The sequence below is a fragment of the Cyrtonyx montezumae genome, unplaced genomic scaffold (assembly GCF_038088225.1).
Source record: "Cyrtonyx montezumae isolate F1298 unplaced genomic scaffold, pur_monq_1.0 scaffold_16, whole genome shotgun sequence".
In the NCBI taxonomy this organism is placed as follows: Eukaryota; Metazoa; Chordata; class Aves; order Galliformes; family Odontophoridae; genus Cyrtonyx; species Cyrtonyx montezumae.
In genome coordinates this window covers 5764994-5871147 of record NW_027071892.1, presented here as the reverse complement: position 1 = coordinate 5871147, position 106154 = coordinate 5764994, and the positions used below count along the sequence as shown (strand labels likewise).

At 52.6% G+C, this 106154-nt stretch overlaps 10 protein-coding genes across 19 annotated transcripts; 4 read left to right on the top strand and 6 right to left on the bottom strand.

The window, feature by feature from the left end:
- The first annotated feature begins 858 nt into the window (after positions 1-858).
- Positions 859-21563, top strand: PPL (periplakin). Its single transcript, XM_065732530.1, has 22 exons — positions 859-986; positions 6599-6698; positions 6885-7039; positions 7411-7531; positions 8060-8185; positions 8428-8469; positions 8551-8712; positions 9323-9430; positions 9615-9710; positions 10926-11048; positions 11735-11881; positions 12370-12521; positions 12791-12888; positions 13438-13595; positions 14341-14519; positions 14672-14810; positions 15354-15547; positions 16165-16315; positions 16612-16695; positions 17108-17224; positions 17906-17998; positions 18630-21563. Exons 1-22 carry the CDS (start codon positions 925-927, stop codon positions 21312-21314), a joined length of 5292 nt encoding a protein of 1763 aa, XP_065588602.1. The 5' UTR covers positions 859-924; the 3' UTR covers positions 21315-21563.
- A 1120-nt stretch (positions 21564-22683) lies between these two features.
- UBN1 (ubinuclein 1) lies at positions 22684-47379 on the bottom strand. 9 transcript variants are annotated; one of them, XM_065732556.1, is made up of 17 exons: positions 46973-47379; positions 45566-45649; positions 44486-44581; positions 44043-44177; positions 43240-43343; positions 41561-41999; positions 38839-38909; positions 36923-37052; positions 36583-36701; positions 35961-36089; positions 34898-35041; positions 31991-32041; positions 30512-30554; positions 28983-30203; positions 27829-28081; positions 27420-27509; positions 22684-25118 (listed from the first exon to the last, which is right to left on the bottom strand). In XM_065732556.1, exons 1-17 carry the CDS (start codon positions 47207-47209, stop codon positions 25066-25068), a joined length of 3399 nt encoding a protein of 1132 aa, XP_065588628.1. In that variant the 5' UTR covers positions 47210-47379; the 3' UTR covers positions 22684-25065. The 9 variants fall into 9 exon arrangements, with proteins under 9 accessions (XP_065588628.1, XP_065588630.1, XP_065588629.1 ...); XM_065732558.1 differs by lacking the exon at positions 27420-27509; XM_065732557.1 differs by lacking the exon at positions 31991-32041.
- A 2727-nt stretch (positions 47380-50106) lies between these two features.
- On the bottom strand, positions 50107-52388 carry NME3 (NME/NM23 nucleoside diphosphate kinase 3). Its single transcript, XM_065732497.1, has 5 exons — positions 52285-52388; positions 52077-52207; positions 51881-51982; positions 51508-51620; positions 50107-50705 (listed from the first exon to the last, which is right to left on the bottom strand). The coding sequence occupies exons 1-5, from the start codon at positions 52370-52372 to the stop codon at positions 50588-50590; spliced, it is 552 nt and encodes a 183-aa protein (XP_065588569.1). The 5' UTR covers positions 52373-52388; the 3' UTR covers positions 50107-50587.
- Positions 52329-59581, top strand: EME2 (essential meiotic structure-specific endonuclease subunit 2). The gene is made up of 8 exons (XM_065732478.1): positions 52329-52785; positions 53009-53145; positions 54615-54707; positions 55464-55585; positions 56530-56635; positions 57376-57491; positions 57922-58108; positions 59245-59581. The coding sequence occupies exons 1-8, from the start codon at positions 52329-52331 to the stop codon at positions 59413-59415; spliced, it is 1389 nt and encodes a 462-aa protein (XP_065588550.1). The 3' UTR covers positions 59416-59581.
- A 2044-nt stretch (positions 59582-61625) lies between these two features.
- SPSB3 (splA/ryanodine receptor domain and SOCS box containing 3) lies at positions 61626-68319 on the bottom strand. Of its 2 annotated transcripts, none has more exons than XM_065732483.1 (7): positions 68301-68319; positions 67163-67311; positions 65402-65579; positions 64438-64625; positions 63621-63723; positions 62946-63071; positions 61626-62658 (listed from the first exon to the last, which is right to left on the bottom strand). In XM_065732483.1, the coding sequence occupies exons 2-7, from the start codon at positions 67289-67291 to the stop codon at positions 62315-62317; spliced, it is 1068 nt and encodes a 355-aa protein (XP_065588555.1). In that variant the 5' UTR covers positions 67292-67311; positions 68301-68319; the 3' UTR covers positions 61626-62314. The 2 variants fall into 2 exon arrangements, with proteins under 2 accessions (XP_065588555.1, XP_065588554.1); XM_065732482.1 differs by having other exon boundaries at positions 68237-68318.
- A 346-nt stretch (positions 68320-68665) lies between these two features.
- Positions 68666-73136, top strand: NUBP2 (NUBP iron-sulfur cluster assembly factor 2, cytosolic). The gene is made up of 7 exons (XM_065732495.1): positions 68666-68719; positions 69563-69681; positions 70289-70487; positions 70665-70819; positions 71091-71201; positions 71519-71588; positions 72138-73136. Exons 1-7 carry the CDS (start codon positions 68701-68703, stop codon positions 72281-72283), a joined length of 819 nt encoding a protein of 272 aa, XP_065588567.1. The 5' UTR covers positions 68666-68700; the 3' UTR covers positions 72284-73136.
- Positions 73137-74176: 1040 nt separating this feature from the next.
- Positions 74177-77095, bottom strand: IGFALS (insulin like growth factor binding protein acid labile subunit). Its single transcript, XM_065732475.1, has 2 exons — positions 77074-77095; positions 74177-76528 (listed from the first exon to the last, which is right to left on the bottom strand). Exons 1-2 carry the CDS (start codon positions 77087-77089, stop codon positions 74712-74714), a joined length of 1833 nt encoding a protein of 610 aa, XP_065588547.1. The 5' UTR covers positions 77090-77095; the 3' UTR covers positions 74177-74711.
- Positions 77096-83710: 6615 nt separating this feature from the next.
- On the top strand, positions 83711-96916 carry CCDC78 (coiled-coil domain containing 78). The gene is made up of 15 exons (XM_065732502.1): positions 83711-83851; positions 84077-84208; positions 84866-84952; positions 85193-85372; positions 88586-88732; positions 88824-88874; positions 89465-89553; positions 90103-90181; positions 90627-90752; positions 91781-91992; positions 92528-92699; positions 93150-93193; positions 94862-94928; positions 95806-95906; positions 96614-96916. The coding sequence occupies exons 1-15, from the start codon at positions 83768-83770 to the stop codon at positions 96738-96740; spliced, it is 1698 nt and encodes a 565-aa protein (XP_065588574.1). The 5' UTR covers positions 83711-83767; the 3' UTR covers positions 96741-96916.
- Positions 96917-97452: 536 nt separating this feature from the next.
- On the bottom strand, positions 97453-99368 carry ANTKMT (adenine nucleotide translocase lysine methyltransferase). Its single transcript, XM_065732499.1, has 5 exons — positions 99180-99368; positions 98957-99061; positions 98422-98562; positions 98145-98195; positions 97453-97879 (listed from the first exon to the last, which is right to left on the bottom strand). The coding sequence occupies exons 1-5, from the start codon at positions 99339-99341 to the stop codon at positions 97691-97693; spliced, it is 648 nt and encodes a 215-aa protein (XP_065588571.1). The 5' UTR covers positions 99342-99368; the 3' UTR covers positions 97453-97690.
- Positions 99369-102383: 3015 nt separating this feature from the next.
- On the bottom strand, positions 102384-105567 carry METRN (meteorin, glial cell differentiation regulator). Its single transcript, XM_065732490.1, has 4 exons — positions 105451-105567; positions 104152-104564; positions 103980-104039; positions 102384-103356 (listed from the first exon to the last, which is right to left on the bottom strand). The coding sequence occupies exons 1-4, from the start codon at positions 105534-105536 to the stop codon at positions 103040-103042; spliced, it is 876 nt and encodes a 291-aa protein (XP_065588562.1). The 5' UTR covers positions 105537-105567; the 3' UTR covers positions 102384-103039.
- Positions 105568-106154: the final 587 nt, after the last annotated feature.

Sequence of the window (106154 nt, the reverse complement as noted above, 5' to 3'; positions counted from 1 at the left end):
CTACCCCCCCTCTGGGGGAATAATTTCCCACTAACATCTGACCTAAATTTCCCCTGTTTTAATTTAAAGGCATTCCCCCTCATCCTATCAGTATGAGACCGTGTAAAAAGCTGCTCCCCTTCCCGTCCATAACCCCGTTTAAGAACTGAATGGCAGCAATGAGGTCTCCCCAGAGCCCTCTCTTCTCCAGGCTGCACACCCCCAGTTCCTCAGCCTGTCTCCACAGCAGAGGTGCTCCGACCTCTGAGCATCCTCATGCCCTCCTCTGGCCCTACTCCAGCAGCTCCCATCCTTCCTGTGCTGAGGCCCCTGGCCTGGATGCAGTGCTGCAGGTGGGGGCTCCCGAGGGCAGAGCAGAGGGGGACGATCACTGCTATGGGAATAGCTGAGAGCTGCGGGCATTGAGCCTGGGGGAGGCAAGGCTCCGAGGAGGCCCTGCAGCAGTGCCTATAAAGGTATATAGGAAGGGACCCTGTGTCAGGGGGTGTAGGGACAGGGCAAGGAGGAACGGATTTAAACTCAAAGAGGAGAGGTTTAGGTTGGACGTGAGGAGGAAGGCAGCGAGGCGCTGGCACTGCTGCACTGAGCTGTGGGTGCCCCATCCCTGGAGGTGCCCACGGCCACGGGCGGGGCTTTGTGGACCGGGTCTACAGGACGCGTCACCACCTACAGCACCAGGTGGGCTGCGATCGCCTTCCCCTCACCCCGCAGCACCCACCCAGCATCACAGGAGCAGAGGGGAACCCCCTCCCGGCCCCTCCCCTCCCAGCCCCGGCCCCGCTCCCCGGGAGGGCAGAGGCAGCCGCAGCCCCGTCCCCGCCTCCCTCCCTGGGCCCGGCCCCGCCGCCGCCGATCCCGGCTCAGAGGGCTCCCGGCGGCAGCGGGGGAAGAGCAGGAGGAGAGCGGGCGGCGGCCGGGGACGCGATGCACTCGCTCTTCAGGAAGCGCAACAAAGGGAAATACAGCCCCTCGGCGCAGAAGAAGAGGTGAGTGCCCCCGCAGAGGGCTGCGGGACCGAGAGCTCAGCCCCAGACCCCGGAGGGGGAGAAGGGGACTTCTGACGGTGGTCCTACCCAACCCGGTGCTGCAGCTTATGGGGCCGCCCCGAGCACCCCCAGCTGCGAGCGCCCCAAGATGCGGGCACCCCGTGGTGTAGGCAGCCCCAGGTTGGGGTACCCCCCCCCCAGGTGTGAGCACCCCCCAGTCCCAGCCCCAGGGCAGGGGATGGCATTTCGTGGCCGAACGCGGCCGTGCAGCGCCGTGGGCAGATGCCTTCCCCATCCCAGCGTGTGCCAGGTGAGATCCCGGAGCAGAACTTGGGGCGAAGACTTCAGCCTAAGGATCGATTAGTCCCTCTATTCTCTCTCTCTTTTCTTTTCTTTTTTTTTTCCCTTCTCAACTCTGTCGGTGTGAGAGCGTGCTTCAGTTGTCTTGGTTATAAAACAAGAGCAGCGAAGGTGCCCATGGGACAGACGTGGTTAAAATGGAAATCAATGGGGAATTCCCCTCCGAGGAGGTGCGGCCGCGCTCTGGGCTGCGTACTGCGGGCAGAGGGGACGTGTCCCCAACGCGCTTTGTGCTGGGGTCCTTTTAGAAGGATCCCTTCTCTTTGGTCGCTGCTTTTAGGAGGGGGAACCCTGGAGGGGATGCTGCTGTCTCGGTCCAAGAGCGCCGTGGGGGCTTTGGGTGCTGCTGGGCTCCCCCTGCCTGGGGCCAGGAGGGCTGGCAGGAGGAGATGGGGTGGCTCTGAGCCCCCCCTCCGGACCCAGCCTTAGAGGTCCCATTACCAAAGGAAGGTGCCAACACCTTGTTGTGGGGCTCAGCACCCTGGAGGCTGCAAGCCATGCTGATCCCTTATTTTTAGGCTGGATTGTGCTGGAGCCACGGTGCTATTCCCCCCCCAACCCCATTTCAGGTGCAGCCAAGGAGGGGGGGGGGGGGGGGGGGCTGTGCCCATTAGCCCCAGTTTGTTCATTCCTGCGTTGGGGTTTACAAACAGCTGCGAATGCAGGGAACACTCCCACTGTGGGGAAACTTCCCCACGACCGGGATGGGGACGCCGGCGCTCAACCGGTTGAACCACTCATGGGAGAGAAGGCAGTGGGAGACTGCAGGCAGCCGCCCCGTCCTCCGCTCCGGGCAGTGCCAGGCTCCCCGCCAGCACGGGAGGGACTGAGCAGTGCTGCTAACATCAGCCCAGCACCGGGCTGTGGGCAGGAACGGGGGTCTCCAAGCAGTGGGAGCTCCTTGAGGCCTCGTGCTGAGCTTTGGAGAAGCGGTGATGCCGGGCTGAGGGGGCTCAGTGCCATGGTGCCGTGCCGACCGAGGCTTTGGCAGCACCACGGTGACATGGCACCAACCCAGTACTGGTTTGGCGAGTGCAAGGTTGTGCTGGAGCCGTGCCCAGGAGTGCTGCAGAGGGAGGAGATCGCTGCCCAGGCCGCCTGGGGAGCAGCGGGTCACGTCCTGCGGTGGTTCACAGCCCGGCCAGGAGCTGCTCCCCCTGTGCCTGTGTCAAATCTTGTGGAGCTGCAAGGTGGAGCACGTATGGCATGGCAGGACCTTGGTGTGCCGGCCTCAGCAGCACCCATTGCTCCTGGAGCACATCTACTCCTCCCAGCTCCGAGCACCCGTGGCACTTCCACTTGCAGGCACAGCTCCGTGACTTCACCTTCCTGGTGCACAAGGGTACAGGACCAGGGCTCATTCTGCAGGAATGTCCCTATCTCCTCTTCGTCCCTCCAAAAAGAGAGCAGGGGCAAAGGCACATGGGCCCTGGCTGCCTTGGGAAAGCTCCAGCCCGGCTGCCGGGGCTGGGTGTGCCAGGAGAGGCATTGCTGGGGGTGCAGCATGTGTATGTTTATATTTTTATACTTATTTATATATATTTATGTATACATTAGAATATTTTTCCGGGTATGCAGTAAAGCTGGGAAGAGCCCAGTGCTGTGACCACACAGTGGTGCCAAAGAAAGTGGTGCCATCCCAGGAAGGCAGAGTCATATAGGGGATGTCATATAGGGGAACATCCCAAATCCTCCCTCGCTCCCTTTCCCACACCCCAAAACCAGGAGATGGGTTTCTCTGCTTTGCAAAAGGGGTTCAGGAGGTGAACAATGCAGAACAGTCTGATCCTGGAGAGGCAACTGTGGGACATCACCCATGGAGATGATGGCCCTGGAGGCTCAGCAGTGTCCCCAAAGGGGGTCCCCACCCCAGAGACCCCCACACCCCCAGCTCAGCCCGGCCTCTGGGACTGGAGCTGGAGGCTCGGGTGGGGGGGACCTGGCTGTGGGGCTGGCACCCATTACCAGAGGCTGTTTTGCAGGGCTGGAGTCAGCAGGACTGAATAGACAACCGGTGAGTCAGGGCTCTGCTCTGTATTTATAGTGCAGCGAGCCTCGCCATCGCCTGCCCTATTTTCGCTTTAATTTCCATGCACATTACAATAATATATCACCATTAATACAGGGGAAGATAAACACAACTGAAACAAGCCGGGCTGAGCCTGGCAGCCTGCTGGCCAGCTACACCCCAGTGCTGCTCCTGACTTCGGAGCTAGATTTTGGCCTCCCACAAATGGGGGGCACGTTAGCTGTAGCCTGGCCCTCTGCTCTGCCCTCTGCTCATGCTGTTATATGGCACAGAGGCACTGAGGTAGGAGTGCTGTGCATAGGACGGTTGCTTCCTAGAAGAGCTGGGATGCAGAATGGCTCCTGGCATACAGGTCCTGCTCACAGGGGATGAGCTCTGCTCCATGTGAGCACTCCCTTGTTTAAGGGGTGTGGGTGACATCTCCTCCTCATTTGAAAAAGAGAATGCTTGGAGAGGTCCCAGGGACTGTGCACCACTGCTGGCTGCAGTCCTGCCCTCATCCCACACACCCACACCTCTGGGGCGTTTGCTCCAAGGAGTGTTATCAGCAAAGGCATGGGCAGATAGGAAGAGAGAGGAAAACAGAGGGGTCACATCACTGCAAGGTGAAAAATATGGCACAAGTCAGAGAGCTGAGCGGGTGCATGGTGCGAGGGTCAGACATGCTGGCCTGGGTGGGGCGGTCCAGGTGGAAGGCTGGTTTCTAATTCAGATCTCTTCACATCACCCCATGGGTCTGAAAAGCTGGGAAGAGGGGGTTCCCTCCTGCTGAGGGATGCTCAGTGCCCTGCAGCATCTCGGGGCTCTTCATGCTGGCGGTGCCGGGAAACGCCCGAGCGTTGCCAGCTCTCGGCAAAGCTGGAGCTGTCCCAGGCACGGTGAGCCAGGGCAAAAGCATCTCCTCTCCCTGAAGAGCAGAGAGCGGCTCCAAAGCTTTGAGCAACAGCCAGTCAACCACGGAGCAGCTGCCTCCTCCCTGCTCCCCAACTGGGAAAAGCCGGAGCAAACCCTCCCCGTGTGCTGGCATCGGCAGTGATCCTCTGCTCCAGAACAGAAACAGAGCTATTGTCAAACACTGCTTGTCACGAACATTATCATTTTTTTCCTTCATGATCAGAAAACTCCATGGAAATGTTCAAATTCTTCAGCAATGGAAAAGCCTTTCTTTTTTTTTTCCAGGGATTTTTTTTCTTTCTCTCTTTTTTCTTTTCCCCCCATTTTAAAACAAAGCCCTCTCTATCTGGGCTTCGCCTCACCCTTCCCTCTGCAGGCTCCTTGCCACGGCCGTGCCCTGAACATTTGGGTCCTCACTCAGGAGTGGGCTGTGTTTCCCATCCCAAAACCCCATCTGTGCCAACATCAGACATCTCCCTCTTCACACTCAGGCAGCAGAGCGATGCCCGCATCCCACTGGCATGTTTCCTTGCTGCTGGCCAGCAATGCTGAGCCCCTCTGCCTTTCTTCTTCCCTGCCAGCCTGGTTCAAGCACTGTATTGGAGTGGTAATTTCAGGAGGATTGGGCAAACCTTTTTGGCACAGGAGAATGGAGTGCTCCCATCCCATTCCACATGTAAGGACAGCACCGTGTGCTCTCCAGGTCCTGATGTCACAGAGAGATGGGCTTTCCTGGTGCAGATTCCCTCAAGCAAGCAAAGTGACCAGCTTGGAAAGCTCCATCTGAAACACTGTGGATCCCAAGCTGAATTTTATTTCCCCTGTACAATCCGGAAGCTTCTACGACATGATCAAAAGTGGAACTCAAAAAGCACCTTCTGTCTTTTGGGCTGGCTTTTCTATCTGTGCTACAGATCCCCAGAGTCTCATCCCTGGGACGTGGCCGGGCAGCATGGGACAGGCAGGCAGCAGGATGCTCAGCCCTGCAGAGCACTGATGGACACAGACACTGATGACACAGTGTCTATATAAAGAAAACTCAAATCCTGCCTGCTGCACTGGAGCCTCTCGGGGAAGCACAGTGCTGCCGGTGTATGGGGCAGGGCTTGAGGAGCAATGAGCCCGGAGCTTTTTGTTGTATTGAAGGAGGTGACACATGTGACCTGTTCTGAAACTCAGTACCAGTGGCAGGAGCTTGGCCAGACCCAGCTGGCTGAGCTCCACTTCCCCAGCACTGTGTTGGGAAGGCAGTGAGCCACGAGCATGAGCCCCACCCCGAGGACCATGCATTGCTTCCAGTGGGAACAGCTGTCACTCCCACTCACTGCATCCCCTCACCAGGGTGCCTGTGTCCCCAGTAGGGGACTGCTGTGGTTTCCCCATTGAAGCCAGGATGCTGCAACTCACCATATAGAGCTGCTGACACCTGGACTCCAGTCCACACCTTGTGCAGGAGACACAGGGCATGCCAAGCTGCAGCTCTAACGGGGATCGGCATTTCCATGGGCCGTATAACAATTAATTCTGTCTCCACGTGATGAGATCATTAAGGCTTGTTATCTCCACCTGTTAAATGATTGGGATTAGAGTGAGCCAAGGTTCAGCCCTCATGGCATAGCGGGGCTGCAGTCCCAGCAGGACCAGCTCTGGGCTCTGCAAGTATTTGCAGTGTCAGTGCTGGGGGGGGATGCAGCCCTGAGCTCTGCCCATGGGGAGCAGGGCTGGCCAGAGCCACGCATCCCCCTGGCACACTGCAGCCAAAGCAACAGAGAATATGAAATGTTTAAAATAGGCATGGAGATGCAGAAGCTGTGGCACAGGGTGTTCTGGGCATTAATAGAAGCGTTGGCACCGGTTCAGCCGTCCCTGCTGGGAACATTTGGCTGACCCCATGCAATTCCTTGCTGATGCAAAGCAAAGCAGACAGCCGGGTCTGCAAGGAGAGGCTCGCACCCTGAGCACATAGAGAAGGGAAGGAGAAATCCCACCTAGCACGGATGTGCTGTCCCATCGCCTTTTACTTGCTCTAAATGGTGCACAGCTTCCTGCAGAGCAGGTACCTTTGGAGGGAGGCAGAGCAACTGTGTCACAGCCGTGGCATCGCTCCCATCGAGAAGTCCCTGGCCACCACCCCCACGCTGGCAGCACGGCCGCGTGTTTTGGAAAGTGTTAGAAAGGCAGCAGTGAGTCACACACAGCTGCAAGGCCTGGCGGGCTCGGCTGGCCCCCAGCCATGTGGTGGGGCCACAGAGTGCCAAAAAGAGCCCCCTGGGGCTGCGACCCCTCTGCATGGGCACCCACGGGGTGATGAGCTCCTCTCTCTCCCCAGCATCTCCAGCAAAGAGCTGAGCGAGGTCATCGAGCGCCTGCAGAAAAATGCCGACCAAGTGGAGAAGAACATTGTGGAGACTGACTCCCGAATGCAGAATGTGAGTATGAGCTGTGGCCCCACACGTGCCAGCCTTCCCCAGGGCTGGGAAAGGGGACCACAATGTGCTCCCACCTCCAGCCAACCTGCACTTGGCTGCTGCATGGGACCTCATCCAGCCCCCACCCTGGGATGGATGCTGTTTCTTTGCCCTTTGTGATCATTTCTCCCCACTCTGCCCACCCAGGACTTGCACAAGATCAAGGCATGCCAGCTAGCACAGTACAAGGAGCTGACGGCTCGGAAGCTGACGGAGTCGGACAAGCTGCTCTATGTGCTGGATGGGGATGCAGCTGTTGCCAGGCACATGAAGCACCCCCAGGGGGACATGATCACTGAAGAGTGAGTACCGTGGGATGGGACGGCCTTCTCCAGGTCAGAGCCCCCCGTGCACAACCCACAGGCATACACTGAGCACATCACCTACCAATAGCCCCGTATAAAGCCCTGCAAAGCATTGTGGGGCAATCATTATCTGCCCCCCAGCCTGAGCTAGAGGATGTGCAGTGCAGCCTTGGTGCATGGCAGCCTCTGCCCTCCAATGCCCAGCTCACTGCTCAGTGCAGCCACCTGCCCTGGATGCATGGCTGAGGTCCCTGTGGGCAGTCTGGTCATCACAAGGGGACTGGGAGGGGAGAACTGCAGCAGCTGCTAATGGCCAGGCTGCTCTGTACCCACACCCTGCATCCCTCCTCATCTTTCCTTTTCCGCAGCATCCGGCAACTGAAGGAGCGAGTAGCAAACCTACGTGTGAAACATGACCAGATCTACAACTTCCCCCTGCAGCACATCGAGCCCCAGGTCAACTGGTGCACGGTGATCGAGGAGAAACAGGTATCAAGGGGACAGCCCCCCTGGGAACACCTGGGCTGAGAGAGGAGTGGCTCCTGGGTGAGCTCTGGCAAACCTCTGCTGCTTTGCTTATCCAAGGATGGAGACCACACTCTCTCCCCTCTCCACGTGCTGCTCTAACAGTGCAAAAGCTTCCCCTGACACCCAGCCCTTTGCTTCTCATCCTCTTACCACATGCTGCTGGTTCTCTGTAAACGCCCTGCAGTTATGGGATGGCCACTGCCAAGTCCCCCCAGTGCTGAGCAAGCCTCAGCCCCTCCCCAACCTCACCACCCCCATTCTCTGCATGCTTTGGTCCATGGCACATAGGGGATCCGTGCTGCATCAGCTCCTCATCTCAGATTCCCAAATCCCCCTTTTATTGCGGTGCTGCACAGCCCACGAGAGCCTCCACATGCCCCAGCAATAGCCCCAGAGCCTGCCCAGCCCAGCTCCACATCCAGCTCCTGTGGCCAAGAGGAGCTGCCTGGGTCCTGGCCTGCTGCTGACCCCATATCTCATGTATCGCAGGACGCGCTGTGTGGCAAGGGCTTTGGGACCGACCTGCCGCTGGTCAACAGCCAAGTAGAAGAGCACAACATCTTCCACAATGAGGTCATGGCCATCGGCCCACACATCACCAAGGAAGGCAACAAGGTCAGCTCTCCCTCCCCCTATCCCGTTGGAACAGGGACACGGTGCCCAGGGGGAACACAGGCAGCTCCCAAGCCTGGCTCAGGCTGGGTGGGTGCCCAGACCCACTCAGTCTTGGAGCTGAGCCTCCTACATCACCTCTGCCTTAATGAGAAAGCCAACCCCACAAAAGCCCTTTTCAGCCCCGTTCAAACTTCCTCTCTCTGCAAACACCCCCCCAACCACCTTTCTTCTCCCACTCCCAGGAATACACGAGCGACCTCCAAGCCAAGTACCAGAAGCTGCTGGTAAGGAGACCTGCGGGGTGCGGGGCTGGGGTGGGGCAAGGAGAGGAGCACGGGGCTGAGCTCTCCCTCTCACCCTGCCAGGCCAGCTCGCAGCAGCGGCAGCAGGACCTGAACTCGCTGCAGGACTACATGCAGCGCTGCACCAACAAGCTCTACTGGCTGGATCAGCAGGCAAAGGACCGCACGCACTACGACTGGAGCGACCACAACCTGGACTACCCCAGCCGGCGCCGCCAGTACGAGGTGGGTGAGCTCGCACCGGTCCCTTCTGCCTCAGTTTCCCCACTCCATCATTAAGTGCTTTGAGCTGACTGAATGGAAACGTTAATCGCAGGGACCACAGAATGGTTTGGGTTGGGAGGGATCCTACAGTCCAATGGTCCCGATGTGCTGTGGGCTCACAGAGCAGGCTGCCCAGGGCCCATCTGCAGCCTCAGGCACCTCCAGGGATGGGGCACCCACAGCTCTCTGGGCAGCAGGGCCACCCTCTGAATGAAGAATTTCCTCCTAACATCTAATTCTCTTAGTTTAAAACTTCCCCCTTGCCATGTCTCTACACCCTGTGGTAGAGTCCCTCCCCAGCTTTCCTGCAGCTCCTTCAGGCACTGGATGGCTTCTCTGAGGTCTCCTGGAGCCTTCTCCAGGCTGCACAACCTCACCTCCTGCCAGAAATAAAGCCAAGAGGAGAGCTGCCAGGTTGCTTGCTCTCCTCGCCCTTATCTCAGGATTAGCTTGGTGAGAATCCCACCTTCAGCAGCATCTGCAAGGAAAAAAAGCTGCAGTGGGGGAACACAGCACTTTCAGTATCTCCTTCTCCTCGGGTGGGGGTCAGCAGCTTGCTTCTGTCCATTAGAACTTCATCCACCGCAAGCTGGAGGAGAAGGAGGAGGCCATCAACAAGCTGCATGCAGATGGAGACCAACTGCTGGCCCAGAACCATCCTGGGAAGAATGCCATCGAGGTGAGCATCGGTGCCGTGCTCAGCCCCCATCGTGGGGAGCTGCAGCCACCACGAGGCCGCCCCTCAGCCTCCTCTGCTCGGGGCTGAACCCACAGCCCTTCCCCATCTCCCAGCTCTGCTTTGGGTGCTGCTCAGGATGGGGCTGCCACCTCAGCCTGGGCACTGACACCACGCCGTGTTACAGGCACACATTGAGGCGGTCCACGCCGACTGGAAGGAGTATCTCAACTTCCTGATCTGCGAGGAGAGCCACCTCAAGTTCATGGAGGACTTCCACAAGGTACTGGACCCCCGGGGCTGGGCCTTAGGAAATGAAGCTGGGACCCTTTAAGGGCATCTGGTCCCACCCCTCTGCAGGGACAGGGACACCCACAGCTCCATCAGTGCTCAGAGCCCACCCAGCCTGAGCTCGGGTGTGTGCAGGGATGGGACACCACTGTCCCTCTAGGCAGGCTGTGCTGATGCTTCACCACCCTTGTTGGAGGAAACTTCTTTATAGCCTGTCTAGATCTCCCCCTTTTTGGTTTCAAACCATTTCCCCTTGTCCTGTCCCAGCTGTCCCTGGTAAAGACTGCATCCCCCTCTTTCCATGAGCCCCCTTTAGCTACAGAAGGGCTGCTCTCCACTCCCCCACAGCCCTCTTTTCCATGCTGCACAGCCCCATCTCTCAGCCCATCCCACAGGAGAGGCATTCCATCCCTCAGATCATTTTAGTGGCCCTAAAAAACATCTTCTCCGATGCTCCAGCACCTCTGCTTGGTGTCAGCACCCTCACACACAGCAGAGGACCCTGCTCTGCTGGGACTGGCAGCGGGGCTCCTGCCACCCCTTTGTCCCCCCTTTACCACCTCATCCCCCGAAGAAGCCTCACATCATGCAGCAGAAGCTTCCCACCATAGCAGCACAGGTGTGAGTGGGACACCGCACCTGCAGCGCTGTGCTGGCTGCGGCTGCAGGGAGCCCGAGCTGAGCGCTGCAGACAGATGTCTGCCTGATAAATTGCATCTGGCAGCCGGGGAGGCTCTGCAGGGAGCAGGTCGGGCCGGATTCCTCTCCCACAGCCTGGGCGTGTTGAGGACGTGACGAGGCTCCTGCCAAGGGGGAAGCACGCTGCCCAGCCCCGGCACTGCCTCCCGTGGGTGCCTGCTCGGTTCCTGCCCAAATAACTGCCCCGTGGGGCAGCTCGTGTGGGGAAGGGCTGGGCTCTGCCCACTCCTCCTCGTTGGCAGTGGGGAGGAGCACGTGGCATGATGCTGCCCACATGAAACCTGAATCCAAGGTGAGGAGGGCTGGGAAACGTGGATTGAAGACCACACGATGAGCTGGCCCGTTCTTTCTCTCCCAGCTTTCTTTCCCTGGCTCCACTCTTAGGAATAGCAATCCCTCCTCGTCCTCTTCTATATATTTCTGAGGTCTCAGCCACCCATGGCACCTTGCAGGGTCTGTTCCTGCTGCAAGAGCCCCCTCCCCCATGAGAGCTTCTGCCTTTCTGCAGTTTCAGAAGGACGCGAAGGATGCCCAGCAGCTCTTGAAGAAAGTCGATACGGACCTGGACCAAAAATACAGCCCAGAGTTCAAGGACAGATATCAGCTGGAGTCACTGCTCAGGGAGCTGGATGTGAGTAGTGGGGGATCAGAGCATCTCCGTGACACCACAGTGCCGTCCCCGCAGGGATGGGCACCCAGCCCTGCTCACTGGCCATGCTGCTGCCTCCCTTCCCCCTGCTCTTCCTCTGCCTTGAGCTGGGAATGCCTCTCCCACAGCAATGTAATTGCTCACTGGGCTGGCTTTCATTTGTTCTCTCATTGAGCCGGTGTTCATAAAGGGTAGGAGCATAATCAGACGTGCTGCCAGAGGAGGCGGTGGAGCAAGCTGTGCTGGAGCCTGGCTGTGTCCTGAGCATGATGCAGCACTGCTTAGTGCACAGATAGCTCTGCCCAGTGGGTGCCCCTCCTCCCATCAGTTCCACCCCAGTAACCAAGACGCTCACCTGCATGGACACAATGCACGCAGAGCTTTGCAAGGGGCTAATTAGAGCTAATTGCTGGTTATGCCAGCACCACCATGCTCTGTGGGCTGTGCACCAGGCACAGTGACCCCCCTCTTCAGCCTGGTTGCAGGAACAGGCAGGAGAACGTGAGAGCACTCAGTACAGGATCCCAGTGGCTGCAGAGCCACTGTAGTGCAAGCTAAGGAAGCTGAGGGTTCCGCGGGTGGGTATGAACTCTTCCCAGCTTCGAGGGTGCAGGAGCACATCCCTCTCCCTCCTTGCCACGTTTCTTTGCTCATTTCCCCCGTGCTAGGACCAAGAGAAGGCCCTGGAGAAGTACGATGCTGTGGTTCGGTCACTGCAGGAGCGCAGCCAGCACATCCTGCCCCTGCGGTACCGCCGGCTGCCACCACCACAGCCCATCCCCGTGGAGGCCCTGTGCGAGTACGAGGGCGAGCAGGTAACGGCCCCATGGCGGGGGCAGAGGACAGAGGTGACACCAGCACCAGGGACAGGGTGAGGGTGACAGGCGAGCAGGTTGTGTGGGGCAGGTATAGGGGAAACGTGGCCTCCGAGGGCCCTGTAGGCACAGTGCTCGTTGCACGCCCTCCGTGATGTTATGTCGCAGTGCTGAGTTGAGCTGAGCTGGTGACTACATTCCAGGCACAGCTCTGACCACTGCAACTCCCAGCACCGTCATGGCAGTGGGGTCTGGGCACGTTCACAGCCCCAGCAGCAGGGTGCTGGCCCTGCAGGAGGGATGGGAGGGCAGTAAGGGGACAAACACACCGAGTGCCACGTGGGAGCAGTGTGGGCTGACACTGAAGGATCCGTAGTAGGCTCAGGAAACGCTACCTCTGCTCCGTGCCCCTGCTGCAGTGGCTGCAGGGAGTGAGCACATGAATGCAAGGGGTTCATCCTGACCTGCTGCTGGTTCCTGGTCCCCAGGGTCAGATAACCCGAGGAGCCCACTACACCCTGCAGAAGAACAGTGGAGACATCTGGGAAGTGATGGACAGCGCTGGAGGTGCCATCAGTGCCCCGGGTGTCTGCTTCATGGTCCCCCCTCCAGATGCAGAGGCAATAGGACTGGCAGACCAGTAAGTGCAGTACCTCAGCACCAGACCCTCCCCCTGCCACCCCTCCAGCCAAGTTCCCCTCCTCTGGAGATCTTCAAGTAGGGGGAGGGCTCCCAGGATGAAGCACCTCTCCCGCTGCACCCCACAGGGGGAAACTGCTCTGCCCCCTTACGAGCATGGCTGAGGGTGCAGAGAACCCCCCCAGCTGGGCTTCTCCCTGCTTTCACAGCCCAGATGAGCGCTGAAGCGGGGGCAGCTCTTACCTTGTCCTCTTGCTGTCCCTTCTGCAGGATTGCCGATAGCTACGTGGCTGTGAAGGAGAAGACATCCAACTGCAAGAATGTCCTCCAGCAGCGCTATGAGGGGCTGAAGGCCGACAGCATCGGAGGTGAGGCTCTGCCAGGACAGCTCTTTCCCTTACACTGTAACAGTGCCTTGAGCTCAGAGGTGGCTCTGCTTTGTCCCCCACAACCATGCCATCCTGCACCACTCCTGTCCTCCTGCCCAGGAGATGAATGGTGGAACACAGTGCACAGACACCACTTGGAATCATAAAATCGTGGGCAGTTCTCTTTTGAGATCACCGAGTCCAACCTACAAAGTCCCATCACTGAATCATGTCCCTTAGTGCCACATCCACGTATCTCAAACTCCTGCATGGATGGGGACTCCCGCACTGCCCTGGCCAGATGCCTGAGACACACTGCCTTTGGTTCTTGCTGGTGGCCAAAGTGGTGGGCTGCTGCTTTGTTGCAGTGAGAGGACATCACTGACATCTTCTCATCTCTTAAGGGTCCTGGGTGCAGTGCTGGGACATGCATAGGGCTGGAGCAAGCAGGTTGTGGTTACGGCAGGTGGAGAGCAGAGGGGGGATGTGGGTTTCATGTTCAGTAGTGGGACTGAGATTGCTCTAACCTGCTCCCCTCTCCTTCCGCAGATGCCGCATCAGTTCAGGGCCGCCAGCTTTTGGCAGGGCTGGAGAAGGTGCACAGTGACCTGGACAAGTTGGAGAAAGCAATAACAGCCAACCTCCGTCCACCACTGGAGCAGAGTCGGGCTGTGCAAGACAGCACCGAGCGCTCCAAGGACCTGAAGGTATGGGGCTATAGGAGCAGGTACGTGGTGCTGCACAGGGACCGTGCTCCCAAGGCTGGGGTCCTCCCAAGGGGTCTTTAATGTGGTTCTTGGTGTGCTGTGTCCTGTAAGTGCTCCCAGAGCCTGGGGATGTGTGGGCATGGAGCAACGGTACCACCAGCCAAACAAAAATAACAGTCCAGGGCACAACTTCTCCTTGTGTACAACTCAGCATCTGCTCCGCTAGGCTCCAGTGCTGCAACACCCTGCTCCCTTCCTCTCCTTCTGACCCCTAATTAACCCAGGCTCCATGCCACAAACCTCCCTTGTTTCAGGAGGAAATCCACCTCCTGGCTATGTTACCTGCCAAGGGCTGTGTCAAAATCCAAGTGCTACCACAAGTGGAAGCAAATTGCTCCAGCTGTCTGCAGCGCTTTGATGTCCAGGCAAGAAGTCAGCCTTCAGGCTGCAGAGCCCAGTGGTCCAGATGAGCTCAGCACGTTTCCAACAGAGCTAGAGCTGCTGTGAACCAGTCCCTCCCCAGACAGAGCTTACTTGCTAAGGGCTATCTAGCCTGCTCTGACAGAGCTGGATATGAGGCTGGATGGAGAAAATATCCTCTTGTTCCCTCTAGGGCTGAAAGGCACCTGCTACTAAGCACACACCTCAGCCCTGCCCTCCCCTCTTGCACCACACGGCCACAGGACAGCCAGTTTTTCCCATGGCCACAAGGTTTGGTTGCTACAAAGGTTTTTTCCTACCACAGAACATCACTAATGAAGTCCGTCGCATTGAACCGGAGAAAATGAGGAAGATCCAGGACTGCGAGGCCTTCATCGAGTCCGTGCCCAACACCGGCAGTGCTACCTTAGTCAAGAACAAAGTGGAGAACACCAGCAAGAAGTATGACCGCGTGGTCCAGCTGCTTAGTGCTGCCCAGGAGAAGTAAGTTGTGGTTTGAGCCCAGCAGAACGTTGGGTCCTGCAGTAGATGGACTCGGTGGTGATGGGTTGATGGTTGGACTTGATCTTAGATGCCTTTTCTAAGCTTTACGGGTCTATGATTCAACATACGTCCTTCCCCTTGCACCCATGTAGAGTCGAGGTGGCCACACACCTCGAGAAGAGCCTCCAGCAAGGCCGAGACCTGCTGTCCACATACGAGAACAAACTGGTCACAGATGACACCGTACCGGAGGACTTGCGGGTCATAGATCGTAAGAAAGAAGAGCTGCTGGTGAGTGCTTCCTGCAGCCAGTTTTCTACCCTATTGACATGCGTCACATGCAGAACCACTTCCCAAGTGCTGTGGCAGTTGCTGTCCAAGCCCCAAACTTGAATTGGTGGTAAAGGGATGACTGCCCCAGCTGGGACCATTTTAACTGTGCCTGAGGAAGGCAGTCCCTCCTCGGGCTTCCTGCAGAGCTAGCTCATGCATACAGTCATCTGGGAAGAGCAGTTCAGATGCCTTATACAGGAAAGACATGGAGCTGTCAAGGTGCTGGGAATGGTTATCTGTAGGAAAACTTCCCAGCCTTGCAGGAGCTGATGCACTGAGCATTTTGCACGTAGGACACACTCGCTTCTAAAAGAGGCAGTGAGAGTTAACATTTCACCCTGCATGCCCACCAGGTGGCTCTACTTTTGGTTCAGCTCTAACTTGCTTTGCTCCAGAACTCAGCAACACCTGCAGCACCAGCACAGGAGCTGGAGCAGGTGGGGATCAGTGACAAAAGCCTGGCACACGTGCAGCCCTGAAGTATCTCTCTCTCTTCCACAGGCCATGGGCTCTGAGCTCCAATCCAAAAGGTTCTTGCTCAATGAGGCGGAGCAGAACTTGCTGAGGACAAAGAGCTGCTCCAACACCCTGGCCAGCAAGTTCCAGGAGCACTGCCCGGACATCGAGCGGCAGGAAGCCGAGCTCTACAAGCTCAACCAGCGCTTCAACAACCTCAGCAAGCAAATCGACCACAGGTGAGGCTCTGGAACTGCACCTAGCTGGAACTGGACCAGCCTGGGATATTTACAGTAGGGCAGGAACTGCTCTGAAAGTGGAAGAGGCACAGTGCTGTCTAGGAATGGGCAGTTGCAGAACGGCTTCCAGGGAGCGCCAAGGAGGAAGCGATAGGTGTTCCTGGCACGCACTGGCTGGGTAGGTCTGGGCAGCCTCCAGGATTAAGTGTTCTTGCTTCAGAGATGGGGACTTTGGCAAGAGCGACTGCTCTGGCAGTAGGTGAGATAAGATTATATGAGCTGTCATCCACCCACATCCACATCTCTCTCTGCCTGGATCACAGCACATCTTGTGCCTTCTTATCCCACATAAGGCTTACACCCAGCATTCAGCATCCTCCGTGTTCTCCCTGCAGTCTCCCTGTGACTCATTTCTCCTGCAGTTTCTGCTTACTCTCATGCCAACTGGGTGGCACCAATTCCTGCAGAAGAGCACCTGCAGGGAGGGGGATGGAGAACAGCTCCACCTCAAATCCATGTCTTTGGGGAACTGGGAAGGGGAAGCAGGAGCCAATGAAGAGGTGCTTTTAGAGGACAATACTTGACTCAGTGTCAGCATGTTCTCCATTTCCCTACAGAACACAGACCCTGCAGAAAGCAAAGAGTGCCTATTCCAACTATCGCACAAACTATGACAAAATCAACCAGTTCCTCTGCAACATACCCAACTATGAGCCACAGGAGACAGACAACATCCAGCAAGTGGAAGCAAAGCTGAAGAACCAAGCGGTAATTCTTCCTGAGAGCCTTGGGCTGCTTGGAGGAGGGGAAAAGGACCACAAAGAGGTCATTAGTGGAGTCAAACAGCTCCTGCACATAAAATGGAAAAACATACAGGCTTAGCAGCTTCACTTTTTTCCACTACAAGGTCCTACACTCTTACTTGTGATGTGCTTGTAAATAGCAGGGCTCCGCTAGGAGGTTGCAATTCTCAGAGTTCTAACTTCAATGACAACCCTCCCAAAAGGCAAATGAAGGCTTTGGGCTTCTGCATGCCCTCTGATGTGCATCTTTCTTTGTTCCAGGCGCTCCTTGGTGACATTGCAAGCAAAGAACAGGAGGTGCAGAAGGTCTCCGCCACAGCTCAGCAGTACCAGCAGGCAGTGAAGGTAAGGGCTGCAATTCTGCCAGCGGGAGAACCCTTCACATCCTCCTGAAACCTGTCTATTAAAGGCTGAAGAAGCCTAGTGCCCTTGCTCAAACAGCTGTGGAGCTAAACTCAGGTGATGTCTGCTCCAACATTGACATCACTTGGCCATTAGCCAGGATTTCCTGCTCGGGAAAGGAGGTTTCCACTCCATGCTTGGTACTGGTGAGGTGACTGGGTGAGTCTGGGCATACTGCTGCGGTCACCGGGCTGTAGGACAGGCAGAACCTGCCCAAGGGCCCTCAGGGTGACCCACAGGTCTCACCAACCTCATCAGCTTGCCCAAAACGTGGCCAAGGGAAGAAGTCGTGAGAGTCAGTGCTTGGGAGGGAGACCCAGGGATCTCACATCTTCCTCCTGGGAACTTCTTGCAGGACTACGAACTGGAAGCTGAGAAGCTACGGTCCATCCTCGACCTCGAGAACGGACGCAATGGGTACATGAGCAAGAAGCCCAGGCTGCAGTCTCCAGCTGCGAAAGTGAAAGAGGAGGTAAACAAGCAGTACCTCTACAGAGAGCTAAAGCAGCTCACAGCCTATGGGACCAACAGGGATTCATGCAAACAAGCATTTGATGGTCAGCAGCCTCAGCCCCACAGTAGGCTGCAAGGGAAGGCAGAAGAACAAGGAGGAATGATGGCCATCATTCTGAGGCCATCCATTCTTGGAGCAGGGATGGCCAAAAAGAGGGAGGAAAAACACCAGAGCTGTCACTTCTTTCTCAAAGGAGAAAGGAAAAAAAATACAAACCAAAATCCTGAAAACTTCTTCTCTCAAGACTTTCACACAGAGACATTAACTGCCACAGACTGCATCCTTGATAGAAGTGTTTATGGACAGAGCAGGCCACCAGCTACTTGTTTACACAGGACCTGTTTGCTTCCAACCTCAAACTCATCCTGTGTAATTGAGGTAGGCAAAGTGCTCACATAGTTCTGCCTCAGCTGTATCTCTGTTTGCAAGTCTTGAGGAGGAAGAATCCAGTTTAAGGAGGTAAAATTACACATGCCCCAAACCCATTCTTCCTGCCTTGAAGCCAGTCTGCTTGCTCTTATAGCATGGTTATAGAAAAGCACCCAGGGTTACTTCTCTAGGGCATTGCTTCTGTTTAGCAAGTCTTGACCAAGCATCCCTGGTTCCACCACCTTTGCTGAATGCTTTTTTGTCTCCTAGGAAGCCGTTCTGGCAGCCAAGTTCACCGAAGTGAATGCTGTGAATCGGCAGAGGCTGCAGAACCTGGAGTTCGCTCAGAACCTGCTGCGGCAGGTAAGCCATCACCCACACCAGCAGGCTCAGAGCTTGGCTCCTGGGGGGCAGCTCACTGCAAGCTCAAGGTCTCGGCTTAGATCCATGCATGCTGCAGGCAGGCAGCTTGACACAGCCGCAGCAGGCTGTGGCAGTTTGATTCTGAGTGAGTAGTTATGAAAATAACGCACACGCACGTGCCTTCGCTATTGCGAGCTGAACTGGAAACAGATCTAGCTAGCATTTCATGCTCCTAAACCCATTAGTCAGCAGTCACTTAAAGGAAGCGGTCTGTCTGGGATCAGGCACAAGCTCTCCGTGTTTTCCAGTTCCCACTCATCCTCGGAAGCTGTGTCATTTTTAACATTTAATATTTCTTTTTGCCTTGCTCACACCAGAACATGTGTCCCTCAGATAAAAAGCTTTGTTGGGACAGCACAAGGCATCACGGAGAGTGTTTTCCAGGCCGGGAATCCACTGAGCAGCTCAAGAAAAGCCCATTTGCAAATCTGCCCTGTTGAGTGTTTGCAATAGGCAGCCTCTATTAACCCAGACCAGCGTCCTCCTGTAGTTCTGTCACAGGAGTAAGTGGAAAATAAGCACTGGGTAAGCTCATTTGGTTATTTAACTATGCACTCTTTTTTGACAACAGCAGCCAGAGGTACAAGTGACACAAGACTTCGTCCAGACCAAAACATCTGTAAGGCCCGTGGAAGAAGTCTGGAAGCTGAAGAAAGAGCTTGAGGATGAGACTCAGCGTCGGCAACAGCTGGAAGCCGAGATCCAAGCCATCCAGAACAACATTGTCCACCTGCAAAACCAGAAGCCCCAAGAAACCGTAGTTAAGAAAGAATTGGTGAAGAAAGTGCCGGACCCGCAGCTGGAGGAGAACTTCCACAAACTGCAGCAAAGCCTGGCGGAAGAGCAGCGCAAGAACCAGGTGCTGCAGGAGGAGCTGGAGGCCCTTAAAATCAGGCTGCGTGTTTTGGAGCATGAGAAGAAGGAAGGAGGGCAGGAGTATATAGTGAAAGAGGTGCTGCGTATCGAGCAAGATAAGGCTCAAGCTGATGAAATCTTGAGGCTCAAGGAAGAGCTGGAAGAGCTCAGGAGGCAGGAAGGAACCAGAGAAAACGAGGTCAATCTTTTACGCCAGCAAATTGCTGTGCTGTCCAACGAGAAGAACAGAGAGCAGGAGAAGGTAACAGAGAAGGAGGTGCTGAAGCTGCAGAACGATCCCCAGCTGGAGATGGAATTCCGCATGTTGCAAGAGAACAAACAGAGGGAGAGTGCCCTGAGGCAGAAGCACGAGGAAGAGCTCAGCTTCCTCCAGGAGAAGCTCAAACGTCTCGAGAAGGAACGGGCCATCGCTGAGGGCAAGATTACTGTCAAGGAGGTACTGAAGGTGGAGAAAGACGTGGCCATCGAGAGAGAGGTGAATGAGCTCCGGCGCCAGTACGAGGATGAGAAATCCAAGGGGCGCTCCAATGAGCGGGAGAAGGCTGAGCTGCTCAGGAAGATCCAGCTGCTGGAGGAAGAGAACGCCAAGGTGGTCGTCCAGGAGAAGGTGCGGGAGATCGTGCGGCCAGATCCTAAGGCTGAAAATGAAGTTGCCAACCTTCGGTTGGAGCTGGTAGAGCAGGAGAGGAGATACCGGGGTGGTGACGAACAGCTGAAGAGCTGTCAGAATGAACTGGCTGCTCTGCGAAACAGAGAGCCCCTGGTAGAAGTCAAAGAAGTCATTAAGGAGGTCATTAAGTACAAGAATGATCCGGAAACTGAAAAGGAGCTGCAGCGGCTCCGCGAGGAAATCATAGAGAGGACAGGAGCAATTGAAAGAGCTGACCTTGAGATCTACCAGCTGAAACAAGAGATACAAGCTTTGAAGGATACCAAACCTCAAGTGCATATGAAGGAAGTTGTTCAAGAAATTCTGCAGTTCCGGGAAGACCCTAAGACGAGAGAGGAAGTAGAATCTCTGAGAGCGCAGCTGGCGGAGGAACAAATGAAGCACGTTGACCTGGAGAGGGAGCGTCTCCTCCAAGAAGAGAAAGTAAGACAGAAGGAGGAGGAACTTTCCCAGGTGAAGGAGAAAGTGGTCCAGCAGGAAGTAGTGAAGTACGAGCAAGATCCTGCTTTGAAAGCTGAAGTAAACTCCTTCTCGCAGAGCATTGAGAGCGAGCTGAAGCAGATAGATTCCCTCCGCGAAGAGCTCCGCAAGCTGCAGAGGAGGCGGTCTGAGCTAGAGCGCCAGCTGGAAGAATTGGAGAAGGAGAGACAGGCCCGCAGAGAGGCAGAACTGGAAGTGCAGAGGCTGAGGATTAGGTTGAATGAGTTAGAAGAGCAGGAGAGGGAAACAACAGAACGAGTAACAGTGAAACAGAAAGTGATCCTTCAGCAAGATCCCCAGCAAGAGAAGGAGCACTCCCTCCTCAAGCTGGAGCTGGAAGAAGAAAAACACCGGAGACAAGTCTTGCAAACTGAACTGGAAGCCTTGAGAAAGAAGCTTCTTTCGTTGGAGAAAATGGAGGTCAAAGAGAAAGTTGTCTTTTCAGAGAGTGTCCAAGTGGACAAAGGAGACACAGAGTATGAGATTCAGAAGCTGAAGAGCAACCTGGAGGAGGAGAGCAGGCGTAAGAGGGAGTTAGATGCAGATATTAATAGGCTTGAAACCAGGCTGTCCGAGGTGGAATTCAACAACTCTAAGTCATCGAAGGAACTAGACTTATTAAGAGAGGAAAACCACAAACTACACCTTGAAAAACAGAACCTGCTGATGGAAACAAGGAGGCTGCAGTCAGAGATTGAACTCACAGCAACAGAAGCTCGGGATTTGAGAAACATGACCCACGCGGACAGTGGGCTAAACCTAGACTCCAGATTCCAAGCTCTGGAAAGGGAGTTAGATGATCTGAAGCAGTTATCTAGAGAAAAAGATGCAGAGATTGAGCAACTCCAGAATCGCCTCAAGACAGTGGCGATCAAGAGGGAGCAAAGAGAGAACCACCTGAGGCGCTCCATTGTGGTTATCGATCCAGACACAGGCAAGGAGATGTCTCCAGAGGAAGCTCACGTGCTTGGCCTCATCGAATGGAGCCTGTTCGTCAAGCTGAAGAGCCAGGAATGTGACTGGGAAGAGATCTCAATCAAGGGGCCCAATGGGGAGTCATCCGTGATCCTCGACAGGAAATCCGGCAGAGAGTTCTCAATCGAAGATGCCCTGAAGAGCGGCAGACTAAGCATGGCCCAGTACAACAGTTACCTCAACAAGCAGATGTCGATCCAGGAGCTGGCAGTCTTGGTGTCCGGAAGCGATTACCCAATGCTCCCTCCACTTTAGAACCTTTTCTTAAAGGCAGCAAGTCAGAGCTGCACCACTTGTTAAGACGATCACTGCAAATCCTCGCCCTCCTTTGCGCCTTCCCAAATGCTAGAGCCTCTGTCCAGCCGCGCTATGAAGCCGCACTGCTTGCTGTCATACACTGCGGGAAAGCACCACCACTAGTGGAAAATAACCTTTGTCAAGGCTACAACTAGACCTCCTCTCCCTCTTCAGCCCTACCGAACCACTCAACAACAACAACAAAAACACAGCAAGGTGACAAGCCAAAAAAAAGCGAAGTGCCTGAAGTCCAAAAGACTCAGCCAAACCTGCAGTTAAACAGCCACAAAGTCAGAAAAGTAAATGACTAAATAAATAAATAAAGCCATATACGGCAGACATTGGAGAGACCGAAGGGGGAGATGAAGATGACTCTGGCTCTGGGCTGACCAGCGAGAGCTGCATGCTCAGCTGCGTGTTGGTAGGCCATGCAGTTTCACTGCAGACAACTAAAAGATGGGATTATCCTCGGAGAAAGCCAGCTCCGTAAGCAAAAGGCGTCAGGTACACCTCACGTCCGTATCAGCACTTAAAACCTGACCTTTATGCTCACTGGCGTGCTGATGCTGCTGGGCAAGAGCAAAACGAAGCACAGTCATTTGATGGTGTCAGCCCTAGATCCAGGAGGAGCATTCCTGTACCGTGGAGTTCACCAAGAAGAACGTGAAGAGCCGGTGGCAGCGCCGGACACAAGATGCTAGCGTAAAGCATGCAACTGTAACCAAAGCAGAGTGCCTTCAAAACAGTTAGCTTACCTCGTGGCTGAAAGCCATCTGTGCTGGTATCTTATCAAATAGAGTTACACGTTTCACTTACCTGCGTATGGGAACGGGAAATAGAGGGGAATTCTATTTATAGTATGAAATAAAAAAAACATGCAGTGGTTCCAATCAGATGTTTGTTTTCCTTTGTTGCTTACGGTGGTCTCTCGGTCTTTGGCTTGACAGGAAGATGCCAGTTTGAAGTTGAAAGTAAATAAACAGGGCTGGTTCATTTGACCAGAGTTAGCTGGTAATGACTGAGGGCATTAGATGTGAGGGAACTGCACCACCAAATGGGACTGCAGCCACAGGAAGAGAGGAAGTAAGGGAGTAAGCACTTAGGAAGTAAGAGACGTGAGTTAAAAGGTAATTAATTAATCAGTCACTTGAGAAAGGGATGATCATCTCCTGACCATCTAAGCTCAAACAAACTCCTGTGCAGCCTGGTCTAGGGAGCCTGCTTTGGCAGCAGGGTTGGACTCAATGTTATCCCTAGAGGTCCTTTCCAAGCCCTAGAACTCTGTGATTCTGTGAAAACTAGAGGGAAGGAGATGGGAAAAAAAGCATTTTGGAAATGTTGAAACAATTTATTCAGTTATTCTGTACAAGATTAACAGTTCTCATACCACCCCCACCATCTTCAGCAAGACAGTCCCATCACACGCAGAAAAATATAGTAGTAAACCGCAGCTCTTGCATCCAAACGGAACTGCCCTATAAAGTAAGTGCCACGGGAGCCCCTCTGCCCCACACTGTCACGGAAGTGCTGCACGTTGCCTCATCGAGGCAGAGGCCAGAGCCCTGGCTCCCCATCAGCTGTCAGGCCTCCGCATGGTTCTGCCTTGCTGCAGCTCTGCTCAACACCATTCACTCATTCATTATAGCATGTAAAGAAAAAGAAAAATATATCCCACAGAGTTTCCACCAAATAAACATTTCCCTGAGGCAAGAGGCTTCGCTAAATTCCTAGAACGAGGGCGTTCTGCTCTGGCCACGCACACAGGTGCCTCCCAGCAGAAGCATTCAAGTGAAAGCAAAGAGAGGGAGTAGAACCAGCACCTTGGGTCACTCGCTGCGAGTCCCTGTCCCACTAGGTGTCTGCGTGCTTTCAGCAACCACGGGAAGCTGAAGGTGCAAAGCACCTCTCAGCATTAGGCCTCCAATGGGAACCACGTGACATCCACTGATCAGAGACCAACGATAACTGCTGTGCTTCGTTTGAGTAACACATGTTCTTGTCTTTGGCTCTTTTGCTATGACCTAGATATTTTCTGTAAACAAATTTTTAATTCTGAGCTGTTTTTGTTTTTTTTTTTCTTTTTTCTTTTAAATACAAATGACACAATGATCTTGGAAAATTACATACCAGCTCAAACTGAGAACAGTCTGTCTCAGAGCTTACAAAAAATAGGGGAAAAAAAAGCAGCTATTTGCTGGTATACTCAGTGCCAGCATCCTACCTGAAAGCTGTAGGAGGAAGGCTCCAGACTTTCCCTTGAACAACCAGTGAAATCTATGCAGACCGCTGGACGATTCAGACGTGGGGCTCCAGGAGCCTGAGAAAAGAGATTGGGGAGAGCAGAAAAATAAAACCCATAAAGCTCAGTTGGAACCACAGCCTGCCTTTAGCTACGCACAGTTTGAAAGGGTGTGCTCAGGGGAGAAGTACTGAGGGCTAAGAGTTAAAAAAATCATCTTAAATAAAAAAGACACACCCCAAATCCAGATGGTCCCCATTCCTGCAGCTGGGACAAGCACATAACTCTAGTGCAGAAATCATCAAGGAGAGCAATACTCTTCTCTGGAATTCATTTGAACACAAGTGACCTTGCTTAGTCTAGAACATTCCCTCTGCCCACTAAAGAGATCATTACTGACAACCCTAGGAAAGAATGGCTTTAGGGGAGGGTCTGGAACCCACTTGCACAAACTCTGATAAGAACTGGTGCTCTTGCTGGATTTGGTACTGTGTTCGCAGTCACCAAGACACCACTTAAGTCCAGACAGTGCAGCTTTTTTGATGTGCAACCATAAAAAGCTCTATTAAATAAACAGAATACATCTTAAATACAGAATGGTTAAAAAAGGGTTGAGGAGCACATAAAATAGGGCTGAAATGTGTGTCACTAGTCCATTCTTGCTCCACCAAAAAAGGCACTGGAATTATGTCTTCCTATACATGTGACATGCTGAGAAGTGTCCCATTCAATCCAATGCATTCAACAGTAATGAGGATAAAACTGAGCAGGAAAAAAGCATCCCTTCAGAGGAAAAAAAATTCCAAAAATCAAAAGATGTAGAATTCTCAATGTCCACGAGTGCATCTAGAAGTGTCTCTCTAAAGAGTCTTCTTTCTCCTCCAGAGGGGAACATCAGGTGGTTCATTGGATTCACCACACAGGAAATGTTAAGTCCTACTATTAAGTGTAGCACAGTTTAATAGTACAATTGAAGAAAAAAAACCCAAAAAACAGTGAAATGTCTTCAGAAAGCACTGGCAGTGCTAGAATTGTCCAAGTAAATCCAAAGCAAAAGAAAGAAGCACCTTTCATATCCTCCACAGGGAGACCAAGGAGGTAACTGGGCTTGGAGGTACTTGGCAGATGTAGACACAGGTGAGTGGGAATCCACTGGCCCCAGACTTCCTGCAGGAAAGCCAGGCAACCCAAGACTCCCTGTGAGTTCTAGCTCATGCCAGTGCCAGGGAATGCGTGAAGGGCAGCAGCAATAGAAGAGTGCTACAAACACTTCTCTCATTAGGACATGGCTCAAGGCGGCCCTTGGCGTGGGGCTTTGCACTGAAAACCTCTGAGCAAACACACCAACAAGCCCCTCATTGAAATTCAGTCTCTCCAGTTGTCATAAGTAAAAGACACCGTTGGTATCCAGGACCTAACTGTCTCTCTCGGCTCATCCTATGTGTGCTCTAGCTCCCCTCCTGGCAGACGTCACAACTTCCGCTGCTGTGCGTTGGACCCTTTGCCGTGAAGCTGAGAAGCATCTGAAAGAAAACAAAAGCAAATGGGAAAGGGTTTGGGGATCAGCTCCACAGAGCTGTGTGCAGCAGCTGAGCTGGAGTCACAGGAAGCACCGAGGGTCTCCCGTGGCCTCTCAGCAAAAGCACTACGGCACGGATTCAGATGGCTGGTTGACTAGCTAGCTTGGCAATCTCTGTCCCTTAAAAGCCAGGCTGTGGTGTCTCCCCACCTAGGAAACTAGAAATACACGGTGCTTGCTGCCTAGCATCTATGGTTGATTTGAAAATAACTCAGTAGACCTTTGCTGTTGTAATGAAGTCCTTACGTGCCCGTTGATAACAACAGGAGTCATAGGAATCTAACCACTGGATTAAGAGAAAGGAGTGAATGTGAAGGAAAAAGAGTAAATGCAGTGAACAGAGAGAAGAGTAAGGAAGTTTAATATACCAGAAGTTCTCCAGGAACAATTAAAACTACCACCAGATCACAGTGAACAAATGAGACGTGCAGTCAAGCAGCAATGGCAGCGAGCAGGGCAGCAACAGCTCCTTCTCCAGGACAAGGACAGTTCATTCCATGCAAGGTTGCAGTCCCAGCACACACTACTCCCAAAGTAAGCAGTTGGCACAACCACTGGCACAGCACCAGCACGCAGAAACACCCACCAGCAAATGCAGCAGCAACACGCAAGCACACATTGAATGCTCCTTGCTCAAATGCTTTTTGATGAATGCTGTAAGCACTTTCAACGTAAGCCATCAACATTTCCTTGCATTTGTAGCAACCTCCCAAACACCAGCTCACAGTTTTCAGGCAGAGCAATGCTGCTGTGGCTATGTGTTTATACAGCCAGCTACAGTTTATTCCACCAAAGAAACTGGAGATGTTTTAAGATCACGGTGGCCACTGAAAAAGCTATTTTGATATTCTACAAAGCACTACAATTGATGATATTGTCAGAAGGCTGCACTATGCTCAGGCTTCAGTGTGTGAAAACATCAAGCAAAGATGTGTGTCCCTGCAGGATCTGCCTCCGTGCTCATTTGCCCTCACTTATTCTGACCCGCAGCTCCCAGCCCATCCAGAAAGTTCTTCTGCCACAAGCCCTGTGAGCAACAACGAAGAAGCCACTCTAAATTCCTTCAAATAATGAGGAAGAGAACTCCTCCTCAGCGACATGGAATACATTTCACAACTCGTGTTCAAATCAAAATCCATCTCCTCGCTCTCCAGCAAGTAGAAGTTTAGGAAGGTGCTGGAGGGACCTCACAACTCACCCCAGGCAAACTCCAGTAAAAGAAGCAAAGGAGAAGAATTGTTGAATTTTCACAGTACGCAGTGGTCTCTTCTCTCTCCAGCAAACACCGTCCTCAGCAGCAAGGGTATTTCACGTGCACTGCTCCAGGAGACCATGTTACCTCCAGCAGTGCACCCACACATCTACTAATGGCTTCAGTGCCACGACACAAAGCCAGCAGTCACTCCCAAATCAGACTCACACTGCCCAATAAGAATCTAAGACAGTCAATGCTGAACCACTCTGAAGAGCCAAGGGATTCTTCATCAGTAAAGCAAAAATAGCTGCAGCAATTACCAAAGGCACACACAACTCCCCAGAGCAGACAAGCCTAATCTGGTGGCCCTGCATTTCCATCTCCTGAATGCTGAATGGATCCCTCTCTCCTTTCCTTCCTCTGCAGTTCTTATGAATGCTTGCAATCCACCACACAGGCAGAGCTCCAATCGTCAGCAGAGATCTTCTTTGGATATCTCTTGTTTTATGCATTAGTTCTGCAGGCATCCAACAGGGAGGAGCAGGCTTAACTGCAAAATCATCACATCATCAGCACCAAGGAAGACAGCCTGCACCCCTCGCTGGGAAGAGATGTGGGCAATTAGCTCAGCGCACAGACACAAGACATTCTGGTCTGACACACTTTATATAGGTCACCAGTGACAAAACTCCACACGAGCAGCATATTCAATTTTGGGCAGTCCTGGCAGACTATGCATAAGGAGGCACAGCTTTCATCCTAACAGAATAAGCCTTTACCACGATGCAAGCAGCAAGGTTAAGTGCCTCCAGGAGCCTACGCTCACTATAAGCACCGAGCACTCCTCATTTCAGAGGCACACACCGGCTGACAAAACAGCAAAGGACACAGAGGGCTACGCCTAACTTTGAACCTTGGGGAGGATTCAGCAACGACCACACCGGTCAGGCAACAAGGACAGGAATTTTGCTTTCACCCCTAAAAGTCATCCTGCTGAGATACAGGGTGACTCACAATGCAGAAGACAAACAAGACCGTCTGACAAGTTACCTGGCAGACTCTGCGGTAAATGAGTGGACAGGGCAGAATGTGGGAGTGGCGCAGCATGGTGAGGGCTGGAGTGCAAGCCAGACAGAAGACCTAGAGAGAAAAACAAACAAAGAAGAGAGGAAAAAAAGAACAAATACACGTTGAAGACAGAAATGATAGAGGAGCTGCAGGCGTTAGAGCCCATAGCTTAGTTTCCAGCTGTTGGGACTTCTGGGCTAGCTACAGGGATGTGCCCAAGGTTCTCCAAATGCAACTGCTAGAGATATAAATGCATGAACTATAGCATGAAGCAGCAGTGAGAGAGATGGGTTTGGCTTGGCTGCAATGAGTTAACACAAGAAAGCCCATGCTCTGTTATTTGACAGCACAGGCACAAGTAAGACACATGCATGAGCAGGAGGACACTCACTGTGGCCAAGGCCATGGTGGAAAGTTCCTGGAGCAGGTCCTGTAACTATTGCATCCTTTGATACTCCTGCTTTCGGGGTGGAGTCTGAAGTGAAGGAGATGACATGAAGAGGGAAGGCATGAATAGGAGAGAGAATACCTAAAGGGGTGGAGCTCAGGGCAGCTGGCAACTTTGGACTGCTGGACTTGTAGGATGGAGACAGTACACTTAAGGAGGAAGAACTGGTTAGCAGCACAGCTCCACTAGTTCCTTTCTGAAAAGCAACAGAAAAGGTGAGTCAGGAGTGGGAAAAGCAAAGCATGTTAACATTTATTCTTAAGGAACTCCAAACCACAAAGTACGCTAGAACTCCTAGCTGTGCCCCAGAACTGCCAACTCTTGTGGCCACCTAGAGGTGCCCAGGACACTAACAACCCAGCTACTGGATGCTGTGGTCTACTAATGTAACCACACTGGATCTGAGCCTGTTATTCTCTTACTCTGGAACTACACTTCCAATAGGCAAAGGAAAAGCTTAACTACTGCCTACGAGTCCCTTCTTCTCTTTCAGCAGCATATAATTGCTGACAAATCAAGGCCTGGTGCACCTCCTTACCTAAGAATGCTTTTGGAGATCTCTCCCACAGAATGGGCTGGCATTTCGAGTTTAAAGCCCAGTATCATAGATTTACAGATCAGTAGTGAAACAAAGCACTGATAATACTAAAATTACTTATAATTTAATAAGATCAAGATGCAAACCGCATTTCAAATAAACTGACAGTCATAATCTTAGTTTATGCAATGACTTTAGCTCTCACAGCAATTTGTCTTACCACACTCCCTTCCAGTGGGAGCATTACTGTCCCCATAACTGACAATGTCAGGTCAAGAACACTACTCAGCCTACCCAAAAATTGCTGTCTGGAAGGTACAAGAGTATTCCAATTGTTACTTCAAGCTGAAAATGAAAGCTTGATTTCTGAGTGCAAACCCATGGCAAATGCCAGGGCTTCCTAACCTAAGCATCCAAAGTCCAGACAGTCATTCAAGAATTTCAGGAACATTTTTTCCAAGTCACCACTTTACAGCACACCTCAACAAGTCTGGAGACAGCCTGACACAATGACATGTGCTCTTCTGGCATCAGGCTAGGTCAGCACACTCCTGCTTACCGGCACAGAGGTAGAAGATGCGGCGCTGCTGGCAACAGCTGGCTTTAGGGAGGAGGTTAGCAATTTGGCCACCCCTTGAGTGCCCCCACTAGAATCTCCATTTGAACCTCCAGGAGGTGCCACCAGAGTCAGTTTCTGTGAGATGGGAGTCTTCTTCATGGCAGAGCTTGGAGCAGGCCGGCTGGATGCCTGGCTGGAGGAAGGGGTCTGCACATTGGGCAGCAAGTTCCCAGAGGAGCAACCCTGGTTTGCAGACGTTCCTGACGAGGAGCTGCTGGAAGAAGCTCCATGCTTGGAGAGAGACCCAGAAACAAAGGGTGATTTGTAGGATTGTCCTGAAGTGCTAGAACCACTTGAGTGCTTCCCTGTATAGTTCAGAGACGATGAAGATGAGCCCGGGCCTTTATGAGAACTGCTGGAGTTTTGGGTGCTGCCTGAGGTGGCAGAGGAATGGAAGCTCTGAGCTTTGGTTGATGACTTGACCTGCTGGAGGAGGGAGCGCTGGGGCAGTGGGGAGGAGGACTTGGAGTTCTGCAGTTTGACAAATGGAGCCGGAGAGGTGAAAGTTTTCTGTGGCTGGTTGCTCGAGTGGAAAACCTTCACCTGAGTACCCGGCACTGAGGTGGAGGTTTGAGGACCATGGCTTGGTCGGACCAGGCTGTGGTGCTTCTGTTTAGCCTGGTGCATATCAGGAAGGATTTTGCTGGGGGAGGCTTGGCAGGAGAGCTCTTTATAATTAGAGTTCTCTGTCTTTTTGTCTTGGGAAGATTGGCCCAATGTGAGGGCCTGTTCTGCCAGGAAATTTAGAGGAGACTGGAGGGAACCAGCAGAGGATGTTGCTGCAGCAGGGTGGGCCTTTGGAAATGTTCTCTTCTCTTCTGAGGATGGGAGAGTTGGAATCTTTTCTTTTGGAGCTCCAGGAAGAGGAAAGTCAGGGCTCCCTCCTGCTCTGCTGTTCAGCACAGCCAGTTCCTTAGTGACTGCTTCGAGGGAGGATGTAGGATTATGAATTAACTCTTCGTCCAAAGAGCTGTCCATGAAGGCAGCAGGAGTACCAGCGCTGTTGGCTGCTTGGGCTGTCCCAAGGGACAGGAGTTCTCTGGTCTGGGTGCTAATGTGCAGTCCTCCTGCCTGGGACTCTGATGACAGAGCTACAGCATTGCCCAAATGTACTGATGCAACTGAAACAGCCATCTTTTTATCCGGTTTAGAAGAGGGGTCCTGGAACAAAAGGCAAAGTCAAATTAAAGGCAGAATTTACTGCTGGAGAAGACTCCTGATTTGGGATGAAAGGTGCAATCCCTGATGACAGGTACGCTCTCTCATTTCAGACCAGTACTCCTGGCTGCCATCAACTCTAGCTGCTGTCCCAGTTTTTCCTCAAGTACAGAGCAAGACTGCAGCTGTTTAAGAATACAACTTCCTTACATCTGGTGCACAGACACAAAGCTCAAGTACAGGATCTAAAATGGCAGTCTCTCAACTACTGGGATATATCAAATGTGAGTACCAAAAAACACAGAACTCACCTTCCCCTTCACCTTAGTAGGAGCAATAACCTTCTTCTTCACCCTGTTTCAAAGGAGACAAAGAAAACATGGGTTCACTGAATGCCTGTAGGGAAGCATTCAATCAGGATGTTAATGACGATCCACTGAGTCTTCTGCAAAGAACAGAGGCAGCATCTCAGGTTGCTAGGATTCAAAATCATATGACATTTGTTGCTGCCCTAGGAAGTCCCAGCTCCCACACAGGGAAATGATCTAGGGAGCAGAGCAGTTTCTGAAATGGTAACAGAGCAGTAAAAAGCATTCAACAGACACATCCTGCACCAGCTGCAGGGCTAGAAGCTACAGGAGCCCACTGCTGACCTCACTATAGCAATACCCACAGAGAAATGGATACACAGGTTATCTTGGAGAAAAGCTACACACTTTTTTTTAGGTTCCCAGAAGAAGTCAAGGATGCAAAAGCATCTGCCAAATTCATGGAAAATAGATCACTTGGTCTGGTCAGATGCAATCTCTGGTACAAGACATCCCTGAGCTGCTGGAGTGGCATGGCTGAGGGAAGGATGACTATAGACTATTTCATACCCTTTCTCAACTTCCCCTCATTCATCCAAGAACAGGACCATCTGTCAAACAGCTATCAGCATAAATCTATATCATCACCTGTTGATGGCTGCCAGCAAAATCCATGAGACCTTTAGGCATTAAGGCACCTACCCAGCTGGATTCCAATGGATCCCTTGGTCTGTCACCAAGGTCCATTTCTCACACTCTCACTGCCTTGAGCTCATTGTACCCACAGTGGGACTGCCTAGTCATAGCCTGAACCAGTGAATGAGCACCTGAGTGAGCGGAGCAGAGGAGCCCAGGCCCACCCGTCCTCTCTCCCTCTTGGTGGTGCTTCCAGCTGTGCTTGTGGGAGCACAGATACACTCAGAGCCTGGGTGGGTTGCCCCCCCCCCTCCCTGGCTCCCTTCCTTCTGATGTGCCAGTGTTCAAATGAGAGGCAGCTGCCGGGAGGGGTGAGTTCATTCCCCTTATCTCTAGTATCTCTTTATAGAAAGTATCTCTTTCAAATAAATGCTCTGCCACCGCCTTTGCTCGCTTTACTTCTGCTTTAATCAGTCAACAAGGAAGAGGGAATATAGAAGCCAGTCAGGATTGACTGAACAGGTAGCAATAATCACACTGCTGGCATCACAGTCCATTTTACTTCACAGACTCCCAGAGCCTAACGCAGAGGCCTGACTTCAGCCTGCTGAACAAGGCCAGGAGGCAACCCAGCACCAAAGCTCATTCTGTACGCCTGCTGTAAGGCCCAGGCTGTTGCTGGTAGACGCCACACACCACTTCTCTCCCTACACCTTCCCAAATGAAGCAGCACCGAACTGTGTGACAGGAGCCAAACAAGCTCAGGTGTTCCTGCACGATCCACCCAGGCCCCAGGGAATGCAGTTCACCAGTTATCACTCTAAAGGAATGCTGCACGATACTCACAGGACTGATGTGAGGTGTCCATGTACACGCCTGCTCTCCTTAAACAGTGTCCTAAGAAGGGAAGAGAGCAATGAGAAGTGATATCCAGCAAGACCCAGTAGAGTAGCTGGGATCACTGGAGACAGAGCTGCACGGTACAGCAGGGGACTTGGAGAAATTAAAACCACAGGGAGCAAACAATTCGTTCATTTTCAAGGAAAATCCTCTTGAACTCTCTCACTCAATTCCCTCTCTGGGGAGCTATGCTTGTAGCTGGAAGGGCTGTTAAGGCAGCGTGGTCGGACAGTAACTAAGGAACAAGCTCTGCCAGCCTAAAGAGCTGACAGCCAATTGGAGAGATAGCACAGTCATTCCGGCTGAGTGTTGCTACTGCCAGAGATCAAGAGCTGGCAGATCATCCAGGAGCTCTTCACCATACCTAAGGGAAAGAGGTTTCCTTCCCCTGCTTTATATACAGCAATATGGAGGAGAAACTTTCACACACTGCACTGCTGCTGCCTTTGCATCCCAGCAAACAGAAGCACAACCTTCCATTGTCTAGCCACAACCAATAGACAGAACTCCATCCAAAAACCATTACTGCTGAGGCTAAGTAAACCAGAACCTTATGCAAGCACTATTTCAACCTAAAACAGCTGACTCTCAGCTGCTTTCTTAGATATCAAGGTGAAAAGCTTATAAATATACCATCAATACTAGCATACAGAAAGTGCTTTCCTTTTGCTATTAAAATACTGAATTTTTAAGGCAAAGACTTTTGTCATCCATTTTCTTTTAAAAAGACCAGATATTTTAACCTTATAGTCTTATATCAATTGCCTTTTAGCACTAACCAAGAAAACAGAACCATGGCAGAGCCCCTCTGAACTCAAACACAAAGCTGATGCTCTGTTCACCTTGAGGTTCCTTTTAAAGATGAATTGTGCAGACACTGACAGTGAATCAAGCTGATTTGTTCATAGAAGTGTTTACAGCTCCCCTAGTGTTGCAAAAACCTCCCCTCCACTTCTGCCTGGCTGGCAGGCTAGCCTCTGTCCTTAAGACAAAAAGGCCCAGAAGTAAAAACATTGTCCTTCAGCCATTGAGAAGCAATCAAGGAAATAGCTTTTCTTCAAGCATTCTGAAGTTGGCTTCATTGGAAGACTCTCCTACAACAAGTCTTGGGGGAACATCTGTATGCTTAAGAACAGTTTTACCTACAAATTCAGGGAAGACATTTTCATTTTCTTTTATACAAGGAGGTTTTAAAGTTGGCAAGCTAAGATTGCCCCCAAACTGGTAACGTCTTTTATTAACTAAGGAGGAATCTGCACCCCCTATTCTTAATGCCATCATTCAGCTCCCACTCTGGGCAGCACGATACAACCATGCACAGTACTGTACTTCACGTACACGTGCAACTGCAGTAAACTGCCCTGGTAATTTTCTAGATGGATTTGTAACTTGTTTCTCACACTTACTGCTTTTAAGAGCTGGTACCCATTAAATCAAAACAAAAAGTTCAGCAGAGAATAGATTCCAGCGCTATCCAGCTCTTTAAGTGCAAAGAGACAGAAGTTCCAGCAGAATGACTGCACACTTGTCACTGTTTTAAATCTAGTGAGAAAAACAAGGCAGGCCAGAAACCGATGACATTCTCAGTGGAATGACTCTCTGCAATCACCAGCTCAGTGACAAGGATGATAGAGGGCATGAAAGAGCAAGAAACAGCAACGAAGGCACGAATGTGATTTTATTCACCCCGTCTCAACTCCTACTTATTCTGCTGCCTCTGATGTACCTCGTGCAAGTCCTAAAGTAGCTAAACCTTCCACTAGGAATACCCTAGGGACTAGGAAAGATTTCCCCAAGCATCTGAGAAGGTCTCTGGTCATACACATTCAGGAAACCACAGGCCAGCCAACCTCAGCTCAGAGCCAGTTCTGATTCGTAACTTGTCACGCCCTGCAGCATCCTTCAGAGGTCAATGCTGGGGCCAAGACCATCCAACATCATCACTAACAACCTGGATGCCAGACATGGATTGGACTATCAGTAAGTCTGAGGGTGACATGAAAATACTTCCCAGTGTCAGAGGGCAGGGCTGCCACTCACAGGGACTTTGACAGGAGAAAAGTGCCAATAAAACCTTGAGAATTTCAACAAAGACAAACACAAGCCCTGCAGCTCGCATGGAAAAACCCCATGCAGATGCACAGACTCACGGCCAACTGGCAGTGAAGCAGCCCAGCAGAGAAGAACTTGAAAGTCCTTGAGGACAATCTGAACTCACTGCTTAAAGGGCATACTTCTGGAAGATAACTAAATTCTGGTAGCAAGAGCATAGCTAACAGCTAACTTATTCTCCTCTGTTTGGTACTTGTGAAGTCACATCTGTACACACTGTCCAGTTTTAGGGCTCAGGCAATATGAGAGAGATGCTGACAAACTGGAGACAGTCTAGAGCCGCTGAGATGGCTGAGGACAGGGACATGTGACATAGCAGGGGCTGGAGGAACTGAGTTTGCTCAGCCTGGAAAACGTGAAGACTAAGGAGGGACGTAACAGCAGCCTTCCACTAGCCAAAGAGTTCTGGGGACAGGGAGCCACAGAGAAGATGGAGGTACCTTTCTCGAAGGCACACAGTAAAAAAACAAAGAGGACACAGTCGTTTCAGTGCAGCAAGGGCAATTCTGATCGAAAATAAAGAGAAAGGACTTCTGAAAAGTGATTACATATCAGAGCAGGGGCACAGAGATGCTGTTGTGATCTCCATCCACAGAGACTTTCAAAACTCAGAAGGAAACAGCCCTCAGCAACCTGACCTAACTTTGAAACTAGCTGTTCTTTGAACAAGGGTAGGACTAATGACCTTCTGAAGTCCCTTACAAGAAGGAACCCCTGGAGTATAACATTATTCTTGCTCACCTGGCCTGCATCCAGCCTTTTGGCCATAGGGGCTTCAACTCTCCATCTATGAAGGTCTTCACATAATCCTCCAGGGACTGAGCCTTATTCTTGTCATACTCATAACCTTCCAATTTAATCTTCACCAAGTGGCAAAGCAGCTCCCTGAAGAACAGGAAGATTTCAAATACAGTTACTTGGATTCATTTTCCCCAGACAGAGGTCATTCTGCTTATTCAGGGCTGGATGAATATGCCAAGACACGCCTGGCTGTGCATAAGTATTCAGGATCAGACTGTAGCCAGCCAAGTGCAGGATTCAAGTTGAGGCATTCCAAACACCTTTCTAACAGAAAAGTCAACCCTGCACTGCCTCTGTAAGAAAGAGGCAGGGAAAGGCACATTTCTCAGTATGCATATGCACGCACACAAATGAAGCAGAGGAGAAAGGTCTTATACTTCATCCCACTGTAATATCCTGAAACAGCAGAGGTGGTAAACCAGTGCCAGAATCATCATGAACAACTGCAGACCTGAACTCCTTTGCAGGAGTTTGTGCTGAGAGCAATGGGAAGTCAGGAAGTAAAGCCCTCTTTGTTCTAAATGTATCGGCCATCTATGGAGCAGCATCCCAAATTGTTAGAATGAAAAAGACAGCATGACTGATTCTCGTTTTACCCTGTGTCACTCTCCCTCTTCACCCAGCACTCTGTTCTCTGTCAGACCCTTAGATGTTTTCACAACCAGAAATCTAATCGTGTTAGAGTCTAATTGGTGGCATTTCAGCACTCTGTCAAGTTCCCTCCTTTCCTGAAGATCTGCCCCCTCTCTTTCAATCTCCATATTGAGGCTTCTTAACACTTGTCTCAGAGCTGGCCTGTACCTGAAACTGGGTTAGTTTTGCAATGTATTTGAAATTAAGATTTACTAACTGCAATAGCAGCTTCTGCAAGCTTCCAATTTGACTATTACTGCAAGTGATTAGTCCTGCTCTGAAACCAAGATACCAATATTAAAGTGTCTTATTCTATGCAGTTGGAAGTGAAGCAAGTCACAGGTTCACTTAATATCTAAATTATGCGAACCTTATTTCATCATTCCATTGAAATTTCTTTCGTGGTCCCGTGACGCGTTTCCCTCCCTTTTCATCATCCTCATCATCATCAGAGCAAACTCGATCTCGCTGCTCTTTGTCCTTTTCCTCTTCCAGCATTCTAAAATAGAGATGAAGACAGTGCGGAAGTCATCGTCCTGGCTAATTCCAAACCAGGATAAATCTCTGAACAATACTGTTCAGAAGTCTCACGAATCAGTGACAGTAAACTCCCAAAACAGGGCCTAAACCTCTCGCTTATGGTGGAAGCTGAGCTAATGAGCTCAGTGTCAATGAATTTCCCAATACTATGTAAGAGAGACCACAGAGAGCCTGTCTGTTTTCAGACTGACACGTTTTCTAAAAACACGCCTGGGCAGAAGTTAAACACTTCAGCCAAATTCTGGCCCTATCAATGCTGCTGTAGGTGGCATCAGTACAGATAGTACAAAGAACACAGACTGCTTAATTAGGTCAATTAATGGTTGCCAGCAATTCTTGCATACAGGAAAAAAAAAATAACCAGCTGAAAAACTTCACGAGAGCAGTTCACAGGTTACAGGGAACTTGCCAAGAAGAGCTATAGATGCATAACAAGTGAACGATGAGCTTACTTGACAAATTTGGCCTGAGTATGGGCTTGGCATTCCTCCTGGTACTTTGCCATCTGCTCTGGCATGGCTCTACCAATGGCTTCCTTCAGCTTCTGCAGAGGCTCCTTCAATCGGCCACCCTAGAGCACATCACAGAACAGACTGAGGTTACACACTGCACTCCAGCCAAGACACCCAAATTCAGCAGGATGAGATTTTGCCAGTTCTGAACCCTCATCACCAGGTGGGATGACCCAAGCATGCTTGCATGGAAGACAACAGCACATCATGCAGACAACTGTGCTCTGGAGATCAGTGTAACACACCTAGAAGAGAAGGCTGTGCTGCCAACATCACTCACCTGCTCATAGAGATAAAGCTTACGGGCACGCTTGACTAGAGTGTCCTTACTGCAAGGTAAGAATGCAGCCAGGTAGGTGTACACCCCCGACCGGATCTGGCTGTTCATCTCCCGGGTCTGCAGTTCTATGCTGGAAAACAATACAAATACAAACACTGAGCTGAGATCTGGCACGGATTCCCTAAGCAACAGAAAGGCATCTCTGATGCAACCTGGAGAGCTGAAGACTGAGAGAGAAAGCACAACACCAATTCCTAGAATCATCACAGAATCATAGAATGGCTTGGGTTAGAAGACATGGCCTTGGGCGCCTCCGCGGATGGGGCAACCACAGCTCTGGGCAGCAGTGCCAGGGCCTCACACTTCTGAGTAAAGATTTCCTTCAAATATCAATTTAAAATCTCCCCTCTTCAGTTTAAAATGATTACTCTTTATCCTATCACCAACTGTCTGTGTAAAAAGGAAGGATACTGACTTTTCATAAACCCCCTTTGAGTACTGGAATGCTGCAGTGAGGTCTCCCTGGAGCCTTCTCTGGACTGAACAAGCCCAACTCCCCTCAACCTTTCCTTCGAAGCAGAGGGGCTCTAGCCCTCTGAGCATCTTTGTGGCCATCCTCTGGACCCACTCCAACACCTCTACATCCCTCTTGTGCTGGGAACCCCAGGCCTGGATGCAGTACTCCAGAAGGAAGTACAACACTCTCCTTAGTCTTTCTCTTCAAACCAATGTTTCTGTATAACCCCTTCTAGTTAGTTTTCACATCCCTTGCCAAGTTCAGTTCCATCTGTGCCTTGGCTTTCCTGATCCCATCTCTGCACATCTGGATGGCATCCCTGTATTTTTCCAAACTATATGACAGTTCATTGGATTTTAGAATTGAGTCCCCTCTCTCAAGCTGTGTCTTTCATTCTAGTTTCAGATTATCCTGAAAAGCAATAAAACCACTTCATTTGTTCTGCATTTCTCTCTGGCAATCAAGGTATGGGAGCATCACGGAATGAAATGAGAGGCACACGCCACCTATGTCAGATAATACTATGGTCTAACTCAGATAATATAGAATCTTTATCCCTTGGGCTTGAACTTACTCCCCAGTGACCAGGCTAGAGAGGTCAGTGCACATCAAACTGATCTACAGAGGTATGTATCACTTCAGGGATTGGCTTTTAAATGCACTTTTAAGTGTCATAGCTGATGCTACTGCCAAGTCATACAAATTAATTTCAACTTGATTAGTTTTAAAACATTAGAAGTGCTTGAGCAGTCACCACTTGAAAGAGGAGGTAAACAGACTCTCAGACTTCCTTTCAGCAGCTCCCTTCAAATGCCTTAATAAACAGAGGCACTAATTTCCTTAAGGCTTAAGTATTACACTGAGATGTTCACAAAGCTGCATGCATTCATCAGCTTTCTCCAGATACTTGGAAGAAGAATGAAGCCATTGTCACCAGCTTCATGAAACTGCACTGGCATTCTGCAACTGGTGGATACAGAGCAGTAATGGAGCTCCGTGCATCTGTACAGAACGCCAGTTTAACACAGCAGCATTGCTCCAGTTAAAAAATATTACATAGAGTACATAAATAGCAATGAACATGCCTGACATCTCTGACAAGAAGAGATTTACTGTTCTTGTGTCAAGTCAAAAAAATAAAAGCACATGAATATCAAGCACTAGCTTGAAAAGAAGAGGCTTATATACAACTCCTCCAGTTTTCTCCTACCTCAAGTACACATACTACATACAACAGAAAGCCGTTTCTAGGAGACATTCCTGATATCCTGGGCATGTTCTGTGTGGAAGACCCACACCTCCTGCTAAACCTGCTCTTGAATTTACCAAAAAGCAATGCACTCCCCAGCATTCTCCTTTCCATACGTTAGCCCCAGTCCTCAATCCACACAGCACTTACTCCAGTATGATATTGTTGATATCCTGAGTGAAGAATTTCTGTTTGCCTTCTCCCTCTGCAGCTCTAGCAGCCTGGAAAATAGAAGTGGATGTCGTTTCATATACCAATACAGATGGGCACAGTAACCAAAAGCCTTTTCTTTAAACCACCTTAAAAATACTGTAAAACAAAGCAGTGCTATTTTACTGAATTTTGCACCAACTACCTGCTTGTAGGTGGACTGAAAACTGCCAAAAGTGAGGGACTCCTCTTAGGCATCCTCACTTCGAGTCCAACTCTACCACCTGGGCTGGCATGGCCATGTCATGTCCACACATCTTCCCATTCTGTGTGTGCTGGTGATGTGTTACAGTGGAGCTTTAACATCACAGACAAAATTCCACCACTTAATGGAGGAAAGGAGATGGCTTAGAGGCAACTGTCTACCTTAGCATTATTCTCATGGGAAGAAGGGACAGATTCAGGACACGGCTTTGAATTCCCAGCAGAAGTATTAGATTGAATAACAGCATAATTAACAGCATAAAGCTTGTCCCCGGAACAGGAAAGATCAGCCAAGTCATGTTTAATGAGGGGCAGGGATACTTATCAGCATGTTTTCTAGGCCAATCTGGACACTGAGTCAACAAACAAACAGAAAGAATAGTAGCCACAGGGGATCTGTTATTTCCTGTCAACACCATGGAAATTAAAATATCCTGTTCAGGAAGCTTCCTGGGCTATGACAGCAGCTTGTAAAGCATTGCCCAAAAAAATCACACCCATGAAAAATATGTCCAGCAGAAAAATAATTCCAAGAGATGAGCGAGATAGCAGAAAATTGCCACTGAGCATTCACTATCTGTTGAGTGCAGAAGAACTCATGTAAACAGAAGTAGGATTCACCACAATGCACCATATCAGGTTAGTAATTCCTTGCAGGGGAAAGGGGACCAAAGGAGAAGGAAAAGAGTTTGACATCTCCTGATTTAACACTTCGAGATTCAGGCTGGTAAGCAAGAAGATTATGCCTAGAAGCTGTGTACACTCCTGAAGCAATTTCCATCAGCAGCAGGTCACAGAAAGCTGGTGATTTCAACAGGAGGAAGCTCAAAGTTGAAGGGTCCCTCAACGTGAGAATTCTTTTAGGAAGGAGAGGGTTAAAATCAAATCAGTTCAGGCATAAGATGAAATGCCTGGAGAGTCCTTTTAACCCATGAACCTATCCCACCTCCTGGGACAGAAGAAACCTGGTTCTCAGGCTGAGAGAGGGAGCTCTCCATTCTCACCCACAACAAAACCCATGCTTCAAAGTCCTAACTGACCCACAGGCTTCAATTCATTAAATCTTGCACTCCATGCTTGACTTCTTATCTCAGCGTACAGAGTCCACCAACATGAGACACTGCAGCAGGAAAATGTGGGGGTAGCCTGCTATTACACTACTTTGAAGCAGCATAATGATTAACTTAGCATTACAGGAGACTCTGCAATATTGTTCTTCAGGTCAAATATAATTCAGAAACAGGTGCTTCAGTGTTTTCTGTTGACAGCATGAATAGCAAATAGCAACAGCCACGAAGAAGCCCACTCTTTTCATCAGATGCTACTTCCTTCAGTACCTACTTCTGTTTGCTCACCACCACGTGGACACTTCACTGTGTTCTGCTGAGAAATGTTATCTTTAGCAGAAGCTAATCTTCAGTAACAGGAGTTATTAAGCAAGAGAGGCTTAAGTAATGGGCACTCTAAATCTCCAGAAGGCAGAATCGCAGCACTTCAGTGGTCTGAGTACTGTTTACAACTTAAAATCAATATTTAAAGACAAGCCTAATAGCAGGAACTAAACATCTCAGCATCTGTTGACAGGGCTGACAGTGACAGCCCTCACACCAGAGAAGCCTACAGGCTGAAAGCATACTTCTCTGACATGCCAGCAGAGGGATCCCTAGCCAGCACACAACACTTCCCCTGCTCCAGAAGAGCAGATCCCAAGGCAAGTCACAGCACTGTGGTGGAGATGGACAAGTCCCACAGAAGTCCAGCTGCAAGAGGAGCTAGAGGTAGAAGGAACTGAGATCACCCTTCTAGAAATTAATATATTCCACTTCCTAAACAGCAGCCCAACATTGAGATATTAAAGATGGGGAACAAAAATCAAATTGCCAGCAACATGACTCCAGCCTAGAAGCTGCCAAATTGTGCATGTGCCCCAGTGAAGGCATCCATTTGCATATGACAGAGGGAACATCTCCAACAAATCTTCAAGCCCCATCTACAGGGCTCTTTTCATGCTGCAGAACAGTAATGGTGATGCTTTCCAGCTGCACCCATCTATTTTACATACGCAACTCCATGTGCCTCTTCATAAACACTGTCCTGATCATCATAGCACATTAAAGCCATTATGATGGAATTTATCCTTCAGCCCCATTAGTTCACACTTTAAGACCACTTATGTGAAATTGGCTTTGGAAATTACCCATTGCATCAGGTGCATACTTGGCCAAGAGTGGCAAAAAACCCATACTGACAGCTAAAATCCTGACGTTCAGCAGTAACAAGGCTGAGGAGCAGCACTTCGCCACCATCTGACACACGGGTGTCCTAGCACAGAAGCGAACTGAGTGCCAGAAAGATGTGCTCCTGCTTGTCACTGTGAGATTTCTCCACCTGGATGAAGAACCCAGCAGAGCTCCCCCTAGCAAGCACACAGCTCTGCCACCTGCAACAACCCACTAACCTGAGCCAGTTCTTTGATGCGCTTCTCCAAGGGGGCCGGCAGCCCCTCCGGGAGGGATGGCAGCTGCTTGAAGTCCTGTTCTAAGCCTGCCCCAGTAGGATCGCTCCCATCCTCCACATCATGAAGGGGACTCCCTTCTGGGGATTCACTGAAGAGTCTCTCCAAGTCTAGGTCAGTTAACGTGTCCATAGCTGTAGCTGCCTGAAGTAAGTCGCTATCACTGGCATGACCAAAGAGCGATAACAACGGGTCAGGCACAGTCTCTGCCTCCCTTGGGGCTGGAGGCTCTGCTGGTGAAGGAGTCACCACTTTCTGCTCTTCATCTTTTTTCTTCTGAGCTTCCTTCTCTTTCTGAAACTTCCTCAGCATCTCCTTGACGCTGAGAGCTCCAGAGTATTTCTTCTTCTTCTTCTCTTTATTCGCATTTAATGCCATAAAGCTGCAAACGAAGAAGGAAAGAGGAGAGGGAAATGAGAGAGAAATAAGATCAAGGGAAAGAGACAAGGATACCTTCATCTACATTCACCCACATTCACTCTGTTAAATCTTAGCCCCATACACAATGACACCAGAAAAACTAAGCTAATTCCTACTAAAGCCTAAGAGTTAAGCTAAGATAGAGGGCCTGAAAATGCACCACGCGACACAGAGTACCTTCATTCATTTGGTACTGTTGCTCTTTTCCACTGATTTAGCTATCAGCTGCTCACTGATCCAGTTTCATCACACTTCAATTGCAGTTCCTTTCCTGTAATCTGCTAAGCTTTCTGATGCACATCCCACAACCCCTTTGACAGATCGACTAACTGTTGTCCATGGAACAATAATTAGAGAACAGAAAGACGATGTGCATTGCTCTAGCCAGGACAAAGAGGAAATGCACAAGCAACTAGTGCAGGGGAACTAAAGCAGGAGAGCATGACAGCCACTTGAAGATTTTTGTCTCTGTTTGAACCAGGGTAAATTCTCCTATCTTGTTCCACTACTATAGATTCATACACTGACTGCACCATGTCAGAAACCAAATCCATGCAGGAAAAAGGAAACTCAAGTGAACAGTTACAGGAAAAAGTGAAAAACTAGGAGGAAAATGTAGCTCAAGAGTCAAAGACAGCAGACATAGAAACAAAGGTTAGGTCAACCAGTGAATAGAGGAGTTTAACAGCACTCCTTCAGACTAGAATAATCACTCAGGTTTACAGCACCAAAGGAGAGAAACTACAGAAAAACTAACCACCCATCCAAGAAATACCTGGGCAAGAATACAAACTGTTGGCCAGCAGTAATGGCAACACAATTTTCCTTTCCACACTCACCACCCACAGCTTTCTAACTTCACTTTCTTTGCTGGACTGACACTCACACCACTCTGAGTTCATGTCCCTCCTTCCTGCCTTTCCTTTCTCACCTTTGTCCCAGTATTCTTTTTACCTAGTACTATCTGTTCTGACCATTAGTGCCCAAATTGAGCTCCAAGACACAAGAGCATTTCCAAGTAGCTGTGCCCCTCTTTGCCTGGTACTCCTGCTGTGGAGCTATGCCTCTCAACCAGTAGCTTCCCTTTCCCTACTCCTGGAAGCACTAGCAGTTTTACCTGCAAACCCCCTCAATAGCATGTACAACAGCATAACAAATGGCACAAAGGCATCAGGCAGCAAGCATCCCTTATTCCTCCTTACCCAGCTTTTGGGAACTTGGACTTCTTTGATTTTTTCTCCTTGTCATAAGAATCATCTTTCTTCTTCTTCTTCATTTTTTCACCTCCATCTTTCAGCTTCCGCTTCTGGAAAGTATTAAAACCCAGTGAGAATCCAAAGCGTTACCTGTATGTGGAATTGCAGTTGCCACTTTGGCTGCAGAGCCACTTTGGACCCTTTGCCAGTAGTGTGAGAACAGTTCCTTCCCCGACAGACACATTATCACAAACAACACAGAGGTATCACCACAGTTCTGGCATGTAGCATCTTCAACATTTTACAGTGCATCCAGTTTTTACACCAGAAATAATCCTATCAACAAAGGGGAAGGAATGCCAAGTGCTCCAACCATCTCTTCTTCTAGCCACGTCACTTTAGTATTGTGAAAACGCAGCTGTCTCCAGAAGATATTGCCACAGAACAAAATCACTAGCTTGCCAGTGGAGCCTCTAACATCTCAGATGAGAAAGAGAAGAACCCTCTAATGTGATGTGTCATCCCCACAGCAACAAGCAACTATTAACAGTCACAACGGGTCACTAACATTTCTATCAAGTAACTCCACCAGTAGTCACACAAACGCCAAAAAATCTTCACTTTACCATCAAATGTGGGGACAGAATGAGATTGTGAAGTGCTCAACTTTGATACAGTACATCTCCCTTCCTATTCTGTCCATATCAATTCACAAGTCTCTCTCTATTTCCAATTTCAACACTCTTTTCATGCAGCAAACCCACCGAGCTCTAACAGAGGGAATACTCCTAGAAAGCTGGCTTGCTGACCTTGGGAGATTTCTTCTTTTTCTCCTTAACGTATTCATCTTCAGAATCAGATGCCTGCCGAAACTGCAGTGTTCCTGAGTTGATGTAAAACCCTCCATATTTTGTAGTGAGAGAAGCCGGAACAAGCTCGTCGTACTAGAAATAATAGTGAACAACCCATTAGCATTGTAAATCCATATTCATAAAATCATCACAGAACACATTTCATTCTGTACTTGAGCTGCTTGGAGAATGGAGTGGGACTTGTGCTCCCCCAGGGAACAGGCAGGGCGGTGGACACTCGTGCTAACTAGCGCTCTCCTGTCAGGCAGTTGCTGCAGGAGTTCTCATTACCCAGCCCTGGCACGCTCCCTGCTGGCACTGTATTCATGTTCTCCCCAGGTGCCAGTTCAGCCCCCCCGGCAGCTGAATTTAACCACCCTCACACCTGCCCAAGTACTCACTGCTTCAGAATTATCAATGAAGGAGTCAGACTCGTCGTATCCATACCCCATATCAATCAAGTCCTGAAAACGGTCCTTTCTACGTCTCTTGCCACCCTAAACAATAAAAGATTGATGGTATGCTCATCTTTCTTTTCTAATGACCACAGGGGTAGCCCTGACATAGGACTCTAACATTCTTTCCTGTACAGAAAAGAGCTTCCTGCCTCCTAAGAGCAGCAGGAGGACGGAACCATCGCTAACCCACACCATATGCTAATCTAAGGGCACAATAAATCCAGCTTTACACTTTGCCATACAGAATCAAGAACAGCGCATTCAAATGAAATAAAATGCTGTCCCAACAGACAGGTCAGCTTTGTGCCAGTAGATTTGATTTTGGACTGGCTCTGCATTCCCTAAACATTTCTGCCAGTGCAGACTGGTTGTTCTTCCATAACTGTTACAGAAGCAGTACAAACTCTGCACTACAGGCACCAAACACGCACACAATGCATTGAGATGACCAGTAGGTCCAATTCACACCACCAGACAATACAGCAACTTGCATATCCAAGAGTACTGGCTGCAAAACATAACATTGTTTTATTGCCACCTACAGAAGTGAAGTGAGAGGAAGAACAACAAGGAAATGGGCAAGGCGGATCAGCTTCCCTGGCACTGAGCTTATCAGTGCTGTCCTAACGGTAGCAAACTCAGAGCACCACTCTTAGATACGTGGGAGGCTACATCATATCATGACTGTAAGGCTTCAAAAATATACTTTTTTTTTTTGCTTAGAAATAGGATATATTTCATAAATTAACTAACAGTGGAAATTTGCCACTACAAGTGAAAATATTATTCGCAAGGATCAGGCTGTCGTCAGTTTTATGAATGTATCAGAACTGTTTTAGTAAATCACAGCCTTGAAACAGTAAAAGAATAGACAACAGCATCCTTGGATCAAGGTAACAGACTGCATGAAGATAAGGACATTTGAGCTAACGACTGCTAATTTCTGTTAAAATAATTTTGGCCGATAGCTGAACAGCATTACCCATTCTAAGGGATAACATGATATAAAAAAGAAAAACATACATATTTTTCTTCAAACTTCTTAGCAAGAGCCTCCACTTTATGTCTCTCTTTTTCATCATCGAAGGGATCAGCAGGTTCTTTTCTCTGCAGAAAAGAGACAAAAACCATGAGAACCAATCCTGTCACCAAAGCCCATTACACGTGCATTAGATCCATCATGACTGGAACACTCAGGCAATAGCTCAGACCAATCAACCTTCAATGCAGTGTTTTCAGAGTGCTATTATTCTCAGAATAAGTCACCTAGAAACAAGCATGCAGAAGGGTAGGAAATGTAACCAGAACCCTACTAGATATGATAAATAAAGTTTCTTTGAGACAGCAATAAACCAAGGAAGCGTAATGAATGGTTTCTTCTCTCAACTATTCCCAGAAGAGTAACAAGAGGGTGGTGAGATAGTACCCTACCACAGATCTCCAGGTTCTGTGTAAATCCGTATTATATTACTCCTGTTCAACAAGCAGATCCAGGAGCATCTCCCTTCTCACCTCCAGTCACTCTCGAGTTCACATGAATGACCTTTGGCAGGCAGACACAAGAGGAACTCGTCTGATCTTTACTGGAAGAGAAGCATTTATTGCCTTGCTGCAGTCTCTGGATTTTGGGGGCACTCTCAGGGTAGTTCTGTACCTGCCTCTGCTTCTCAGGAGGACAATCTAAACTAAGAGTGACAAATAGAACTGAACAGCAACAGTAAAAGCAAACAGCATCAATCAACTTTCTCAGGCACCACCAGCATTGATGTCAGAAGCAGCAGGAATTGCTAAGTGCTAGGAAGTGCTGAAACACTTGCTAGCCCAGAACTCCTTCACATTACAGTGTGAAAAAGTGTTCCTTTCATAACTTCCGTAACTTTTTGACAGAAAGACGTCCAAAACACAAAATTAGCACACCACTGTATCCCGAGAAATGGACTTCAAAAGAAAGCAGAGTTGTCAGGCAACACCTGAAAGCATCATGGCTGTCAAACAGGAATCTGTGCTGAGCGCTACAGTGGAAAGAGTCACATACAATGAAGGAAAGTCCCCATAAAAGATACAGCACTCTGTTACTGAGGATCTTCCTTTTTTATACTTTCTATAAGATACTCTTAGTTGCTAGTAAACCAGGCACTATTCAGTACTTTACACCAAGCAGCTCAGCATAACGTGTCGAACTCCACTGACAACACATTGCCTTTTTGATGTGCAGTAGCAACGATGATGAAGGAGCAACAGAGAGTGGCCTACGAACAGAAATGCTTGCCTCCCAGCTCTAAGCCTGCATGGTGTCTGACCTCTGACCCATCACCCCCCCCTCTCAGCACCTTGCAAGTAACACGCTCCCACCTCTCATTACAGGATTAAGAGAGCAACACTGCAAAACTTCTGGAAACCTTCAGGTACACCGGCCATAAGGATGCTTACTTTTTCTCCCGAAGAACCTTTTCCTTTTGCTTGACTGCTCTTCAGAAGATCTGGGTAGTAGAACTCCGGACAGCGCTTGTGATCCGGCTCAAAGAGAGTGAGCGAGAGCCGCACGGTCTCCCCAGGCTGCTCGGCGTCCGGGGACTGCTCAGCATCGTCCTTGCGAGGCTTCTTCAGGAAGCTGCTGCTCAGCGGGCCGTGCAGGGTGGTGAACAGAACCCGGTGGGGCTCTGTCATGGCGACGGCCACAGCTCACCAGCGCTCATGGCACAGCTCCCACGGCATCGGCGCGGCTCTGCCCCAGCTGCACACGCACATGAGGGTCCCAGCGGCCAGCTGAGGGCACGGGAGGGATGCTGGAAGCGGAACGGATCTCCCGATCCTGAAGTTTTCACAGCAAACGCCACAAGCTCGTGCTATCAGCACTCACTGCGAGCGCTTCAGAGGGAATAACAAGACAACAAAACGGGAAGTGAGCCCTCAGAGCAAAGCTCCTCCTGAACGCGACACCCTTCAGCACTGACACCCCCCGGCCCCGCCGCCAGCGGCCAAAGGGACAGCAGCAGCCGAGTACCGCAGCCCCTCAGGCCCGAGCCAAGCGGCCCAACCGCTCGCACGTTCCCGGACGGCCGCTAAACGGACGCGAGCCGCGGCTAAAGGACAACCCCTGCTCCGCGCCGGAGACAGAGGCGCCGAGGGGGACCCGGCACCGGGCGGGCCCCGGCGCCGAGGGGAAGCCGAAGGGAGGCCCCGAGCTCGGCTCGCGGTGCCGAGGAGGCCGAGGCCGGAGTCGCCGCCCGCCCGCACTCACCGCAGCCGTAGGCCTGCACCGCCGCCGGGCTCCCGGCCGAACCCGAGCCCTGCTGTGACGTCACGCAGCAGGGGCGCTGCCCTCACGCTGTAGCCGAGTGGCGTCACAAAGCCGCGCGCCGCCGCGGCCAATCAGCGTGACGTCTGCGGTCACGCCCAGGGGGAACGACGCGTGAGAAGTGAGCGCCAGTTTCACGTGACGAGGGCGGACCAATCGCTGTTGGCCCTGCCCCGTCCCGGCGGCCCCTGCGCTCAGGGGAGGTAAGATGGCGGCGGCGTGTGCGGCTCTGATGTTGGGTGTCGGCCAGCGCCGTCAGTCCGCAGGGCCGGGCCCGCGGCTGAGCCGGGCGCGGACACAACTGTCTCATCCTTCCAGCTGAGCCCCTGGTGCCCGTGGGCTGACGTGCTACCTGTCAGCGGCCTTTACTACCCAGCTTTTCTCCGGTTTGCTGTGCGTTTTTTTTCTTTGTATTTATCCTCCTCTCCGAGAGATGCACGAGCTCAAAGGGCAGCGGCTGACAGGATACCAGGCTGCAGCCCACCTCCATGCTGCGATCCACGGAAACGATGCTGCGGTCTGAGGAGTCCGATGTGTGGTCTGGGTGAGTCCGCTGCCACGTGAGTGCTTCCTGGGCTCCCCCACTGAGCCATATACCAGGTCCGTAGGTAATAAATGTGATAACATCAACTGCTGGTGCCTTCTGTTGCTGTAAGTACTTCTACCTGCATGACAGAAGGGCTGCTGGAAAGGTGATTAGCTCGAGTCTCAACCTGGTAACCCATTGGCAAGTCACACGCACACAGAGCCATAGAATATCCTGAATGGAGGGGACCTACAGGGACATTGGGTCCAACCCCTCGCTCTGCATAGGGCCACCTAAACCCTATGTCTCAGAGTGTTGTCCAAGTGCTCTGTGAGCTCAAGCCGCTCAGAGCTGTGCCCACCATCCTCTGGTGCAGAAACTTTTCCTGACCCTCCCCTGCTGCAGCTGCTTGTCATTTCCTCAGGTCCTTCTTGGTAAGCCTAACCAGGATAGTTTGGTCCCATGGCCACATGCCCCTGGGGTTGGTATCATCCACTGCCTCCTCCAGTATCAGAAATAAAATGCATAAAGAGGGACTTCTTCAGCCATTGCCCAACCACAGCCATCATTACAGGGTCTGCATCAGAACAGGTATGAGAACAACTGCTCATCCAGTCCCAGAGGTGTTTAAACAAGATAAGGTTATTTTTTCAAATTTAAGTAACTTCAGAAATACATGTGACAATAGATGGGACAACAGAAAAGTGGAGAATAAGACTGAAGACCGTCTTTGCTTGTTTCCACTTGTAAAGGCATTCAGATTAATGACCAACATAAACTCTCTTAAGGTCACCTTCCTAAATGATTTTACTGTCTTGACAAGCTGTGGATCCTCTTCCCCATTAGTTGCTCTGCCTGTGCATTTCTGGAGCAATAAAGAAAAGTTGCTACCAGCAGTACAGTTCCATCAGAAAAGCTGGTACTAGCTCACATCCCTGTGAGTGCTGGCCTAGAGCCACCCTCCTGCTCCCCTAGAAAACAACCAGAAGAGATAAGACTTTCTTTCCAGAGTTTATTATAAATAAAAGCACATGGATGATTTACAGGAACAATCAATCTCTAAGATGTTTAAAGCTGTAACCAACCATTTGGAGAAGGCCCTGAAGGCATGAGGTGATCTGGCTAACAGAAAGGGCCATCAGTCAGCAGAAGAAGGCCACAGTTATTCACAAGTCCACAAATCCCTTCTCCCCCATTACTCCTGGTATTTCTCCACTCAGCCCCACCACCCCAGGCCAGCCTGCAGGTAGAAGTGGGAGCTGGGGAACTGCACTCATTCCCCAGCAGATGCAAATCTTCCTAGAGAGAGATGGCTTGCAGGACATGAGCAAAGTATCTTGCCTACATGCAATAAAACCCTTGTTCCTTCAGGTTTCACCAGACCCCTGCTCCATAGCAGAATGCAGTGCCAGTCTCTGCCTTTATATTTTGGCAGGCTGTGCACAGGAGTCAGAAACAGCTTAATGAAATGGACAGTAGTGTGAAAATAAAGAGGAAGAATAGGCAAAAACAGGGCTCAGGAGTAAAGGACACAAATGTATTGAAACAAGTTGCTCTGAGCCTCTCCAGTGAGGGGCCTTACTGTAACAGAAGTCAGGAAGCCTCCAGAGGTGAACAGTTCACAGCAGAACCCCAACTAAGGTCCTCTGATCCTCCTCCTCTAGAGGCCACTTCAGCCCTGTGCACAAGGGACACATTAAAGTGATGAGTGTCACCAGCCTGAGTCAGCCTTGTTCACCAGCCTGAGTCAGCCTTGTTCACCAGCCTCTGCACTTGCCACTTTATCCTACAGCATCTCAGTTCTTTAAAAGCCTCTGGTCAGAGACTGCACCAAAATGCAAGTGGATGACAGTGATTGCACCCTGCAGTGAGCAGCAGGAGCCAGCACAGTGACAGGCACAGAGCCCAGCTTTCACTGTCCTTCATAAATCACCGTGAGCCACTTAAGGACTTTGGGATGCTGCAGCAAACCGAGCAGCAATACTAACTAACACTACAGGAGATGGAGGGGGGAGGAAACCAGCTACTATTGCAGGGAGCTAAACTGCTGAGTTACAAACACAAAGCCCAGCTCCCAGGTCCCCTCCGCAGACACACAAAAGAGAAACTCCCAACACGTTACCACAGCAGAATCCACAGCCAGCCTGAGGGGCCAAAATGGAACTAATGAAAATGCCCCGTGTCCAAATTTAGGAAGATGTACTTCCCTCAGGCTGTCTCATCACTCATAGATCCATCGTTCAGCTGTGTCCTCCCAGCACATCAGCTCCTCTGGGCGGAACCAGAGGGAGATCTCCTGCTGGGCACTCTCTACTGAGTCGCTGCCATGAATCACATTCCTGTGGGGAACAAGGAAGGGATCAGCTTAAATAAGCAGAGAAATGCTGGGGAAGGAAGCTGCAGCTGGGAAATTAAACACCCTAACTGATTTAATTAAACCTGCCAAGCCAGTCACATTGTACAATATTCCTTCCCATTACATAGCTCTCCATCTTGCTCAGGAGATATTAATGAACGCAGCTTAGAATGTGTAGGAGCTGCCAGTTTCATGCAGTCCTCCCTCCTGTAATGAGAAATTATTTATGTGCTACAAAGGAGCTGCAAGTAGCTGTTTATCTGAGGAGGGTTTTTTGTTTGTTTTAAACGGTTTGCAATTTATGTGCCTCCAGATTTCCCACTTCTTTCAGTGAAAGTAGGTCCTATGAAGCAGGTTTGGGGTCAGACAGAAACCTAAGCCAGGAACGTTAGTAAGAGCAACTACCACAAGCCAGGTTCTGCTACAGCCACCAGAGGTCACCACTGGAGAACACACAGTGGTGAGAAGCCCTCATGCTTGCAGAACAGCAGCTTGGCTTTTGCTTCAGTCTTGGATGCCTGGCAGAGCTGAGTAGCCCCCACCAGAGGGCTGAAAGGGCTCCTCCCTTCCTCTTCACAGTCTGTAGGGAGGAGATGCCCCCGGAAGCATGAGAGACCTAAACCCAGGCTGGTCCCTTCTGGCAAAAGCAACCCAGGTCACTGTGTCCAATGTCAACACGTGAGGGGTCTGAACTTTGCTCCACCGATGCAGACTCACATGGCTCGGGCAGAAATGCAAGAGCAGGAAAACGCAGCAACACTCAGGGCACAAAAAGCCAGACTCACTTGCCAACTTCAATGCAGAAGTCTCCTCGGATGGTGCCAGGCCTGGACTCAGCCGGGTTGGTCTCTCCGATCATCACGCGCGCCATCCTGACCACATCCAGGCCCTGCCACACCTACACGACAGCAATCAGGATCAGCTCCCACAGCTCAACCCAAGGTCAAACCGCATCCTCCACACCTACCACCTGACCCACCCAGGGGACAGCCAGCAAAGGGCCCTTCCACACACAGCTTTCAGGAGGTGATTTCCAACGACCCTCAGCATCGCGTGAGGATTCAGCTTACCGCAGCACACACCCCTGTGCTCAGCACAGCCTCCAGGGGCCCTCGGACCGAGCCCTCCTCGCCGTGCCCGTTCCCCACCAGCACTCACCATGGCCACCACGGGCCCCGAGCTCATGTACTTCACCAGGCGGCCGTAGAAGGGCCGGTCCCGCAGGGCGATGTAGTGCTCCTTCAGCAGCTCCTCCGAGGCCTGCACACAACACGCGGCCCTGCAGCCTCCGGGCAAGGCCACGGAGCCCATCCCGCGTACCGGAGGACTCCGAAGGCCCCGCCCGGCCCCGCACCTGCAGCAGCTTCAGCCCCACCAGCTTGAAGCCCTTCCTCTCGAAGCGCCGCACGATCTCCCCCACCAGGTGCCGCTGGACGCCGTCCGGTTTGATGGCGACGAAGGTGCGCTCGGTGACACCGGAGCGGGCTGCGAGAGGGCACGGGCGTCAGAGCGGAGGGAAAAGGGAACAAGGGAGGGGGACAAGGGAAGGACCTGGGCCTTACCGCTGTGGAAAACAGCGGCGAAGACCGCCAGCACCAAGCAGATCATGGCGGCTGCGGCACTCTTAAAGGAACCGCTCCCTGCGCTCATGTGTCCGCCGAAAAGAGTCCCCCTCAGCCACGGCGGAACGTTTGTGCCGCGGAGGAGGGGCGGCGCCGAGCCCTTGAGGGGGAGGCGCTACGCCGCTGCCATGGCAACGGGCGCGGCCATGGCGGGCAGCGAGCGGTGCCGCCGGGCCCGGGCCGCCTGGGAGGTGTCCGAGTCCGAGCCCGAGGCTGAGCCCGAGCCCCGCAGCTCCGGCGCGGCCCCGGAAGGCTCTCCTCCGGCAGCGGCCGCCGTACGGCCCAAGCGGCGGAGGGCGGCCGGGCAGGCCGAGGCTCTGAGGCGGGAGCGGCGGCGGCGGAAGGAACGGGAGGAGATGGAGAAGCGCGAGGCGGCGGCGGCCTGGCGGCTGCTGAGACCGGAGCGCTGCCTGCGGCTCCTGGAAGCGTGCGTGGATCCAGGTGGGCGGCGGGGCCCGGGGGTGCGAGCCGATGGCAGGTAGCCCCGTGCTCCTGCAGCCCGGTGAGCGGCTCTCGACCGGCCCCGCGCCCCTCGCTCGGCTGCTGGGCAGCAGCAGGTGGGGTTGCGTTGTGCTGGGCTGCTGTGGAGGTGCAGCAGTACCGTGAGTACTAGCATAAAGTAGCTCTTTTTCTTATGTCAGGGCTGTTCTTCCTTTCTCCTTAGGTTTTCTTGAAGATCCTGGCTCAGATATTTGGATCAAGGCTTTGAGTTCCCTGCAGTGTAAATGCTCCTTTGAGCCTCAAGCAATTCCCTGCAGCATAACCTGGAGGAGAAATATGCCAAGCATTCCATCTGCCCCAGTGAGTCCTCTTCTACTCTGTTGTAAGTGTAATCTGGCAGCAGATGTGCTGTGGGGAGGAAGCGTTGACTTGGCTTTCTGTGCTGGGTGCTGACAGCAGCTGCCTCAGGCATGCTGATTTTTGATTATCAGAGATCCAGGAGTGGAGCTGGAACTGGTCCTCATTCAGGTTATTCCATAGTCCATCTTTTAAGCATCTACAAGTGATTGGTTTAGGCCACCACAAGTTATTCATACAGAGATATTATTAGGAGGGCAGCAGCTTTTCCAGAGCAGATGTTGTATGTGGTCTGCTGTCACAGGCAGCGTCTGCATGGCTGGAAAAGGCTGGGCAAGTTTGCTGCTAGGTCCCCAGTTTAGAAAGCCTAGTGATTGCTTCCTGAATCCTGCTCTCTGTGAACCTGAAAGAGGGCAGTTCCTTCTGGTACCAACTATGGTGCATATTTCATTTTAGTTTTGGTAGCTGTTGTGTAGAACTGTATGCAAGTAACCATAAAGGTAGGTTGTTCTTGTCCTCACCCCCACTGTAAGAATTTCAATTAGAGGCAGAAATGTATTTTGTCTCTTGGTATATTGTGTTCATATGACAACTGTGAGGTGCAGACAGAGCTGTTTTTATGTCTTTTTGGCTTTGACGACAATTTCTGCAGTTGTCACTGTCCTCGCCAGGTCATTTATTTTAACTTTGGTGATCTGTTTGTGTGGGAAAGTTCTTTCCCTTCCAGCTCAGCAGTGGTTTAACCCAGCAGGTGGCTAAGCTCACTTCCTCCCTCCCCAGTGAGATGGGGGAGGGAATTGGGAGCGAAAAAAAAGGTGAATTCATGGATTGAGTTAGAAAAAAGAAAGAAGAACAAAGAATAAGAGTGTGATGAAGAGTGAGAATATGACGATTATATACATAATGTGTGTGTGTACATATATATATATATATATATATATATACATATATATATATATATATATATATATATATATAAAACAGGTGATGCACCAATAGTTGCTCAGCTACCTGCCAACCAATGCCCAGCCAGTCCTCAAGCAGCAGGTCACCCACTGAACTCCTTCCTTTTTCAAACTTTCATATCATCTCACACTGTACAAATACCCCTTTGGCCAGTTCAGGTCAGCTGTCCTTATTGTGTCCCCTCCCAGCTCCTCCTTCTCCACTGCCCCCGTCACTGGCAGGATAACAGGAGAAGCTGAGAACAGTAAAACATCCTTGACTCTGTACAAAACTACTCAGCAACAACTAGAAACATTGGTGTGTTATCAGCATTGTTCTCCTAAAACCAAAACAGCATCATATCAGACACTGAAGAACAGTGAGAAAGAAAAACAGCTCTGTCCCAGCTGAATCTAAGACAAGTTCTGGCATAGCCTTGTGAGCATTAGAGCCCCTGAAAGCATAGGCACTGCATAGGTAGAGACATGCTGGATTCCTGCATGTGTTGAAAATTATTTCTTCTTTAGGATGACTGCATGGTGAAGACTGAAGAGGAGAAGGAGGTGTTGGTGTTGCTGGAGCCAGCAGATTTTCTAAAGCGTCTCTATTCCCTAACCCAGGTAATGTAGATCCCTGAGCCAGATCTATACAGAGTGCTCTGCAGCAGTCGTGCCAAATGAATATGGGAGGTGAGGGAGGCTTCGTTCATTATTACCATTGCTCCACCTTGAAACAAAGCTTTGTTAGAGAGTGCAGTGGTTTGAAATGAGAGAACCCATGTGAGAGTGCAGCAGTAGTCTCTAGGGATAATGTGCAGGTATTTGCCTTTAAACCCACTACAGGATGCTGCTTTCCTTCAGAGGAGGATTGGGCAGGCCTGACTTGCCTTTCCTTGTATTTTGCTTTACCCTTTTCATTGTGCTCATAAAAGATGTACTTGAAAGAAACAATCAAAGCTAGCTATTCCTTAGAAACGCTTGCATTTGCAAGCAGAGGATTAAACGGTTAGTTCATGTATATGCATTCGTGCAGGGTTTTATTTATACCTATCTAGGCAACCTGTGCTTCTGCCCTGAGAAGTTCAGAGGCCATCCAGTGCAGTCTGAGAATAGAGAAGGAGAGGCTAGAATAGCCAGTGCCTGTGAGAACGTCAGTGCTAGCACCCCAGGGAGAAAGGTGAGCCAGCAAAAAAAAGGACTAAATACTGGCAGAAGTGGTATGCTGTGCCACTCTCAGCTGCAGTCTAAAACTGGCTCCTGCCAGCTTCCAGTGATGAAAGTTGTCTTGGAAGTCTCCTTCTGTCCAGCCAGAGATAGGGGGGGTTGTTTCAGAGAGGAAAACTGCTACAGACTTGGCTGTGATTTGTCTTGCTTCAGACTTTTGTCGATGCCCCATCAGGGAGTCAGCCTGATCTGAACCAAGTGCTACCTTTGGCCAGCCTGGAGGGCTCCTCCACCAAATCCTACAGCCTGGCTGTTGTTGGGCTGGATGCCTACAGGTGCGACGTGCTGGGGACGTGTGGGGAGCAGCAGGGATGGGAGGTTTGCCATGGGTGAAGAGAAGCATCTGTGCAGGAAGGAGGTGTCTGGGGTTGAGCTGCCGAGCTTGGTGCCAGCATGGGCTGTAAATCACAAGATCTGTGCTCAAGAGGACTTGATTTTGCAGTCTTGTGGATGTACTTTGCAGATGGATTTAGAAAAGACTGAGGATTTTGTAGTCAGAAGGTGTTTGCAGATAAGACTATGCTCAGGGCTAGGCAGAGGGAGGCAGTGAATACAACTTCTGCTGAACTGCCCTGTGCACCAAGCATTGTCTTTCTGTTCTTAGCAAGGTGTACAGCTCATGAAGCAGGGAGAAATGTTCAGTGCCTGAAGCCCTTTTCTTCTTCCTAGAATGTATCATTCATATGTTGCTCTCAGTGTCTGAGTGTTTCCCATCCATGTACGTGCACAGCAGAGGAATTTCCTCTCCACGGTGACAGTGTGATCATCCAGAGTTCCCCCACATTGACATAGCTGCATTAGCTAGGTCTGTCCTGTCCTGTCTGGAGTGTTACCCAAGAGAGAGCTCTTGTTTCACCACCTCCTGGACTCTGTCACTTAAGCCTGTGAGGATAAATTTTTCCAAGAGTGTTATGTTTATAAAAATCAGCCATGGTCTGTTGAGTTCTGGCACCAAAGTAACCAAGCAGCATTTGCCTTAGTTTTGGGTCTTGTCTTCTCTCCTGCAGCCACTTCCAGCTCGTGTGTAGATCTACAGTCCCTGTCACAAAGGGGCTGCACATGACACGCTGAACTGTGCCAGTGGCTGCCTCACCAGGGAGCTTTGCCTCTACTTTCTAGTCTGACTGGGAGGTGGGAAGTGTGGGTGGATTAAGTGACCTTTTTCTCTTTATCAGACAGCCTGAGATGTGAATATGCCTTGCACATGTCTTGTTTTTAGGCGTAATCAGGAGCAGGGTGGGTGGCAAGCACTGAGCCTTGGAAAGCAGAGTCCGAGATCCCAGCCTGGCCCAGAGCTGTTCATGACTCAGCAGGAAATACTGGAGGTAGAATTTCTCATGCCCCTTGGAGTTTTATGTTACTTGTGGTTGAGCTGCATGGAAAAGGCTGCCTCTGGTATGCCTTCTGCATAATGAATGCTTTACAGGGAAGGTGGTGGCTCGCTTGGATCAAGTTGCATCCACACACGTCCTCCCTCACCCTAACTGACCATGGGCATGGCTTTGAGCCCTTTGGATCTGATCCTGCCTCCTCTCCCTAGCCCCATCAAGAGCTGCCCAGTTACCTGTGAAAGGTGCTGTTGGTTTTGTCAGGTCTCTGCTTTGCAAAGCCTGTGTCCCAAAGCGGAGCAGAAGCACTTCTTGTGGTACCACAGCCATCACAAACTAGGTCAAACAGGATATAAACCCTTACTTGATATCCCTCAAACCAAATTCCTTTCCTGCCTGGATATGTCCCAAAGGGGGGTGATGACCCACTGGCTTACTGGGAGATAAGAAGGATGAGCAGGCTTTAGTACTCTTCTGTGTAAACAGAGCTCGTGCAGTCAGCCCGGCCTCCCTCCCCTCTCAGCCCAGCTTCATCCTGCTGAAGGATGTGGTGTACCCTGTGTTCTCCTTGCTCCTGTCTCTGGGTGCTTTTGGTGGTCAGGGCAGACAGCAGTGCTGCTGGCTGAAGTTGGGGCATGCTTATGAAGGAAGATGAGGGCCTCGGGTTGTCCTGGCCCACCTGACCCTGTTTCTGTCCCATTGGTTGGTGTCCTTCAGTGGTGTCATTTCTCTTCCAGGCACAGGTGGTGCTCCAGCTGTGGGGTAACATTGGTGTACAGTTCCTAGACACGTGGCAGGAGTTTGGTGAGCACGTCTCTGCGCTGACTAAGGCGATAGCAAGGCGCCCATACAAGTGAGTTGTGTTGACAGATTGGTCAAGTTCAAAGCCCAGAGCTTTGGAAAACCTCGCTAGAAGCTTCAGGAATGCTTATCAGCGACTGCCAGTCTGTTTTGGTCAGTGTTAGGGCTTGGACTAGATCATTTTCAGTCCTCTGTGCTGCTGGGAATCAACTGCAGTCCCTGTGAATGCAGTTGTGATTCAGTATTAAGAACGGAGAGAAAACCAAGACCTTAGGGAAACCTTTCCACCAAGATGTTCTGAAGCTTTTCAGGGAGGGAAAGAAAATTTTGAGGAAAAAATACTAGTTCTGAAGACAGGGGTTTAAGAAAGAAGCCCACTGCCTCATGCTGGGAGAAGGCTGCAGCACCTTGGATCCACAGGGCTGTGCTCTGTGCACACTCTGTTCCCTGATCTTGCTCTCAGCAGTCTGTCTTTTCTGTAGGAGTCAGCTGGAAATGCAGTTGTCTTTCTGCACTGCCGGTGTCGCTGGCAGGGGGTTGCGAGTGGAAAAGGATGGCACAGGACTATGGCAGGTGTGGAAGAGACAAATCCAGCAGTTTAATAGAGTCAGCCCTGCAACAGCAGCAGCAATAGCAGAAGCATATCCGTCCCCTAGACTCCTAGTACAGGTAAGTTCTTAAATCCCTCAGTATCCCATTAAAATCTTGCTGCATGGAAGATGATGGCAGGGAGCAGTGCTGCATGTTTCCTCGCTTAGAGGTCTTTGTTGATGGAGCAAACAAATCCTGAGTGTGAAATCAGCTCTCCAGAAAGGTGAAGATTGTGCCCAGATAGGTATTTGGCTTAAACTGTAGTTTAGTTTCAGTAGTAGCTACTTACTTGTAGCCTTTCCAGACCTCTCTTTGTCTTCTTCTCACCGACAAAGATCAGCTCAAAGCATAATTGTACTTTTGCTTAGCTGTACGTTGGTTGTCCATCCCAGCCAGTGCAGTTGAAGGTCTGTTGTATGCATCCCGTTGCCCTCGGTCAACTGGTCTGTCCATCAGCTCTGCTTGTTTGCATTTGAGATGGGTGATATCAGAGGAGGCTGCCGTTCCAGTTGGACAGTTCTGAATCGCTCCCTAGCAGAAACATGTGTTGCCTGTGTGGGCTGTGGGGGAATTCACAGGACATTTGAGCTCTCTGACTGCTCGCCATCACCAGCAGCATACCAAAACTTTCCTTCTCTTCGTCTGACCATACAGGGAGCTGGCCTAGCTCACTAAATTCTCCCTCTCCCTTCTGCTGGAGGATCAGGGATAGGAAAGGATGTTGTCTGACCCTTCTGACAGCAGCTTAGCCAATTTATGAAGACAGTTTTTCTTGTCAGCAAGTGCTTGTTTCCATTTTGGGTGAGCATGAATCACTTTGGCTGTTTCCATTAGATCAGGAACTGAGAGAACTCTTTCCTTTTTTTCTTTCTTTTTTCTTCCTTTTTTTCTGTGTAAGTCTTACATAGTCAGACATTCTCTTCTACTTTTCTTCTCCTGGAGCGTTGTTCTCTGTCTCTATCATACTCTCTTCAGAAGAAGAGCTGTCTCCTTGTATATTGAAGGGGCAACACACAGGTCAGAATGTGTATGGGGCCTGCTTGCAAGCTGAGGATCTTGATTCTTCTGAGTTTTATCCTCTGATGCTTACATGTTTGGGTGAATGCTTAGTCAGGGATCCTCACTGCAATGATGGGACTGAGCCTCTCACTGGGGTATAGGATCTTCTCTTAGAGCATCCATGTTAACTGCTTCCTTCTCGTGTGTGCTTGAAGGCCTATGAAGAGTGCAGCACAGAAGATGAGAAACTACTTCTGCTGAGCAACATCCCAGTGAAATCAGACATCAGTGGGAAAGACCACCGTGTTGGGCCAGACTTATCCCGCCGCATCTATCTCTTCATGGTTTCCACAAACCCTGACCTTATCTTGGACCTGACTGTATAGTGGGACCGTGAGCCACGTCAGTCAGCCTCATTATTTCTTTCTGCTAAACTCAGCAGTCTCTGAGCTGCATCTGGCGTGGCAGTGCTGCTGGGAGCCCAGCCTGTGGAAGCAGCTGGTTCTGTTTCAGAATAGATTTGCACATCAATAAATGTCTTGTTATAGATGCTTTCTTCAGCCTTTTGGCTCTCCTTTACTCTTTTAGCTACCACAGCTGATATCCCTCTGCCTGTCTCCTTTAAGAGTTAAGGAATGTTTGGAGCAGAAGCTCCACGTGTTAGTGGATTGGTTCCTCTGCTGAGACAAGTGTGTGGTAAGTCTGTGCTGCCTGTCAGGTGTGTCGTTGAATGAGGTAAAATCTTGTGTGCAACATCCTGACTTTTAACATCCCACTGCCTGCTGATTCTCAGGTGAGGCTGGACCTGCTACTGTAGGTCCTGCTTGTGGCTTCTTCAGGCAGGTGGGTCCTGCTGGACTTGCTTAGAATAACATTCACCAACTGTCAAAGCCAGCTGGCCAGAGAGAAACCACAGTACATGGAGCTCAAGGTAGGGGAGGCTGTTGGCTGAGCTCCCAACACAAGGAAATGCCAAATAGCCAAATAAGCTCCAGAAAATTCCACGTGAAATGATGGGCTAGGATGTGATTCTCTTTTGCCAAAGCAAATGTTGAGCTTCTTACTTGGAAATAGCTGCAGTGGAACAGTAGGGACTGGGGACCCCAAAATTCTGAGGATTTGGTAGTGCTAATTGTGGCATTTCACTGTGACACAGGACCTTCTTCCCGTGAAGCACAGCTCGCTACAGCTCAAAGTAACACCAGCCAGTGCTGAGAAGGTGGGAGGGCACCCTCAGAATAAAGCTTCTCCTTGCCAGTGATTCTTCTGCTTCCATCTGCTAATGCTTGAATTAGCTCCTGGGAGGAGAAATCCAGCAAGGCTGTTTTTTCTGGCTGGAGCACAGCTACAGATGGGTTGACAGAGAGCCTGTCCTATTTAATCAAGGTTCTCATTCACAGCCTGTAAACAGAGAAGCAAGAGCCATCTTTGATTAAAGATACACGACATGTGGAAGAAGGGAACGGTCATGGGGAACAAACTGCACGTGGAGCAAAACACTTTGCATGAGGCTTTTGCAGGTCCATAATGACCAGGAGAAAAGGCAGCAGGTGGCTACTTGCGTTCCCAGTTGCACTGCTGGGAGGGAACCTGCCAAGAGCACAAGCTGAAAGGCATTTCCCATCACACCTATTTCAACACCCTTCCAATTTGCAATAACCTTTGCACTTGGCTGATGGCACCAGCTCAAATCATCAGTAAACACATCACTCACCGGAAGAGAGCTCAAAGGCCACAGAAAAACATCCCGAAAAGACAGTGATGTGTTCATCTAAGGACTTGCAATTAAGCTGGCATCCAGTACTGCAGGAGGACAGACTGCAGGAGATTGTGACAGCATGCTGACAGGTTGCCACGGCCCACTGTGCTGTGCTCCTCCCTGCCCTGGCTGTGCCTGCCCACTTGGTCTCACAGCAGCTGCTTCAGCACTGAGGGGCAGAATGGGGGGAAGCTGAACTGCCAAACGTGGGCATTTTAAAGGGCCTCCAGCCACGTCCTCTGATGGAGGACTGATGGAAGCTGGCAAGAACTGCTCACATACCTGATCCCCCACCACACAGTGCCCAGCTAGTGCCTGTGGCCTAATCCACAAGGAGCAGCTAAGGTGCTTTTCCTTCCTCTTTCCTGTCTGAAATCTTAGGGCAGCTCAAATGTGAGCAAACAGGAAGGCTGTCCTGCATGCCATTTGCTGGCAGTGCTGCCAGGCCACTGCTGGATTAGTCACAGTTCCAGGCTCCAGTCCAGCACTGCTCCTCAGCACATACAAGAAAGGGCCAGCTGCAGGCAGCACACGTCTCAGTGGCTGTCCTGCACACACAAACTGCTCTGACTTTCTGTCTCTGGGGTGGGCATTCAGGGCTGTCTGCGAGCTTTCAGCCACAAGCATCAGTGTGGCACTGCAGGAGCTCCATCAGGGCCTGGCTCTGCTGTTCCAGGGAGCAGTACAAGAACCCTCCATGTGGCAAAGACAAGGTAACTTCCTTTACCCCATCTAGATCTGACAAACAAATGCTGCACTTAAAATATCCTCTCCAGGCTGCTAGCTGTACTTGTGTGGCTATTTTTGACAACCACATTCAGCTTCACGCCTTTACGGGTCCTAGGAGGAACAATAGGCAGTTTATGCTTTTATTATTACAGTTTAATACAGTCTTTGATACAGGAGAAGCAGCAGTAGCCAACATGCAAAGCAATTAAAGTCATGGAGGGGGGTGTTCAAGAAAGATCACTAACAGTTCAACTCTCTTAAGTAACTGCTCTTTCACAAGTAGCACAGGTGCATCTCTCAGAGCCCGTTTCCCTAAGTGCTGCAGTTCAATCATACCCCACAGTGTGATGAATTCATTGCAGCTACCAAGCCAGTGCACAACGGTTAGGAGTTGGGGACTGGTCTTTCATTTTGTCTTTTGATTAATCAAGTTAAGTTTGCAAGAAGTATGATTTGAGATCGAGAAGCCACCTTAAATCTCACCTCTACTGACAGTCTACAGCAAAGAGAGATTCTTCAGAAAGAAGTGACACCTTTCATATCATCAGGAGATTAACTTCAGGTATTTGGCTGCAGTTGATGCATTTCACAGAGCTGATATCTCTTTGGGTCACTGGGTATTTTCAATGCAAGTGATGAATGCTTAGGCTAAAGATTTCAACCAGCACAAGAGAAATCTTCATCAGCAAGTAGAAACAGATGTCCCCGTGAAGAAACAAGTCAGGCCTGGGCTGCCCTCACAGCCAGCAGAACAAAACCCCACCCGACTCCCTCAGAGCAGTTCATCTGAAGAGACATCACGTCCTCCTGCACCTCTTCCTTTGGCAGGCCTCTGCATCCGAGCCACAGGAGCTATCTGAGTCGCTTCCTGATGACGAGGAGGAAGGCTTCAATGTGCTATAGTTCATGCTCAAGACCCACCCCAGTTTGTTGTGTAGCACTTGCTTGAGTCCTGGTGGCAACGGCAGCACCTCCAGCGTGTCCACGTAGTCGGGCAGGAGCTGGCGCAGGCGGTAGCAGCACAGGTACTGCAGAGACGTGCAGCTGGCACACGAGCGGATCACCTTCATGCTGCTCTTGGCTGCTGTCGAGCACACCATGGGGTAGAACTTCTTGTTCTGCAGCTTTGTAGCTGCAATCCCTGCGGGGGTCAGCATCAAGGATTTGTGTTAGTTTTGACCAGGCGATCTCACTCCTCCCAGCCACCCCGAGCTCCACAAAGCTGTCAGAAAACACTTGGAAAACGGCCTTTTGAAACCCAAATCTGCTAAACAAACATAACCTTTGCCCCACTCGTTTCACATCTTTCATTTGCCAGTATTTTCCTTCTGCAGCCCAGCTGCCACCCATTAGAGTTCAGCTAAAGCTGCAGTGCTCCCCCGTTCTGCCTCTGTGCCTGAAGGCTGCTGCAGCTGCCCGAGCTCTTACCTATGCACTTGCGGTTCTTGAAGAAGGTGAGTGTTCCATGCCACGTGTCCAAATGCACCCCGATGATGGAGCCCTGGCCAAACCTCGAGGAGAAGTTTGTCTTGTCACCCTTGTGATGCAGTAGTCCTTAAAACAATACACCTTGCATTCAGCAGGGAGTCTGTGCTCCACAGATTCACCCCAACTCTCAGACGCTCCCCTGCAAGCTCCCACTGATACAGTCTTAGTCAGTACCTATAAAATCCATCCTTTCATCTCTCCCTTAATGCCCTCCCACCCCAGAGTATACAATGGAAAGAGGGAAGCTGAGGTTTTGGAATACCAGAGCCCAAGCAGCAGCACTGAGATCCTGAATCAGTGGCGTGCAACCTGTAGTCCAGAGGCCCTGAGAATTCACATGCTGGTTCCATAGGGTCTGCAAAATGCAGGTATGGTTCCAAGAGCTGAAAGCAAGCAGCCTGTCCCACACAGCATGGTGCTTAGGCAAGCCCTGCAGGTGTGCTGTAGCACTGGTGAACTGAACAGGGAGCAGTTTCCCTTGCAGTTAACTAAGGGATTCACAGGCTTCAAGGCCTTTATGGCCACAACCCCATTAAGACTATTTAATTCTTAAACCTGTGCACCTCTTGCTGATGTTCCAGCTGTCCTCCCCCTGACACTGCCCTGCTGTGTTACCTGTGTAGGAGAGCCCCCAGCTGTCCTCATCCTTGCCCAGCAGGCTGCAGAAGGTGTGGCGGTACTTGTCCAGATTCACATCCGACGTCCCAATTCCCACCATCTGAGAGGCAAAGCCAAGAGGAAGAACACAAGCTTAGTGCCTGCAGGAGCACAGAATGCTTCTAAAGCAACAACACAACTGAGACTCCATCTCTGGGTCTTCCCTCTTTCAGTCAGCACAGCCCAACAAGTTAGAGGTCCCAGTGAAGCTGAGGTTTCAGTTCTCTGTTTAAAGAGTTTGGCCAGCACTGCATTACAGTGCCCAGGAGCCAGACCATGAGGAGCAGCCTTAGCAGAGCCAAGGAAGCTAACAGGGCTGTGGTCCGTGTTAATGGTGGAGAGCGAGCCTGGGCCACCGCCAGAAGCCACAAAGCAGTGCCACAGCTGTACACACACCAGCCCCGCAGGGGTGAAGCTCCAGGGGCAGGAAGCATCTGAGCTGAGCAGCACACACCTCAGCACACTCAGCAGAACTGCCAACCACAGCCTGCCTGGATGCTTCCCCAGGCTGAGGACAAGCACCAGCACGGCCTGACCAGAGTCCTCGTTAAGTTTATTGGTGGTGATCTACCAGTAACACAATGGGGAAGCAGGAAAATCAGGTTCTAGTCACAATTCCTTCGGTGTTGGTCTAAAACTGCTTACCCTTCCAGCTTCAGTTTCTTATTGCCATCTATTGAGGATGCCGAGGTAAAACACTGAAGGAAGTTTGCTATCCCAATTCAGAGAATACTGGGCATTTCTAAGTGCCTGTAAGCAACTTGGTTCTACATACCATATCTGTGCCATACACTGGAGAGGTCATCTTGATCTCCCAGAAATGCTGCCCGTCTGCCAGCTCTTTGTTGCCCCGGATAGCTGCAGTGCCACAGCTGTACTCCATGTGGAAGTTCACCTTGCGGTTGTCACAGGTCAGCAGGGTGGCCGTTGACTTATTCAGGTCATCCCATACCCAGTCAAAATCTGGTCAGGAAGAACACAGGGGACAAGGATGGACAAAGGCCCTCAGGGAGCTATTCCTAAGCCAAACACAGATGGACAATTGTTATGAGGGCCCATCAAAATTTTATTTTACTTGATTTTTTAAATGAGGTTAAATCCTAAGCTGTGTAGTTGTTTGAAGCTCAAACTTTTCTGCATTCTGCCAGTGGGAACAGCTCAGTGCTCCCTCCTTCCTGATGCTGTCAGTTCTGACTAACAAGGCTCCTCAGACCTCCACTTCTCCAAGGGAGCCACACTTGCTTCTTGTCCATTCCAGGGACTCAAGTCAAAACACAAGTTCTATAACAATTCTGCTGTGCTCTGGGGGCTATCTCAGCCAGCCCAAACCCACTCTTTCCCTGCCTTTCCTGTCTACTCTGAGGAAACCCTGCTGCACACCCGAGTGTCCTGCTGGCTGTACCAGGGATCAGCATTAACAGGGTTGTGGCCATGGCAGCTGACTTGCCCCGTGGCCTCATCTGGATTTGAACTCAGGTCTTCAGAGGTGAACCCTGACGCATTAACAAGTTCAGCACTCAGCCTCTGGAACACAACAGAAGACACGTGCTTATAATCTTCCTAAAGGCTACACAGCTTTGAGATGTAAACAAAGGAGCATCAGGTACTGGGACAGAGATAAGGGCCCTGTGATCCAGCAGTGATCCACACAGAGGCGCAGCCTGTGCCACCAGGCCAGGACTGCACCCACCTCACACCCCAGGGGACTCTGAAAGGCGCTGTGGGATCCCCTTCCTTACACTCATCCTCCTCGCCGCACTGGCAGTCCTTGACGCGGTGCAGGGCGTGCAGGCTGGAGCAGTAGGGAGCTTCACTCTGGTTCTCACAGTTGCAGTAGGACTCTCCTGTCACGGGGATGGCGCTCGGGATGGAGGGCGAGAGGGTGGAAAACTCCGGCTCCGAATCTGAGTCGCTGTGCTACAGCGAAGAGCAGAGGGATGTTACTGCCCAGAGTTCCCGGATTGCAGGGCTGGACTCTCCCAGCAGTCAGGCTGCAGAGCTGCACAGGGACATCCCCAGGCTCATGCCAGAACGAGTGGCAGCACGGCTGTGTCGTGCCCCAGCCTGGCCTGCCATGCAGCAGGGCAAAGGGCTGAGCCGCTCTAACTGCCCTGTGCTGTACCCAGCACGGCCTTTGTGCCTCACAGCTTCTGAGCATCAAGGAGGTGAGGAGGGGCGTGAGCAGTGTGACAGTCCAAACAGCTCTTTTACACCTGTTTTTAAGAAAACTCTGTGCCAAAGCACTGGTTTTCAGCATGCAGGTTACAGACAGCTGGGGATGCCAGTCAAGGCACCAGAAAAAAAAAGAGCAGATGCATATAAATGGCTGTACACAGAACCTGTGCATTTCCACAGGGCCCTGTGCCTTTCCCACAGAAAAGCCACACTGCTGAAAACCACAGCTCCAAAGAGATGGGGAGGATGAAAAGGGAAAGGAGGCCAAGCAGGGGAGAGGGCAGAACAAAGGAGAAGCAGTTAAGCAGACTGCAATTCCTCTTGCCAGCACTGCAGATGAGCCCGCAGGGAACCTACTGAGGGATTTAAAGGCTTTTGTTTACTTTCATGTCTGAACACAAGAACTTGGATTTTCTATTCCTCCACACCAAGAGACCAATGTGTCCCTGCACTTGATGCTGGAAGAGGAAGAGCCCTGTCTCAGCCCACGTGTTACAGGAGGCTCGTTCTCACCCAATGGAGCCTCTTATCAACAGATCTCAGCAAATTACTCCGAGGTTACACACTGATCAGATGTTCCTGCTCGCTTTTCATTCCCACAGCAGGTGGCAGTGCCCATGGCAGATTTTCTCATCAGTATTTAAAGATAAAAATCCTTTAAACTCACTGTGCTATAGTTGTGTAATATGGCAGTGGGACTTAAAATGTTTAAAAGTTTACTTCTCTACCACTCACCACCACCTCCTCCCATTGCAGATTAGAAAGCTTAATTTCTGCCTTCCATTGGCCCTTCCTAATTACTGCTATCTAGAAATTTGACTGTGGAAAATACAAAGCTGTGGTGATATTTTCTGGGAGAGCAGTGCCTGGATCTGGGCACCGTGCTCAGGCAGCAGCCCTGTAGTACTTCAGCCTGGCTCTGCAGCTTCAGGAGCAATTCCCTGTGTCCTCACTGCTGCACACACTGCATGCAAAACTGAAGAACTACGGTGAAGGATGGCCAAAAGGATTCCAGTTCCCTTTCAGACTCACTTTGCAGACTGGAGCAGCTCACACTCTCTCCAACACCAGCAAACAGCTGCACAACAACCAGCAGTCAGCAAAGCAGACTGGAGAACTGATCCAGTTCAATGCACATTTTAGATTGCCTGCCTAGCCACAAGCACAGAACTGTGGTGCAGAACCATGGGCGGCTTTGCTAGCCCTGCCTTGGGGAGATAACACCAGGAGCTTCACGTTACAGCCCAGGGGAAGCAGCAGCCCTCCCCTGTCTCACCAGATGGCCCTGTATCAGTCTCTTTCGGGTTGGCCAGCTGTGTGCCTACCTGCCCATCAGAGTCATAGCCCCAGCCTCGCGTGCCTGTGGCCAACGCGAGTGCCCGGCTGTCGGCCTCGCGGCGCACCCCACTCAGCACGAAGTGCCAGGCCCGGCTGCTCCGCGTGCGTCGCGCCATGGCGTTCTGGGAGAGGTATGCTGTGGGGGGCAAGGAGAGGAGGTTACATGTGCCAGCACGGCCCTCTCCCTCCCCCATACCCGACTCTGCCCTCCACAGGAAGCAGCACTGCGTGGGACACTGTACTCCCCTACAGCATAACCACAAACCACACCTGATGGGTAGGACAGCAGGATAAGTTCCTCCCACACCAAGAGCCTCTGCAAACCTTCCTCTTGTTCCCTAGGTATGAATACCAAGGGCAGCTCCTCTTGGCTGAGCTGCATGTGCCTGCTGCTGGGAACACCGCTCGCTCACCTCTGAGCAGCTGCCCACTTGGAGAACATTTTGCTAACAGCATTTGGGACGTGCTGTCAGGAAAGTGACTATGTCCCAACCAGCCTCGAGGACAGCAGGCAGCAACCGTACGTCCCGACCCAGACAGGGATATTATGCAGACCAGATTTCCACAGGCTCCTTCCCACCCCAACAGGCCAAACCAGCTCCTGGCCGCCCCGTGACAGCTCTTTGTTAGAAAGGACTACATTCCCTTTCGTTCTTCCCAAAGTTTCCCTTTGCAGCAACCAGCTCCCCACGGCCAGCACCCGCAGGGCTGGGCCTCCTCCTGCCTCCTACACCCGCTCCCCTCACTCAGCCCCCACCAGAGCCACGCGTGGGGCTCCCGTGCTCTCAAGCCCCGGAGCAGCAGCCAGGCTCGGGCCTAGCCGGCCACACAGACCGTTGCATCCGTTGCTCTCCCCTCCCCTCGGGGCCTACAGCTCACGGACGGGCGCGGCGCGAGTCCTACAGAGGCTCTGGGCCCGCGAGGGCCTCACCATAGGCCGCGCTGCCACCGCTCCCCCGAGACGCGAGCAGACCGCAACACTCAGAGTCCCGCAGCGCAGCCCTATGGGCTCCGATCCTGCCCGGGCTCCGCTCCCCTCTCCCAGCCGCAGTCTCGCTCACCGGCCCCGCTCCGGGCCCCACTCGGCCCGGCCCGGCTCGGCCCCTCCGCCGCGTTCCGACCTACTTTCCCCTCCCGGGACATAAACAATCCGAGCTGAGCACCGCCCTCTCGGCTGCCTATTGGCTACTCCCGCTCGGAACTGCTTTGCAATTGGTTGAAAGTCCCGTCGCTCAAAGTTGAGGGACAAGGAGAGGGGTGTGCCTGCGGGGAGCTCAATGCCATTGGCTACGCTGCTTGTCTATCTCCGAGGAGCCGCGTATTGCGTGACCAGAGCGGACGAGAAAGCACGGCGTCTATTGGCTGGCGCGAGTGGGAGGGGAGCGGCTGTGACTGGCCGTGGGGCTCGTGGGGGCGGGCCTCCGGAAAGGGCGCGGCTCGCCATTGGAGGCGGAGCCTGCCAGTCAGCGGGGGGCGGGGCTTTACCGGCGAAAGGCGGAAGAGGGTTGCGCCGGGCGGTAGCAGCATGGAGGAGGTGGTGGCGGGTGAGCGGTGCGGGGCTGCGCTCGTTGCGGGACTCGGTGGTTCTCTGAGCTGCGCGTGCCTGTGTGCCCGTGGTTCCGGGCTTTCTACTCCGGCTCCTGGGGAGTGCCGGGGCCCGTTGAGGCCCTGAGGCGGCTGGGCCTGATTCCCGGCGGGCAGGCGCTGTGTGCGGGCAGCGCCCTGGGCCCGGGCCCGTACCGGCGCGGGGCTTTCGGTGCCGTCGCCCTGCGGGGTTCCGTGCCACCCCTCCCGTATCCTTCTTCCTACTCTCCTCCATCCCGCCCCGTTCCCGGTTCCCTCGTGCCCTTACCCTCGGTGGAGGCGCGGATGAGGTCCGCTGTGCTGGGAGCGAGCTCCATGTCCGCGGCGCCGCTGTGGTGCCGGTGTGATGCCGGTGTGATGTCGGTTCTGCGGCGAAGCCCGGCACGGGGCGGGCCGGTGACTCAGCCGCCGCTGGTGACGGGGCGCCCGGGAACGTGGGCCCGACCGGTGGCGTTGGTTGCGCTTCCCGGAGCCCCCGGTCCGAGCTGCTCCGGGGCCTTGGGAAAATCGGCCACAGGCGGACGGCCGCGGTGAGAAGTGGAACTCGGGGCCCATAGCAGCGAGGCACGGAGGGAGGAAGCGCCACGGCTGACTCCGCTGCCTCCTCCCGACCCATCTTCCTCAGTCCCGGTCACGATGGATCCCCGAGGGCACCCATCGCTGTGCTGCCTGAGCATTGACGTCATCGCAGAGCTCTTCCTCTGCTCCTCGGGCAGCCAAAGCACTCTGCACCTTTTTACCACTCTCCCTTAACGCTTCTCAGAAGGGGCTCTGAAGTCTGTCCCTGCTCTCCTTTCTCCCAGAGAGAAGCAACCTGGGTGGTGTGCAGCACATCCTGCTGGTGCTCTCCGGGAAGGGCGGTGTGGGGAAGAGCACCATCAGCACTGAGCTGGCTCTGTCACTACGGCATTCAGGCAAGAAGGTGAGTGAAGGGCTGGGATGCCGACCTCTGGCTGGTCCTTCCCCACAGCAGCTGGGTATGGTCCTCTGTGTCCTTAATGCTGCCTGTGTAAAGATCCTCTGTCAAGGATCTGTGCCTTCCTGATCCACAGCAGTCCCACACGGCTAACAGCACAGTTCCTTTCCCCTTCATCCAAGAGATTAATGCCATCTAAAACTTCTTTCGCTGTTATCTTCAAAACCAGGGTGCTGAGAAATGGCTTGTTGGTTTGTATGGTGACACGTGCTCCTTCATGGAGTGAGGTGGGCAAGCTGAAGGACAGTGGTGCTTCAGGCACTAAAGGGACCTGTAAGCATGAGGCAGGATGACTTTGTAAAGGCTCTGTGGAGCCCTCTGAGATTCTGATGCATCCCCAGAATAAGTTTTCCCAGTCTGCTTGGAAGATGCTTCCTAGGAGGGAAAGAGGTTGGGATGGCAGAACTTAAAGCAACTCTTTGAAGTTGTGCTTCGAGCCTGTTGCTTTGGTTCCTGGCCTAGAGGAGAGTGCTGCCCTCCATTTCCTGGGGAAGAAACAGAGCTGGGGGTTGTGACTGTGCTCAGTCTGAATGGCTCTGCTTCGTGGCTGCAGGTGGGGATCCTGGACGTGGACCTGTGTGGGCCCAGCATACCCCGCATGTTCAGGGTGCAGGACAGCGATGTGCACCAGTGTGACGCCGGCTGGGTGCCGGTCTTCGTGGACCAGGAGAAGAGCATCTCACTGATGTCCATCGGCTTCCTGCTGGAGAAGCCAGATGATGCTGTGGTGTGGAGAGGACCCAAGAAAAATGGTACAGTTGTATTCCACTGATAGTAGTGACCTTCCAAAGTGTCTTGGAGCTGATCCTGGCTCCTGCCGTGGGCTTTTCTGGGCAAGTCATTCTTTGGGGCACGACCCATGTTCTGCAGGGCTGTCTTCCCTGAGTTGGGTTCAGAGCATTCAGATGTTTCATTTTTTATTTTTCTAGCTTTGATAAAACAATTTGTTGCTGATGTGGCCTGGGGAGAACTGGATTTCCTCATTGTGGACACACCTCCAGGCACTTCTGATGAGCACATCTCCACAGTAGAGGCCCTGCGGCCCTACAAACCTCTGGGAGCAATCCTAGTCACGACACCTCAGGTGAGGCAGCATGCTGGTGCTGAACTGGAGCAGACTTTCTGGGTACAGTCAGTGGGGGACTTTGTGCCACAGATAATACTGTCACCCATCCTCCAGCACAACTTCACCTCTAAGTGGAGGACTTGGTCCAAGCTATGGCCAGCAATGGCAAGAGAGCATCTCCTAATCCCTGTTGCCAGTTATGCTGCATGTTTTGTATATGTGTACATTCCTGCTCCAGGCAGACGTCTAGACAGACACACACCTCTCACCTTACCTGTTCTCCCTGCAGGCAGTGTCTGTGGGAGACGTGAGGCGAGAGCTGACGTTCTGCAAGAAGACAGGCTTGCAAGTTCTTGGCATTGTTGAGAACATGAGTGGCTTCGTTTGCCCACACTGCTCGGTGAGCTGACTGGTTGGTCTGTTTTGGGTTCTTGTTCACGTCTGGGTATCACAGACTGCAGTGCCTCAGGTGGAAAATCAGTGAAATGCCACAAGAATGAACCTGGGAGATGAGAAGTTGCCAGCTGCTGCGTGAGCTCTGAAAGAAGCCACTGGTTCTTTCCAAAATAGAGATGGGAGAAGGCAGGGGTAAAATCAGTGCTTTGTGGCAGGAAGGTGGATGGGAGCTGGTACTTCCATACGCAGACAATGCCTGCCCTGTTGCTCAGATCTCTCTGCTGAGGTTCATGACTCACTGCTGTTTTCTTCCTCCTTCAGGAGTGCACAAACATCTTTTCCAAAGGGGGAGGTGAAGAGCTGGCCAAACATGCTGGGGTCCCCTTTCTAGGTGAGTGGATGCTGGAGAAGAACCCTCCTTGGTGACATCTTGTGTGGTGCTGTGTGAGTGCCTGGGGGCACAGTCAATCATCAGGGCAGGCAGGCTGTGCTCTTGGTCCATGTGAGCCCCTGGGGCCAGTCAGGAGCAAGGTTGCTTTTCCGCCATCCACACTAAGTGCAGTGGACATCCAGTCCTGCTGGAGCAGAGGCAGTGCCTGCTCTGGTTGCTCATGCTGTGGTGACAAGTAACCAAGCCTTGAGCCACCCAGCCCTCCTGAAACGCCCTAAGAGATGGATGCTGAGGGCTGAACCCTGCCCTATGGATGGGGCTGGGAACAGGGTAGAAGAGAGTCTCTCAAAGAACTATGGTCTGGTGGTACTTCAGAACCAGAGAGAGGTGAGAAGTAACTGCTGTTGGGCCTGGTGAGGGTAGTGGTTGCCTTTTCCTTCTGCTACCCCTGGAGATGCCTCTGGCAGCAGTTTTTCTTCAACCCTCAGTCCAAATCCTTTGCTTTGTGACAAACAAGCAGTCACACTCCTCTTTCCTTCTCTTGCTCAGGCTCCGTTCCTCTGGATCCCCAACTCAGCCAGAGTTTGGAGGATGGCAGAGACTTCATCCAAGAGTTTCCCAAGAGCTCTGCCTTCCCTGCCTTGACTCGTATTGCCCAGCAGATCCTGGATGGTGTATCACAGGGGAGCTCCTGAGGAGTGTTGTGCTGGACTCTTGCCTGGCAGCACCACCAGCATCCCTTGCTGGTGGGGAAGAGGATGCAGAAGCTGTTTAACTATGGAGCTGTTACACTGGGGGGTGATGGAGGGAGGAAGGAGCACAGCATTGGTGCCTCTTATGGCAACTCAAAAAGGGAAGTGCTGCTCTACCTCTCCACGTCCAAAGGGACTCTGCATGGGCGTTTCTGCTCACGCAGAGGATGCACAGCCTGGTTTTTGCCTTCTAAGTGTGGCAGCGCTCTGCCCACGTGGTGCAGTTGTTTTTAGTCCCCTCGTGCAGTGCCTTCCTTTATTGCACAGATATTTGTGGAGCTCTAGCTTGTTTCCACAGCATCTCATGCTCTGCAGTGCTGCTATTGATGACTGAATGCAGATACAGTGACAAACATCGTTGCTTGGGATGGATGTTTCCTCACTGAGTTCAGGTGGCACGAATCATCTGTATTGTATCTCCACATGCTGCTGCATTCTGCTGCTTTCCTTGTGTGACACAATACATTACTTGGTTCAGCATCTGACAGGCTAGAGCTGGGTGCTCTGATGTGGACCTGAGCCAAGGCAGCTCGCTCTGAAACCTGATTGTTGGTACGTGTGTGGCTCTGAGGCACTGCGTATGCTTCGTGTGTCTTCAGGAAGTCTAAAATCCATTGGACGCCTGCATCCTTACCCTACTGGAAGCAATGCCTTTTTTGATCTGCTGAGGGGTTACTGTGACTCAGGAATATTTTTTTAGAGTTCCAGACAGTAAACATTTTTCTTAAAATGCAAGTCTATGAGTTAAGGTTTTTTCCATGGCTTTGGGCCTCATTGTAGCTGAGTCTCGGTATTAAAAGCACTTCAGATACATCTAGATGTTTCCTGCTTCTCCTGTGTTTCCTTGCTGAGGCTCAGCTATGGCTTTTCTCCAGCTTCTGGATCCTGCCATTGCATGGTCTAGTTGAAAACTGGCCCTTGCAGTCCTTTGCAGCATCCTTTGCCACAGCCCTTCTCCACACCTCTGGCACATGTGGGGCTCCTCCAGCTCCCTGGTGGTTCCTGGCTCACTCCCTCTGGCTCTGCTGTCTCCCTGAGGCTCCTTCCCCTGGCAGCTGCTGGAAGCTTGGATTTTTCTTCAGTTCTGGTACTCCCTCAGGTCCTGCTTTTTTATTGCAAGCGTGGTTTAAGCTGGGGGAGCTCCTGAAGGTAGTGTCTTTGTACTTTATTTCTCTCTCTCCTAGAGCTTGAGCCCTTTCTGCCCCTGTTCCCTCTCTGTTATCACACCTCTGCCTTGCAGTGCTGCTCTAGGGAGTCAGGGAAAAACCTCAGATTCCTTCTGACCAAGCTGGATCCTCGTTGGAAGCCGTTCACTATGAAGGAGATAGGAAAAGCATCTGTCCCTGCTTGTCCTGCAGCCACCATTAGGACTCACACCTGACCAGGCCTTCCCCACTTAGAGCTTTCCTGGAAATCTCATCCGACCTTTGCTCACCCATTTGGGATTAGGAGAGTGTGGGGCCATTCCTGCAGCCACGCGCTCTCCTGACCAGTGGGACCTGTGTGCCTCTGCAGGAAGAGCCTGCGGTGCAAATCCCACTCCCTGATAACGCTGAGCAGAGGGGGTCAGTGCAGGATCAGGGCAGCAGCTGCGTGGGGGCTGCACACGTGGTCTGAGGGTTCCCCCCCATATCTCTCCCAGGCTTTCCTTTCGCTGCTGTTCGCTCTGCAGAAGGTTTGCTGTGAGCTCCTTTGGTCTCTGGGGATGTGGGGAGCCCGTGGCACCCAAACGTTGGGCTGGGTCGTGCACAGACCCCGAGGAGCTGTGATAAGAAGCCCCGTTGGGTGCGGCACATGGTTTCGAAAAAGCATACTTACAAGGTGGGTTGCGATAGCTCCAAAGGTTTATTTGTTTGCTGTGATTTATCAGGTAAGTGACATGTGTGGCTTTCAGTAACCTGCATGGGCTGGGGCAAGGAGCAGTTAAAGCGACTATCTGCCCCCTTCCCCATACCTACAGGAGGGCTCAACAGCAAATGTGGTGTTTCTGGTTTGGCTTTTTTTTTTTCCCTTTAAACACGTTGAGGTGGAGGTGACCCCAGGTGCTGTGCACTGGGCTCTGGTGCTGCTTTTTTGGGGTCCTGCTGGTGGATGGGGATGGTGGGGCCCTGGGAGAGGCTGGGTGCTGCCCACAGGTGGGCACAGGGCGAAGCCACCCAGCACCCCGCTTCATGGCAGGAAACTGCTTCATTCTGTCCCCGTGCTGGTGTTTAAATACTGCCCAACTCTGAGATTTCCTGTTCCCCCCTCGCCTTCCCCGGGTCCCCATCCAAGTGGATATGGCTGTCCCCAACGGTGCCACGTGGAGAAAGGTGGCCGAGGCTGAACAGACCATGGACAGCGATGGGGACAGGGAGGTGGCAGTCATGTGTCAGCAGTGAGCAAAGCTGTCCTCAGTGGTGTCGCGGAGGTCCAGGCCCGTGAGGCTGGGGGGCTGGCAGCAGGTGAGGTTGTTGTAGGTGTAAACGGGGACATGGGAGTCATCCCCCTCGGCGACGGACTGGACGAAGCGTGGGACCACGGTGGGGTGCCGCAGGGCGAAATCCCGCAGCCCCTTCAGCGAGCAGTTGCAGTGCCAGTTGTTCCCTCCCAACCAGAGCTGCTCCAGCGTGAAGGAAGGGCACAAGAATCCCACCGAGAAGGTCTCCAGGGAGTTGTTCCTCAGGCTGAGGTAGCGCAGGTTGGCTAGCTGCGTGATGACGGCGTTGTCCAGCCTCTCCAGCTGGTTATGGGAAAGGTCGAGCCAGAAGAGTCTGCGGAGAGGGCTGAAGGTGTCCTGGGAGATGTCCAGGATTTGGTTGAAGGAGAGGAAGAGGTACTCCAGGTTGCTCAAACCCACAAAGAGCTGAGGTGAGAGGTGGCTCAGCTTGTTGTGCTTCAGGTCGAGCTCTAGCAGCTCGTGCAGTTCTCTGAAGCTTCGGTCTTCAATGATGGAGATGGCGTTGTGCTGCAGGAAGAGCCGCCGCAGGCTGGTGAGGCTGGAGAAGGTGTTGGCCTTGATCCTGCTCAGGCAGCTGTGCTCCAGGTGCAGGCTGTGCAGCTTGGTGACTCCCTCGAACACGTATTCGGGCAGAGTCTTGATGCAGTTGGCAGACAAGTGCATCACCGCCACGTTGTACAGCCCGACGAAGGCCCCGGCCTTGATGTCCTGCAGCTGATTGTTGTTGAGGCTGAGGACCTCCAGTTGGCCCAACCCATCAAATGTCCTTTCTGCCAGGCTCCAGATCCTGTTGTGTCCCAGCTGCAGCTCCTCCAGGAACTGGAGGTCTTTAAAAGTCCTGGGCCTCAGGCTGGTGATGGAGTTGGTGGATAAGCGTAGGACGTGCAGGCTCAGGAGACCCAGAAACGTGTCCTCGTACAGTGAGGTGAGGCGGTTGTGGGAGAGATCCAGCCACCGGAGCGACTTCATGCCCATGAACGCGCGGGGTGCAATGGCATTGATCTGGTTGTTGTTCAAGTAGAGTTTTTGCAGCTTCTGCAGCTTGACGAAGACGTTGATCTTGATGCCCTTGAGCGCGTTCCCACTGAGATCCAGCTCCTTCAGCTCCGTAAGGCTGCAGAAGAGCTGGTGCTGGAGGTAGGGGAGTTTGTTCCCAGCCAGGATCAGCTCCCTCAGGTTGGGCAAGTCGTGGAAAACCTTGTCAGGAAGGACCACCAGCGAGTTCCAGCCCAGGTTCAGGTACCACAGGTTGGAGAGCCCTGCAAACAGCCCTTCTTCCACCTTGCTGAAGAAGTTGTTGTTGAGGCTGAGGGACACGAGGTTCTGGGTGTGCAGGAAAGTGTGGGGTGCCAGGTACTTGAGGCGGTTGCGCTCGAGGTGGAGGTGGTAGAGACTGCGCAGGCCGTGAAAGGCGTGCTGCTCCACGGCGGCCAGCTGGCTGCTCTGCAGGTCCAGGAAGTCCAACCCCGAGAGGTTTCTGAAGGCTGCAGCTGGCAGCTGGGTGAAGTTGTTGCCATCCAGCCAGAGGGCTTTGGCGTTGGCGGGGACGTCCTCGGGGAGCTGCGTCAGGTTGCGGCCACTGCAGAAGACGTTGAGCTCCTCGCTGTAGTCGTCCAAGCTGCAGGCACAGGGGCTGGGGCAGCGCAGGGGCTCCGTGGCTAGGGGCTCCTTGGGGACGTCCCTGTCCTGGGGCTGGGATGCAGCGGCCAACAGCAGGACCACTGGAAGCAGGAGGGGGACCCTGCCCGCTGCGGGGCACAGAGGAAAGGGAGACCATGAGCGGGCATGCGGAGGTGAGCTTGGGAACAGCGTTCCCACAGGACAGTACAGGGCTGAAGGACTTGACCATCTTGGTCACCGTGGGGCTCACAGCCATGCCACCATGGCGTGAGGCATGTCACCTCCCAGCACTACAGGGCATGGATGTGCTCGTTGCCATCGGTGTCCCCCAGCCCAGGAGCTGCCTCGTCTCAGCCCTTGTGCATGCACTGCTGCACCCTATGTCCCCTGTGCCCTCCTGGAGCTTTGTCTCTACACCACAGCAGTGGTTTCTTCCTTCCCTAGGAGAAGCCAGCAGCAGCACTCCTTGTCCCCTTGCCTAATTCCTCCCCAAACTAGCAGAAAACCGAGGGCTCTGCATTACAGCTCCCGAAAAGGCACAGAAGCTCCCCAACGAACCTTTTAGCCACAGAAAGAAGGGAGAAAAGTGACCTGCAGCCGCATTGCAAAGTCCCGGGGGGGGGCTGGCCCGTCCCCCTGTGCCCCTCGCCCTGCCCGGCTCTCTCTGCCTTACCTCTGTCTGCGCTCATGGTGGCGGGCGGCTCCGTGCGCGCTCCCGGCCCCCGCGGCAGGGATGGAGCAACCACCTTGACGCCCGTCCAGCACCCGCTGCCGGCCTTAACCCTGCCGCTGCTGGGCTCGGCTGTGGCCGCACTGAGCGTGGGCAGGCTCAGGGCTTGTTCCCCCAGCCCGTGCCAGCCTTTCTCCCAACGCAGGGGGTGCGAGGGGATATGTGCCGGAGCGCTGAGCCGTGGAGCGCGGGTTATGTGCTGGGATCTGGTGCTCGGGGGGTGATGTTACTGCTGGAAGTGGGGTTTGGGTGAGCAGTGGGGACTGATGGATGGATGTGGGATGTGCCACAGTTGTGTCCCGTTGTCCCTGAGTAAGTGACAACAGCCCTTTCCTGGTGTTCTGCTGACGATGGCTATGGGGGAGAGTATGGTGCCAGACCCGTTTCCTGGTGGTTCAAAGTGACTGTGGCAGAGTGGTGGGAACACAAGGGGCAGTTGGCACGGGCTGTCCTCACAGCCACAGCACTGCAGTGTGCTACCACGAGCATGGAGGGAGGCAGAAGGGCTGGTTCTCACCTAAACTTAGTTGTTTTTGTGCTGGGGGCTTCCCATCGACCTCTCAGTGCTAGAGGGAAGTGGAGGACGCTCCAGTGTGAACTTTTCTTCCCCTCGCAGCCCTGTTTTCCTCCCGTGGTGCCCAAACTCCACAGCTCTGTATGGGACTGTTTGCCCGGAGCCCAGTAGGTCCCACGGGCAGTGATGCTGCATTCTCTGGCCAAAGCAGCCTGGCAGCTCCCCAAATCCACAGGAAAGCTCTGACCCCGTCCTGCATGCCGGGCCATTTCCCCACCCCCATGTGTCCAATGTGGCTTCTGAAGAATTTTTTATCAGTTTCCAGGAAAAAAAAAGGCAAAATATCAGCCTTTCAAAAGGCTGATGCCCAAGATGGAGTTGCCCCGTTGGCTATCTAGGATCAGATGAACCAGTAGAAAACATCTGTGCACCCTTCCTGACTCCTCCTCAAGCCCGTTCCTCTCAGGGGCTGCATCAAGATGGGGCTGGCCCTGCTTGTGCCTGGGATTCCAGTTGCCCAGCCTGGGATCTGGCATCAACAGCGCCGAGGGTTTTCCTTACCCCACACCAGTCCCCGGAGGCTGAGGAGGGGTGGGTGACGCTGCGTGGCCTTGCTGGTGGAGATACTCTGTTCCTATGTCACCTCTCTGTCCCCACGGACTGCAGCCTGTCCTCCCTGACTCGCAGGGGACTCCTCAGGTCTTCCTTCTTGAATTTTGGCAGGAGTTTCGATCAATGGATTACACGGGCACACGCCTGTGGAAACAAGTGTCAGGGTGAGGGAGGGATGCCAGCGGTTCTCCGCTCCACACCATTGAATGCTGCAGCTCAGCTAAATAAGAAATGTTTTCCCAGTTTTCTTTTTGGCTCGGAGCAGCGCTCTCCTCCCCCTCTATTTTAGTCTTCTATTCTGGGAAATTATAGATCCCACGGGAGAAACGGGCGATGGAGAGCAGTGCAGGCGCTAAGCACATATTGACACAAGGCGTAATCAATGGGGAGCTGCAAAGAGCTGAACCAGCACAGCCCCGCCGCCAAAACCCACAGAGCCCGCAAATAAATGCAAAGAGGAGAGAGCCGCAGCTGCAGGACGGTGAAGCTGTGTGCTGAAGGCCTCTCTTGTGAAAGTAGAGAGCAGGCTGCAAAGGGGAAAGCAGCAGCCCCTCTCCCAGGCCGTGTGAAGCTGCAGTGTCCCACCGCACCCCAGGGTGTCTGGGACCCCAGGACTGGGGCAGTGCGGTGTCACCACAGCCGCTGTGGCTCCCAGGGTGCCCAGCCAGGACCAAAGTCTACACTGTTGCTATGGAAGAGGCTGTAACGGTATTAAGGGAGCGTCATGGTTTTATGATTTTTGGTATTGGTGTTCCACGTCATAACATCATGCAGTGCATTAAGAGTTAAAGAGTTAATGCTCCAGCTCCGTGGGACGTTGATCGTTCTGTGTATGCCTGTCTCAGAAGAGAAGAACTCCATTCCCCAGAGGACTGTGCAATGCTTTGCATTTTTATGTGTTTCCGCTCAGAGGGAAAGATAAAAACTGTCTGTGGTCACGGGACCACCATTTTTGTTTTCCTTTGTGGGTGCTCGCTGCCGTCCGCCTTCAGCGTTAGCGTAAGGCCTTCGCTTTATCAGACACTCTCTCTTGCTCATTTTATTTGATTTATTAGCTTCAATTCCAATTCTATTGTATTATATTGTGTTATTTTGCTTTCTGATATCTTATTTAGTAAATTAGCTTTCCTCCTCAGATCGTTGCTGCTGTTTTGTTTCTAGGCCCATCTCCCTTTCCCCCTTTCCTGGGGCGTGGGTCCATGGGTACCCTGCACCAATTGTCACCGTGCCAAACCAGCCCTGTAAACCGTTGACATTTTTGGCACCCAAAGTGGGGCAAAACCAGCTGCCTTAGCCAGGTAGAGACATACTTTTAGAGTGAACCTCTGTCTCTTGTTAGCAGGCTTATCTGTACTGCAGGGGCTGTACTGCAAAACACGACCTTGAAGTCCAGGCGTACTGCCAATTGTTCTGGGATATAAACTTTTTTGGGTGCTGCCAGCTTGTTTTAGTAAAGAAAAAAGAAAAAAAACATCCTATTGTGACTGGCCCAGGGGCTCCATGTATACATGGTAATGATTACCCCAAAAGGGGGTATTTTAAGGATCCCAAAGGGTATCAGTGGGCTTTGGAATAGCTGCTGTGAACGCAGACAACATAAATGAGCTGTGTGCTTTGCCTGGCCTGTCAGAAGATCCACCTGCTGTGGGGCTGCTCCAAGTGGAGGAGCAACAGGTACCGACCGCTACAAAAACGGTGCACAGACGGCAGTACCGCACTAGCAGGGAGCCAGGGAGTGAGCAGCAAAACTCCCTCACCTTTTAACAGCCCCATAGGGCTGGTGCATAAAGCCAGTGGAGAATGGAGGCTGACGGTAGATTACCGTGGTATTATGCGGGAGAGCAAAGCCATCAAAGGAAGCAGTTTGGAGCCCGCTTCAGCGGGCGGGATTTGCTGCTTCCCATGCTCTGCTCTGCTTCGCCCTGCTCGGGGATGGGACGTGGGGGCACTGCGGCCAGAGGAGTACACGACCCTCCCGACGGCAGTGGCGACACAGCCGCGCGGGTAGCACAGGGTGAGCCGTCACCGTGCTCGTGCCACCCTGTGCCTCCTGTCTGCTTCGTCCCGGCTCCGTTCCCCGCTGGGGATGAGCGTGACAACCTCGGGGCGCGGTGTCCTCGCTCTGTCCCCAGCAGCACAGCAGGTGACGTGGGGATGGATGCTCCCGACGCTGTGCTGAGTGTAGGACGGGGAACGGGAAGCGCTGGGGCTGCTCAGCCCCGGGCAAAGCACGGCGGCTCGTCCCACTCCGCGCGGCCACAGCGGTGCGGGGCCGGGCTGAGTCCTCCGGCCGCCAGGGGGCGCACCGCCGCCTCCGCCTCCACCCGGAAGCGCCGCACCCGTTGCTATGGAGACGGGGCGAGGCCTGTTCCGACGAGAGGAGGCCTCGTTCAGCCCGGTGCCCTGCGCAATCTTAGTGTGGCCCCGCAGAGCGTGGGGATGTTGTGCTGGAGGGTCGTACAGCCCTACATTCTGTTCCCTGGGCCTGCAGCTGCAAGGCACGCCTGGGTTCAGCCCTGCAGAGGGATGGCCCTAACGCCTCCCACGCTCTGCCAGGGAACAGTGAGGAGCAGGACTGCCTCCAGCACCGAAACCCCTCTGCTGGTGCAGGAAGCCTGACAGCCCACAGTAAGGCCAGTGCTGCACCACGCCCGGCTAGAGCCTCATAGGGCAGTTTATAGTGTGTAGCTGCTGCCTCTTCTGATTCCTGCCCTGGGCTGCAAGCTGTGAGCATTGCTGGCAGCTCTGCAGGCTCCAGGACTCAGCCCAGGTTCCTCTTGAGCTCTTGGCACTTATAGAGCTGCATCCAAAGGGTGGCTTGCTGGTGACCCCGCCACCATGTCATCTGCGTGTCTGGGCCATGAAAAAGCAAGAGGAAAAGAAGGCACGGTGCAAAGCATTTTGGGCCTTTGTGGGGTTCATGAAACATAAATTTGGGATTCATGTGGTTTTGTTCCTTGATGTAAAACATGTGGATGTGATTCGTGTCAAAAGACAGTGTCAAGGATGCTGATACAATAACTGTAAACTAGCCTTAACCAAAATCGGCAGAGAAAATTGCTTAAAGGGGTAAAATTTCCTTGTAAGGCATGGAAGGATAAACTGAGAACAGAACTCTATCTGCATTTCAAACACAAAACCTTACAAGATGGAGCTGGAGTGGCATTCCTCAAATCAAGGGGTGGCAGAGATAACATCTCAAACACAAGGAGGAGCCTGGAGGGATGAATCAGAGGGCATTGAGGAAGACAAACAGACTTCATCCCAAAGACCACCTGAAGGAATGTGGGACCCCCTAGCGACTAGCCACGCAAGCGTAGAAGAATAAAATGGTTAACAGAAAGGAGGAGGAGATTTCAGGGAATTTTAAATAAGACAATATGTAAAAGAAAAGGGAACAATCTTCTTGGTGTGCGTTGTTGGTGGAGCAGAGACTCCCTGGCACACTCAGCGCTGCTTGCTTATTGTTTTTCACCTTTTGATTGTAATAAAATATTCCAAAAACTCCGATTGGACTCTGAGCGTTTATGACACTCCTTTTGACAGAGACTTCAGGTCGCAATGACAAACTGAAAAGCCCTTCCTGCCCGCCTGCTTTGCTCTTTGTGCTGGGAGCTGGGATGTTTGCACTGTATATACAAACCAGGGGAACAGCAGCACCCTGCACAGAGGTGAATTTGCTCCAAGCCAGGCCTTCGAGGCACTGCAGTTCCATAAAATAACACCGGATGTGTTAATTAGTCTTACACTGCCACGACAAGTGATGTGATGACCAGCAGGTGCCCCTTGGGAGCCAGTGTTGGCTGTGGCCTGCACCAGGGCCATGCGGCTCTGCTCCTCTCCCCACTGTGCTGGAGCACCTGCCGCAGGCTTCCAAGCACCCCAGCACTGTGGGCGTGTGTGAATTTGGCTTTCTGCTCGGCTGTGGGTGTGAAGGAGCTGTGAATTCTCCTCAGCGCTTTCATTACCTTAATAAAATGACTTCGGGGCTGTTAAGTTCTTTTGCAGAAATATAAGATGAAACTGCGTCTTTCGTTAGTATCTCCTTCCCCCGAGCCCCAGATGAGCTCTGCTGCTGGATTGCACGTCTGTAGTTTTTTATGGTATCCATGTCAAGGTGCTAGCAGGTCTTCAGCAGCAGCCTGGACCAGATGCTGCTGGTGGGGGGCTGGTGGGTGATGCTGAGCGTGGTGTTTGTGTCAGGACAGGCCCTCCCCCTCAGTTACAGTCTTAGCTAAGCTATAAGAAGCTACTCCGAGCTATGGTCTTTTTGAATGTTACATCATCAATGCTTTTCTTAAGTGAGAAATTCTTACCTAAACTCACCTGCTGTACAGAAATAGCAGAGATAATAAGCCTCCCGTATAAAAAACACCATTTGTTTTACCCCATGACTGCTGTTCACCAGGTTTTTCCAGCATTATCCTCAATTCCTTAGCACTCTGTAACCCTCACTCGTGTGTCAGGGGCTCTGTTCAAGTACTTGTAGCTTTGTGCATGCTTGGGACTGGTCCCGGTCGTGCTGGAAGATCGCCAGTTGGATTCAGTGATGCTGTACAGACCGGCACAGTCCAGATTTAGCTGTCTGGGCTCATCAGAGTTCAGTGAGCCTCTAACTGTGAGTGAACATTGACAAACGAGCTGGGACAAATTCCTCTGAGTGTGCAGCAAGTCAAAGTTCAGCCATGGCTGCAAGGGAAGCAGCTCCTCCTTGGAAAGCTGCTAGCAACATTCAGTGTAGGGAACTTCTTCCTGTGCCCTGCAGCATCTCATTCTCAGTACCCCACTAGTTTTTGTCACAGTGCCTTTCAGCGTGTGTTTTGCTTTAAAGTTTACATTTTTCTGCATAGTGTTTCTGATGCTAAGTGATAAATTTGGGAAGGTCTTCCTTGTTACTGGCTGTAGCTTGGTCAGAGCTGAAAGATCCTGATCCCTTCGGACAGCTCATTGGCCTTTCATATCTGTATTGCTAACCATCCTAGATGATGCAGGACATACAAGTACTGTAGAGATCAAGAAAGAAGTGCAGGGAAGCAAACTGATCACTGTCTGGACCAGAGGGTTGGATTAAAAGTTTGAACTGTGAGACTGAAATCCAGATTTGAAATTCTATAAGGATCCCCACGATAGAGACAGAGATCATTCCTTCAGCGTGGCTCTGGGTTTGGGACAGCACCTCCTCACCAGCAGCATTACTTCACTAGGGGTGTGTACTAAGCTTCTTGTTGAAGTTTCTGCTCTGTGCTGCCTTAGGAACATGGATACCTTCTGAGCAGTGTCAATTTTTTTCCTCCAGCAGCTCCTGAGGTGGCTGCAGTATTTGGCTCCACCTCAAAGTCAAGGTGGATAGGTCACCCTCTAGCAACCAAAGTTGATAGCAACACCGTTTGTGCTTTCCCTAGAGGGGAAAGTCACTGCCACGGGGATCCTTAGGTCCTGTCCTGCCTTTGCTCTTCAGTCCCCTCTGGCCTAGTACTGGGCAAGGACCCCAGCTGGTGAGCACTGACCCTCATGCACATGGATTTTGGAAGTGACGCAGATAAGGAGAACGTAAATGCACTGATGGAGCAAGTGCAGCATCTTTCTAACAAAAACGTGAGTATGAAGGTTTGCAGCCCCTCCCTGGATCACTTAAATACTGCTCTGCAAATCTCATGAAGGAAACGGCAGGAGGGAAAAGCCCATCTGCAATCTGTTAAGGCTCTGAAAGCTGCATTTCCTCACTGAATATGCTGTGCTCTTCTCTTCCATCAGCAGAGTGATGGGAGAGAAGAGCTGTGCTCACTGGCACTGGCTGTCAGAGCTGTTTTGTGTCTCTAGGTGCAGCTGCAGGATAGGAATGAGAGACTCTATGCGGGGTTTGGAGACCTGCAGGAGAGGATGGGGGGGCTGACTGGCTCCAAACCAGATTTGTCACCCAGAACAATCTTCAGTGAAGAGGAAAGACTGAAGGTAAAGCAGATACCTGGGGAGTTAGAGAGAACTGAACCTTGAAGCCTGGATCAGCAGTGAAAAATATTGTGAGGAATGTTGGGAGCTCCCCGCAAAGGTGTATGCGTTCGCCAAGCCTAGGCCTTTCTGTGTGCTCCTTGTAAATGTGTAGGCTGGGACAAACTAGGTCTGACTGTGATCCCACCAGCTTCATACACCTTCAGGGGTAGGTGTGGTGCTGGCACTGCTGCCTTGAGCTCTGGGAGCCATATCCCTGGAGGTGCCTCGTGGTTAGAGCCCTGGGCTGCCTGAGGCAGTGGGGAACAGCCAGCCAGCAAGGGCTGGAACTGGATGGGCTGTGAGGTCCCTTCCAGCCCAGCCATGCTGTGCTTCTATGACCTCCTCCTTCTGGAATAGGCAAGACCTCAGAGTTGGTTCTATTCAGCTTTTCCTCTTCGAAGGCTCTGTCTTTGCCTTTTTTTGGTGTGTCTGAGGGGCAGTATGCTTCAGGGCCAAAAATCTGGGAGCTGATTGCAGTTCCTCTTCCCACTATTGCTCAGGTAAAAGGTGCAGCTGCTGGTCATAGGATATCTGATTCCCTGCTGCAGCCTGTTGAAAAACTGTGCTGGCCTCGGAATGGTCCGTGGATGTTTTGTACTGTCCTTTTGTCTCTCCTAGATTTCCAAAGAACTTGTTGATCTCCAGATCGACACAAACAAAATGAAGGAGCAGCATGAAACAGAGAAATTTGAACTGAAAAATATGGTATGTGAAAGATTTCAGCTCTGCCAGGTATCGTTATCCGGGATGCACTTTTTGTTGCATATCCGTGTTTGCTTGCTTGGCATATTCTCTTTTCTTTATCTGGAGGAGTGAATTCCCTCTGTTTTCCCAGATTCTATGAAGTTCATGTGAAACTGTGCTAGAACCTGTCTGGCCAAATAAATGCTGTGTAGTAGCTGCTGGTCTCTGCCACAGCCTAATTCTTCTGCCTCCCCTCTGCAGATCCTGGCCCTGGAGAACCGTGTGCTGGAGCTGGAGCTCCGCAGTGAGAAAGTCAGTGGGGAGCGGGATGCCCTGCAGGACCGACTGCACACTCTGGAGAGCAGCCGGAAGGAGCTGGCGGATGAGTACATCATTTTGAAAAGTAATTACCTGGCTCTAGGCAAAGAACTCGACCAGGAGGTGAGATGGCGTTTACTGTGGTTTTCTCTACTCCATAACACGGTGATGTGGAGATCTTGGCTGTCCCTGGGTTGTTTATCCAAGCCAGGAATGGTTCCACACCCGCACTGACCTGTGTGTCTGTGCTCTTCTGTCATCAGACCCCCTGTTTTATGCTATCCCACCTCCTCATCCCTAGCAGTGCAAAAGAGGAGGTCATTGCAGGTCTGCTCTGAGTGCACATTTCAGATCCCTTGGACTGCCAGCACGCTTTGTTTCCCTTTTTTCTGCATGGCTTGCACAGGCTGCATGGGAACGCATTTGTAGTCTCTCTCACTTCATTTGGTAGCAGGAAGGGGCCTAGAAGTTTTTGAAGTTGGTGAGCTTATAAAAATATCAAATATAAGCAAGTTTCTGATTCTCCCTTAAAATACAGCGAATCTCCTGGTGACTGTTAAATTAGTGATGATTAAGTATTTTGGACCTCGGATTTGTGCATTTCTTTGGCAAAAATAGCTACTTTAATAGGCCTTCCTCTCCTCCCTCCCCCTCCCACTTCTTCTCTTTGAATTGGATAGGATGAGTGACACACTCCTGCCCCCCGCCCCAGCAGATATTTCAGCTGGTGCAGCCAAATGACCTAGTTTACTGTGCTGGCCCTGTGCTGACCTGTGATGGGAAGATGTGGGGCTTGCTAGTTTAGAATCATAGAATCTTAAGAGTATTCTGAAGTGGAAGGAACCTGCAAGGGTCACTGGCTCCACACAGCTGTAAGCACTGTTGGAAGGAAACATCATCCTACAACTGACAAAGCCCCACCAGGAGCATTATCTGTCTGTCCCATCTCTCTTCACAACAGGCATCTATCTGCAGAGCTCGAGTACTGGGCAATATACAAGACCATCCTTTTCCAAATAAATCTCTTAGTGACTTGTGAAGCTACCCTTGTTAATATGGACATGACAGTGAGTGGGGTATGTGCTCCCAGCCCACCCAGCTGGTGAGTGAAAAGCCAATTGAACTAAGGTGTTGCACCTTGCAGCAGGGATGCGTGCAGAGCACACACACACCCTGTCATTTGTCTCCCAGAAGCTGAGGAGTGAAGACTGAGAAGAAACAAACCTGACTGCTGATGGGCCGTGAACCCCTCCCTGCAGCCCTTGTCCTGGGGAGCACGAGGCAGAGCGCGTGCAGCTGACTGTCAGCACGCTGCCGAGACAAGAGCAGCGTTCAGCGGTCTCGGTTGCTTCTTGTCCCCAAGGGGGTGCAGTATGTTAGTCAAAAATTGGATTTTTCAGGTTGCAGACATCTCAGAACGATGAGTTTAACAGGTTAGTGGTAATAATATGCTGTTTTCACGTGGATCGTGGGACCTTTCAGAGAGAGAAAAGCACATGGGCTGAGTTACATGACTGGATAGCATCCTGGAGAAGCAGTGAAGCAAGGATCAGAAGCCAAGGGTGAAATCCTGGGTTGTAATCAGTAGGGTGAGGATTTTCCCTCAGTGTTTTGGCTCTGGCTGACAAATATCTCTGCCTGAAGCAAAAGAGGCTCCAACTTGGCAGGCCGGGGCTTGTCGTGGCATGGGCCTCTTGCTCATTATTTTCCCAGTGTGGACTTTCCCAAAGGAAATGGCAAAAGCAGCCTGCGGTTCTGCCCCCTCCCCTTCCCCAGAGCTCTTCGCGGGAGACAATGAACCTTTTACACATTCCCAATTACAAGTGCTACTTGTGACCTTGCCAATATGTTGTCATGGCTGCTTGGCGCAGAAGCAGCTCTGCGGGCTCATTCATGGTCCCTTGTACGGGAACAGTTAGAGCCTCTGAATTGTTACAACCCCCATTGTACGCCTTGATTCACAAATCGCCCTGTGTCTGTCCCCGCGAAGGAGAGCGGCCGCGCTGGCCTTTCCTGTCCCTGGGGAAGTGCCTTCCAGAAGATGCCAGCCTGACACTTCGTGCCTGTTTTCTAACGCGCTGTAAATTCTTCCTTTTCAAGATGCTGACCTTTTCTCAACTCCCTATTTCCTCCTCCTCTTTTGTTTGGGGGCTTACACAGCCCGGAGCGGTGCTACAAAGTGAGGCCGGCATAGGGAATCCGAATGGTTCGGCACCAGTTCCATGCGGGGTTTTCCCTGGAGCAGGGCCAGGATTTAGGGTACATAGGAGGCAGAGAAGCCCATCTTGAACCTGGGATTGCCTCCTTTTTTTTATCCTGGCTAAAAAAGCCAGTACTTGTGTGCTGGTGTGAACCCCTCTGATCAAATTGTCGGGGCTGACAGCTGCAGATGGATGGTTTTCGGTTGGGGAACAAGCCGCCTGTCTCTGCGTAGCTGTCAGTTTTCACAGCTGTATATCTCACCTCTTTGTCAGCCTCTTTTCTCCTCTCCTCTCTCCCTCAGCCCACCCTGTGCTATCTTTTGATAAGCTATTCTCTACATGGATGACTCAGATGACCTCTGCCTCCCATCCTCTCGATTCACTGCCATGGTAACAATTACTCAAGCTTGTCCCCAGTCATAAACCTCATCAAAGCTTTGTTATCTACATAGAAACCCTCCCGTGAGACATGAATTCCCCCAGTGTTCCTTCCAGATCACCTGTAACAGAGCTTTTCTCATTCAGATACTCTTTATCTTTTGGAAATGTGTCACTTCACACCAGCATTGCTTTGAATCTCACTGCCTACACGGTGCTGTGGGCTGTCTGCTTCTGGAGGTATGCATTCAAACAAAACTGGAATTAGCTGAGTGGCATCAGCCAAGATGGATGGATATTTGGCCATTCTCCATTACATTATGTAGTCCGGCACTGTTCAGAACCATTGTTTGGGAAAAAACATCCCAACAGACGTTGGGAAGCTGTGTGGGGAGTAGAGAATTGGGGTGAGGAGGGAGGCTGGAGGACAGGATGGAGAGGTGTTGGTGGAGCACTGCCCAGGGCTGGCAGTGGGCTGTCTGAGAGTGAGATGGGCAGGGGAATAAGGTTACGTGTGAATAATCCTGCAGGCTGTGCCTTCTGCCTGCCAGCGATACCCTGCATTTCCATAAGAATTAGAAAACTACTGATATCTTTGGACGTGAGAGAGAACTAAAAATAAAACTTGCTTCAGGAAGGGATGCAAGTGCCGGCTTTGTGTACACACCAAGAGCAGTGAATGTGTGCTGAACAAACAGCGTGCAGAGCTGGAGAGGAGGCATTTCAGGAGCTCAGTCCTTCTTGTTTATCCTGGCAGGTCTTAAAGAATGAAGAGCTCAGCCTAGAGCTGCTCAGACTGACCAATGCCAGGAGTGCAGAGAGCAACCACCACCACTCAGCCACCGAGCCCGCTGCTGAGCCAGACAGAGTGCAAGCATCCGTGCATCATCCCCCTGCTCAGAAGGTGAAGATAAGGCTCTTTCTGCCTTGCTCCCAGTCTGAGCTCTCTGGAGAACAGGGGTCCAACACATATCTCCTTCTACTTCCCCAAACAGCTAGAAGACGTGGCTGCCCCTGAACACGAGTGGCAAAACCCGGGAAGAAATGTGAGTGTGTGCTGCAGGGTCCTTGGGAAGCAAGGGGGGATTTACTTCAAGTGGCTGACACTTGGGTTCTGAGGGTGAGCTGATGCCTGGATTTATTTTGTTCTTCTCAAGCTGTGAAGCTGAGACCGGAATAACTCCAGCTCTTGTGCAGCAAAAGCTGAGGCAGGTCGGCTGCCCACAGGGGAACAGAGGCAGGAGTTTAACAACCCAACAAGTGCAGGAAACACTTGCTTATTGTCAATATTTGAAAAAGATGGAGGTGATAAAGCACCCAAAAATGGGAGCACAGAGCTATTTCCTACCTCGTTTCCATCCACAGCCCAGTGACACGAGCTTGAGCTCCACCAGCAGCTCCTGGTAGGAGCCCAGTTCTTGGGGTGGGCATCTCACTTGGGAGAGCATCTCCAGAGGAAACATTATTCCTGATGTGCTGCAGCACACTGCTCACTTCCAGCCAAATTTGCCCTTTCCCCTGTGTTTCTCTACCAGCTGGATTTGGGCTAGCTGGAGGCTCTCTCAACTTTTTTCCTCTTCAAGAATCCTTCTGTTTCTGCCATCTCTCCTCATCTTCCCTTTCGCTTGTCCCTCAGTTGCTTGGAAACCAGGTCCACATAAAAGAAGAGATTGAAAAACTGAAGCAAACCTACGATTCACAGCAGCAGAAGCTGGAAGAGAAAGTGTGAGTGTTTGTGAGCACACTTGTCCTTCCCTCGTCAGGCATTGCTGGAGCTCACTGCAGCTGAATGTGGTCCCTTCAAACAGGAGCAGAGACAGCCTCCCTTTGGTGTGTTCACTCTTAGAAGTGAGGCCTGGAAGCAAAAAGCGGATGTTTGCAAGGATCTGAAGAGGGCTGAATGTCTCCTTAAGAGTCTGTTCAGATACCTGACTGACTCACGCGCCCTTGAAAATCCACCTTCAGTGACACCTGTGGCAATGTGAGGCAGCCTGGGGAGCCTCAGCCTTACCGCTTACCAGTAGTCAGCAGGCTGCAGAGGGGCCTGGGCTCCCACAGAGGCTGTCCCAGGAGGGAGCTGGCCAAACCTTGTGGCAGGCAGCACGTGTACCTTTGGTAGTGAGTGCTCTGCAGCCTCTGCTCAGTGCTCAGCTGATGGTTGCTGCTGAGAGGTTTCTGTCATTACCTGCAGTTTCTTTCCCAAAGCTGGCAGTACTGGGCCTACAGAGGTGTTTGGGGATTGCAAACAAACGTGACTTTCTCCTCCGTGCCCAGGATCGAAATGGGGAAGGAGCTGCAGGAGGCGAAGAGAGCGGTCCGTGACCCCCAGCAGAAACTGGCAGAGCAGTCAGCAGTAAGGCGAGCTCCCTCCCATCCCCTCCTGTGGTTCAGATATGGGTGCGTAACGCCAGGGCTGGCAGTGTGGTGGGTGGCTTGTATTGAGGTGCCCCAACATACCTCCCTGTCCAGGGAGTTTGTGGCACCGAGGTGCTTCTCCCTGCATGGTTTCCTTCCCCAGGTGAGCAGTGCATGTGGTGGGATGTGCTGCTTGCTTGGGGTGGGAGGAACTGATATTTTTGAAAGGGTTGGTGAAGTCACTTGCGGGGGATTAGCAAATGACAAAAGGTAACAGAGGAATATAGACTACAAACGTTTTGAGAAAGCTTCAATACAAAAAGCCCTTCCCAACATCTCAGCTCTGGGGAAACAGAATATCTGAGAATTAAGCCCCCATTTCTTTGTAGTGCCCCTTGCCCAGCTGGAGGGCAATGGCAGCAGTGTGTGCTTGCTGTGCCTAGGTGCTGCTGGCCTCCCAGAGCCAGCTCCAGGAGGTGGAGGCAGAGAACTCTCGACTGCAGCTGCGGCTCAAGGAGCTGAGTGAGGAGTACCGTTGCCGGCTCACGCAGTACGTCAGGGACGTGGCGGTGGGTACCCCCAGGCCTGAAGGTGGCTGCATCCTTCCTGTGGGCTGCTGCTGTTCACCTCCTCTCTGGGCTCAGGGAGGCGGTGGGAGCTGTGCTTGAGGCTAGAAGATCTCTCCCCACTTCATGCTGGGATGCTTGGCTGAGCCCTTGGCATGGCTTGGGGAGGAGGTGCCAGCCCCCTCCTGGCGCAGATTTCCTGTGCAGCTACATTGAACCATCAGCAAGTTTCTGCTGGGACTTTCTTTCTTGGTCAGATTACTTGGATTGAAAGATCCTCTTATTTACTATGGCTGCCTTCCAGTTGGCTTCTGATCCCCATTGCCCTGACAACTCCCCTCGGCAGGCCAGGCGATGCCACTGCTGCTTTGTTGCCGCCTCGCTTTGCTGCCTCCATGGTGCCCCTGCTGCTGTCCGCAGCGGAAGCTCTGCCAGCCCTGTGCTCGGCACAGAGCCATGTAATGTGAGTGCCTGGGACCTGCTCTGGGAACAAACACCGTTGGCAGAGTGAGGCCCACAGTGCATGGTGAGACCCAGCACGGAGCAGGAGTTTCAGGCAGGTTCAGGCATGGACACCTGCTTGCATTCAGCAGGTACTGGGAAGAAATCTCTTTCATCCTCTGTAGTTGTTGGCAAGAACTGCTGTTCCAGAAAGTTAGCACCAAAGGACGTGGTGGGGTGATGGATTAGGAGACTGAGCAGAGCAATGTTTACCAAGAAGAATAGGTTAACTTCTGTCAGAGTAGCTAACAGGGAATGGGGCATGGTGGAAAGAGTGCAAGACTAGAGATGGTGCTGACTTGTGTTCCATAGGTGGGCCACTAATACACGGACACTGGTACAGTGCACCTCTGCCTTGAAGTGGAAGTTCATTTAAGCAAATTAATCTCTCTTGTTCTTTAAAATTGGAAGATATGTGCTATCCTGAGTGCCGTTATCACAAATGTTCCTAAAATTTCCATGTGGGAAATGGTTTATTTGCCTTTAGGGAATGACTTGTCATCTCCATTTCCTCCTCTATATGTTTAAAGGAGTACATGGACAGCAAACCCAGCACCCGAACCAGGTCTAGCAAGGCCCCAGCTGAGCATGCAGACATGAGGCACTTTGTGGACAACATGCTGAAGGACATCAGAGCTTCCTACAAGGCTCGGGAGGAGCAGCTGGCTGGAGCAGCACGCAGCTACAAGAAACGCATGAAAAACTTGGCCAAGAAGCATGAGAACCTGCTGATTGCATACAGGTAGGGCTAAATCCGGGCTCCCTCTGCCTCTTTGGGTCATTGTAAGAACAAAGTGGAGGTGCCCCATTGCACCAGCACCCAGGCCCCTTGCTGCAAGGAAGGCAAGCAGGGCTCCCAGGTGCACAGAGGGGTGGAGGGCACATTTGTCCTCGTGCTCTTGACAAGCCAGGAGGAATGTGTCTGCTGCTGAGCACCAGGGTGCTCTGGGCACACCAGAGGTGCTTGTCACACAGGTTTCTCCTGTGCAAAATTTAGGGTGAGAAACTGAATCCCCATTGGATGGTGTGGAAATGCAGAGGCACCACAAATAACTCCTGCTTTCCAGCCCTTCCTGCAGTGCTCCTCAGCTCTGCTCCACAGCTCTCAGCAGCTTGGGCTGTGGGAAGCATAAAAGCCACAAATAGCTCTAAGATGAGCTCCCCTCAGAAGCACTCCCAGGAATATAGCACATGCTGCCAAGCTCTGCCACTTACCTTTTGCAGAAGGAATGGGTAAGCTAGCAGGACCCAATGGTACTTCTGCCATGTTGTTACAGTGTGCAGCGAGAGAAGATCCGCTCCCTGGGCAGCAGTGAGATGGATTCTGGTCCTGCCGAGCTCCACTTTGCCATCACAGACCCAGAGCTGCTGACACACACAACCCAGGAGCTAAACCGGCTGCGGGAGAATAAAGCCAAACTGGAAATGCAATTACACGAGTTGCAGAAGGTATTGCTGGGCTGCTGGCTTCCTGCAGCAGAGCAGCTGGGTGGGGAAGCTCTCACAAGCAATAGATAGAGAAACAAAATAGGTCTCCCGGGGGTTTGCAGTGTCTCTGTGGCACAGGTAAGGGTAGTACTCGCTCACTTTGTCACTTTGGGATGCCCAAGCAGGAGCAACACCCACAGAAGCACACTAGTCATCTCCTCCGGCTGCCACTGATTCTGCCTGGGCAGAGAGATGTCTTCCTTGAGTAGTGTGAGATACGCTTATTTAAATATGAGCAGAATGAGAGACCTACGCCTTAAGACTGTCCTGCACCTCACTTCCTTGGCAGAGCACTGGTGGTTGCTGGGGTGCTAGGATGCTTTCTTAGCACTTTGTTAGCAATGGTAAGGACTGTGGTGAGATTGCAATGGTTTAACTCTTACAGAAATACTCTTTTTCCTTTGCCTTCAGAAGAGACTGAAAGAAACCTCTGGTTTTCAGCTGTCTCCTGAGCAGTAAGTCCTGTTTTTTTTTCCCAGGATAATCATAATTCTGAATTCTCCTCGCAGTACGGATTGAGGAGTCTTTTTTGCATTGCTTGGAGACAGTAATAAATGGGGAGAAAGAGAGCTGATAGGAATTCATCCAAGAAGAAAAGCCAGCTGTTGTCTCAGTGCAGCATTTCCTGTGCTGAAATGAGTTGGTCATTTGGGCTTTGATCCAAGAAAGCTCTTAGGCACATGTTTGATTTAATCATGTTTTTAGTCTCACTGATCTCTCTAGAAACTGGAGTTAAGCATACAGCTGAGTGCGTTGGTGGACCACAACCTGAGAAAGGCTGGTGAAGAGACACCAGCCTGGGACAGCCTTGTTTCTCCTCCCTCCCAACACAGAAGCTGGTCAGGAACACTCAGGTGGCCCTGTACTGACACCACCCTGGCTTCCTGACAGGCCATTTTTTGGCTCTTTTTGATCAGTCTCTTCCCCCTGCCCCATTCTTCTGATGAAATTCTACCAGCTGTAGCCATGCAAAGGTAGAACAAAGTGTCAGAGAAATCCGAGCTGGGATTTTTCTGCCTTTTAAAACGTGGTGCCCTAGAAAACATGGCAGGTATTTCACTAACTGGATTCCAACACTGAGGAGCTGGACAATGCCTGACCACTGGCCTCCAGAGGAGTGCCTCGAAGAAGAGCTTGAGCCTTACCAGACTGCCATGTTTTCCACACTGAAAAGTAATACTGATCCTTGAATAGATGCGTTAGTTTTGACAGATGCACCCCAGAAGCAAGACAGAGAAGTACTAGAACCTGGATTTCAGTGATGTATCTAGTTAAGGTTTTTATAGCTATGCTCTTAGTATTTGTGCCCCGTGTGCTGATAGTTTTTACCCTTGATGTCATCACCTCGCTGCTCTCAGCAGAGTCACAAAGCCTGTAGTTACAGCACTGCAGCTGTAACTACTGCTGGGTTTCTTGCCCTTATCACTGTGGGTTCACTGTTTATTGTTCTCTCAACTTCTGCTCCCAGGAAACTTCAGCCATGCTTTTCATGTGCCTGGGCTGGGTTGCAGCCACCAGAGGGAACTCGCACGGCCGCAGCGGAGCCGCTCTCCAGCCAGCGGGCTGCAGCGCTTGAACACAATGCATTCCTCAGTTCATACAACCAAAATTCCCTGAGCATCAGATGTGACCTGTATTTTGCTTATTCAGACTGGGACAGAATAGGAAGAACTTTCCCACGGCTGGGCTGCACAGACAGCTCACCTATCGCACTCAGCGCTCCGAGCGAGCAGCTCTGTGCTCACAGACATGAAAAGCACCAGCGTTTGGCATTGATCATACCCCGCTCTCTATTTCCATAAAGTTCAGTCTTGCAGTGTCAGGTTAATGACTCTTTCTGCTTGGAGTCCTCTGATGTATGAGTGTTGATGTGAGCTTGGAGCAAATCCAGCCATCCCAGTGGGAATCCCAGGTTGGCAGAAGGGCTGTGACTCTCATGCCTGGGCACGGGGACAGCACTGTGTGCCCTAAAGAGGTTGGGGGCATCGGGATAGGAAAGGTTCCAAGCTCTGTGCTTTAGGCTCTGATGGACACGAGTGCATCCAGCCCCCGACCAGAGCAGCGCGACTTGTTTGTGGGCTGGTTTGAATGCTTGTGCATGATCACAATCTTCTATCTCCTAGGAAGCGGGATGAAGAGGGCTGGGCAGAGGTCAGGAAGCAGCTCCAGGAGTTCACACACACCACGCAGGTAAAGATCTGGAACAGCCTATCTGAAACAAGTCCAGTATTGACTCACATGCCAGGGACACAGTGCCCCAGCTGGGCCCTTCTCTAGCCAAAGCTACAGCTGTGAGCAGCACACCAAGTGATGCTGCTCAGAGACCAGTGGTGTAATCAGGCCATGCATTCCTGGCTCCTGTAGGGAGCAGACCAGCCCTTACAGCTGCACATCACCGGCTGGTACCTCTCCATCTCTTGTTTCTGCTCAAATACTGAGGTAACTGTGAAACAAGCTGGACCTCAACCTTGGTTCTCAACCTTGGTTCAAGCTATAGAAATCTAGTTTGAATGTGATCGTGCCAGTCTGGTTCCCTCTGGATGCGAAGACATTTGCACTGCACACAGGAATGGCGTGCCTTGGAACTCCTTCCATCCACAACATTGTCCTGCAGCAACCATAAAACTTGGGTGATGCTTGCTGTGAGCAGGCCTGGCAGAGATGGAGTTTGCTGTCCAGCAGTGATAGCAGCAGTAGGTTTCTGGTGGGAGAAAGGGGGTGCCAACACAAACAGTGCCATGTGGGGCAACTGGGGAAGGGCTTTGGATTCAGAGTGGAGGCTCAGGTGGGTAAATTGTATATTGGTGGACCAGGGTACATGCTGGGATGTCCCATTCATCTTGTCAGTACGGCTGATGGCCAGGAGCAGCTGTGCCTGAGGAAAGCTGGGCCATTGTCACCAGGCTTCTTTCTCTGAGCACATCGGGCTCCTGGCTGCCTCTGCAGCTTCATGCCAAGCAGTGCCAGAGCCAAAGTGCTTGGTCCCACCTGGCAGAGAGGGGCCGAGCACCCTCGCTCTCATCTCACAGAGCTCCCTGCTTTCTCTGTGCTTTCCTTGCCACTCCAGGAGGATCTGGAGAAGGAGAGGAGTCAGCTGCTGACTCGGGCAATTGTGGCAGAGGAACAGGTGTTGGAGCTGCAGGATTACATAGAGAAGCACCTAGTGAGGTGAGACAGTAGGATCCCCCTTTGCATGTTCTCTGCCAGAGATTTGTGATTGCCCGAGACATCACAGTGCCCACTGCTCCATCAGTGCCCAGCCTCACTGATGGCTTCCCTCAGCACTGCTCAGTGCAGCTATTGTCACATAGACATCCAGCTGTGCAGGCATCTGGCACCATCCCCTGTTCTGCATGGCCAGCAGCCACGTCTGCTGCCCTGCCATGCATCTCCTGTCCCTCAGTGTTAGCCCATCCTTTGGAGGAGGCAAAGGGGGGGTTGCCTAAAATTCAAAGCCTTCCTCACAGGCTCATCATGCCCCGCAGCAAGGAGAACAGCTGCTGGGGCACAGAAGGGTGAGAACAACCAGAGCACATCTGTCAGAGCAGCGTCCAACTCTGAGACTGGCACAAGGCAGCAGTCAGCTCACCTGGAGCTTGGTTCAGGCTCGTGGGGTGGATGCTGGTTCTGGTACATGGTAGAGGTGATGAACAGCTCTCCCCAGGGAAGAGGACAGAGCTTTTTTTGTCTGTTGGGGCTGAGATACCAATGTGGCTGAGTGCCTGTGCTGCCTGGCATGCCATACCTGACGACACGTGTTCTTAGCACACGACAAACACAGGGCAAAGCAGACACTTAAATCCATCACCTCCATGAGTGAGCTGCCAGCAGGGCCGTGACCTGCCAGGAATGACTGTGCTGTCTCCCTCTTGCAGGTACAGGCAGGAGGTGCTGTGGGTAAGGAAGCTTGCTGGTGGTGAGGAACCACGCACACGCAGTGCTGGGGCAGCTGACACTCACACACTGCCCAGATCCAGGAGGGCCATCAGCCGTGAGCTGTAGCTCTGCTCTGCAACTCCAAGAAGCAGCACAGCTGTAGGAAAAAGCAGAGTTGAAAAAAAAAGGCACTTTCTGTCCTGAGACTGGCTGAGGCAAGCATCACTCCCTGGCCCAGAGCTGGGATGCACAATAGAGGGAACCATATGGGTGTCCTCGGACTCAAATTAATGGCATTAAAATGGAACAAGTCAGCGGTGCCTTGTTTGTCCTCTAACCTCACTGCTGTAGGAGTTCTGCTTCCCTGAGCACGCTGTGACTGGGACATAGGGCAGCCCCCATGGCAGCTGTTTGCTGTGTGACTGCAGGGACAAGTTGCTGCTCCTGCCTTCCAGGATGCTGCAGTGCTTTTCCCAGGTCAGACCTGGAGCAAGCCACTCTTAGTTTAAGGGCTGGCTCTGCTCCTGCCTCTGCTCCCTTCTGAGTTTGTAAAAGAAAAGGGCAGGAGTGTTTCAAGCTGGACTTTGTCTCTAAGAGGTTACACAAAGGAGATGAGCTGCTCTGTCATGGTGAGAAAACCTTTTTTGTCTGTGTTGGGAGGGAAAAAAGGAATGCTATGTAATATGAGCAGGAGCAAACGGAACCCTTCAGCAATAGGTGAGCTGGACCAGCACCTTCCTGCCCCCTCCTTGAAAGGACATTGGAGCAGAACCCTGGAGCCGTGAGCAGGGGCTGCTCCGGCCCTGCAGCTCAAAGGCAAAGCAAAAGACTCCGAGGAACAACTATACAAACATTTATTCTCAAAAACCACAGGCTGAAAAGAGGCACTGGAGGTGTAGCCCTTACATTGTGTGCTAACTCAGTGTGATTTTCCCTCTCCCTCGCTGACCACTCTGAAAGGCACTCAGGAGCAAAGCCCTGGGCAAACAGCCCAGAGCTAAGCACTGCTTAAGCACTGGTGGGAGAGGTCCTGATGGTGCCACCACGCTGCTGACCCTTTGTGCCAGGCTGGAGGATCAGAGTGCACGTCCCTCTGTGCCGCTCCGTGCCGTGCGCCGCACCTCCTTCATGTCATAGGCCCAGGCTTGCTCCAGCCCCTGCCCCATGGTGCTGCTTGGGGTCCAGGAGGGGAAGGGGAAGCGCCCGGCCACCACACGAGCCTCATCGGGGAGCTCTGCCAGGAGTTTGGCAGCCAGGGAGGACTTCTGAGGAGAGACAGACGGCCGAGGCCGGGTGGCCTTAGGAGAGCATCACCGCACCGCAGCGACCCGCTCGCTGTCCCATAGCAGAACAGTTCCCCATCTTGATTGCTACCAAAGTGGCACTGTGATTTTCTTTACCTCCAGTCTCCTATTTTTGGCCTTATTTTGTAAAGACTCTTTGCCAATGTTCCAGACCTGCTCTCTTTTCTGAGGACAATCTCCCTGCTAGGTCTGCTGAGGATAGCAGCATCTCAGTGCACGGACTTACCACGCTGGGAGCCAGAAACACAATCACGTTGTAGCAGTCAGAAAGATTCGCCTTTAAAGAGAAGGAAAAGGGGAATGAAAGAAGCAAAAGGCTCTTGGGGGATAGGTACAGGGATACACTGAGTGCTGTGAGCCTTAAGGCGAGCAAGAATGCCTTGGAATCCTTGAACACGTCAAGTTGGAATGGAGCATACGGATCATCAAATCAAAGCTCCTGCCCTGCCCATGGCTGGTGCCCAGCACAGCCACTGTCACTGCACAGCCACTGCAGCTGTTACCTTCCACAGATCCTGCTTCAGGAAGGAAACCTTCCCCTCGTATCCAGCCCTGCGGACCCGGTACCTGGCAAGCCACAGCAGCCAGGGGTTGAGCTCATAGCCAACAGCTGGCTGGAGTCCTTGCTTGTAAGCTGCGAGCACCTGGAGGGTGAGAGAACTGGGGCTGAAATAAATCTGTTGGATTTGGGGCTGGGAGCCCACCCTGCTGCTCCCTGCTGCCTCCTGCCCTGGGACCCCGGTGCTGGGGCTCCCTGTGAGGGCACAGATGTACATCGGGGCATCTATAGGGATCACTGGTGTATAGAGGGGAGCGCAGGGTGGGTGTGGGTGCCCATAGGGGGGTGCGTGTAGGGGGTACATGGGGATCTATGGGTGTATTGGTGGGGTGTTGGTGCATTTAGGGGTGTGTACCTGGGAGGCACCTCGAGGCGTCCCTCCAGCCCCAGCCCCAGTGGGGGCTTGCTGGGTGCAGCAATGTAGCCCTGGAGATGCCCTTGAGGTCCCCTCCCTCACCGTGCTCGCCCCCCCCCCTTACGAGCCGTCCGTCCCCTGAGCCCAGATCCACCGTCTTCCCCGTGCGGCCTCGCAGCAGTCCCATCACGTTGGCCACTTGCTGGACGCTGGACGGCACGTACGGCACCTGGTGGCAAACAGCAGGGCAGCGGGGCTGGGGAGGGCGGCCCGCTCAGCACCCAAGCTACCGAGCAAAGGGAATCCCATCGAGGGGGGTGAAGGGGAAGGGGGCCCTTAGGGGGTACCTGCAGGTGCAGCGGCACCCTGCGGAAACCAGGCATGAGCACGACAGCCCACACGGCGTAGGCAGCCAGGCCGGCGGTGGCCGCCAGCTGCAGCAGCCCGCGGCCCCCCAGGGCCTCCCCGTGCAGCCGCCCCGCCAGCTCGTCCAGGGCCTCCGCGTCCATCGCTGCCGGAAGGGGCGGCCCCCGCTACACCCGCGCCTTCCGTTGCCCGCGTGGCCCCGCGCCCGCTGGGTGCGTCTCGGAGACTCCCGGTGCTCGGTTACCAGCCCCAAGCTTTTGGCTGGGGCTGCTGGAGGTGGCAGCTCCCGGCGTGGTTGTGCAAGCCTTGCACACTTGTGCGTGCTTGCTCACACACCCACACCCGCTCGCTGTCCGTGCTCGGAGCTCTGTTAGTTCCCCACTGCCGCTGGCCCCGTGAGGCTGTGGGAAAATTCCAGCCTGCGGGACGCGGCGGGGGGCCGTGCCCACCCGCAATTAAAACCCAAACCCGGGAACAATGCCCCATCAATTAGGGCAGCGGTGCACAAAGGGCGGGCGGCTTCCCGGCCCTGTGCCGGCGGTTGCTGACGCATCATCACCGCACGTCCCACGGCTCCTTCCTCCCCGTATCCCCCATACCCACGGTGCAATTTTGGGGTGGCTCCCGGCACCCTGACCCCGAGAACCTGGGGACAACCAAAATCCTAAGGGCAACCCCGTGTCCCTGTGATGGAGTGACGTTGCCGTGCTGCCCCGCACTGCTCGCTGTCGTTCAGCCCCCACTGAACGTGTGTCCCAAAGCAGCAATGGGAACAGGGCAGACCGTGGGGACAAAAGGCCGTTTTCCATATTGATATCTGTATTTACATAGATGAAGCACTCCTTGCCATGTGCACAAACGTTCCTTGAAACCTCCTCGCTGTTTATACCCAAGGAAAAATCACGCACAGCCGCATCCCCATGCGGCACCGCTGCGTGGCACGGGGCTCGATGGCAGTGGGGCAGTGGGGGCTGCCCCCCACCCCCCTCAGTGCTGTGAGACATCCCCAGTGTGGCTGTGGCCAAATGGGACACGGGGATCACTCCAATTTTCTGCGGCTCGCTGGCAGGTGGAGCCAATTAGGCTGAGAGTGAGCAGAAAATCAGGGAAATAGGATCCGGGGGCTCAGGGCCGGGGGTTTGGGCAGCACAGGGAGGGGAGGAGGATGGGGGCAAACCTCGGGGTGCAGCTTGAGCAGCCCCCACCCCCCCAGGATACCGGAATAAAGCCATTCCCATGCACAGAGTGCTGGGGGTCGTGGCGTGGTGTGGGGCTGAGCAGGTGGCCGTGCGTGGGGAACGTTGGAGCTACAGAGCATCTCGTCCCCGGCTGCTCCCCCCGCAGAGGTTGTGACGGCTGCAAAGCTGCTCTGAGCGCCAGGAATTTGTCACCATGCGCTGGGAAAGCTCCTTCCCACCAGCTGTCAGCATCACTGGGGGTCCCAGGGGCCGGGTTTGGTGTGGTTAAAGCAGGAAGGGGGCTGTGGGGCAGAGCACAGGGCTTGGGATGGGCATCCTCCACTGGTGCCCCACGCGGGTACCCAACCTGCCCTATCCTGCCTGCTGCTGGGCAGCCTCCAGCCCTGGGTGGGGCTCATCTTGACCCATTCCTGACCCCAGAGGCATCATCCCAACCCGATGGGATACCCCTGACCCCATGAACATTATCCTATCCCACAGGGCATCCCCTGACCTCGGGGTCACCATCCAACCCCATAGAACATCCCGTGGCCCCAGAGCATCTCCAGATCCCAGAGCGCTGCATGCAGTGAGGACATGGGGACAGAAGAGATGGGGGAGCCAGGACAGCCGTGGGCCAGGAACGAGGTGTCCATCCCCCTGCTCGGGGCGGGCTGCGCACAGCCGGCCGCCTTTGTGCGCTCCTTTGTGCCCCGCGATTCGCGCGTCCCGGCTTTTATCTGGCGGTCGGGAAGGGGGGAAGAGGGGGGGGGGTTGAAAAAGACTGGGGGGAAAAAGTGGCGCGAAACAGCCGCTCCCTTTGTGCAGTGGGGATGGTGACAGGGACCCTGGGGACACCACGATATTTTGCCCAAAGGACTCCGGGACCGCTGTGGCCATGAGGTCCCCTGTGCTGGGACACAGGGTCGTGAGTGGGGGGGGTCAGCTTGTGGGTTGCCCCCAGCCCCCCCCCAGCTGGCCCAACCATTGGGACGATGGGGACAGCCATCACCTCCAGACCCCAGTCCTGCTGTCCCCAACCCGCAGTGGCAGCGACGCTGTTACACCTCCTGTAGGAAACCACACCATGGCCCAACACCATGGGGAAGCGGGGGGTGGGTGGTGAGAGGGCACTGAAAAACACCACTGAAAACCCACGTTGGAGAGAAAGCAGCACTGCAGCCTCTTCCACCGCAGCAGAACGATGTGATTTGGCCAAATATAAACAGATCAGGAGGAAAACATGCAATTCAGCTGCTGGACAGAAAGCTGCCGGATGCTCGGAGCACTGCATGCAATAATTGCAGGAGGAATGCGCCGGGGTCACGGGAGCTTGGATTGCGTGGGCAGCGTGGGGCCCTTTGTCTGCACTCATTTATTGCTTTTCCACCTCCCTCCTCCAGATTTCCCACTCCTTCCCCATTCTGCCTCCACCATTTCGGAGGGCTCTGTCCCATTCCGGCCCCAAATGATGGCGCAAAGTCATCGAGGAAAACCATGAAGTGCCCCACACCATCTGTGCAGCTGCAAGCAGATCCCATCCCATATTTTAATGATGCTCCAAATCCGACAGAGCTCATCGGGATCGGTTTGTGGATGGGGAAGAGGAGCTCCAGGGCCGGGCTGGGCACAATGGGGCCTTGTGGCTGTGGGCTCTGATGAGATCGGTGCTGACAGCAGCAGCAACACGGGAGGGGAGGGGGGAGGTGAATAGGGTGGGGTGGGCTGACCCCGGAGAGAGCAATTTGGAAATAGCAATATGTATCTACACGCATCTATGTGTTCCTACACGCTGGGGGGTGCAGGATGCTCAGGCTCACGCCCCAATGCTCAGTGCCCGTGTGCCTCCGCTTGGTTAAAGAAGGCCGCAACACGACAAATACAGCTTCGTTTATATATATATATATAAAAAAATCACAAATTTGGTATCGTTATAACTTTAGTGCACATTTGACGCTCCCCTCCCTCCTACCCTCAACGGTTTGAAATCACCCCCCCCTCCACCCCAGTGTGGTGGGACCAGGTGGTCACTGTGGGGCCACGTCCCCGTGGTGTCCCCATGTGGGCAGTGGCACAGCCCCACCTCTCCCTGCTCCCGTCCCCTTCCTGTGCTCAGCACTTTGGTTCTGTCTGGGGACCCTCCGTGCCACCTCTGCTCCCTCCTCAGCCTCTGCTCCTTCAGCCTTGCTCCCCCTCCTCTCCCACTCCACCCGTGTCCCCCATCACCCTTAGGGCCAGGACACGGCTCTCCGTCGCTGCATTCCCCCTTCCACCCCCAACACTGCCGATCCACCTGCTCTCCCCACTGTCACCACTGTGCTGTGCCACCGCTCTCCTCATGCCCTGCAGCGTCCCCACACCTGCAATGACCCCTTGGCCCCCAGGACCCCCAGGCCCGAGCCCCCTGCTGCAGCCCCTCAGGGCCATGCACTGGGAAAATCCCATCCCATCCCGCAGGATTTTCGCAGGGCTGTCCCCTCCCGCCGTGCTCCCGTGTCCCTATGTGCCTGTCCCTGCAGACAGCTCGCAGCCCCCTCGTCGTGGCGATGCCCCCAGCATCCCAGGGCAGCAGGAGGGCACTGAGATAAACACATTTTTCCAGTGTCTCTCGAGCAGGGACGCTCCCAGCCCCCCCAAATTGGGGGCCACCCGCCCCGAGCTGCTCAGTCCACGGGGAACTCGCAGGGGTTCTGCCTCCTGCGCCGGGCGTCTTCGTAGATGCGCTGGAAGTCCTTGTAGCGGGGAGCACAGCTGAGCCATGCCTCGCCAAAGTGCAGCCACCCCGTGAAGAGGAAGGTGCCAGGGCCCGGCCGCACACCGCAGCGCAGAGGGGTGCGGATGCTGCCCGCCGCCCGCCCAGGCCGACCCCCACTTTGGAAGAGGGGGAATTTCTGGCGGTGGATGCGGACGGCGCTCACCCCGATGACAGATTCCTGCAGCTCCGCGTCGTTGGAGACGCTGTGGATGGTACCACGGACCACTGCGGGGGAAGGCAGAGAGAGGGATGAGTGTGGGCCATCCCCATCCCCGTCCCCATCCCAATCCCTGTCTTCACGCCCTTCATCTTTCTTATACCCATCCTTGTCTTCTTCCCCAGCTTCATCCCCTTCCCCATCCCCGTTTCTGTCCCCATTCCTCTCCTTTTCCCCTTCTCTGTCCTGATCCTCATTACCACATCCATCCCCGTTCCTTATTCCCATCCCCATTCCTGTTACCACCCCCATCCCTGTCCCCATTCCCACCCCCATCCCCACCCCTCTCTCCACCATTATCTTCATTCCTGTCCTCATTCTGTCCCCCATTCCTGTTCCTTTTCCCCATTCCCATCCTCATGCCATCATCCCATCATCATCCCCATCCCCCAGCAGCCTCAGGAGCCCATTGCAGGCTGACGGAGCAGCAGAGTGAAGGGGAACACTCAGCCCTATATGGATGCAGAATGGGGCCATGCCATATGAGAGCTGTACAGTGCATCACGGCCACGCCAGGGGCTGGATGAGAACAACACAGGGCTCTCAAAGCAGCACTGTCCCATCACCCCATCCCTACAGCATCCCACTTTGTGTTTCCCTCCATCCCCTCCGAGCCCGAGGATGCGCTCACCAAAGTCACTAGTGCAAATGGCCATCAGGAGCTCAGTGTCGTTGCACGGCCGGCACACCCCTGCAAACAGCCAACCACCACTGTCACCACACTGCACCCGCACCACGAGGGGAGAGAAATCCCCCTCTTCGGGGGAGGTTTTCCCACTTAAAGCACCCGAAGGCGTTCTCACCTTCGGCGGGCAGCGCCGGGCGGGCGAGCCAGTCCCCCCGCAGCTCATAGCGGAAGGAGGCGATGCGGCGGCTGATGTCACGCTGCGGGGTGGCCTGCAGGAATAGGGCCACCTGCTCGTGGGGTGGCCAGCTGAAACACCGCACGCGAGGTCGCGGGGCCGCCTCCGCCTCGGGCAGGAGCAGCTCCAGCTCTCCGTCCCGCTCCAGGTAGAGCTGAGCTCCCCGGAAGGTGCCCGAGGGTTGGAGGCAGGCGGTGACGTGGCGTGGGTCGTGGCCATCGGCGGCGGTGGCAGGGGGCAGGCGGGGGGCCAGGCGGAGGCGGAGGGCCCCCGTGGGGTACAGCCACTCCAGGGACCCCTCGGCACAGCGCAGGGTGAGCTGCTCCACGCTGCCCGCCTCCTGCGACAAGCCGCTGCAAGGCACCGCGAATGGGGTCAGCAGGACCCCGAGTGCCGACCCCAATCCCCGACTCACCCGAGGTGTCTGCGGATGGGGGCAGGATGGAGCGGGGAAACCCCGAAGAGAAATGCTACAGTCTCGACACCTCGGCTTTGGGGGCGCAGTTTGGCGATTTGGGGATGTTTTCTACTTGTTTTCACCCTCCTCGCCCCCAGATCCACCCCATTCCCTTTCTGGGTGGACTTTTGGGTATTGGGAACTACTGGGATGTAAGGGGGGGTCACCCCTCTCCCTGCTCTTGTGGGTTTCGAGTTCTCACGTTCCCAGCGCAATGCTTTGCCGCTCCTGGTGCCGGGGCTGGCACGCAGCGAGCCGGGGGAAGCGGGGCAGTCTTTAGGGTCGGGGGGAGCGGGGGCAGCCGCTTTGTCCGGGCAGAAGCGCTGGCGGCTGCGCGGCCCCGTGGCCCCGCCGCAGCCCCTCCTGCCGGGCCCCCGCTCTTTGTTCCCGAGTTCGGCGCCTTTCCGGGGTGGGAAAAGGCCCCGGGGACAGCTTTGGGGTCTCAGGGAGAGTTTTAGGGCCCCAGCAGCCATTCCGACCGACCAACAGCGGGGCTATAGGGAACGGGGGCGCAGCGTGGGGAGGAGGATGGAGGAACCTACAAATGAATGGGGGAGGAGAGGGGGGATGTGGATAGGCGGCTCGGAGCAACCCCCCCCCAGGCTGAGGGCAGCTTTTTGGGGCACCGCTTCGAGCGGGGAAACTGAGGCAGCGGGAGAGGCGAGGACTGAGACTTAGGGGATGCTCGGGACTCTCTAAGCCACCTGGACCGGGATTGGGGTCGGGAGTGAGATCGGAACGGAGATCGGGGTGAGCCCTGCTCCGCGCATCCCGGAGCTTACCTCCCCCTCCAGCTGCACTGATCCGCCGAGAAACTGCCGAGGGCAGCGGCCAGCCCGGCGAGGCACAGAGCCCACAGAGCCCGCATGGCCGCTCCGGGGCTCCGGGCTCCCGGCAGCGGCGGCGGCCCCGGGGGCGGCGGAGGCGGCGGCGGCCCCGGCCGTGGCCGCAGAACGCAGCGCGCTGGGGAATTTGGGGGGGGTGGGAACCGGGGGGGCCAATCAGCGCCGCGCCCCCAAACTTTGAGCCAATACGGACGGAGGGGCGGGGCTGTTCCCCCCCCTCTCTTCGCCCCAAACCTCCTCCTTGAGCATCCCACGCGGGGAGTGGGGATCGGTTCGCCACCTCCGAGTGACCCGAGGCCGTAGGGGGGTGATGGGGGTTGTTATCCCATCCCCACGTGCACTCATAGCCCGGGGTTCTCCCACGGAGTGGGTTTTCTCGAGAAGAGTGGGGACCCCCACTCCCATCCCCAAATCACTCTTCGGAAGGTTTTTCCCCCAGTTTGTGCAGCCGGTATCAGCATCCGGCCGCCAGCCACGCATCTGCATCTCCTCCATTCTCCCCTTCTTCCGCAAGCTGCTCCCGATTATGGCATTTTATTTTCTTTTCCCTTCAGACACCATTGTGCCGGGCTCACAAACCCTGCAATTAATTAAGTTTCCATCGAGTGACAGCCCGCCAAAATGTTTGAAATAAACACGGA

Excerpts from the sequence above, each read along its gene's own strand:
- METRN (XM_065732490.1), bottom strand. The coding sequence starts at position 105,536 with ATGCGGGCTCTGTGGGCTCTGTGCCTCGCCGGGCTGGCCGCTGCCCTC. Across the intron at positions 104,565-105,450 it reads CAGTGCAGCTGGAGGGGGAG|CGGCTTGTCGCAGGAGGCGG; the intron begins GTAAGCTCCGGG and ends GGTGCCTTGCAG. Across the intron at positions 104,040-104,151 it reads CCCGGCGCTGCCCGCCGAAG|GGGTGTGCCGGCCGTGCAAC; the intron begins GTGAGAACGCCT and ends GGCTGTTTGCAG.
- NME3 (XM_065732497.1), bottom strand. The coding sequence starts at position 52,372 with ATGAGCGCAGGGAGCGGTTCCTTTAAGAGTGCCGCAGCCGCCATGATC. Across the intron at positions 52,208-52,284 it reads CGCCGCTGTTTTCCACAGCG|CCCGCTCCGGTGTCACCGAG; the intron begins GTAAGGCCCAGG and ends GCCCTCTCGCAG. Across the intron at positions 50,706-51,507 it reads TTCTGCATTGAAGTTGGCAA|GAATGTGATTCATGGCAGCG; the intron begins GTGAGTCTGGCT and ends TGTTCCCCACAG.
- EME2 (XM_065732478.1), top strand. The coding sequence starts at position 52,329 with ATGGCGGCTGCGGCACTCTTAAAGGAACCGCTCCCTGCGCTCATGTGT. Across the intron at positions 53,146-54,614 it reads CAAGCATTCCATCTGCCCCA|GATGACTGCATGGTGAAGAC; the intron begins GTGAGTCCTCTT and ends TTTCTTCTTTAG. Across the intron at positions 55,586-56,529 it reads GTTGGGCTGGATGCCTACAG|GCGTAATCAGGAGCAGGGTG; the intron begins GTGCGACGTGCT and ends TCTTGTTTTTAG.
- SPSB3 (XM_065732482.1), bottom strand. The coding sequence starts at position 68,318 with ATGTCCCGGGAGGGGAAAGTAGGTCGGAACGCGGCGGAGGGGCCGAGC. Across the intron at positions 63,724-64,437 it reads CAGTGTATGGCACAGATATG|ATGGTGGGAATTGGGACGTC; the intron begins GTATGTAGAACC and ends TTTGCCTCTCAG. Across the intron at positions 62,659-62,945 it reads CAAGAACCGCAAGTGCATAG|GGATTGCAGCTACAAAGCTG; the intron begins GTAAGAGCTCGG and ends TGACCCCCGCAG.
- CCDC78 (XM_065732502.1), top strand. The coding sequence starts at position 83,768 with ATGCACATGGATTTTGGAAGTGACGCAGATAAGGAGAACGTAAATGCA. Across the intron at positions 84,209-84,865 it reads GTGAAGAGGAAAGACTGAAG|ATTTCCAAAGAACTTGTTGA; the intron begins GTAAAGCAGATA and ends TGTCTCTCCTAG. Across the intron at positions 91,993-92,527 it reads AACCTGCTGATTGCATACAG|TGTGCAGCGAGAGAAGATCC; the intron begins GTAGGGCTAAAT and ends ATGTTGTTACAG.
- PPL (XM_065732530.1), top strand. The coding sequence starts at position 925 with ATGCACTCGCTCTTCAGGAAGCGCAACAAAGGGAAATACAGCCCCTCG. Across the intron at positions 987-6,598 it reads CCCTCGGCGCAGAAGAAGAG|CATCTCCAGCAAAGAGCTGA; the intron begins GTGAGTGCCCCC and ends CTCTCTCCCCAG. Across the intron at positions 7,532-8,059 it reads CGGTGATCGAGGAGAAACAG|GACGCGCTGTGTGGCAAGGG; the intron begins GTATCAAGGGGA and ends CATGTATCGCAG.
- NUBP2 (XM_065732495.1), top strand. Across the intron at positions 71,202-71,518 it reads TCGTTTGCCCACACTGCTCG|GAGTGCACAAACATCTTTTC; the intron begins GTGAGCTGACTG and ends TTCCTCCTTCAG. Across the intron at positions 71,589-72,137 it reads TGCTGGGGTCCCCTTTCTAG|GCTCCGTTCCTCTGGATCCC; the intron begins GTGAGTGGATGC and ends TCTCTTGCTCAG.
- UBN1 (XM_065732555.1), bottom strand. The coding sequence starts at position 47,209 with ATGACAGAGCCCCACCGGGTTCTGTTCACCACCCTGCACGGCCCGCTG. Across the intron at positions 38,910-41,560 it reads GCATCAAAGAACTGGCTCAG|GCTGCTAGAGCTGCAGAGGG; the intron begins GTTAGTGGGTTG and ends TCTATTTTCCAG. Across the intron at positions 30,555-31,990 it reads GGACACCTCACATCAGTCCT|GGTGAAGAAGAAGGTTATTG; the intron begins GTGAGTATCGTG and ends CCTTTGAAACAG.
- ANTKMT (XM_065732499.1), bottom strand. The coding sequence starts at position 99,341 with ATGGACGCGGAGGCCCTGGACGAGCTGGCGGGGCGGCTGCACGGGGAG. Across the intron at positions 98,196-98,421 it reads TGAAGCAGGATCTGTGGAAG|GCGAATCTTTCTGACTGCTA; the intron begins GTAACAGCTGCA and ends TTCTCTTTAAAG. Across the intron at positions 97,880-98,144 it reads TGTTTCTGGCTCCCAGCGTG|AAGTCCTCCCTGGCTGCCAA; the intron begins GTAAGTCCGTGC and ends GTCTCTCCTCAG.